The sequence below is a fragment of the Mauremys mutica genome, chromosome 5 (genome assembly GCF_020497125.1).
Source record: "Mauremys mutica isolate MM-2020 ecotype Southern chromosome 5, ASM2049712v1, whole genome shotgun sequence".
NCBI lineage: Eukaryota > Metazoa > Chordata > Testudines > Geoemydidae > Mauremys > Mauremys mutica.
Genome location: NC_059076.1, coordinates 25,832,780 through 25,976,958, shown reverse-complemented (window position 1 = coordinate 25,976,958; position 144,179 = coordinate 25,832,780). Strand labels below are relative to the sequence as shown.

Here is a 144,179-nt window from a genome sequence, read left to right as displayed (position 1 = left end):
ATGGAGTCACTACAGAACAGTGGGACAGAGGGAACACAACTCTGGCTTTTTGCCAGGCGTCACCTGCTGTGGTGTAAGTCGATGAATCACATTAGTGGGCCAGGTTACTATTGGTTCAAAATTTATCAGGATTTGCCCTGTGGTAGGTTCCTCCCAATTGCTTCCATTTTACAAACTTTTGCCCAGATCATGAAGTCCTTAGCCAGGCAAAACTCACTGGGGTGTGGAGGGTGAGTGGGGGGAGTGTTTTTTTTAATATGGAGAATTTTTCTTTGGTAAGGGTTTCTGCCTCTACCACTGCCACCCAAAGCCCAATGAACCCGGTGGGAGCCTTTCTATTGTGTTCAATGGGCTTTGGATCAGGTCACAAGTGTTCCAGAAACAGATTATTTCAGTAGAGACCAGTAAATGCTCAGAAGTAATTACCACTCCTTGATTCACCTTTTATAAAAACGTATTAGTGTTTGTAATGGGACATTGACCCTTTATGGCTAGAGAACAGTCTGGAAGGCCTGTTACTCTGTTCCAGGTGTCCAAAGAAAGTGGATGAAGTCCATTTTAAAAAAAACCCTGAAGCTGTCACTGGGAGAAAGGATGGCTTCAAGAGCAGTTAGTGTTGAGGAGAGAGAAGGTATTGGCCATCCCAGACAATTGTGCCTTTAAAGGGCCAGTGGCCAGGAATGTTGTAGAGTGGTGGGCCAAGGCTCCCCTCTCTCCCAGCAGGCCCAGACACGTGTTTGAGATAATTAGACACACTGTGGAAGTGTCAGGGGAGTGGTCTGATGACGGACATGGGTGACTCGACAAGTAGGCTCCAAGCCCAGTTAGAAAGAGCTTGCTGAGAGGAGGATGACTGTTCTAGAACCTAGTCCCAGAAAGTGTGTCGTAGAAGCTCTGAACAAAGGGGATGAGTTTGCTGGCCAGAGAGGCCAGGATCTGAACCACACACAGCCCTATGAAGAAGGGCTGTGGGGCCTTGAACCTAGGAGTGGGTAAAGAGGGCTCTTCTGGAAGTTGGGCTAAATTAGATCCCAAGAGAAGGGGAATGTTTTAAAGAATGTTGAGTGTGATTGGATTATTTCCAGGGGACTGCAGTAGAATGCCATGCTTGGAGTCTGCACCCTTTCTGTAGTAATGGTGCCACGTATGACATCTTGCAAAAAAGCACTGCGGAACTTTGGCTTATTAGACAATAGTCATATTTTTTAAAAAGTAAAGGATGTCTTAGTTATATTTATATTTAACCTGCCACATAGAGCTGAGTAAACATTGGTGTGTGAAACACTTTGCTAAAAACATGCAGATTTGTGTTGATTAAAACATTTTGCAAATCTGTGTTGAATTCACCCAATTGTCTTGGCTGAGTTTTTTTTCCAAGAACTCCCAAACATTTTGTTTGATGCTTTCTGAAGAAAACATTTCAATTTTTTAAATTTGAAATGCCATTTAAAAACTTACTTCAGTTTTATTAACACTTCAAAATGAAACATTTTTGTTTTGGGCTGAATGAAACATTTTGTTTGACCTGAACCAATTTCTTCTTCTCTCGCGCATTTAAAAAAAATTATTTTACAGCCAGCAAACTGAAAAATCTGTTCACACAGTTCCCCCTCCAAAGTCAAAGTGCAGTCACAGCTACAGAAAAACCATCAACCTAAGATTCCAGAGCTCACCAAAATCCAGATTAGTGTGTAAAAGCATAGTTCATAATACACTGTAGTCTCACTACTGTAGTGAGCTGGTAGTCTCTGCCCAGTTCATGGGTCCTAATTCAACTAAGCACTTTAGCAGGTAAAAATTTAAATTTCAGCACATGCTGAAATCCTACTAACTTAAGCAAAGCTAAATGAGATCAAGCACTTTCCTGGAGCCCTCAGGTCAGAGTTGGAGGGGAAGGGTTATTGACCGTGTACTTCTGTGGAGAGAAACTGTAGGACTCTTAATCCGGTACTCTTTATAAGAACTATATTAACATAAAACCCATCATAATTTATGTGCCCCAGATGTGATCTTCTCATGTCACATTCTTTTCTAACATTAAAAAAAATCCTTTTCTGACAAACAACCTATAAATAAACACTTTAAACAAAAACTCCTTGCAATGATTACAGCCTTCCTTAATTCTAGGTCAGACCTGCTAAGGCCCCCATTCAACAAAGCACTTAATCCTGCAGTGAGGCACATCTTTAAATTATGCTTCAAGTACTCCATCAGATTATAGAATGATGGGGTTATAATGTATTCTAAATCTCTCACCAAGGATTAGATAGAAAGAGAGAGACTCTCCAGTCCGTTGTTTCAAGAAGTTAATTCCTTTTTGTTTTTAGCAGCAAAATGAATTATTCTACACCTCTACCCCTGATATAACACGACCAGATATAACACAAATTTGGATATAACGTGGTAAAGCAGTGCTCCGGGGGAGGGCGGGGGGGCTGCGCACTCTGGATCAAAGCAAGTTCAATATAACGCGGTTTCACCTATAACGTGGTAAGATTTTTTTGGCTCCTGAGGACAACGTTATGTCGGGGTAGAGGTGTATTTGGAAATGTGCAAACTCAATTTTATCTGGGAGGCGGTTAAATTCTATGGTGATAGGTGTTGTAGGAAACCCTCACCTAAAGTTATAACAAGACATTGCATACTGTGTGTATGCTAGATAAAAACTCATTGTTTTTATGGGTGGCTCTCGGCTTATTATAATTAAGTGACCTTAATCCTTAATACCGTTGCAGCTATATATCCAGGGTCGGCTCTACCATTTTTGCTGCTCCAAGCAAAAATAAATAAATAAAAACCGCTTGGACTGTGCCGCCCCACGACTGGCTGGACGTGCCGCCCCTTAGCATGTGCTTCCTCCACTGGTGCCTGGAGTCGGCCCTGTATATATCCCACTCCAGTACAATGATATCACATCATGCACACACCAATTCCTGCTCCTGAGTGCGTTCAAACATAGAAGACAAGCAACACACAAAGAGTGGGTTGTAGGAGAGCTAGTAAATAGAAGCAATGCTAGGTGTGTATTTTATATACACTTTCTTGTAATAAACTTTATCAATTTTAAGTGAAGTTCAGAAACTTCTCCCCCACGTAAGTAAATGTCAGTTACATGGGCAAGCAATTTCCTGCACATAGACAGATACACAGGAAGAACCGAAGGTTATGCTAACGAATAAATGCCCCCAAACTTACCCAGCATCCCTCCTGGAGTACTAGAGGAGTGTGTGCTACAGCAGCTATTCCCTGACCCTTAAAAAGGGGCAACATATGCTCTCCCTGTGTACTGCCAGTTTTTCTAGCTGTGGTTCCTCATACCCCTATGGAAGGCTAGCACAGCTGGCAGGACTGGCCAGGAATAGGGCCTTTGTTGCCAGCAAGCACCTGCACTGGGGCACATGAGGTGGAGGAGGAAGACTCTGTGCAATTCTCTACCCACTTGCAAAGAACCAGCCTTTTTTGGCCCTATCGTGGCCGAGGGATTGTGTCTTTACTTGTTTTATGAGGCAACCAGCACACTTAATAAATGTGCTCAAAACAAGAAATGATCAGAAAGTTAAATCACCATTCATTGCTTTTACAAGAGGAGGATAGATTGACTCTGAGAGCAAAGGAGTTACCGGTATTACCTTTTTTAAAAGACAATTATTTTATGTGAGAAACAATAAAAGTTACATCACTTATTCAAAATACTGCTCCTACTTCCTTCGCAAACTAATGAGACTTCCATGCATTGCTATTCAGTATCAATCATACATAAAAGCCTAAATTGCCAAAGTAATATCAGCTATGGAGACTTAAAAAAAATTAAAACGGTACCATTTATGTGGATTATGGTACAGTCTTTAATTACGTGAACATGTACTATTTTTCACACAGGAGCCTTACCTCAATGAATGAATAGTGATTTAACATTTTTTATCTTCATGCATATAATGCACACCATTTAAACCCTTTAGTGAATATTAAATTGCATATTTTCTCACAGGTGTTTATTGTGCTCAGCCCACTGTATCTGTGCATCACAAAAATGAATTTAACTACACAACATCCCTGTGAGATTGTGTTATCTCCATTTTACAGCTGGGAAAACTGAGGCACAGAAAGAATAGGCCAAAATTGTCAGAAGGGTCCACTAACTTTGGGTGCCTAAAGTAAACTACTTAGGGCTTGACTCTTTTTTTGTTTGTTTGTTTCAGAGCACTTAGCACTTTGTACATTCAAAGCAATGCTACAGTTTATTTCAGTAGCAAATGAGAGAATTTAGCACTTCTACAAACGTTGGCCTTCAGGTATCTCAGGTTGGACACCCAGGAAATAAGGAATGCACAATTAGTGGCTGCTTGTGAAAAAGCTGGTTTAAGTGAGTTGCTCAGCATCACACAAACTCATGGCAGAGGCAGGAATAGAATCTAATTCTCCACGGTGGCATTAAACCACCCTCTTTTCTCTTCCTGCAGTACCCTACCCCATTCACCACACACCTTTCAACCATTGCAACAATTCAGGCAGGGACAACAGCCTCTTTCATTACACAGCCTTGATTCCATTCTGGAGGATGGTCCTTCCTGTGCACTGAATGACAGGGGGATCCTATGAGAAAAGTAGGATGTGATCATGTAATAAAAGACTGCACTGTAATACATACACATAAGAGGATGAGTTATGGTTGTCCAGGCAACCTTAATGGTGGCATTTCCGATTTTTTTTAGTGCTTGGTTTAGCAACCTTATGTTCTTTTAACATAGTTCTCCATATTGCTTTAGACCTTAACCATATAGAAACAGCTTTTAGTTTACCAGTAAATTCATATTGATCTCAACTAAGGTTTTGAGTGGATGGTTTCTCCAGTCCAGCATGGACATTTGAAAGCAAAAGATGCACCATGTTGATCTGAAAGTGGCCATTTCAGCACAGTTCCTACTTGTGAAAACCCTCAGAACATTTTGCTTTTTGTTTCAATGCAGAACAAAGACAAATTTTGAAATCTTGAAAGCTGCCATGAACAGCCAACTTCCAGTGACCTGCAACATACTTCCCTTTTTCTACTGAGTTTTTAAATGAACAACATGAAAAGTCAGAGCCGCCTTCTTAGTGGCTGATATCTGGGCTCAGGTCCTAGTGACAGACACAGGGCAGCCTCTTAAACAGCCCTTGAGTGCGGAGGGGAAATTCTAAATCATCCTGCAGTTCAGCATTCCAGTCTCAGGCTCTGAATTCCAGGTTGTTGTTGGAGTTTGGCTCCCAAACTCTCCTGTCTTTCTGGGTTATTTCCATTCCTTTAGTAAACAAACGATTTAATAAATGATTACTAGACATTATAAGCATGTTATAGATCATTATGATCACCCCAGTGGGAGATGCTGTGAGTAGTTGTAAGTAACCTGTTGACCTCTTGGATGCTAATAATTTATTAATGTCAGTTAAGCATTTATTAACCCTTTATGAACTCATTGTAAATGAAACCTTTTAACATATTTCAGTTACTCTTTATATTATCAACATTCCACATTTGATGACTGAGAGCAAGGGTGCATGGAAAGTGCTCTTAATGAGAACAGCACTGTGCCCGACTCTAGAGAGATGAAGAAGATATTAAATCGATTGATGTATGCTGGATAAAGGGAAGGATAAAGTTCAGTACATCATGACACAGGCATTTTTTTTACAATGGCATAACCAGGAACAATTTAATTATCTGCCAAATGATATTAATCTCTTTAAGAGACGCTTGAAGTGAGGGAAACACAGGCATATGCATGGTGATAACCATAGGGTGACTGTGTGTGCATGTGGACCTTGACCATGAAGAGAAAAGAAGATGATGGGGGCGGGGGGGTAGGGCGGTAGCAGAAGCTGAAAGAGAACTGAGCAATTCTATGTTCTGAGTTCACTGAAGAAGAAAAATACAATAATGTAAAATTCTCAATTCACAGATCAGCTGGTGGCTAGACAGGTGGTGAACTGTGGTGCTTACTGTGAAAAGCTTGCTTGTTTCACTGTCACTGACTCTTCTCATCTCTCTCATCTTCGTTTCATTCGGCTGTCAGTATCTTGTCATAAAATCAAAATAATAAGCTCTTTTGAGCAAGAAGTGTGTCTCTACTGTGTGTCTGCACAGCGTTTAGCACAATGGGGCCATGAGCCCTGATCAGCACTACTGTAATACAATAAGAAATGCATTGACAGGTGAGAAGTTTATTTTAAAGAAGATCTGTTTACTTCAAGTGAGTAATGGGCATTAGGAACAGATGAAGTCCCAAGAAACAGAGATCTTGTTTCTGTGTGCAGCCATAGTAATCTGAAAACCTCACCAGGAGAAACATAGATGCCTGAAATGTATGCAGAATAGTGACTGAATAGAATATTCTTTGAGGCATCTGGAGGCTAGATTGATATTGATAATAAGGAAGTTCAGCAGTTTCAGGTAAACTTCTTTGAATTTCTTATACAAAGCAAACAGGCAGAGACCTAAACCCTCCTTCTTGTGAAAGAGTAACTCTCTAGATTTTTCTTGTTGAGATAGTCAGCAGACGCTTGGGCCAAAACGTTCAAACTTGAATGCCTAAAGTAAAAGCACCAAAACACTGAAAAAGATTTGTGGGTTGTGGTGGACAATCAGCTGAACATGAGCTCCCAGTACTAGACTGCGACCACAAAAATGAAAAACGAGTATTTTCTCCTTACATCCTTCTTGATAACTAACTTTATTATGCGATATTCTTTTCACTGCCTGTATCTAATTTATGATGATGTCTTCAACACTGAATTCCAGTCCTATAATACTAGGTAAGAACCCAACAAATTAATACACATAGGGGTCCGACGCAACATTTTCCTGCACCTTTTAAAGTCACTTACAACATTCCAGCATGGATGGGTGTAAAACTCTTCCATTCATATCTGATAGGTATTTACAACCACTTTGCACCGGTGTAAGTGACTGCCCAAGATACAGGCATGGACATAATGGATCAGACTCTTTGTAGCTCTTCTTCTTTCTCATTTTCTTTAAGGGACTTCTCAGTCTGTTTTTGTATCAATTGATGTTTGGTTATAAGATAATTAGTAAACAATGTTGAGTAGACAGGAAAACTGTACTGTTCATCATTATTGGTACTGACAGTCCATCGTTTCCTTTTCTTCCAGTGGTGAAGCATCTGCTAAAAGGACAAGGCCTACTGTTACAGAGATAGCACGTACTTGAAGAGTTGATAGCGGTGTTATATAGCAGGGGAAACATGAGCCTACCCACTCATAGTGCCATACAGGATATCAGCTGAATATATAATATGGAAGACCTTTAACTGAATAGATGTAGGAAAAGCAGTAGACTGAAGGTCCCTTCAAATGGGTGTGTGACAGCAGAGAGTGGAAGAAAATCTTTTAAGATTAAACAAAAGGAAAGTGTCAAGTCATCTAAAGATATGTGGCAGGAGACCCCAAAACATGCAAGTGCCATCAGATATGTGAAAGCTTGTATGTATTAAAATAGCATATATGCTTAAAGCAGGGGTCAGCAACCTTTCAGAAGTGGTGTGCCGAGTCTTCATTTATTCATTCTAATTTAAGGCTTTGCGTGCCAGTAATACATTTTAACGTTTTTAGAAGGTCTCTTTCTATAAGTCTATAATATATAACTAAACTATTGTTGTATATAAAGTAAATAAGTTTTTGAAAATGTTTAAGAAGCTTCATTTAAAATTAAATTAAAATGCAGAGCCCCTCAGACCGGTGGCCAGGCCCGGGCAATGTGAGTGCCACTGAAAATCAGCACGCGTGCCATAGGTTGCTTACCCCTGACTTAAAGGTACCTGAGGGGATAATGAAACAGCAGTGGAACTTGTGGCACAAGTGTAGTCCATATTGACACATCAGCACTCCTGTTTCACCTGCACAGGCTATGCATCCCAGCCTGAAAACAGGGCTCTCCTCTCGAGGGTGCAGTAAAATGCTTAAATTGAATCCCAAGTTATTAATGCCTACAATTCACAGGAGCAAAATAAGGAGATTAATGTTTGTAAACCTGACCCATTCTGTGGAAGAGTTGGTGTGGGAAGTGCAGGCAGGGAAAGAGGAGCAGTTAGATAAAAGTAAGTGTATTCATCCTCTCTGGCAGTTACAATAATGCAGTGAGTGTAGCAGCGACTAACCTCATTAACTAGGAAGGCATCTGCTTTAATGCAGACAATCTCTGGTGGGGTGCTGCCATCCAGGTAATGTACAGTATCTGCACTGGCTCAGAAACTCAGATTTGCAGCAGGCAACACAGGTCTCTTAACACCTTTCTCTGAAGCATCTGCCACTGACCTCAGACAGGATGCTGGACCAGATGGTCCGGGGGTCTGATCCAGAATGGCAATTCCTGTGTTCCAAGTATTTAACTAACTGCTGCCAGTTAACACAAGCATGCAGGTGTGGTATGACCTAAAGGAAGGGGTGTGTGTGTGTGTGTGTGTGTGTGTGTGTGTGAGAGAGAGAGGATTCTCTGTATGTGTGTCTCCTCACGCTATGTTTCATTCTACAATATTGATGTGCTATGTAGGGGGAGAGATGATCAGATGAAATGCTGGACTTGGCACTCCGCTTGCTAGGGGTGCTTAGGTTAGTCTAGTCTGAAGGGGTTGTAGCTAGGTAGACAGGCTGCCAAATGGCATCTCTGGAATGCCAATAGTTACTTCTCATGGTAGAGCAGCACTTTAGGTCTCAGCAGGGGCAGAGCACTGCCTATTAAGGTTGTCCAGCCCTGCCGACTAGACCTTATTTTCAGTTGCTTATAATTTTTTGGCAAACTTTAACTATTTTGGCTGAAATTCTTATGCCAGGTGTCCGCCTGAATTTTTGTTTAAAAAAAAATCTGCCACTAATGGTCAATGTCTTTCTGAGATGAAGCTAAGTGGAAAACTACATTTTGCCCATCTTAAACTATTCTAGTGATATACTCTAGATAAAATGGTCTATTTTTTTTAATAGCTTTGCCTTGGTGCCAGGGATGTGTCTTTTGCCATTCCCGTGAAAATTCATCCAAATTTGGCCAAATTATATGTCTTTGAAAAATTCAGACATGCTCAGTAGAGACATGGATTTTAGTATCTAAATTCATTGTAGATGCCATGTGCACGGAGCATACTTCAGCCTGGGCTTGAGTGGGACTTTCTCTGCAATTGCAGCTCTGGGCCGAAAGCAGGTAGCCTGTTTCTCTTGTGCTCTCAGTGACCATCCCCTTCCTGGGCCCAGGCAGCCTAGAGGATGAAGCTACTTATTTCAACTGCAGAGGGGACAAGAGCTGGATGTGCTGGGGAGTAGATGGCGACAGGGAGCCTGGGGGGAACTGGAACTGGAGTCTGGCAGCAGTGGGCGGAGGGAAACACAGGCAGCCTTAATTCTGACTTTTCCTAACTTTTTTGAATGACTGGCTTTGCCTTCCTAATCTTCTAATGCAGGTTTTCTGTTTTTGTTTTTCTCATGCATGTGTATTCGTATTTCTGTTTGAGATTTGGGCAAGAAACAACAAAGTTTTGCAAGCATCCAATTATTACTGAATGGGGGTTTGCGTTGTGTTGCATGTAAGCTTCAGCAGTGCTGGTGGAATGCTCCTGAGAGACCAGGTCTGAAACAGCTCCCTGTCGTGTACTATGGGTTATGCTGAGACTCAGAGGTCCACAATCAACTATCTTCCAATATTCCAATAACATTAAAAGTCTGCCCAACATACACAAACAAGGGCATGATCCAGTATACAAAAATGCCACTCTGTTCTGCAAGAGCTATGTACTAGTAATGACTGCCTGATTGGATCCTATAAATGCATTAATCAGAAGTTTAGTAGACTCTTTTAAAAAAAGATGAACTTACTATCCAATACTTTTCAGCTACTAGAGATGCTTAGTTAGGTACCAAACAAACATGATAGTTTTTCAGATATCTTGTTGCTGGATGACAGCTTTATCAATACCACCTCTCAGACAGAAAATCCAAGTATTGTCACTTTTAGACTAATTCTTCAGTATCTAACTTTCTTGAAACCAGAAATATTTTCCTTTTTACGATTAACCATGTCAGCTGCAACAGAATCAATACCAGCTTTAATCGAATTAATTTTTAAACCCCTCTTGGGAATATCTCACTACTTTAAGATTCCCAGTTATGGATTCCAGCTTTGAGAACCTAGGGGCATCTCTCTCCATCTTAGCCTCCAAATTGGGTAATCACAATAAAAAAGGCCTTTAAAGAAAGTTCCCCGGCGGTGTTTCCACATCAAAGGGCTTTGTACTTAACAGGTGTCAGAGAAAATGGAGAGACACTGCTGCTTTCAGCTGACTCCCTTTCTCCATTAAGTCTTAGCTTGAAGAATGGATCCAGGGAACACTTTTATTGGTGAGGCTCCTTTGGTAATTCCTGCTGCTTTTGTAGATTGTAAGAAATGGCTGCCAGGTAAATGAACCAAGAAGCAAAAATAACCCAGACTAGGAAAAGAACATGGACCAAATTCAGCTCATACTGACTCCAGTGTCAATCCACAGTAACTTTGGGTACGTCTACACTTACCGTCCTGGTCGACGCGGTGAGTTCGACTTCTCAGAGTTCGAACTATCGCGTCTGATCTAGACGCGATAGTTCGAACTCCGGAAGCGCCGCGGTCGACTCCGGTACTCCACCACTGCAAACGGCGGTGGCGGAGTCGACCTTGGAGCCGCGGAGTTCGACCCCGCCGCGTCTGGACGGGTGAGTAGTTCGAATTAGGGTACTTCGAATTCAGCTACGCTATTCACGTAGCTGAATTTGCGTACCCTAATTCGAACCCCCTTTTTAGTGTAGACCAGGCCTTTGTTAGAGTCAGTGGAGTTACTATGGATTAACACTGATGCATAATGAAGAGCAGAATCTGGTCTGATGAATCAATTATGTGCAGGGTTTCTCAAACAGGGGTCGCCACTTGTGTAGGGAAGGCCCCTGCCGGGCCGGGCTGGGCCAGGCCGGTTTGTTTACCTGCCCCATCCACAGGTCCGGCTGATCGCGGCTCCCACTGGCCGTGGATCACTGCTCCAGGCCAATGGGAACTGCTGGAAGTGGCACGGGCTGAGGGACTTACTGGCCACTGCTTCCAGCAGCTCCCATTGGCCTGGAGCGGCGATCCACGGCCAGTGGGAGCTGCGATCGGCCGGACCTGCAGACGGGGCAGGTAAACACACCGGCCCAGCAGGGGCTTTCCCTACACAAGTGGTGACCCCTGTTTGAAAAACCCTGATTATGTGAAATTCTAATCCAAAGTACTGCTTCAGAAAGAATATATCAGAAGAATATATCAGATGCCAACAGCATCCGTTCTATGAATACATTACCTCACTCAGGTCTGTAACATTCAGTGTGCACATTCACCAGCTTAGCTCCCTCTGAGCACCACATTTAAATATCTATAAAAAGTTGTTAACACTCTAATGGAAATATGTAAGCAATTAGGGTGGGATTCATAAAGGGATGTTGGCAATGCAATGCTCAGTGTTGCAAAGCTTAACTTTTAGGTGCCTAGAAAAATTACAGGCATAACACTGCAATCTATAAAGCCAGTATACTAGGAGGGGAGCTGCCTAAGCTAGCCAAAAGGAGATGCCAACAAGAGGGGTGTGTGTGTGCTAAACACTACTCATCTGTGATGGGGTATCCTCCTCCCACTTGCCCTGAAAGGGTTAAGGCAGGCCAGAGGGGCCAATTAGCCTATTATACAGCAATATGGGGGAATTAAGACTGAGAGAAGACTTAATTAGAAGCTCACCTGTACAGGAAACGGTGTGGCTTCTATAAAGCCAGTGAGCTGATAGCATGACGGGGCTGCAGGGAGGTAGTCTTCAGTTGTTCTCTGGGAGAAGGGAGTTGTGTTTGGGGCTATAGAGACAAATAGCCGATGTTTGTTGCCTGGGAGTAGAGAGGCTGACAAACCTCAGGGTGGGAAGTGCCTGGGTAGGAAGCAGTTCAGGGAGCAAGCAGCAATGTTGGGGACTGAACAATCCTGGCTGCATGTTGTAGGGTCCCTGGGCTGGAACCCAGAGTAGAAGGTGGGCCTGGGTTCCCCTGCCTGCCCCTGGGGAAGTGGCACTGGTGGGGCAGTGGACTGAAAGACAGGCTAGATCACTGTGGGAGTGATAGAGATTTTGAAGGACTCTACCCTGGAAGGAGGGAACACTGAGTGACCTGACTGGAGGGCTGAGTCATGAAGAGTATGCTGCAGTTGCTGGTGTGAGAGAGGGGCTGCGGACCAGAGAGCGAGAGACAGAATAATGGCATGTGATTGCAGGAAGGGGTGTTGACCTCATGAGCTAATCCCCCAGAGTGGGCAAGAGGAGGTGCCAGCCCAGAGGTGAGTGGAGCTCCCTGGCACACCATCTCACAGGGAGAGGAACATATCTCTGTGTGTGTGATCCACAAATGAGAACATTATGCCTAGAGTCAGGTGGCTTATGCACATAAGGCACTTCTTGCAGGAATGAGTTAAGGGCATGCCTCATGCTGCACAAAATGGATGCTGTTGGAGGAGGAGGCGGTGCCCCCACTAGTGCTCACCTTATAACTGTTAGTCCAGCAGACTGAACGCTTGTCTGGGATGTGGGTAATGCACCTCTGTGAGAGGCGATAGCTATCTTGATGGGAGAAGCCCTCATGTCAACATAGCACTGTCTATACTGGGGGTTAGGTCAGTATAACTGTGGATTTTTCTCACCCTTGTGTGATGTATCTTTGAAAAGTCCTGGAAGATGGGATTGATTCCAGATGACTGGAAAAGGGCAAATATAGTGCCCATCTATAAAAAGGGAAATAAGGAAAACCCGGGGAATTACAGACCAGTCAGCTTAATTTCTGTACAAGGAAAGATAGTGGAGCAAATAATTAAGCAATCTATTTGCAAACATCTGGAAGATAATAAGGTGACAAGTAACAGTCAGCATGGATTTGTCAAGAACAAATTGTGTCAAACCAACCTAATCGCTTTCTTTGACAGGGTAACAAGTCTTGTGGATAGGGGAGAAGTAGTAGACGTGTTATATCTTGACTTTAGTAAAGCTTTTGATACTGTCTCGCATGACCTCCTCATAAGCAAACTAGAGAAATCCAGCCTAGATGGAGCTACTATAAGGTGGATGCAAAACTGGTTGGAAAACCATTCCCAGAGAGTAGTTATCAGTGGTTCAGTCATGCTGGAAGGGCATAACGAGTGAGGCTCCCCAGGGATCAGCTTTGGGTCCGGTTCTGTTCAATATCTTTATCAATGATTTAGATAATGGTAGAGAGAGTACACTTATAAAGTTTGTGGACAATACCAAGCTGGGAGGGGTTGCAAGTGCTTTGGAGGATAGGATTAAAATTCAAAATGATCTGGACCAATTGGAGAAATGGTCTGAAATAAATAAGATGAAATTCAATAAGGACAAATGCAAAGTACTCCACTTAGGAAGGAACAATCAGTTGCACACATACAAAATGGAAAATGACTGGCTAGGAAGGAGTACTGCAGAAAGGGCTCTGGAGGTCATAGTGGATCACAAGCTAAATATGAGTCAACAGTGTAACTCTGTTGCAAAAAACATCATTCTGGGATGTTAGCAGTAGTGTTGTAAGCAAGACATGAAAAGTAATTCTTCTACTCTACTCCATACTGATTAGGCATCAACTGGGGTATTGTGTCCAGTTCTGAGCACCACATTTCAGGAAAGATGTGGAAAAATTGGAGAAAGTTCAGAGAAGAGCAACAAAAATTATTAAAGGTCTAGAAAGCATGACCTATAAGGGAAGATTGAAAAAACTGGGTTTGTTTAGTCTGGAAAAGAGAAGACTGAGAGGGAACATAACTGTTTTCAAGTACATAAAAGGTTGTTACAAGGAGGAGGGAGAAAAATTATTCCTCTTAACCTCTGAGGATAGGGCAAGAAGCAATGGGTTTAAATTGCAGCAAGGGAGGTTTAGGTTGGACACTAGGAAAATCTTCCCAACTGTCAGGGTGGTTAAGCATTGGAATAAATTGCCCAGGGAGGTTGTGGGTCTCCATCACTGGAGATTTTTAAAAGCAGGTTAGACAAACACCTGTCAGGAATGGTCTGGATAATACTTAGTCCTGCCATGAGTGCCAGGGACTGGACTAAATGACCTATGATTCTGTGTAGTTATACTGATGTAAGTTTATAGTGTAGACTTGGCCTAAGGCCTCGATCCTGTAAAAGGCCAGTCTACAGAGGCAAGTTGTTTCGCCAAAAGGCAGCTTTTGGCGACAAATCAGCACAGGTGTAAACACTGCAAAGCCACTCTTTTGTGCCAAAACTTCTCAGTTACAGCACTGTAATAAAACCACCCCGACAAGAGTCCTAAGGTTTTTTTATGCTGAGGCTTTAGAGCCGTAGTGCCAGTGTAGACACCATTGATTTTTAACGCTGTTGTTGGCCTCCGGACGATTTCCCACAATGCCCATCCTGACCACTCTGGTCAGCAGTTTCAAATCAGCTGCCCTGACGCCAGGTAAACAACTTTCTGCCCCTCCTCCTTTAAAGCCCTGGGAATTTTGAAATTCCCCTTCCTGTTTACTCAATGTGCAGAGCTCACATCGCATCTTCCCAGCTGAACAGGGCTGCTCCACGCAGCAAACAATCTGCTAGGACCACGGTGGAGCTTCTGGATCTGATAAGTGTTTGGGGAGAGGAGGCCATCCAGTCCCAGCTGTGCCCAAGCCATAGGAATTTTGATACCTATGGCGAGATTGCACACAGCTTGCACAAAAAGGGATTTGACCGGGATATGCTGCAGTGAGGAGCATAGGTGAAGGAGCTGAAGAATGTGTACCACAAGACAAGGGCGGCAAACCATCACTCCGGTGCTGCGCCCCAGACCTGCCATTTTTAGAAGGTGTTGGACGCTATCCTAGGTGGCGGCACCACCTCCACCACAAAGAACACCGCGAATACTTCGGCGGGTCTGGAATCCGTGAAAAGTGGACTTAACCCAGAGGAGGAAGTCATTGATGAAGATGTGGAGCCCACAGCAGGGTCACCTAGTGGTGTGTCCAGTCAAAGCTGTTCTCCACTGCAGAGGTGTCTAGCCAGTCTCTGCAGTTGCTCTCTGGCAAGCCAGAAGCAGGAGAGGAGACCCCTGGTATGTTGTTTTGCTTTGTGAAGTTCTGAAGCAGGTTGAGGGCAGGGAAATGTAGAAGTCTGGCATTGTTTCTGTGTGCTGGGCATTTTCCCCACACAGCTAGGCAGTATGTCAGAATAGGGAGTTGATGCTCTCCGAGATTTCACGGGAATCCTCCAGAGAGATCACTAGCAAACTTTCCTGGAGGTATTCAGCAATCGTCTGCCAGAGGTTCCATGGCAGAGCTGCTTTATTCCTTCCCCCATTGAGAGACACTTTCCCACCCCACTCTGCAATTACTTGGGCAGGGACCAAAGCTGCACACAGACGAGCAACATAGGGACTGGGCCAGAAGCTGCAAGCGTGTAGCAGATGCACCCTTGCTTCACTGCTTATCCTCAGGAGCGAGATATATCCAATAGGGACCACTGCCTGTGGAAAATGGTGGGGAAGCTTAGAGTGTTGCGTGCACACACCCCTATAAGTGCCCTGCAACCTTTTCAGATTGCAATGCACAAGGCCTCTACCCTGGAGTTCACTCACCATTCTTGAGGTCTTCTGCCTCGTGTGTGCTTGCCTAGGGTCATCGAGATAGTGATAGGTATGTTACCAGCAGTGTATTAATGTTAGTGTTTAAGTGCTCTGTGGGTAGTTGACAATAGCGCTTCTGTTTATTGTGAATTATGCCTCTCCAGTCTTCACCTTGAGAACCAACCCTCCAACAGCAGCTGAGCATCTGTGCAAGATAAGGAAATGGCCAAGACGGATCTGGGAAGATATGTTCGGGGGGTGCTGCAGCAGTCAGAGGCAGAAAACACTGAATGCAAGAAGTGGAGGGAAAGCGACAAGCAGAAAAGACAAGAGAAGTATTCTTACAACAGGGATGCCACAGAGAGGCTGATTAAAGTTCTGGAGTGTCAAACTCTCATGTTCCAGACTCTCATAACACTGCAGACCGAGCAGATACATGCCTGCCCTCCCCTTCAAAATCATCAGCCAGGCATTGAGCCTCACAGTTCACTCCTGAGTAAACCATTTGCCCTTCCCTTCACAAATATTATGCAATGTAGAACACATGGCTATAACCATGAGTATATTTTCCTCATTCAGGTGTAACCTGCAATATAGGCATCACCAGCATGCCTTTAATCAGCTAAACACACAGTCAACGGTCATTCTGCACCTACTCAGCCTGTTGTTGAACCTCTCCTTACTGCTATCTAGGTTGCCTGTGTACGGCTTCATGAGTCATGGCATTACGAAGTAGGCTGAGTCTCCCAGGATCACTATGGGCATTTCGACTTCCCCTATGGTGACCTTCTGGTCTGGAAAGAAAGTCCCTGCTTGCAGCTTTCTGTAAGGGAAGTGTTCCTAAAGATACATGGATCACACACCTTTCTGGACCACCCCATGTTAATGTCAGTGAAATGCCCATGGTGCTCTACAAGCGCCTACAAAACCATGGAGAAGTACCCCTTCCAATTGATGTACTTGGTCGCAAGGTGGGCCAGTGCCAGAATTGGAATATGCATGCCATCTATTGCCCCCTGCAGCTAGGGAAACCCATGTCTGCAAAGCCATCCAAAATTTCACGCACATTGCCGAGTCACGGTCTTTCACAGCAGGATGCAATTACTGGCTTTGCACACTTGCATTAACACAGCCCCAATGGTTGACTTCCCCACTCCAAACTGGTTCCCAACCGACCGGTAGCAGTCTAGAGTCACCAGCTTCCACACTGCGATCGCCACACATTTCTCCATTGAGAGGGTAGCTCTCATGCTGGTATCCCTGCACCACAGGGCTGGGGCAAGCTCAGCACACGGCTATAAGAAAGTGGCTTTCCGCAGCTGAAAGTTCTGCAGCCCCTGCTTGTCATCCCAGACTTGCATAACGATGCGATCCCACCACTCTATGCTAGTTTCCTGAGCCCAAGAGTGATGTTCCATTCCGTTCAGCTCCTCCATGAATGCCAAAAGCAAGATAAGGTTACTGCTTTCCGTGTTGGATCAGGTCAGGCAACTGTGACTGCTATTACCTTTGTAACTCCACTGCCACTCACGATGTGCTACTGAGAGCTTGGAGAGCAGTGCGGGATCCATTCCTGCTGCTAGATGTGGAGGGGAAAGCAGAAAACAAGGGATGTCGAAAAATGCTGTGAACTGAAAATGGAAGCACATGGAATGCTGGGACAGAAAGCAGTGCATCACAGGGCATTGAGCCCGGACCCACTATGCGCCACAATCCCCTCCACCTTTCCACAAGACCTAGCGGCAGAAGGGGGAGAGCTGCAATATGGAATAGCTACCCAAACTGCACTGCTCTTATTGGTACTGCAAGCGCTGCAAGTGTGAACACGCTATGCCTCCAGTGGAAGGCAATGTGGCCACACAACAGCAGTTTTCTTTAAATGCTTTCTTATCAGTGACAAAGCTCCTGGCGAAAAAACTCTGCCAGTGTAGACATACTCTTACAGTGTATAAAGTTAAGCATGTGCACACATCATTAGGGTTGGCACATTAGTTCCCAATCCAGCAAACCACTTGTAAACTGCTTAATTTTAAACATATGAATAGTTTCATTAACTTCACCAGACACTGCTTAAAGTTAAGAATCTGTCTGAGTCCATGATCCATCTAATTGTCTGCCTGAACAGCCACTTATGTCAGCATGGAGTCCCAATGAAAACAACAGAGCTCCACATGTATCCAAGGTGAAAATGGAATAGAAGCATATCTTGGCCAACTAAAACTATGCAAACTTTGAATTGTGAACATCGGGTGAGTCATGAGAAATCCAAAGGCTGAATTATGTTTGCATAAAACCCTTGCCAAATTTCGCACAATTAACAAGGTCATGAAAATCATGATCTGATTGAAGATAATTTGTAAATAGTAAAAAAGCCTCCAGTAGATTACTAATTGGTCACTGGAGCTAGCTTGCCCATTTCTAGTAATTTTTTTATCATCGCTGTAGCCTAAGATGGCTTCCTTTCATGTAGCAGCTTTTCAGGTTTGTAAAGGTACTGTATCTTTGTGTGATGCATCACAGGAGCTGTACGGTAAAATTGAAAGCTTAAGGCACTCCTTGAAGCTACAGTGGAAAGCTTTTAACTTTAGAAATGGTGTCAAATTAAATGTGTTTTCAGTGTCTCTGTATGTACCAGAGATGTTTTTAAAAAAAAAAAACTTCAGTGAACACAATGAATTCAATTCACTGTTTTATTCTGCAACATTTGTCACGGGCAATTGTTCTTTTCCAGAGTAGTTAAGGCAGATTTCGTTGACTGCTAGCAATTAAACCCATAAATTATCCTACAGCACAAGATTGATTGAGTTTTCATTGTGGTTTCATCGATTGATTCTTGCAGTAGATGCTCATGCAAAGTAAACAGCACCATTAAATAAAGATTTGTTTAAAATGTGATCAGAGGGTAATCTGTTTGCTGTTACCCTTTCTCCAGTCAAGAGAAGCTGCAGGCGAGAACCTGTTGATACATTCACAGTACTATGGGGACAATCTAAAACCAGCTGTTGTAGAAAATATTGCTTAACATGACTAACCATTAGAGATGTAGGGCCAATACCATCACTGGTGTAATTCCATACATTTCATTAAAAGCAGCAAAGAGTCCTGTGGCACCTTATAGACTAACAGACGTATTGGAGCATGAGCTTTCGTGGGTGAATACCCACTTCGTTGGATACATTTCATTGAAGCTCCATCCACTTACATGTCTGAATTTGGCTTGCTCTATTTAATAGCTTTTCCCTACTCCATCTATTTTCCTCTGTTCTGTCATTGTTTAAAACTGGCTCTCTTCCATCTGTTCTGGACTTTTAAATTTTTATTTTCACTGTGTTAGTTGCTCTCTCTCCTCCCTGCTCTTTTGGTGCTAGATGCTTGCTTTTATTCTACTATATTGTATTGCTTAATGCCGGGATATCATGCAGCCCCTTGGTAAACACAGGAAGGAAAAGAGACCCAGCTTTTCTGAGTTGTAGCTGTAAACTTCTACAGCTTCCTAAGAGAACTTAAGGAAGAAGTATATCTGAGAATCCTGTGGCACCTTATAGACTAACAGATGTTTTTGCAGCATGAGCTTGCATCCGAAGAAGTGGGTATTCACCCACGAAAGCTCATGCTGCAAAAACATCTGTTAGTCTATAAGGTGCCACAGGATTCTTTGCTGCTTCTACAGAACCAGACTAACACGGCTACCCCTCTGATAAGTATATCTGAGTACGGGACAGCAAGGGTGGAATCCATGGCATTACAACATTGAGTGTCGCAGCACCTAGAAAATCCAAGATATATCACTGAGGTCCTTGAAGTGGTTAGGCTTCCTGTTTGATGAATAGCACCCAAGAGTGTGATCTACGAAAACTAGCATGCTAGTGCAGAGCTCTCTATGCCAGCCACTAGGAGATGCTGACTGAGGGGGATGGGTGCTGAGCCCTGCCCCCATGAATTTTAACCTTAAAAAGTAGACACTGAGTGAGTTTAGGCACCTACAACGTACGGATGGAGTTTTGTGGATTGCAGTGGAGCTAAAACTGGGATGTTGGCACCTAGGTACTTTTGTGGATCCCACCCCATGTCCTTACTTATTGCCAAATTCTGCTCGCATGCACATCACTGTAAATCTGTAATAAATCCATTCACTTTAGTGGATTTAATCCAGGTTTACTCCAAGAGCAAAATTTGGCTCTAAATCAGTCCTTAGTCAAATGGCCCCCTGAAGCCAACACGAATTATGCCTGAATGGGGAATTCAATAACTGCTCAGTATGAATAAACTGTACCTTCTGGGATACATTTGCTGGGCCCGACTTCACATAAAACTGGAGGAGGATAAAATGAGGTTAAATGAGTTTTGCACTTTACAAATCCTTGGGCCAGCTGGAGACCAGGCTGGTTTCTAGCATAAATCAGAATACCCTCAGGACTGTTTGAACTTATGCCAGCTGCCCAGAGATCCAAGAGCCTGTTGTGGCAGCAAGGGATCAGTTGAATGCAGTAGAATCATAGCTCCCTTTCCCTCAGACATACACCTCCCTATACTACAGGTTAGGGAATGGTGTAGGTGTTACTACGATAGGTTAGGAGTTGCCTGTAATAACTGTAATAACTTAGGAATGCTGCATCTTGACCAGGTTATTGTGATGATTACTTAATCCATATTTTGGGTTAATTCAATAGCAGAATTGTCAGAAAATATACACAGGAAGGGGATTGGAGGTGGATCCTAATGTATACTTCCTAGAAAAGGACAATACAAAAAAGCAGGGGTGCCTTTTCAGATTTTGGGGGGGGGCAATTTTAACCATGATTCCAAGGGCTACTTAGGCACCTGAAAACTCTAGGGGTTTTTTGCAGACAGTTACTTAGAAATTAGCTGATAGGGCACTGTATCTAATTCCTATATAAAAAAAGAGGATTTAATAAATATTAGACCGACTCAGCTCTATACTAACATGTTCTCACATCTTATGTCAAGTCACTTAAGGGACACTGGTTAGGTTTAAAATTTTAATGCATATTCTTTGTTACTAATTCTTGAATACAACAATTGAAACAATTGTAGAAAAATGTAGATGACTTTCTATCACTTTTTTGCAGTTCATCAAGCTTGGAATAGATCATTTAACTTTGGAAACATCCTACTAGCGCAGGGGTTCCCAAACTTGGTTCATAGCTTGTTCAGGGTAAGCCCCTGGTGGGCCGCGAGATGCTTTGTTTACCTGAGGGTCTGCAGGTATGGCCGCTTGCAGCTCCCAATGGCCATGGTTCGCCGTTCGCGGCCAAAGGGAGCTGCGGGAAATGGTGGCCCGGCCCACATCACTTCCCGCAGCTCCCATTGGCCGAGAATGGCGAACTGCGGCCACTGGGAGCTACGAGGGCTGAACGAGCCACAAACCAAGTTTGGGAACCCCTGTACTAGGGCAAGGCACCATGAGTTTATACTGCAGCTGCCTGGGGCTCTAACAGTGTTGCCTCACTACAAGTAATAGACTTTCAAGTCACTTTCACAGTATTGCCAATCCCAAATGTTCAAAAATCATGAATCAGGCTCACGAAAAATCATGAAATTGGCTTTAAATTAATGAGATTATGTAAAAATACCTGACTTGGGGTTCTTTTTATTTGATGTCTGCTTTCTGAGCCTTTAGGGTGCACTGGGGTCATATTTTGAAGCTGTCTCTACAGCCACAAGAACTAGAAACTTCATTTTTCTTTAAGAATGAAAGCTGAAATCATCACATATCCATCTTCTAGTCCTTAATCAAGTAAAACTTCTATTGCCATAAGTGCCTCCACTCATAGATTAAACATCACAGTGAACATGTGATAACATGTGTGGTCAATAACTATACACTTAATACTTAAATATCTGACCCATCTTATCCAAAGTTACACATCTTGTATGCATTGGAGCAGGGACTGGATTTTCTGGCATATTCTGAACAGTGCTGAGCACACAGATGGTGCCCAGTGAATAATGCAAATCATGACAAAAATTGTTGACTTTATATGGACTCTGTGGATGCAGTTTCTGTTCTTTGTTCTGGAATTGGCCTGAATACAACTGAAACTCTATGAATTTGAGGCACAAACACATCTGATACTCATACAACAGTTTCTCATTCCTTCCTTTTCTCAAACTCAGAACAAAAAATGACCGAACAAAATGGTTTTAAGTTAAAATGTAAAATTGCACAGCATTGCTGTACAAGTCAGCATGGGCCAGAACCTGCCACACATTGGGAGTTAAGTGATCACCTTTCATCTGACTCTCATTCTCCATCCTTCCTAACCTCTGTGCTGCTTTTCATGCTGTCAACCATGACATCCATCCTAGGACCGTTTGCTGGAGTCTCAGAGATCTGGACGCCTTGGTTTTGCTCCCATCTATCAGAGTCCTCTTTTTTTGCAGCATGCAGCAGAGAGAGGGGCTGATCTGCTGGATAAGGAGCTAGCCCAGAAAGACCTGGGTTCTACTTCCCCCATGGACTTCCTGTCTGACACCAGGTCAGTGCTTTAAGGACAGAATTTCAAAGGTTTTTAGGCACTCAAAGATGCAGCTAGATATCTAGCGGGGTTTACAGAGCACCTAACCTTCTAAGTGTGTTTGAAAATCTCACTAGGTGCCTAAATACCTTTGAAAATCTGGCCTTTAGTCTGTGTGTGTCTCAGTGCCCCATCTGTACAATGGAGATAACAGCACTGCTCTATCTCTCAGAGGGGCTGGGAGGAGAAATAGGTTAGACTTTGTGAGGCACAGCCTCAGATACCATGGTGTTGGGGCCACATAAGTACCCCAGGTAGAGTGGGACCTTCTGTATACACCGCTAGCCCTTCCCTGGGTTTGACCCCTGCTTTTCACCTACGCCCCCAAATCTCCCCCTTTTCTGAACATAACCTTGGCTCAGTTCTTTGCTGTATTTTTTCTGAGTCCCCTGTGTTCTCTCTAAAACAACCCCTACTCCTTCTCCCCCCTCCAAAGAGGGATTCCTCTTTTACAGGCTAAACTTCCATATCCTTAATTTAATCCCCAGCCCTTTCTTATCTTAATCACCCTGCCTCTGTTTGTAAACAAAATACTGACTTCCTGCAGGTTTCAGAGTGGTAGCTATGTTAGTCTGTATCAGCAAAAACAACAAGGAGTCCTTGTTGTACTCTAGAGACTAACAAACTTATTTGGGCATCAGCTTTCGTGGGCTAAAACCCACTTCGTCCGATGCATGGAGTGGAACATACAGTAGGAAGGTATAAATACACAGCATATGAAAAGATGGGAGTTGCCTTAACAAGTGGGGAGTCAGTGCTAATGAGCCAATTCAATTTAAGTTGGAAGTAGGAAATTCTCAACAGTTGACAAGGAGTGGAAATCACTTTTGTAGTGTTAATGAGGCCAATGTAAACCAGGTGGTCCAACTGTTTGAAATGATGTTGATCAGGGTAGCTCTACTCACTACAATAATTTGGCCTTATGTGTACAATTTTGGAAGAAGGTGGTTACAGAGAAGACCGCCAAGTGTTCATACAGATTATGGTAAAATGAGTCAGACTGAGCTGCTTTCGGGAAGGTGATAATGGATGGCTTATCATCTTGGTTATTAAAGGATGGGTGTTTGGAAAAGATAATGAAAATGTTTTAAAGTGCTGACCAACAGTGGGAAAGGGGTAGACTTCCTCATTGGGATACAGACTGATTTGGCAGCAAGAGACATCTTTTTAGGCTGCTGGACCTAAACTGCTTAGCCATGTGTCACATTCTGGGGTGCAATCCAGACCAGCGAGGAGTTGTCTTTACCTGCCCTGTAACCGTGGAGTCTTAAATGCTCTGCTATTTGGCTAACAGCCTGGACACCAACAGCAAGAAACAGATGCACGGAATGCCTGTATGTTAAGCAGCTCTAATGCAGCAAATTTGATTTCAGCCATCTGCTTGTTACACCCCAGAAACACTCTGGTATACAGCAGCTTGGGTTACACCTAGAAAGGTGACACAAACAAACCCTAGTCCTGAATTTTCCTAAAACTGTATGTTCTGCAATATCCAGCCCTTAACACTGGATTAGTCAGAGGAATAACATGGTTCCTTTGTTCCTATGAAGAGACAGAATGCATAGCTTATTACTTTAACTGGAATTAACCACTTCAATTCAAACACAGCAGAGGGCTGGTTCAGATTAAAAGTAAAACAAGTTTGTTAACAAAAGCATATACTATGAAGTAGAAGAAATAAAGTTAGAAAGGATAACAAACAAACAAAAGTTAAAATATGCATTCGAATGCTAAAACTTTAACAAGCTATTATCTCTGTATCAGATAAGATTCTTACTACACTTTCTTTCAGCGCTATAGTTGACCACCTTTCTGGTCAGGAGCTCTATCTAACCAAACACAACATGCTCGGTTTCTGCGTCTTCTTGGGTGAAAGATAACTCGGGTTCTTTGCTCCTCTCTTTCATAGTCCAGTGAACCTTTGAAATAGATTCTTCTGAAGGCTACCCTCCAAAATGAAGTTCATTCAAGCTGTGAGAAAGAAGACATGGAGTCTGGTAGAGAAGGAAGTTCTATGCCGGTTTCTTCCACCACTGCCATTTGCTAAAATGCAAATTGATCTGTTCCTGCCTTCTCAGATGCAAATGATGGTCACGTGACATGTGATTGTTAATCAGCTCTGATGATACCTGGAGGCATTGACTTGTCTTTTGTCTTGGAGAAACCTGTTTACCCACTCTCCGGACTTGTCTGGTAAATACATTTTAATTCCATGTTTCCTTCTCTTGGCGATGTACCATACATACATCATGGAAAAATATGAACGATCAGTATGTTATTAGTTTTCCAGTGACACCTTATATGACACTTATCAGATACAGTTTATGAAATTAATGAATTGGGATACAATCAACTGGTCAAGCCAGCTGAAACTGGCTACCAGATACCAGCAAGCCTCTTGCATTGCTGTGCTGTGAGGGTCACACCTTGCTGTAGATAATATTTCCATACTCCATAAAGCAAGTCTTGTGCATCCTATTGGTCTTACTGGAAATCCTGGGAGGTGAGTGGACACAAGCCCGCCCACATCTAAAGGCCCCTCCCCAAGCCTGGCGGAAGGGACCACTGGACCTGGGGAACCAACTGAATTCGGGGGACAGCTAATGAGTAACAGGGTCAAGAGTGAAGGTATGCATCTACTGGTGCTTGTAGTGTCCTGCTGGATGTGATTATATCCAATTATGTCTTATTTTGTTCTGTTTTTCAAAAGTTTACCAATAAAACTTGCTTGGATTTAGGATCTCCTGCACTGAGAGAGGGAGATTGTGTGGGGGGTGGAGAATTGCTGTTAAGGTCATCTTTTGAGGGTCAAAACCTGAAGAGTGATGTCTGGGGAATGGGACCCCTTGCAGAGGTGGTGACAGCATCCAGTCAAGGGCACCAGACGTTCCAACCTGTCCATCGGCTGTTCTTTCTCAGAAAATTTAGGCAAGTGTTTGTTAGCTACTGTTCAGTGTCTGTTTGATTATTATACTGAAATGTATGGTCCCTGAAGAAAAAACATAGCTTAAGTTACATTATTAGAATTGTTCTTGAAAATTAATACAATTGTCACAGAGTGGCTGACTTAAGGGAAGTCAGGGCCGGTCTATCTGTGACACGGTTTGTTAAGGAGGACAAGCCCACCTGTAAGTAACTAATTGCCCAGGTGGCTGGTAGGCAGCTAATGACTAACAAGCACCTGAACCTGATAAAGGTTACCAGAACTCAGCTGAAAAATAGTGCTTCCAGGGAAAGGAATTGAGTAGCACCTCACAGATACTTGCAGGATGTTCAGGCTATGAGGAGCTGTATATTACTGGGAGAAGAGCTGCAGTTGGTAGGAATCCACTGGCTCTATCGAAAGAAATTAAGACCAAGAATACCTTGTAGGTAAAGGGTCTGGATATCGGACCGATAGTCTTAGATGGAGTCTGCTTCCCTGTTGAGAAGCCTGGGTGAAGGTCTTTCTTGGGTTTCTTTTGAACTTTCTGTTAATAAATCAGCCCATTGGAAGGGAGGTACTGTTTGATGAACTTACTGGACAGCCAACTGAGAAAATTGTTGTAGTGCACCTGTTGTGCCGTACCTCTCCACAAGAGAGTGCATGGGGATGACAAATACCTTTTACAACAAACATGCATCTCTTTAGAGTGTTAGAAATAATTCATTTAGTCAAATTCTCCATTGGGGCCTGCCCCAATAATGTGCTAAGTATGGACAGGCCCTTCTGCCAGCCTGAAGCCCCATTAAAGTCTGTGGGTCTTGGCATGGGAACAAGGATAGACTTACATAGAATTAATTGTATGGTGCTGGTAAAAAAGAATTTGTGGAACAATTAAAAAAAAACCAGCTCTTAAATCTCTGGTGTCTAAATAGTTGAAATTCCAGGGAGAGTTAAAACAGGCATCAAAATCGAATGCTAGTCCCACCATATCTTGTTTAATGGGACTAACACAAGCAGCCTCTTATTTTCCTTGTCTTTCAATTCTCTGTCCTTGTCTGTCTGTTTCCCAGGATAGTTAACCCGGCTTTCTGTGCAGTCTCTGTAACCTGTCCATTCTCCATTGATCTGGAACCTAGCAGGTTATCTCTAGATCTTCATTAATTCTCTTTCATAGTAAGAGAAAGTGCTCTCACAGCTATAGAGGTGAAGGCCTAATAACATACTAAAATATAACAAATTCCTTCATAGTCCTGATTTCTTCTATGTAAAAAGCAATCCTTGGTGTGGTTTATATGTATTAAAGTACCTTGTTGTGGTGCATGTAGATATAAAGGTTTATATAATGCTCATAGCAGTGCGTCATTGCCATAGTACAACAGAGTCATGTAACACAATTGAACATGTTAATATTTCTCGAAACCACTTTAATCTGGGTCTTAGATGAAAGATTGCACTGGGCAAATAAATCCTGGGTGCTGGGAAATTAATCTTTTTTACAATGCTTATGCTCATTGATGGAATCCTTTCAAAGGGGATTTAGGAACCTAGATACCATTCACTTTCATTTAGGCACATAAATATGCAGATAGGTCCCTAAATCCTGTTGATTTCAAAGATTTACTGAGGGTGGGTTTTTTTAAATTCAGTGTTACAGCTAATACTTTTCAAATTGTCCAGAAAGAACTGGGACATATAAGCAATACTACTCTATAAGATTATGTTTTCATTTTACTGGATATACTTTCTCTTATATACAGCAATGACTAGGAAATAAAACTGCTTGTTTTAATTCCTTAGGCTTTTCTCTAGGCTTAAATTATACAAAAGAAGCTAGAATCTGATCACCAGGAATCCTGCTATCCCACTTTTGCAATAAAACAACAGAAATCCTTATGTGTTGACATGTCCCCTCCAATGTGTGACAAATAAATTACAGCTATGATCCTCTCTCCCCAGCAGCGGGAGGGAGGGCCTACTATCCCCCACAAGACACCCTCCCTTTCAGGTATAATTGTACAGTACTGGTGAGTGAGATGAAACACCTTTATGTAATGCAATTATTGTTAGAAGGGAGAGGGGAGGAAAAACCTTGTCTTCTAAAGGAAGAGATCTGTATTCTCAGTCAGCCTCCTCTTAGAGGGAGCAATAAACCAGGTTTCTGAACAACTGGCGCCAGTAGGAGGATAAACCTAATGAAAGTTTATCAAGCTGTACAGAGGTATTAGAAGTTCACTCATGATCTAGGATGTGCCAGCCTTCTGCCAGCATGGTTGTGTGGGGAAGAAACCCTGTTTTTGTTTCGGGGACGGAAGACATCTCTGCGCTGAGCATTTGGTTCCTGTGCTGGAGGGAAGGGGAAGTGTGACACTCCCTGAAGTCTAGCTCTCTGCCTCTTCTCCTCCTTCACCCTATTATTTCCCTCTCCCTTGCTCCAGTCTAGGAGATGCAATAAAAATAAGACAAAAGATGGTGCTTGGGGGATCCACTGACTTTTGGCCTCCTGTGAGACCAAATTGTATTATCAAATTAGAGAATAAGTCTGATTATTCCTACTTCACTGCAAAAATGTCTAGTGCATCAGGCCCTGGATTTTTTTAGCGAGGAAGGAGAGTTGTCTTATTTTCTATTCATGCCACATGATTGGGGGTGGTGGTGGGGATACCATGATGGCCAAAACTTGAAAGACTCTGGTAGGACTAAGGTGCCAGATCTACGTTTTTGCAACATTCATGTTTTGGAGTGTAGATCTTTTTTGAGGGTTGGGGGGGAGGTAAGAGTGAGTTCAGTAGGAACAAGTAAACTTCAACTAAAAAAAAAAGTGCGTAAGTGACTTACATAAAAACTGTCATACTGGGTCAGACCAAAGGTCCATCTAACCCAGAATCCTATCCTCCATGAATTTGTATAGTTCCTTTGTTGAACCCTAGTATAGTCTTGGCCTTCACAACATCCTCTGGCAAAGAGTTCCACAGGTTGATTGTGTGTTGTGTGAAGAAATACTTCCTTTTGTTTGTTTTAAACCTGCCTATGTCCTATTTTCAAAAGTGAATTAGGCACTTGGAAGTTTAACTCCCATAGAAAGTCAGTGGGACTTAGGCTCCTAAGTAGCTTAGGGACAGTTTTTCAAAGGCATTTAGGTGCTTTAAAATTGCAGATAGGCAGTTTTCAAAATCTCACTAGTCAGCTAACTCCCAACTCTAGAAACTTTTGTAAACCCTACCAGTGGACTATCTGCATCTGTAGATGGTAAAATGCCTTTGAAAGTCTGGTCCTTAGGCACTTCGGAAAATGTTATTGCTATTCTCTTTTCATGGTCAATTTGGAGGCTTAGAGGTGAAGATCAGTAGGATCTACCTTTCCCTTTTATCCCTCGGGTATCTTGCATGGTCTTAATGTGTGTGAACTTAAATAGATATGCATCCACCACCATGGATTTGTTATGTCACCTGTATCGATCTGTCTTCAGCTATTGTTAAGACTGTGCCGATCACAACACGTCCACGATTCTTCTTGCATTCTTGCCTTTTTCTCCACGTTCATCCGAAACGTTTAACAGTGCCATCTTCCCATCTTCTTGGAGGCCAACCAGGTGGTCTTTTCTGTTCTCACGGGTACCACTCGGTAATGATTGTGGTCCACCTATTGTCCGTGAGCCATGCTATGTGGCCCGCCCATCGTATCTTATTATACCTGCTTTCCATGACAATATCTTTCACACCACTGTGTTCTCTAATCATTTCATTTGGGATACGATCCAGAAGGGAAATTCCCAACATAGCTCGTTCCATTGCCTTTTCAGCTACCGACAGCCGCTGTTCCTCTCTCTTCGTCAGTGCCCACGTTTCACTGTCATACAGCATGGCTGGCAGCACTGTTGAATTGAAGATATTTGTATGTATGGTCTTGTTGATTTTTCCTTTGAGGACATCCTTGATGGAATTAAATACACACCATCCTGCCCGAATCCTTCACGAAAGTTCTCCATTCGTGTCTTGGTGCATATTAACTTCTTGGTCCAAATATGTGTACTGTTCCACTTCTTCAATTTCTTCTCCTGTTACCATTATTCGAGATTTTCATAAAATGTCTGATTGCATGTATTTCATTTTGCAGCAGTTCATTTTTAGACCAACCTGACTGCTTTTCTTGTTGCGTCTTCACAGCTTGCTCTGCAGCTGGTTGGTGCTTTTGACAATTAGTACGATGTCGTCATCGAATCTGAGATGAGATAACCGTTCTCCATATATGTTAACACCACTCCTCCAATTGATCTTCTTCACAACCATTTTGAGGCAGGTGGTTAATAGTTCGGTGAAATCGTATGTCCTTGCTTTACGCCTTTCTCGACTGGGATGCGGAGGGGAGTTTTGAGGAGAGTAATGCCTGTTGTACATCCAGTATTCGTTTCCTTCAATAAACTGATGTACTGCGTGTTAATGCCCTGCTCTGTGAGCGCCTTTAATATTGCGTTGAACTTGAGGCTATAAAAGGCCTTTTCATAGTCGACGAAAGCAATGCACAGCGGGAGTTTGTATTCCCTCACTCTTTCTAGGAGCTGGGTAAGGGTAAATATCTGGTAGATCCTGCTGAAATTTCTTTGAAACCCTGCCTGCTCTCTCGGCTGTTGTTCATCCAGACTCTGCCAGAGTCAGTTCGTTATCACCTTTGTAAAGAGTTTATAGATATGAGAGAGCAGGCGTTTATTATACCTCCAGCTTTATTTTTGTTAATGAATCAAAGGGGAGTGGAGAAGCTAATGATTGCCTACACCATGCCGGGCCACTGCCATCCACAACAGTGAGAGCACTGTGAAATATTATTTTCGCCCAGTCTCTGGGGGTATGTCTACATGGCAGCAAGGAGCCAGCCGCTCCCGGGAGTAGGCAAACTCGGGCTAAAAATAGCTGTGTGGACGAAACTCTCCACTGCCAATCCCATTAGCAGTCAGGAGGCGTGCGGGTGCTGAAGCCATTGCGCTGTCCCTCTCTTCTCCCCCCATTTCAGGCTCAGGAGGGGGTGGTGGGCAGGGGACTAGTGAATGCGGGAGCGGATCTGGAGAAGGTTTCGTGCCTCCAGGAGCAGTGTGTGCCCCCGGGATGGGAGCGTGGGGCTGGCTCTCTCCTCCCTCTGGCAAATCAGCCCGAGAGGGTGGGGAAGGAGGGAGAGGGGCTTGCTTCGCGCGCTGAAAGTGGATGAGCATCCCTCCCCCGCTCTCCTCCTCCCCTTCTCCGCCTCACTCTCTGCCTGTGGAGCTGGGACCCGGGCGCGTTACATGCTGGACTCCCTCTCCGCCTCCCCTCCGCCTGCGTTGTCGGGGATGTACTGAAGCGGGGGCAGCTCCCCCGGCGCTCCCTGCTGCGCACCGCTCGCCTCCCTTCGGGGCCACTTGTAACGCGTTTGCAGAGTGAAGAGCCCGGTGAGTAACCCGGCCGGAGCGCGCGGGGTGGGCGCGCGCGGATGCTCCAGGGTTTGTCCCCGCGGGAGAACCGGGCTGGGGGACCCTTCCCGACGCGGGTTGGGTTTTTTTTGGGGGGGGGGGAGGGAGTTTGGGCGAAGTGGGAAAAGCCTCTCGCTGAAGCATGAGTGTGGGGCTGCTCGTGTGCTGGGTGGAGCTGTACGTGCCTGGCCCTGCGGCAGAGGGGGGAGAGGGACCCCATAGACCCAGTCTGCCAGAGAGACAGGATGCTGGGGCTATATGTGCCTGTGTGATCCCGGCGCCCTGCCCTGTCTCCGTGTGACCCGGGCTCTATGTGCCTGTGTGATCCCGGCGCCCTGCCCTGTCTCCGTGTGACCCGGGCTATATGTGCCTATGTGATCCCGGCGCCCTGCCCTGTCTCTGTGTGACCCGGGCTATATGTGCCTGTGTGATCCGGGCGCCCTGCCCTGTCTCCGTGTGACCCGGGCTATCTGTGCCTGTATGATCCCGGCGCCCTGCCCTGTCTCCGTGTGACCCGGGCTATATGTGCCTGTGTGATCCCGGCGCCCTGCCCTGTCTCCGTGTGACCCGGGCTATAAGTGCCTGTGTGATCCCGGCGCCCTGCCCTGTCTCTGTGTGACCCGGGCTATCTGTGCCTGTGTGATCCCGGCGCCCTGCCCTGTCTCTGTGTGACCCGGGCTATATGTGCCTGTATGATCCCGGCGCCCTGCCCTGTCTCTGTGTGACCCGGGCTCTATGTGCCTGTATGATCCCGGCGCCCTGCCCTGTCTCCGTGTGAGCCGGGCTATATGTGCCTGTGTGATCCGGGCGCCCTGCCCTGTCTCTGTGTGACCCGGGCTATATGTGCCTGTGTGATCCCGGCGCCATGCCCTGTCTCCGTGTGACCCGGGCTCTATGTGCCTGTGTGATCCCGGCGCCCTGCCCTGTCTCTGTGTGACCCGGGCTATATGTGCCTGTATGATCCCGGCGCCCTGCCCTGTCTCTGTGTGACCCGGGCTATATGTGCCTGTGTGATCCCGGCGCCCTGCCCTGTCTCTGTGTGACCCGGGCTATATGTGCCTGTGTGATCCCGGCGCCCTGCCCTGTCTCTGTGTGACCCGGGCTCTATGTGCCTGTGTGATCCCGGCGCCCTGCCCTGTCTCTGTGTGACCCGGGCTATATGTGCCTGTGTGATCCCGGCGCCCTGCCCTGTCTCTGTGTGACCCGGGCTATATGTGCCTGTGTGATCCCGGCGCCCTGCCCTGTCTCTGTGTGACCCGGGCTATATGTGCCTGTGTGATCCCGGCGCCCTGCCCTGTCTCCGTGTGACCCGGGCTATATGTGCCTGTGTGATCCCGGCGCCCTGCCCTGTCTCTGTGTGACCCGGGCTATATGTGCCTGTGTGATCCCGGTGCCCTGCCCTGTCTCTGTGTGAGCCGGGCTATATGTGCCTGTGTGATCCCGGCGCCCTGCCCTGTCTCTGTGTGACCCAGGCTATATGTGCCTGTGTGATCCGGGCGCCCTGCCCTGTCTCTGTGTGACCCGGGCTATAAGTGCCTGTGTGATCCGGGCGCCCTGCCCTGTCTCTGTGTGACCCGGGCTATAAGTGCCTGTGTGATCCCGGCGCCCTGCCCTGTCTCTGTGTGACCCGGGCTATATGTGCCTGTGTGATCCCGGTGCCCTGCCCTGTCTCTGTGTGACCCGGGCTATATGTGCCTGTGTGATCCGGGCGCCCTGCCCTGTCTCTGTGTGACCCGGGCTATATGTGCCTGTGTGATCCCGGCGCCCTGCCCTGTCTCTGTGTGACCCGGGCTATATGTGCCTGTATGATCCCGGCGCCCTGCCCTGTCTCCGTGTGACCCGGGCTATATGTGCCTGTGTGATCCCGGCGCCCTGCCCTGTCTCCGTGTGACCCGGGCTATATGTGCCTGTGTGATCCCGGCGCCCTGCCCTGTCTCTGTGTGACCCGGGCTATATGTGCCTGTGTGATCCCGGCGCCCTGCCCTGTCTCTGTGTGACCCGGGCTCTATGTGCCTGTGTGATCCCGGCGCCCTGCCCTGTCTCTGTGTGACCCGGGCTATATGTGCCTGTGTGATCCCGGCGCCCTGCCCTGTCTCCGTGTGACCCGGGCTATATGTGCCTGTGTGATCCCGGCGCCCTGCCCTGTCTCCGTGTGACCCGGGCTATATGTGCCTGTGTGATCCGGGCGCCCTGCCCTGTCTCCGTGTGACCCGGGCTCTATGTGCCTGTGTGATCCCGGTGCCCTGCCCTGTCTCCGTGTGACCTGGGCTATATGTGCCTGTGTGATCCCGGTGCCCTGCCCTGTCTCCGTGTGACCCGGGCTATATGTGCCTGTGTGATCCCGGCGCCCTGCCCTGTCTCCGTGTGACCCGGGCTATATGTGCCTGTGTGATCCCGGCGCCCTGCCCTGTCTCCGTGTGACCCGGGCTATATGTGCCTGTGTGATCCCGGCGCCCTGCCCTGTCTCCGTGTGACCCGGGGTATATGTGCCTGTGTGATCCCGGCGCCCTGCCCTGTCTCTGTGTGACCCGGGCTATATGTGCCTGTGTGATCCCGGCGCCCTGCCCTGTCTCTGTGTGACCCGGGCTATATGTGCCTGTATGATCCCGGCTCCCTGCCCTGTCTCTGTGTGACCCGGGCTATCTGTGCCTGTGTGATCCCGGCGCCCTGCCCTGTCTCTGTGTGACCCGGGCTCTATGTGCCTGTGTGATCCCGGCGCCCTGCCCTGTCTCCGTGTGACCCGGGTTATATGTGCCTGTGTGATCCCGGCGCCCTGCCCTGTCTCTGTGTGACCCGGGCTATATGTGCCTGTGTGATCCCGGCGCCCTGCCCTGTCTCTGTGTGACCCGGGCTATATGTGCCTGTGTGATCCCGGCGCCCTGCCCTGTCTCCGTGTGACCCGGGCTCTATGTGCCTGTGTGATCCCGGTGCCCTGCCCTGTCTCCGTGTGACCCGGGCTATATGTGCCTGTGTGATCCCGGTGCCCTGCCCTGTCTCCGTGTTACCCGGGCTATATGTGCCTGTGTGATCCCGGCGCCCTGACCTGTCTCCGTGTGACCCGGGCTATATGTGCCTGTGTGATCCCGGCGCCCTGCCCTGTCTCTGTGTGACCCGGGCTATATGTGCCTGTGTGATCCCGGTGCCCTGCCCTGTCTCTGTGTGACCCAGGCTATATGTGACTGTATGATGCTGGTGCCCTGCCCTGTCTCTGTGTGACCCGGGCTATATGTGCCTGTGTGATCCCGGCGCCCTGCCCTGTCTCCGTGTGCCCCGGGCTATATGTGCCTTATGGTCGTGGCACCCTGCCCTGTCTCCGTGTGACCCGGGCTATATGTGCCTGTATGATCCTGTCTCTCTGGGTGGCTGGGTCCGTATGTCCCTGTCCCCAGCTGGGGTGAGTGTGTAGCAGGGTTGGCAGTGCTGGGCGGGGCCAGGTGCCCTCCTCCCCACTTCCTTGTGGGTTCTCTCAGGGGTGGCACTGCCCCAAGGCGGGGCTTTGCCGTGGATCCCAGCAGGAGCCTCCCTCCTTTCCCACACCCAGCATGTGTTCCACAAACTTCGCTTTTACCCACCCGCTTAGTCCCGCCTCAAGCTTCTTCTCCATGGAGGCAATTAAGGTGCTCCAACAGTGCAACTCTCGGGGGCCGGGGGCCTAAGGGACGGAAGGCATTGTCGTCTGAACTGTCGCTGCACCCGTGCACAGAGATGTCTCATCCCTCCTCTCTCTGTTCAGGGTCATTTCTGCTAGGACAGTGTCCAGGTAGCTGCATCCTTCTGGGGGAGGGCGGGTCTTATCAAACAGAATTGGAGATTTCCCCTGCTGATAAGGATGAGTATCAAGTCTGGTTCGATCTTGCCTCACCCTAGTAACTCCCAGAGAGATTGTCTGACAGGTAGAGAGAGATCGAGATCTTGTGCATTTAAACTGAGATTCCTATTTACAGCAATGTGAAAGCTGTTCTCTTTCTGTGGGAAGGGTGACAGATTTTGCAGTGTGTGTTAATGAGACACAAATCTCACTCCTATTTTTTATTTTTGAATTTAAATGATCACAAGTTGGTAGTGGTGGCTACAGATGTTTCTTTAGACACCCAGTCCTCCTACTCAGCATCGCAAGGAAAAGGGAGGTACCGGCATCAATAGACTCTTATTCTGTGTGTGGGTGGAGAAATAAATGATCAAGAGTTAATTTGTTAAAGGGACACTGCTAGGTTTTTTTGTTTGTTTGTTTTGTTTTGTTTTAAGGTCTTAAATGAAGTTCCTGGTCCCACACCTGCCCCTGAAACCACCTGCCAATGTCTGTGGCTTTACAATCACATTTTTCCTTTATAAAATTATTATAAATGACTTTTTCACCCCTTCTGCCACCCAAATGCCTCACACAAATAACAGGGGAAACTGATTACACAAGTTGGGAAGAGAAACCGTCTATGGCAAAATGCTGTCAGATGCACTAAAAAAGCATATAGGGAAAATAGATTTTTTGTCTTTAATCTCTTTCAGTATGTAGATTCATAGATTCTAAGGCTAGAAGGGACCCCTGTGAATATAGGGATGTAATATAATTATAATAGGGGTTACTTGTAATAATAGTAGGTAAGCAATTTTCAGAGAGACGTGTGATTTTTGTTTTGTTTAGTTTTTAAGTTGATGGTGTGTTTTTAACCACACTGGTGCCTCTGAATGAGGAGATGTGGAATATCATCTAATCAAAGACCTAAATCCTGCAGTCCTTGGAACAAAACTCCCATTCACTTCAGTGGGAATTGTCTCAGTCAAGAATCAAAGGATCTAGAAAAGACCTGTTATGTCAACCAGTGCACCTCCCTGTCAGAAATGGATTATTATCTACAGTAAATTGACACCTCCTCATTTATATGGCTGTTTTTTTAAAGGATAAGCCTGTCCTACTTGATTTGTGAGAGTACTGCATAAACCTGATGTGTGTCTGCAACACTGTTAAACTTGTTTGTGTAGTAGAATGTGAGAAAACTGAAAACATGAAGGCTGTTTGGAGAATTGCACTTATTGTCGTATCCACTTGTTGAACCACTTTTATTCTGCATGAAATATTGAATACTTCTACGGACAGCTACAGCTATGTATGTCTGTAGATAGATAATATGTGGGTATAGATGATTGACAGACAAAGTCTTTTTATAAATAAGGTTCCAGTCAGAGTTTGAACAGTCTTCCCTTCTGAAAAATATTTTCTTATTCAAAATGTTTCTTATTTTTTTCCCCTAGTGCTCTGTAAAGAAAATCTTTAGCCATGGATGTATTCATGAAAGGACTTTCCAGGGCTAAAGACGGAGTTGTGGCAGCAGCAGAAAAAACCAAACAGGGTGTGGCAGAAGCAGCAGGAAAGACGAAAGAGGGTGTTCTCTATGTAGGTAGGTGGGCAATAGAAAACAAATGGCTTTTAACCTGTTTGCTTCTGTTTGCTGAAATGAATGATCAGTGAAGGGACAAGGATCCAGAGTTACCTTGCTATAAGTATAGAGTAACTCAATAATAAAGCTACCGCAATGGAAATGAGATCAGAATTGAGTCCTAAGTCTGGAAGTAAAACCTCTGTAAAGATGGACAATAATTATTGCTAAATCCATTGGTGTATCATTGCATTGTTGATAGCCACCCATTATTTTAGCATGGTGCTAAAACCATAGTACCATACCATAGATCTGTGCCATACATGGTACTGTACTATAGGAGACATGTGCCCAAAAAATGTGGCTCACTGTCCAAGAGCCCTAACAGTTTAAGGGCACACAGGCTGCTACAGTAATGAACAATATACAAAGTGTAACCCTTCTGTCAGGCCGAACTGATAGCAGCAAGGGCCGGGTTCAATACATAGGGGTCCCTTCCCTACAGCGTAATGCAAAACCAGCTCGAGCCCCCACCCAGTGACCTGGAAAAATCTTACACACACCCCTGGGCGCCTCTAAGGGGCAATACTTCCCCTCTCACAAGCACAGAGTCTCGGTGTAGCAGAAAAGGTTTAATTACATGAGCTAAACAACAAGCATTAAATTGGGAAAACACCTCAACTAGAGTTCATAGACCAAACCGTGAGCAAAGACCCACCCCAGGAAATTGGGCCGTGTCCTTTTCCCTGGGCTCTTGAGTCCAGCAACCCCCAAATCACCCACAGTCCCAAAAGTCCCATAATCCAGAAGTCTCTGTCCTGGGTCAGTACAGCCCCAGATTTCGAGAGTCTATCTGCAGAGGTCCCCCCGCCAGCCTGGGTAGAAAGGGGCACCTTACGTGGTCCGGGACCAATTGCCCTGCCTCTCCATGGGGTTCTGCTTCCGCCTTCTCCACGAACTGCTCCGCTCTCCCAGCCACTCCACTCTGCTCCTCCAGCTGTCCTCACAAACTGCTCCGTGATCCGCTCCAGTCGTCCCCGCAAACTGCTCGGCTCCGCTCGCTCCGTGGGCCGCTCCACCCATCCCACAGCTGCTCCGCTCTGCTAGCTGCTCTGCTCCACCAGCTGTCCCGTGATCCGCTCCAGCCGTTCCCTCAAACTGCTCCACTCCACTCTGCCAGCTGCTCTGCTCCGCAGTATAGCTTCAGGCTCCCCCACTAGTTAGCACAGTACTCAGTGCTCTCAGCTCAGCAATTCCAGCTCTTTAGTGATTTCAGCTCTTAGTGATTTCAGTTCACAGTAGGGGAGCCCCTGTGCTAGTGCACCATTAGCCCAAAGTGAGTTCAGCTCAGTAACCTGTATCTAGATTCTTAAGGGAATCAAAAATCAACTCTGATATTCCACAGTGGAGAGAGTAGGTGGAACTGGTGCTTCTGGCTCACACAAGGCACCTACACCACCAGGTACAAATACCTATCCCCAGCCTCTCTCAATTCACTGGGTTTTGGAACCCATGTCCCTTGTCTAGCAAGTGCTATTTAGTTGATAGTGAAATCCTTTATCATAAAACAGTTTCGTAGTTCCTCATTTACTTAATCAGGGTGACAACACTTTATTCCTCCTGCCCCAATAACAAAGAAATTGGGGCTCCCACAGCTGTGAAAGTAACCATTTTAGGCTGCTGTGGGCTATGCTAGGCGGAGTGGGTGTGCCTATGCAAACACAATCAGCCTCTGAAATTCTTTTGCACCCTTGCCATAATTCACCTCCAGATGTCAGGGTAGAGCTCATCCTGACTCTGCTTACAAAAGACAGTGTGACAGGTGGCTTTATAACCAGAATGCTACTGAATGTGGATTTTAAGGAGTTTTATTTTTAAGAAAAAGTCAGTTAATTTGGCAATTTATCCAACCCTATCCTTCCTCACTGTATAAAGCAAAAAGGATTCAATAGTTGGAAGGGAATATAATCAGTTGCTTTTCAAGATTTTAAATAAAGATTCCTGATATTCATCATTCTGTGTACAAGCATCTCATTCCCTTACCTCCCTTGACTGAGTTTCCTTAATGGATACTTGTTACATTGTAGGCCCACAGCACCTTCCTTCCATGGATCGTGAAGGAATGACCACAGCAACCCTTTGAGACAGGGGAATTACTATACCATTCTTACAAATGGCAAAATTGAGACAAGGAGATATTAAGTGACTTGCCCATGTCACACAGGGAGCTTGTGCAGAGCTGGGAATAGAATTCACATTTCAAATTCCTGTCCAATGCTTTAACCACAGGTTTATCCTCATTGCTTAGCAGGTTCCTAGCTCTAGAGAACTGTGTCTTCCAAAGGCTGTGATGAAAAATTCATAGGAAGAGCCTGTAAAACACATGATGATTAAATGGTTGGTTAGTTAAAATAAACATATGCCTCTGTTTCCTCCTAAGTTAAATTAGGTGATGGAAAAATGTGAATGAAATAATATATTCTTTTCAGTATGTCCTTTCTCTTTTTTCATGGTTTTATAGGTAAATACTGGTACAGATGCTGTGTGTACCTAGGGAGTTGTGCACAGATTTCAGAGGATGGTTGAAAACTGGAATAATTTCCTTGATATGGAAGTATTGGGTTTGCCACACACTTCTTCCCCCTCCCCCCACCCGAATCCCAATACCCTTCCAGGTTAGCATTATTTTTGAACAAATTATTTCTGCTCCAGATACATTAGACTACACATTTTAGCCCATCTTGAACATTCTTTTCCAGTTAAGCAATAGCAAATTCCATTCCTGGGTAAACACAGAAAGCAGTAATTTTGCAAACTAAATTTAAAATGAATATATGTTTCAATGTATGTAGGCATTTTTGCACAATTATCAGAATATCTATCAGTATTTCATTGTCTATTATTAATTTTCAGTGGTGTATGATTTATTTCCTTGTAGATCATGATAGCACTTCCATGATTTCTTTTTATTAGGTATGCTTATAAAATGTATGCTGAGTTAATCTTCATGCCTTTTCCATTTGCTGTGATACTAGGAATGCTGAAACCCAATCCTGCTTCCAGTGAAATCAGTGGCAAAATTCCCATGGTCTTCGATATGCTTAGATTGTGAATTGTTGGGGTTAGGGTCTGTATACTAATAATTAATAATAGTGCAGGAGTGATCCCACACTGAACTGATTTCTTTCATAAAGGAAACATAAACATATATGTAGTTTCACTGTAACAGGTAAGAAGCTACTGGCAAAAGATCCACTCTCCTTCAGCCCTTGAGTGATGATAGCTAGTGTGTATTGCCTCTGGAAGTTCATCTTCCCTGGCTGGAATTGTAGTTAAAAATATCAGCTGATCTAGGTTGGCCTGATTCTCCTTCATGCCCTGATGTGAAAAGGGAAGCCATGTATCCCTCTTTTTACCTCCCCAGCACAGGGCAGTGGTAACTTCTCTTTTCTCCTGTTCAGCCAGATCAGAGGAAGAGGAGGAGAATGGCTAAATTCCTAAAGGATTAGTACAGTGGAACTCATTTATAATGGAGTGAAATGCATTGAAGCAGTTGAGGATTTTCATTCCACATGGCTGTATGTGGAGTTGCAGCTATAACTGGGTGCCTTACAAATGGGTTCTGTCATGCTACTGGTTGATACCTTCCCAAAAAGACTCTATTAAGAACAGAATTGAGAGGGTCTCGATAGTAATTTTTAAATTTCAGTAGTCAGCTAGTCAATGACTCTTTGCCATCAGTTCTTGGGGAGGAATTAATGAGAAGCTAAAGTTTTTTCTGTCCAAATTACAGCTACCTGTTATTCAGAGCATTGTAAAAAATATCTAGTGCAAAAAAAGATGGTAAGAGAATCCCATGGGAAAATATCCATTGTCTAGGAAGCAGTGGAATCATTGTAATGGCTTAATTTTCTAGGACACAAAGGAACATTCTATTTGTGGGTCAGAGGGCTACGGAAGACTTGAGAAAGTTTGGATTTTATTCTTCTTCTTATCTTCATGCTGAATGCCGTTCTCCTCTCCCATTGTTTGTTTCCTCCTTTCTTAGCCCCTGATCCAATGTCCGGTGCAGTCATTGGAAAACCCTCCCGGATGGGTTTTGGATTAGGCCCTGAGTTAGCTTTCTTCTTACCCTCTGTGTTCAGAGTCTTAGCTTGTGGGCGTCAGCATAGGTCCAGTGAAATCGATGGAGCTACTCCGATTCGCATCAGAGCCTTCATAGTTATGGTATAACATACAAAGGAACCGTGCTGATTAGTGGTTACTAAGAGAAGGGGACTGGGATTCAGCAACCAAACCTGGGTTCTGGTTTCTGCTCTGCCACTGACTTGCTGCATGGCCTGTGCAAGTCACTCAGGCCAGATTGTTTAAACTTGAGTCCCACTGTCTTCATTAGAAGTTATGGGTGCTTTGGACATCTGAGTTTAGGAAGCTAAATATGGATCACTTAACCATGTTTATCTTTATGCAAATTTCATTTAAGTGAGTAAGGGCTAGATTCTGATTTCAGTGAGACTGTGTGAGGAGTGTGGTACTACTCAAGGCAAGTAAGAGTAATTTAATCTGACTTCGAGTATAGCTTTGATGCTCTGAATCAGGGACTGCAGTGTGCTAATCTTGGCCTCAAGCTTTCACTATCGCCAGGGAAAGGGATGGGGCTTGTCAGGAGATGGCATGTGGCAGAGTGAAGCTTTGTTGCTCTGGTTTCTCTGCTTGTGTGTGATCTTGGTGTAGGACAACGTGCCCCCTCTGCAGCTTTAACTTACATTTGGCCTGGCTAGCTCCGTATCAGGTAGCTGGGAATGGATCCTCTCCCGGTCAGCTCCTACTCTCCACTGTACCCAAGCTCTGGTGTTCATATTTGTGTAGATTTGATCTGACCCACAGCAGGTGCACAGCTACAAAACTGTACCTTCCCCCTATTGTTTAGATCATAGAAATGCCTCTGCTGCAGCCTTCTCTCAAGACATATGTTGTTTTTCTTTGGCAGTAGAAAAGCTAGTGAGATAGCAACAATATTCCAATTCTGTCTGTTGGAATAATGAGCAACCTAATCCCTGCTAAAGTCCTTGTGGAAACAGTTCCCTATAGGAACACTCAGAAGCAGAAGCAATAATATTTCCTTCTCTCCAGTGGGGTCATGCTTCCCTGTCCCCAACCAGCTGTTGCTTAAAGTGGTGCATACACCACTGCAGAAAGGGCCTTAGCCAGCCCTATAGCTGAATGAGGCCCCAATTCAGTGAAGTGCTGAGAATACTCGGCACCTGTAAAGAAGGGCTCAGAAATTAACGCCTTGCAGGATTGGGCCTCATAGCCAACACAGAAAATAGCTACTTAAGTTTAATAGTGCTGACAAATACTGTTGAAATGGGAAGGAAGGGTGGTAGCTACTATTTTTTACTCTTCATCCGGTGGTCCATATTCTGGCTAGTGCCTGAAAACAAGAGTAATGTCCACCCCACCCCCGCTCCTGTGTGGTCACATGAACAGAGTATACAGGAAAAGTAGTGTGCATGTGTGCCACTATTCTGCCTGAATTGTGTAATCTGTGCAGAGAGGCCATTGCTTTATCAGATAGTACATGCAGACCATGTTTCTTGACTGCTAGTTCATGCCCTTTATCACCCTTTCACGGCTCCTGTCAGACAGAGCATGAGGAGTGGCCAGAGTAAAGACAGCCACTTTCCGTCATATGCTCCCACTACTGGCTGCAACTTTACTTAGGTGAGCCCCTGTGCTTCTCCAGCCAGAATTTGTCCCACAGAATTCAGCCGTTGTCCTTACAGAACCGTATTCTGACACTGAGCAAAGTCTAAGAAAAAGAGAAGCTGTGTTACAACACAGCACAAGTAAGGTATGAACATGAAGTGTGAAGCCAGGAAAACTGCATAGATAGCTGGCTACTATCTACTGCCAAGTATGAATTTGCTTATAAGAATCTGTACTTTGGGTGGATCCACTGGCCAAACTCTCATGTGGGCAATGGGCCCACTCCCCACTCTCCATAGACCTGATTCTTTATCTCAGTTGTAGGAGTGTAAATCAGGACTAACTTCACTGAAGTTAGTGGAATTATACCTGTGTAATGCTAGTGTAAGTGAGGTAAGAATCAAGATATATGGTATACTCCTTTCTGGAGATATCTGCCGTTGAGAATTCCTCTGTGAGGATTTTTTGCTGCTTTATCCCATCTCTCCCCACCCCAGTTGAACAGTTAAACATCATTACCAGGCTCTTATGTACTTATGTACAGTATGTCACTTGAAGGATTTAGCCCATAGTAGCTAAGGAGTCAATCCAGCAAGGGGGTGAGCGCTCTGGCTCCAATCCAGCAAAGCACTTAAGCATGTGCTCAATTGTAAGCACGTGAATTGTCCTATTGAAGCCAGTGAAGTGCTTTGTAGGCCCTTTCTACAAGTCAATGGAATTGCTTGTATGTTAAAGTGAAACATGCTTTGCTGGATTGAGGCCAGAGCACCTATGACATGCAGGATCAAGCCCTGATGACCTAAAATGAATCCTTACAAATTGAAAGCACTTCTTCCGCTTTGTTTTTAATCAGATAGCTCAGAAACCTTGCAATGATACCGTTTGGAATGGAGAAGAATAATCTTGTGTTTTTCCTTGCACAAATTGAAGAATGAATATAAAGAGGAAAGGACACCATTTCTTCACCCTTTGTTCTGATCATTAGCTATTTACTTCATTTTCAGACACAGAGACAATCTTCTCCAAAGTACCCCGGGCAAGTCTGGCATCTTCATTTTCCAGGCTAGAGCATGAAGTCATTTCACATGACACAAAGAAATCGTTCATTCTCTCTCTCTCTCTCTCACGTGATTCTTATTCTGCTCTTACTCTTTAGTAACAAGACATTTTCAATGATGTAAAAGTTCATAAATCTGATAGTACAGATAATAAACCCCAGGGTTTAGGTTTAACAAACTGGCACCAGTAAAGTATGAAACATAATGCTGATGGAAACTATGTGCTGTTCTACAATATTTACATTTATATTAGTGAAGTGCCCTAATGTGACAACTCTAAGAATCACTGACCGTCTCTTTCTTCTAACACTAAACAAGAAACTTTATTAGAATAAGGAAAACGATGTTAAGCCTAATGCTATTTTCTCGCTGCTTCACTGTAGAGCTTCTGCCTTGAATTTTCCCCAGATCCTCTTGTTTGACTTCCTACTACAGATTTAAAGAAACAATGCACATACACACTGTTGAAAAGCCCTGTACATAAAATAACGTGCAAATACTGTGTGTGTGATACATAAAAATTATCCAAATTAATAAAATAACATAGCTACAAGTCTCTAAATACTAACTCCTTGGGAAAATGTTTTCTTATATAATAATGCATAATAAAGAAACTAAATGCTTTTTAAAATTTAGATCTCAATACTGTCCCTCAAAGGCCTAGTCCAATGGTATTATAAAGCTATTACTTTGGCTTCCATGGTATGTATCACATACCCGTTCTCTGCACTGTAAATTGCTAAGCATGATAGGCCAGAGATGGACTCATCCCCTTCGTGTGTAGCTAAGTTATAGAACCAGAGAACTAGAAGTCCGGAATGGAAAAAGACATTGAGGGTGGGATTTTCCAAAGCACTCCCTGATTGGTTTATTTCTGCTCCCACTGACATGAATGAGAGTTTTACCAATGACTCCAATGGAAACAGAGCCCATTTCCTTTCCAATACAGGATTTTTCCCTAAAGAGCCAGGATACATTTGCATATGCATCCCAAAATTGGTTTGGTGTTTGTGGCTGCCACATCACACTATACACTCATGTCCTGTATTATATCTATTACTGCTCACTGTTATCTCTAGGTGTCTCTCAGCATAACCGCTTTCCAGATTCCACTCTCATTAAACCATTTGTTTCAGATTACTTCCCACAGAAATATTAGCTTGCATTTTTCCAAAATGAATTTCATGACCATGTTTCTATTACCACTAGGCCCTTTTATATCATTTTCCTGCCCTCACTCTTTGCAGTTCCCCCTGATTAAGACCAGAGTAAAGACTGCAGGATTGGGTTGTAAGTCACACATGCTAACCCCTGGGTCCTGTGGCTACACAGCCTTACACATATGAGTAATTTTATGCATGTGCGACATTAGTGGAACTGCTCACATGAGTGAGGTTATTCATGTGCAAAAGTCTTTGCAGGATTGGGTGCTTACTTAACAAGCTGTTTACTAGAACACCTAACATGGATGCTTCCACCACTCCACAACTCAAAATGTTGCCAGTTATCTTCACCCTTTATTGATGGTTCTCCGGGCGATCTTCAGTCCTTATGCCATTGCTTACATCAAGCCCGATTTGAATTAATTTTAAGCATTTTGTGAGACACTCTGATGATTTATTAAAATCTAGCTGTGCTATATTTACTGTTTTCCCATCACCCACTCACTTGTACCAGTATTTGCCAAGTGGTATTTCCAATGCTCATAACAAAATGATTTTTGCTTTGTTTAGGTTCCAGGACTAGGGATGGAGTTGTTCATGGTGTCACAACAGGTAAGCACACATGCACATTATTTCAACTGTCTTTTTATCAAAATCAGATGGCTGATTTGTCATAATCTGTTAAATGGGGTCTTCGTCTTTGCACAGCCTGCACCATAGAGATTGACAGCCTTGTTTGGGCAAGTCTCTTTCTCCTTGAGCCTGGGCGAGGAAGGGCACCAGGTGTCGAATGTGGGAGAGGGTGAAAGGAAATGTATTTGGGGGATATGGGGTGGAGTGGGATGCTTGTGTATCAGTCAGGAGGACTGAGAGCCATGCTGCCGGATGATTTAGGGGATGAGGGTGTTGTAAAGTGGGTGACGGTTGGCTTGGGGGCTGATGCTACCTGGGGATTAGGAACTGGGACCAACACGACCGATGGCAGGGAATGGAGGATGCAGAAGCTGGTGGTCAGGAGGTCACTCATATGCGGGATTGTGCAGAGTGGGAAGGAAAGGCTGTAGGAAAGTAGGGAGCATTTGAAGCATACAGTAGAGACCAGTGTCAGCAGTCAATGAGTGGTGGAGTGTTTAGGCAATGCTGGAGCTGCTGTGATGTGTGCTTTCACCTTGTGAAGATCTACCAAGGCCCCAGAGGAGAATACATCTGGGGTCTGTACCACAGATGGCACTTCTGCTTTTTTATCCTAGCCATGACCTCTTTTTCTTGTACTGTTCTAAAACCTGAATGAGTCACAGGGTTTGAAACTTTTCCATGGCACTAGAGGATATGGAACTGGAGGATGGTTCTCTTTGCACCATTTCAATATATGAAGGAACACAGTAGAATTGAACTCATAAGGCCTGATCCAAAGCCTATGAAAATCAATGGAAAGAGTCCCACAGACTTCATGGGGCTTTGGATTGGGTCCATAATGAAGAGTGGAAGTGATATTTTCCCAATTTTCTTCATATGTCTGTAGAGCTATACCTGTCTGAATTTGTATACAGCAGGTGATCTTGTGTTTGTCTAATCCAGGGGTTGGCAACCTTTCAGAAGCGGTGTGCCGAGTCTTCATTTATTCACTCTAATTTAAGGTTTCACGTGCCAGTAATACATTTTAATGTTTTTTAAAGGTCTCTTTCTATAAGTCTACACTTCAACCTCTCTAACCACTCAGTGACAGACTTGAAGGTGGCAATTTTGCAACAAAAAAACTTCAAAAACAGACTCCAAAGAGAGACTGCTGAACTCGAATTAATATGCAAATTAGATACAATTAACTTAGGTTTAAACAGAGACTGTTTAAACCTAAGTTAATTGTTGAAATTGTTGAGACTGTTGAAATAGATTCAATTACACCAATTGAATCTATTTCCCTATGTTAAGTTCTCCTCACACCTTCTATGGGTCATCTCAATTATCACTTCAAAAGTTTTTTTTTCTCCTGCTGATGATAGCTCATCTCAATTGATTAGACTCTTCCTGTTGGTATGCATATTTCCACTTTTTCATGTTCTCTGTATGTATAAAACTCTCCTGTGTGTTCCATTCTATGCATCCGAAGAAGTGAGCTGTAGCCCACGAAAGTTTATGCTGAAATAAATTTGTTAGTCTCTAAGGTGCCACAAGTTCTCCTGTTCTTTTTGCAGATACAGACTAACACGGCTGCTACTCTGAAACCTAAACTATTGTTGTATGTAAAATAAATACAAATTTTAAAATGTTTAAGAAGCTTCATTTAAAATTAAATTAAAATGCAGAGCTCCCCCGACCGGTGGCCAGGACCCGGGCAGTGAGAGTGCCACTGAAAATCAGCTCACGTACCGCCTTTGGCACACATGCGATAGGTTGCCTACCCCTGGCCTAATCCATTTAATCTATCTGAAACTGGAGTTCTAGCTAGCAGATGTGGGTAAAGGTGTCTAAGCATTTACATTCTATTGCTCTGTTTTCAACTGCTCAGAACTTTACAAAACTGTCACTTTTTGGCCTGACATTTACCAAAATTGGCCTCTTCTTGGGGATGATTTTTTTTTCCCTTGAAATTTTGAGCAAAAACAGTTCAGCCATTTTTGAGAATGAGAGGGGAAAATAACATTTCTCCCATTATTAAAATGATTGTGATTTTATTTTTAAGAAAAATCAGGTCTGGCACTGAAGTAGGCAGGAATAGGAAGCTAAAAGCTGGCAGGAAAATTGCCTTTTGGGAGAAGTGTCTTTCAAAATTGTCGTGAAATTTGGTTTGAATTTGTCACAGTTATGAAGATTTAAAATTGTACTTTGCACACGTACAGTCTATTTCAACAACATTAGCACTTTAGAATTTGAAAAATAGGCTTCATGGGGCATGCACATGGCCTTATTAGCTGTACAGTTTAAAAGTCAGTGAATCTGTGCATTAAATTGATTTGAACAATAACAGGTGTGGTAAGGCAAAAATCAGTAAGCAATATGGTGCAATAATCAGTAAGACGCAAAGTCAGTGAAACTCTATGATATCCACACAGGGCAGTTAGGACTTAAGCTTTTCAGCTGTTTGAAAAATCTGCATAGTACACTGAATTCCATGCAATTTATCTTCTTTGGAATAATTGACATGGGGAATATTTACACTGCAGCTGGGTACGTGCCTCCCAACTCTGGCAGATAGACACACACTAGGTCTAACGATAGCAGTGAGGATGATGTGGCGTGGGTGGTGTCATGAGCTAGCCACCTGACTATGGGGTACAGCGGGCTGGTACTTGGGTGGCTAGTCTGTGCCACGAAATCAACACTACTATTCTTAGCAAGCTATCTCGAGCAGATCTAGGGCATGTCTGTCTATGCATGCTTGTAGACACGCTTCCAGCTGCAGCATAAACACTCACTTAAAAGCCTGTGAAAATACCTGAACAAGAATTTCAGAGGTTCTGAAGAACACTGTGAAAGTTAATAGCTCAGATAAGGAATTAGAAAAGAAAGAAGTTTGGAGTAAGAGAAAGACTTTTTCTATTGCCTATTGCCCCACAGAGAAGCCTAGAGGAGATAAATAGCAGTTGATTGATGCTCAACTATACAAAGTCTACATTTTCGAAGAAAAACATATTGGGAGGCTTATTTAGCCCTGTTTAACATCATATGCCAAATGAATGGTTGAGGAATAAGCAAGGAGGGTGTTTTAGCAGCTAAACTAAAACTACAGCTAAGCAACCAGCTCTGACAACGCTGCAAAATTTAGCCTTAGGACACATACTGAGGCATTCTGAGTCGGTACAAGTCCTTGATATAAGGTTTGCAGCCTGACATCAATCTAAGCTGGCCAGAGTTCAGTTAAGGGTTGACAGGAGGAAGAAAAGGAAACTCCACTTGAACTAGCAGAGGATCTGTGGTGACTTGTGTGTCTGATGTGTGGCGTATCCAGACAACCAGTATGGCCATCCAGATAAAAAAGTGGTGGTGATGATGACCAACTGGACTTGAACTTGAAAAGTCCAAGGACACTTTGTGACCCTGTGGAATTTGTGGCAACATTAGAATCTTTTTGTGCAGCAGCCTCGTAGGGATTAAAGCCACCTATCATGAAGAAAGTAGAAATGATTCATTATGAATCCTGTGAGTACCAGTCTATCTCTGATATTCATGAGAAAGGGGATTCCAGTTGGATGCATTACATGTTTGAGAGGTTTTTGGGGGGAAATGTTAAATTTTGTTTGTAAGACAAAGAACATGGACAATGATGCAAAACATAAGGGCATCAGTTCCGCTAAATGCTACTTCCGTGAAAAAAATTGACCATAAAAGGATCATTATGAATTTTAGGCAAACCAGACTGGAACATCATAACTGACTAATGATAGGCCTCATTCGGCTCAGGAAATGGCTGACACCAAGCTGAATGGACAAGGCTTAGGGTTACTGATAGTAATTCCATAATATTTTTGATTAATTCTGTGCAGTTAAGCTCCAGAAATGGACTTGGGTTGTTGAATGTAAATTAAAAATATGAAATGGGTAGTAACTTTGTGCAATTACAGTGAATAGAGCAAACTTTCTACAAAAGCTGGAGAATACAGGTTCTAAAGTGAAGCAGTATAGTTTCATATGGAGTAAGTGACTAGAGAACTTGCTCCCTCCAGTACAAACCGAGGAAATCGGGTTTAAGAAATGAACCTTTGGTATCTGAACAATTGGTCTGGAAAGCAAAGATAGTGGGTGAATTCAGATCTGGATTTAATTATAGCTAATGATTGTATAATATATGCTAATAAGGTGTCTTGTAGACCAGTCCATGGAAATTAATCCCGATAAATCATGCTATTTTAATCTAAACGTGTGATTGAAATATTAAATGTAATGAGTTGTGTCATCTTGAATTGCATTGGAATGTTTCATGTAACCCTGTGTTGGAACTAGAGGGGAAGAGACTGACTATTACTTAGCTAATAAGTCAGGCAAGCTGCCTTAAGTAGCTTCAGAGTGTACTCTCAACATTAGCTTCACCCTGGAGTAATTCTGACTCTCAGGTTCCAGCCAAATAGCTGATACAGCGAATATCTTGATTAGCATCAGAAGGCTTGAGGCATTGAATATACATTGTCAGCTGCTAGTACTGGGCATAAGATGGTTTGATTTTATCAGTAATAGGGATGTATTATTGAGAAATGGCCTGGAGAGGACTGACGTTATAATCAGTCACTGCTGGTTGGCACTTTTTAGTCAGATTACCTGCCTTGGAGATCAACTTGAGGGAACTTTGCTCAGTCATGGACTGGCAGCAGCCATGTGATTGTCCATGATTAATTTGGCTGCACCAGATCTGCAATAACCCCGTGGGGCTTTTAGACATGTAGAATAAAGCTGTACAATGTGGCCATGGATATTTGGCACTACGGACCCTCGCTGTCTAAGCGTGCTGTTGCTGTATTACTGTGGGGGCTGATAGCTTAACAAGACTGCTACATAGAGTCTAAATTACTACATAGAGTTTTACATAGGATCTGGTTTGATCAACCTGATTAGCTTAATTTGATATTAATCCACTTCATTCTAATTTGATTTGTTTATGTTTATAAACAAATCAAATAAATGTGTGTGCTTTTGTTTTGTTATTTAGTATGGATAGTAAAATGATATCAAACGGAAGCTTGTGTGGTTTGGATGGTTCTTCCTTAGAGTTAGGGTCCCTGAGGAGTTCCAGGGTAATAAAAGAGACAACTCTTTGATGCACCTACTGGTGGTGCATAGAACTACCTTGTAGTTCTGTTATAACTGGTGCCTGAGCAGGAATCTTGGTTTCTGAGGGAAAATTGACTTTTGTATTGCCCATTTCTTTCAATAAGCAACATGGGCTTCAGAAACTGTGAAGGCTTGGGATAGACAATATGAGCCCATCAACTTAAAGGCTAACCAGTTCCCTGTAATCTTATCAATACTCCTTACAAGCAGGTAAGAGGAAATGCTCGCTCAGTCTTTCTCTGCTTTTAGCAGTGGAGGGGATGTGCACTTTTGACATCTTCTCCACAACTGCAGTTTGCTGCACTTATGTGAAGGGATCTGAGAGATCATTGTCTCAGCACCTCTAGCAACTGGTCTAATGCCAAAGGATGGGCCTCTGTGACTTAGTGGGAGACACCTAACCTGCGTAGGTGCTTTTGAAAATCCCACTTGATACCTAGCAGCATCTTCTGGCACATTTGTAAATCTGCACTAAGTTACTTTTAAAAATTGGGCTTAAGCCTCACGTACATGCTTTTGAAATTTTTATACCTGAATATTAGCTAAAAGCTATTCTTGGCAAACCCAGTATAATACTAACATTGTATTTCTGGGAGTGAACACACTTTGGGTGGCATACTTTACTCATGTTCTGCAGAAATCAGCTCTGCTTATTGTTTTGAGATGGAAGCACTTCAAATGAATATTTGTCTCTGGAGAAAGCAGCTTTCCCGGAGGAAAACTATTCAGCAGCCTCTCATGATTGTCGAGTTCTGTATCCCAGCCCAGACTAATGATTTGGCAGTGGTGTCTGAGACAGTAAGAGAGAAACTGGCAGATGGGGTATTCTCAAGCCTTCAATTGTGTGCATGGAGGCAGGCACACATCAGGTTCAATGCTCAGCATTATCATTTTCTTGTGCAATGTGTTTTATTCTTCTCCCTCTAAGCCAACAGGATGCAATTACGCTGTGCATTTGTTAGTTTGTCTTCCTGTTTCTTTACATACACTGGATGCTATTAAATATGGACCTAACGCAACAATTTCTCCTGTAGATTGTAACAACAAGCTGTTTATATTGTTCCACAGTAAACAGTAAGTCTCTTTAATGGCACCTATTGTGTGTCTTCTGTCAAGTTAACCTTGATACTCTATGGTGAACTCTATAGCTACTCTTCTGGTTCCCATCTTTATTATATATTTTATGATTATATTACTAAACCCAGTGACAGCAGTAAGATTCCTTGTCCCTTTTCCTTGTTTGCATGCATGTACTAAGCCTTTCCTGAAGAGAAATGCATCCCTTTTCAGGAAAAGAAAACATATGCCCAGAGAGAAGGCTTTCTCTATACACTGTAACATTAGCAACTGTAGTCAGTAGGTAATCACCCTTGCTATACATCAACTGTTGTCACCTTAATGTAACCTAAGAAATGTGGTTTTAATAATGGCATTGTGTTCGAGCCATTGTATATCACAACTGCATTAGTACACCTGTGGGGCCCCAAACTTCAGTGTATTTTTCCTTGTTTTGTCAGTGATACAGAATTAATTGGGCAGATCTTTAAATAGTGTAGATCTGCATGATTTGATTGAAATCAATACAGCTATGCTAATAGTTCCACAGATTGACTGTGTGCTGTGTGAAGAAGAACATCCTTTTATTTGTTTTAAACCTGCTGCCCATTAATTTAATTTGGTGGCTTCTAGTTCTTATATTATGGGAACAAGTAAATAACTTTTCCTTATTTACTTTCTCTACACAACTCATGATTTTACATACCTCTATCATACCCCGCCTTAGTCTCCTCTTTTCCAAGCTGAAAAGTCCTAGCCTCTTTAATCTCTCCTCATATGGGACCCGTTCCAAACCCCTAATCATTTTAGTTGCCCTTCTCTGAACTTTTTCTAATGCCAGTATATCTTTTTTGAGATAAGGAGACCACATCTATACGCAGTATTTAAGATGTGGGCGTACCCTGGATTTATATAAGGGCAATAAGATATTCTCTGTTTTATTCTCTATCCCTTTTTTAACGATTCCTAACATCCTGTTTGCTTTTTTGACCGCCTCTGCACACTGCGAGGACATCTTCAGAGAACTATCCACGATGACTCCAAGATCTCTTTCCTGATTAGTTTTAGCTAAATTAGCCCCCACCATATTGTGTGTATAGTTGGGGTTATTTTTTTCCAATGTGCATTACTTTACATTTATCCACATTAAATTTCATTTGCCATTTTGTTGCCCAATCACTTAGTTTTGTGCACTCTTTCTGAAGTTCTTCACAGTCTGCTTCATTTGCATATACTTCCCACAAGCTGTCCTTTATTACCTAACTTGTTAATAAAATTTTCTAATGGGGACATTTGTTTGTTTGTTTTCCCCCAGCTATTGTCTGTTGATGTTGTATAATCGCTTATAGTAATCTGTAGAATGAGCCATTTGATACAGGAAGCTAAAATTCTTTCAATAAGAAATTGAAGGAATCTAATTGCTGGAAAGAAATTAACATTGCCAAAAAGAAGAGCAGTGAGTCTGTGCACCACTTACAGGTAGGGTGACCAGATGTCCTGATTTTATAGGGACAGTCCCGATTTTTGGGTCTTTTTCTTATATAGGCTCCTATTACTCCCCACCCCATCTTGATTTTTCACACTTGCTGTCTGGTCACCCTACTTACAGGGTACAGCTAGATCTGATTTCTGTTATTTTACTAGTAAAATTGTGGGTGTGGATACATCTTGTGGGCCAGATTTTCAGAAGAGCTTAGAGACCATTTGGCCAGATAGATTTTTCCAAGAGAAGCCACCACATTAGATGCTGATCACTTTTGAAAGTCTGACCCTTGTTTAGGTGACTAAGTGGGAGATGAGCTCTTTTGAAAATCTGGACCTGTATCTTTAAAGCATGGAGTCCTATGGTCCTAATCCTGCTTTCTAGATTGACTTCACTACAGTGAAAGCTGCTGGTGCGGGAGAACCTTTGGGAGTGAATGACCAGAAAGGTCACTGTAAGATTCCACAGGACAGAATGGAGAATTATTGATGGGTAGGGTAATTATATTGCCATCTCCCTAGAGCCATGGGTCTGGCCACTAGTTTAGTTTGCTCTGATAGCTTTGGTTTGGTTTGTATTTATTTTTTTGTGTGACCTGAGCTTAAAACCTTGCATTGGAGTAAAGATACATATAAACCTTTGTCTGAGAACAAGGTCTTCAGAATGTTACTCACAGGCTGAGAAACAATTGCTCCTGTTTTATTAAGAGAATATTTTTTAAAAATCCTGAGAAATTAATAACTGGAATTTGACTAGTTCACTGAATTGTTTGTGATTAGCAGTAACATACAGTCAGTGTGTTCTGTGAACTAATCAAAATGTGTTTTTTGCATTGCATTGAATGTAAATGTTATGAAATGTAGATGGGCATAATAAAGGGCATAATAAATAACCTCTGTCCCGCACAGTATAACCTGATAATTGAATGAATGAATGAATGAATGTGGTCAGTAAAGCCTTACCAAGCAACAACAGTTGCACCACAAATAGATCCTTAATTCTAGTTGTGCTACCACTATTTGTATGATCAAATGATGATGTTTCATTGCTTATGATTCACTTGGGATGTACAGAAATTGTAATGGTCTCACTGTCTATCCATGGATGCTGCACTGTCGGCTTCTGTATTAATAAGCCACTTTATCCTCTCATTCCCTGACTAACCTTCATCTCCCAGTACTGTAATGTATTGTTAATCTCTTGCTTTTCTACAGTGGCCGAGAAAACCAAAGAACAAGTGTCTAATGTCGGGGGAGCTGTGGTGACGGGAGTGACGGCAGTAGCGCAGAAGACAGTGGAAGGAGCAGGCAATATTGCTGCAGCCACTGGCTTAGTCAAGAAGGATCAGTTGGCCAAACAGGTTTGTGTTAGTTACCAGATGTTTATTTTTGAAGGTGAGGAAGTGACCAAATCAATGGGGCCTCTGTGAATCCACCAATGTAAAGGACCTGGGTGGTGGTGATAGCTGGCTGCAGGCATGTACGTCTGTCTCTTGATCTGGTGAGGAGTATTTATGTAGTGAGGTTTACACTGCTACATGAATGAGAAATGAAGAAGCAAAGGGCTTGAGGAAGTTAGGGGCTTCAATGGGAGTTGAGCTGTTAGCTCCTTTCTGGTTCCTTTGAAAATCTCAGCCTACAAAACATTTACGTGTACATTAAGGATGGTCCTGAATGCCTTCTGATGAGTCAAACTAGAATGTTGAAACTGTATATCATGGCTGCCAATTTGGGGATTGAATAAGTGACCTCCAGAGCTAAAAGCATAAGCTCAGGGGGTCTCAAACTGGGGGTCGGGACCCCTGAGGGGGTTGTGAGATTATTACATGGGGGGTTGCGAGCTGTCAGCCTCCACCCCAAACTCCGCATTTATAATAGTGTTAAATATCTAAAAAAGTCCTTTTAATTTATAAGGGGGGTCGCACTCAGAGGCTTGCTATGTGAAAGGGGTCACCAGTACAAAAGTTTGAGAAACATTGCATAAGCTACTACAACTTGAGTTCAAAGGCCAACTCATATCCTCTGTGGATTGAGCACAGAAGGAGTGGTGTAACATACGCTCATCTGTTAATTACATTGGCATGCTCAAATGTTAAGAAAGTTTTGATCCAAATCTAACTTTGCAGCAGACTGCTACCTCCATACCTATAATAAGATGAACTCAAAGCTGCCTCTGAACTTCTCTGACCTCTGCAGGTCAGATTCTTTTCTAGCGTGTTGTGTAAAAATAATTGCAGTTATTTTTGTTTCAGCCCAGAGGCTGCCATTATCAGTTGTTCTATACCACCAGTTCCCATATTTTGGTATCTGATACACTGTCATTATATTTCTGTACTTACAACAGAGAAAAAGTATGGTCTCAGATATCAAATTGTGGTAACTGTTGGTAGATGATGACTTCTTAATGACGATCATTGTGTATATTGATCTCTTGGGACAAAAACTACCAAAAGACAGAAGTAAAACAACTCATGTATTATGCACAAATATTTTTAAAGTGATAGAAAAATAGGAGAATGTAAAGAAAAAAGCATTTGCAAAAGAATGGATTTTAAATGTAGGGCATTACACTGCACTTAGACTGAATAAATTGCTGTGTAATTTTTTCCCCATTTAATAGCAAGATGAGCTGTTAAAATTGAATTCTTTCCAGTAGCTCTTCTATATCCTTACTATCTGTTTTAAGACAGACTGAAATGCACTTTAATGAAATCTCTTTATTGTTTTAGAAAAAGAAGAATTACACTGTGAGTGGGCATTTGTTGCATAGGAGTAGGTTGGTCTCAAAACATCACATTAGTGGTTTTGTTATTTTTTTCAAGCAATTTTCATGTTTTATTTTTATCCTTTTAAATTCGAATGTAAAGAAAATGCTGCCTTAATGTGTCACAGTGCTTTCTACAACCTGTTTTGTAGCATTTAAAAAATAAAATACCTAATGAACTGTCAGGGGAATGAGATGAGTGAAAAGTTATAGAGCCTACACCCTTATTTTCTGCAAAATTTTGTTGTATGTCTTCAGTGGCTTTACAGAGAGAATTGCATTCTTTGCTGTTAGGTAACTCTTGGAACTTGGAAGCATTCTACGCAGTGTCATAGGCATCAATTTTACTACAGTATATGACTACCATTTTACTCTTAGCCACTCCTAATGTTTGTGATTCCTGACTTTTAAAATTATAACTTTAACATTACATGAATCTACATTTATATTTCTTCCTTGTATTTTTTTTAAGAAAAGCACTACTCTGTACTGGTTTTACTGTCTAATCCCACTTTACATAGTGAAAAACTTATATAGCTAAGAAACTCATTAGCCATAACAGAATAAAATCCTACCCATAGAACCAAAGAACATCTGTAGTGTATATTTATATTATTCCCCAATCTTATAAATAGCATAATATATTCTAAGTGTAGTTGAGATTTTGTACTTTGGATGTGAGAACCAATTTTTCTATTTCTTACACTGTCATTATTTAGCCATTCTTATTTATTTAGGCTGAGGTTGTTAAAGCCCTCTGGGCCTCTTTGGTCACCCATCCTATTAGCATTCAAATCTCTTAGGCAGCTTTGAGAATTTCTGCCTTATTGTTTTCGCAGAAGAGGAGCAGCCATCTAGAACTTAGCAAGTTACAAAGTTCAGATGTTTAAAATCTTTTTATAGCAATGTAGGGCGGGGGGCTTCTCCTGTTATAATACAAAAAAACGAGTGAATGGATTTTGCTCAAATTTGTGAGGTAAATTTACATTTCGGCTGAGGCCAAGAATGAAACATTTAGTTGAAAACTGAGTATTTTTCAAATAGGACGTATCTGAGCATATGAAATTGGGGTGTACAATGGACATTTGGATGTGATTTTAAGTAGCATATATATATATGTGTGTGTGTGTGTGTCCTGTGCCAGTTAAGTGGGTTATAACCCCTGTTTGGTGCCCAGTCCATAGCGAATAAGAACCGTCTACTCTTACTGGTGACCCAACTCCTTTAGCTCAATTGTTAGAAGTCTGTGCTTTTGTGTCCCAAGCTTCACTCCTCATGGATGACTGATAATCAGGGATGTTACAAAACAAATGATCTAATATCCCTGTGTGCAAGGTCCAAGCTTGCTTATTGCTCTCACAACATTACTCATTTTGTAAAGCTAGAAATTAAACCATAAAGAGGGTAATGAGCTGGGGTTCCTTTGCACACTTGAATCCAGGATGTTTGCTAGTATGGTGTCAGCTTCTGAGTTTGCTTCCAACTTTGTGATAAATTGTGTCTCCCAGTTCATGTTGCCTAAGCGCTTAGGCATGGATTCCGCAGATGACAACATGTGAGCAAACTGATAAAGGCTCAGAGGGACCCCATGTGAGCATGGCACTCTGCCCACACACTTTCAATTGCAGGATCAGGGCCTATGAGACGGATGTGATCAGCTCTCTATAAATACCTGGCTGCAGGACTAAAACCGATAGACACTAATACCCGTTTCATATGACTGCCCTTTGAGGTTAGGAAGGGGGTTTTATTTGATGATCTTGAAGTATAAAGCAGGACAGAAATGAAATATCTCTGCATTACCAAGTCCCTCTTATTTGAACTGTTTGTACTTGATTCCCTCAAGATTTACAGTAGCAGTTGTGAAGGATTATATCACTGATTAACCATTTCACTAGCTAAGTTATCGCTGGCATTATTCTCATGAGTGAACAGCAGTTTAGTTGGTCCTTTCAAATTCCTTGTTAGGTAGAGGAATCGTAGGCTTAACAGAATGTATGTGTGTTCATAGGTAGCTGCAAGACTACTTGTGATATAGAAACTCTGGTCAGATGCTTGGGGAAGTGTTTTCTGTGTGGGCTACATCCATCTGAAAGTGCTAATATTAATCTTTAATAATACTTCCTTCGAAGAAGTTAAACACTGGCTGTGTATCATTCTGCCTGGCCTGGGAACATGAGAAATACTGTTAGTACTCTAACTGGAGACCAGACCGGAAGGCTTCTGTTAACATGAACTGCAGCTCAAATTCTAACAACACTATATACCCAGGCAAACCTTGACTGGGAAGTGGTTTAGTGACAAATCAAACTACGGTTGACAGGGCTGATTTGTTTATTGTCAGTTTCAGTGCTGCCTATAGGTTTTATGATTTGAAAGGAATTTACTTGTGAATAGCAAAGCAAGAAGTGTCACTTTATATTAAGTTCATAAATAATTTTAAAGGATTAGAAAATTATTAGAAAATGTTTAAATAAATGGTTAATCAATTCCTATAGATGGTTATACAGCCAAAAAGGTCAGTAGGTTGCTTATAATCATTGCCTATTGCCAGCCACGTGTATATCATCTATAACACATATTACTCACGTAAAGTGAGAATGAGAAATCAAGATGCTGAGTTACTGAGTTCTGTGTTTGGCTTCAACTTTTGTTTGGTTCCCCCATCTGTGTACTGTATGAGTCATGTTTGGTAATAACTCTTAATCTCATAATGATCAAGGAGAAAAATGGAGAAAATAAGATAATTATATTCACAGTAAGAGAATATGCTTTCCCTGTGTAGAGAAAGCCATCCAATAAATCCCTTGGGTGTCTGTTTGCTTCAGTACTCCCGCATGTAGCTCCCATTAGCATCAAGGGGAGTTAAAGAAGGAGTACCATGGAGAGAACACACTAAAGTTGTGGTTTTTAACTCGGCTGGATTCGGCTTCTGTTACAGCTCATAAACAAATCTCAGGGTGCATTTTATCTCTAGTAAAGGTAGTGGTGATTATTTATGTTGTGATTGCATCCAAAGGCCCTATTCAAGATCAAGACTCATGCTAGGCGCAGTATAAACATATGTTTAGACATGGTCCCTGCCCTGAAAAGCTTATTGTGTAATTAAATAGACTTGCATGCCTTCTCCTTAAGGTCTTTAGTGTTTTTATAGCTCATCTCTTGTAAATCCCACTGTAGAACAAAAAAGGCTTTCCATTTTCGACAGTGACTCTGAAGTGGCAGGTGGAATTGTGCTTGTGAGTCTATAAATACAGTACGTGGGGCTGGGTGATATAGCTCATCAGTGTAATTACCATGCTTTCACTGGGGGAAAAACCTGTTATGTGAGGATTTTGTTGACTTCGATGTTAAATAATTCTTTTCTACAGGAAACGTTATTAAACCAAAAGCCCTTATTAGTGTATATTGCACATGAAAATGAATACAAAAGCATAAAAACAGTAGGAATTTTGCGAGTTCCCTTTCCTTTTTTCCTCCTGATATTATATGGCTGTCATTCTCTGGATTCTTCAGAAGAGTTTAATCATTGTTCCACATGGCTGTTCAGTGAAGGGGGACAATTAGACCAGCTGAAGAACACAACAGAAAAGCTACTGTAATTCAGCTGCCTATTTTTGTTATTTCTCACGGTCAACCAACTTTTTCCATATACCTACTGACTTTAACCAGTCCCTGCATCTCTTTTTGGGATCACCTTGACCAAATGACTCTACACATGGATCTTTGTTCCCCCTGTGTGCAGGGGAGCTCTGGGAGGCATTGTGCCCAATATGAGGTTGTGGCTAAAGTACCACAATAGAGTCTTATGTATGGAATGTTCCTTTTAATGTTGATGAGACAGGAATAACTTTAACTAGAATTAAGCCAACAGGCACCATAGTGAGTTCCATGCACTTATTATTTGTACACTTGGGCTGAATTCCAATTCTAATGGGCATTAGGTATCAACATCCCTTAAATGGCTTGGGCTTAATTTTTCATTTATGGAATGTTTGTTTTTCTTTTTCTTTCTCCTTTCTGTTAAACACACATTTTAAAAAAATGGGTGATGCATCATCTTTAAAGATTTCATCATCCCATAATGTGAACTAGGGCTTTTGGGTATTCCTTCAAATGTACTAATTAGCACTCCTGTAGCTGGAAGAAACAATACCTAGGTACACAGGATGATTTTAATCTAATTTAAAATGGATAGAAAGTGCCAAAAACTGATCAGCAAACTCTTCCATGCATTCACTTCTGCTGACGATGTCAAGTAGTTTAGGCTCAAAATTTGACCTATAGTAAAGTTATTATCTCGGGGAAACTGCCTCAAAATTTGAAATGTCGAATTTTAAAAAACAAAAACAAAATCCCTGTGTATATATTAGCACTACAGTAAAACCCCAGCGGTACAAATACAGGGTTACAAACTAACCAGTCAACCACACACCTCATTTGGAACTGGAAGTACACAATCAGGCAGCGGCAGAGGACTTCCCCACCCAAAAAAAGCAAATACAGTACAGTACAGTGTTAAATGTAAACTACATAAAGGGAAAGCAGCATTTTTCTTCTGCATGGTAAACTTTCAAAGCTGTATTAAGTTAATGTTCAGTTGTAAATTTTTGAAAGAAGAACCAGGACATTTTGTTCAATGTAACAAACATTTCAGAGTTATGAACAACCTCCATTCCTGAGGTGTTCGTAACTCTGAGGCTCTAATGTAGTTCTCCTCAACACTACATAGACTATAAATTACTCATTTATGCCCTGTTCCGAAGCCCATTGAGGTCAATGGAGTGAAGCCCATTGATTTCAGTAGTAATTCGATATCTCCTAAATGTAAGTAGAAAATATGAAGTGAGATTTTTCTCAAGTGCTCAAAATTGGCCTAACTCTGCTTGTAATGAAACCAGTGGTGAAACACCCACTGAGTAAAATGGGAGCAGTTAGGTCTGGTCTACACTACATAGTTAAGTCCATGCAACACAGCTTACATCGACCTAGCCATGGAAGTGTCTATACTTAAATTTGACTCCGGCTGATGTGTCTGCCCTGCTGTGCCAACTTAATAACTCCACCTCCATGAGTGGTGTAGAGTCAAGGTCGATGTAGTTAGGTCAACACATTGTCAGGGTAGACTCTGCATTGCTTATATCGACTGTTACTGGCTTTCAGGGGCTGTCCCACAGTGCCCCACACTGACAGTACAGTCAATACAAGTGCTCCTGGTAAGGACATGCACCCCTGACACAAGGAGTCAAGCATAGAAGACTTAAGCCCAAGTATCATCACCGTGGCTTGGGAGTTCTTGTCATGGACCAGGAACCCACTGTGGTAAGCACTGACCAAACACAGAACAAAAGACATTCTTTGCCTGTTGTTACTTACAATCTAAATAACAGAGGGATACAGACAGATGCGGGGAGTGCAAGGGAACAATATTGGTCAGCTTGGTAGGATTGTCAAGATTTTAGTAGGAGTCATGGCAAAGAGAGTTTGAAGGAGGACAGTGAAGTGGCTTTATGGAGCAGCATGGGAGAAAGCAGAATGGTACTTGTTTAACAAGTGAGCAGTCAAGGCCAGCATCATGGGCCAGTCAAAGGCAGGAATCAACCTTTCAGTACTGAATGAGAGATAATAGACATGCAGGAAATAGACTGTAAAGGGCCTTGAAAGCAAAACCAAGTAGCTTATGTTTGATGAAATAGAAAAGGGGGAGCCGGTCGAGAGGTGTGATGTGGTCAGAAAATCAGGCACTGAGGTGATATTTGCAGTTATACTCTGAGTGGATACGGGTGGGGCAAGATGGCATTTGTTAAGGCCAGAGAGAAGGATGTTGCAGTAATTGAGATGATGAGAGTCTGGACACGAGTTTTAGCCTAGAGAGATTATGCAGAAAAAGTCAGCAAGATTCACTTATAGCCTGGATGTGAGGGCCTAGAGAGAGGTCCAAGTTGAAGATGATGCCCAGGTTACTGGCCTGAATGACAGGTAGGATGGTGGTGTTGTCCATAGTCTTCAAGAAAGGAGAAAGCAGGGGCATTTTAGCATTCTATTCAGTTACCAATCGCCACACCTGATATCTTGTTGGTAGTTTAAATTGTTTCAAAAGACAAAATGTAATTTACTGTATCCTGGTAGCAGAGATAGCAGGAAAAAAACGTCCTAATGTCTAATCCCATTGGAAGGAAAACATGAGAAATACCATTCAAGTTTCTTTTGAGAAATGACTTGATAGGTTGGTTAAAATGCAAATGAAGTTCTTTGCTTTTAGATGGCCGTCCCCTCCCTACATACTATATTGCTGGCAACAATGTTTTACCAAAGTACCTGTAAAAGCTTCTCCATCCAGGGAGGCAGGACAGCATCTGGAGAGGGCAAATGCTAGGTCTTCTCTGCTTGTGTTTCAGCTGGTGTTGCTCAGGAAGGTTCAGAAGTGGTAGTGGTGGTGATGGTTGTGGGGGAGGTTGTGGCAGAATCTGTCCTTAGCCTTCCTGGATGATGAAGGATAGTGGGAAAGGATTGGTTCCTTTATGGAGGAGATTGTCAGTGCTTTCCTTAAGGAGGACAGGATACCAATAGTTTTAAGGCTCATGATTAGCCTCTGTCCAGAAAGCCATGCCTTGATGTGGACATTCTATTCGGTTATTGACCCCAATGTAGTCTTCCATAGCTGTTTATAATCATTAGTAAGGTTTGGCAAGATAACTCCCGCAGTAACCATATGCCTTGGATTTCACTTGGACTTTGTTAATTTTGGAATGGACCTGAGTCTGGCATGGTGATGGCATAGATTATACTGGTTCATCTCCTGTTGATGAATGATACTGGATAACATGCTGATGTTTTTAGATCTATTTACTGCCTTAGATACCACCGACCATAAAGTATTATAGCAGTCCATAGTGGAAAAAGGTGGAATGGCTCTTGAGTGGCTTCATTCTGTTTTCTCTATTCTAGGAGTCCCAGATGCATTGTTTTAGGTGTTGTACAAACATGTAACAAAAAGTCAGTGCTTCCTTAAAGATCTTACAATTTAAGTATAAGACTGGAGAGAACAGAAAGGAAGGTTGGTCCAAGGAGGTAGCCTGGGACTTGAGAATCCTGGGTTGGAGTCCTGGCTCAGCCACATTATTTCTATGTGGCCTTGGGCAAGTCACTTAGTCTCTCTGCTTTGATTCCCCATCTGTAAAATGGGGATATAAGCACTGCCCATCTCAAAGAGATGTCGTAAGGATAAACACATTGAAAATTGTGAGGTGCTCAGATGCTCTGGCAATGGGAGGCCATATAAATACTTTATATTGAATAAGTGGATATCACTATTTTTCTTTTGGTCTAATTCTCTCACTTTCTAGCTTCTTACATCAGCCCTTTCCCCTGGTACTCTCCTGCCTTTCTGGAGTTTGACTATAATTTGATCCATTGATTTTAATTTTTTAGTTTCCATACTCTTTATTTTGCATCCTGTGCTTTTTTTCACTCACTCATTCTTTCCTCTGGCCTCTGCTCCTCACTCCTGTACATTTAATCTTTGATACCCTTTCCAGTTAACTTAATTTCCTCCCAGCACATTACAGGCTGATACATTTGTCTCCTCTAATTCTAGTCATACTTAGCGTGTGTTATATAAACCTTTTCAGTTAACGTGGCACCAGTTCTTTTTAAGTGTCTCAGTCTTTCCTATGTATCCGTCTGTGCCTGTGTGTGGGATCTCATGCAAAGCTCACACAAATGTACTTTCCTTAATCTAAATACGGTAGCAAAGCCTATATTAAATATGCAGGGGGATGCTGCTTGCTAAGAGGGTGAATGTGTTCAAGTTCATTCAGGGATGATTCATATTCATGCCAACTATTGCTATCCCTTCCCACTGTTGCACAAAGGATTCTTGAACGGCCTCTGATTGGAAATAATTGTTTATAACCTACAGGGGTTGTGCAAACTTACTAGTATTATTGTCTGTCCTGGGTGCTAGGGGTAGGTTTACAAGCCTGCAAACCTCATCAGTTACAATAGCACCGTCCTTAGTTTCTCCTGCCTCTTACATATTGTGCCTATCTTGCTGACCTCATAGGACCAAAAGTGTGTATTAAAGTAAGTGCCCTTAAGATTTGACATTTAACCCTGATTCACACGTCACTTGCTAGGACAGCAGTTTACATGGGATGCAGGTTGGTAACGACTGAAAAGTTGTTACCCTCTGAAGATGTGTAAAGTTAGTTGTTGCTCATTGTCCAGATCCTAGTAGATATGTATCCACACAATAAAAATCAGTACTTTTTGTTGGCAAGTGATGAAAATTTTGCTGGGCACTGAGGTCTCATTTCAGAGAAGCAGTGAAACATGTGCTTGAGTCCATCCATCCCCATTCAGCAAAGCACTTCAATGGGATGTGGTTTGCTGAATAGATATGCAATGGAGAATTGGGGTCCTAGATACCATGGTGATAGGTGCTGGAGCTAAGGGTGTGGGAGGTGCAGCAGAACCCCCTGGCTTGAAGTGGTTTCCATCATAAACAGGGTTTAGGGTTTGGTTCAATGGCTCTCAGAACCCACTATAAAAATTGTTCCAGCGCCACTGTGATGATGGCAACATAAAGTTAGAGACTGTCTAAGCAGAGGCCATGGGTTGAGTGGACAAAGAGAGAATATTGAGAATACATTCTTTTCTCACTCATACAGCTGGCTTCTCTAGTTCGTCCTTGAATCAAGAGGAAGTAATTGTGTGGATGAACAGAATTATTCATGCTTTCAGAAATATCAGTCAAACATCATTCCTGAGAATTAAATTCACTACAAATTTAAACAGGGGAAAATGAGAACTTTAACAGTTGATTTATTAGGATAGATTTGACAACAATGAAGTTTGTTTATTTAGGGATTTGTATAACAACTCTTCAAACAAACATAGTTTGTTATAAAACATGCCTGTTTCAATCACTAAAGAGATCTAAATAAATCTTTGTATTCATAAATAAGAAGCACACATTTCTCATGATTACAGCTGTGTTATAGAAAGCCAGCAGTATACAGGTGAAGAGCAAAGCAGTTCTGGTGCCCTGTCAGCTGTATAAAAGGCTACCATTGACCTATCTGTGCAAACTGCCTCTGGTGCTTTCAGCTGTATTATATCTGGGCCTTTAATTGACACCTAAACAAGAGAGTAAACTGGTTTGTGGCAGGGTACCTGGTAGGTTGAGGTTTCCCTCCCTCCAATATTTCTTACAAAATGTTTGTGTCAAAAGCTCCCAGAATATGTCCAGGGATCACAATTCATTATTGAGGGAAAGTAAGTGGACTACATCACAAACTGGAATGGGTTACCTAGGGAGGTGGTGGAATCTCCTTCCTTGGAGGTTTTTCAAGGTCAGGCTTGACAAAGCCCTGCCTGGAATGATTTAGTTGGGGATTGGCCCTGCTTTGAGCAGGGGTTGGACTAGATGACCTCCTGAGGTCCCTTCCAACCCTGATATTCTATGAAACACATCAAATTTTACCATCTGAGAACAGACATCTGAAACCTTTTTATGTTTTTGGCTCTCTAATCTAAAATGTTACCTTTTGAGCAGTTGGATGCAATTATCAAAATGGGTCATTAGTTTACTGAAAATGGATATCTGTAAGAAACTCCAAATGAAACCAAACCAGCAATGCTGTTTTCTTTAGGCCTTGATCCTGAAAGTGACTGAGCACTCCAACTCTGATCCAAATGTGTAAGGATGTGCTTAACTTAGAGAACTGCTCAAATGCTTAGCTGGATCAGGGCTGGAATAGTCAGGACTGAGCCCAAAATGAGCGGATATAGCAGACACAGCTAATATGGAACCCCCTCCACAGCACTTAGATATTGTAGTATCAATGTGCTAAAATGGTGGATTAACCCCTAGCCCTAAGAAGCAGCTCAAAGTTGGGCTGCCACCAGGAACAGATCAGTGAATTTGGTCTCTAATCCTCCCCTTCCTTTGCTTCAGGAGGGGAGTGATCTTTATCAGCTAAAGGGTGCCTCTACAGCAGCACAGCTGTGTTGGCCACTGTGTGGAGAGGGTAGGGCAGAGACTAAGGCTCCACCCATTCCCTGCTCACTCCTTCCACCTGCCCATGATGGGGAGTACTGGACCTGCAGAAGCTGCTTTCTTCTCTAAGCTGTGAGCTGTAATGGAGGTGGCCCATGCAGATGAGTAAGGGGATGTTGTATGCACACTAATTCCCCTGGGTGGGTGTATGAGATGGTGTAACAATCCTGGCCAGTGTGATTATATAGTTATAAGATGAGGTAGAAATCATGAGGTGAAAAAATAAATTATTCCTAATGAGTAGATTAGATGAGTATTTTAGCAGTGCAAGGATCATCTGCTCTTGGAGGGAAGGGGGAAAATAGTCAAAGGGAGAATCATCAACAATCCAAGTGGTAATTTGATGTTGCTAAAAAAATCTGTGCTTTTACAACTGCAAGTAGAAAATGCACACAGGGAAAAAATGACAGAGCTAGGTTAAGATATGGCCATTAGGGAGAAGTCTAAAGAATTAGAGGTTTTCTTAATTTCATGTGTACCTTGAGATAGAGTGCTGGAACTCATGTGAAAGTATAAGTGGCTGTAGTGCGAGTGGATGCTGCCAGCATTCTGATCACATCTATAATGAAGCATTTATCATGGACAATGCTGAAACACTATAAATTGTTAACGATTAAGGCTGCAGTTCAGCTAGGCACTTAAGGCAAATGCTTAACTTGTAGCACACTGACTGCATTCCAAACTTCTTAGGTACAGAAATAATATAGCATGGTTTTACAGATAGACAGCAAATTAATTTGCTATATAATTCATATATACAGTGTATATACTATAGAGAGTATGTATGTAATGTTTATACATAAATACCAATTTAGTTTCATAATTCAACATACATTATGTTAATTTAAAATGATACTGATTATACAGTGGGATTAAATCCTATAATTCATTACAGGATTTAATGCATGCGTAAATCATTTAAGCATTAATTCTTTTGTTAGATACTTGTTTAACCCAAGTCTTATTGAATTTGTGATTTGTATAATTAATGTAGAATAAATCTGTCTCTTTTTAAAACAGCATTACCCTCCAGTAGTATTAGTTTTAGTGGTTTGGTCGCTTCTGATTTCGCTGTTGACAGTATTTCATTTTACAAGACCCTCAAGACATTATTAGAAGAGCTCAGATGGGCATACATGTATAGAAGTCTGTTGTAAGGAAGGGTCAGAGATTAACAAGCATGGAGACTGAATTAATTTCAGTCCCTTGAGAGAGTTATTCTAACAGGTCAAGGGGGAAGTCACTAGAGAAGGGATGTAAATATGAGTGGCTTCCACTCTGCTCCTTATACTGAGGAAAGAGGATTTTTTCCCCACATGTTTAAAAATTTATCTTAAGTGAGTTTAGTGCATGTGAAAGGTGCTGGATTGACAACTCTGGAGACCAGAGGGCTCTATATTTAGCTACAGCATGGCTAGTGTCTGTCTAGTATCCCCATGTCACCCCATCAGTAAGCCTCTCAAACCTGATCGGGAATATCAATTTACAGGGTGAGAAGGTAGTTTAGATTCTGTGCACATTACACTTTTTGGTCTTTCTGTTAAATCTGACAACCAGCTGCCAATTGTTATGCTGGTGTCTGTGACAGGGACCTCAGACCAACAGGAACTGGGGGAAGATTGCTAAAAGGAGTTTAGTTTCTAATCCCGGCCATTTGTTTCATTCTGCCAGCTGGTCACATCAAAGCTGAACTCTTTAAATGGTGATTACACAGCATTTATGCAACTTCACTTTATTGCAAATAAGTCACATGGGTTCATTTGTGAATATAAATGTAACAATTGATCATTCAAGGTGCCTTCTGAAGTTAGTATATTAACTGGTTTATTACAAGCACAGAAAGGGGCTTTTTTGATGGCAGGGAGAATGAGAGGAAATGTATCGAAACAGATAAAGTAATGACTGTATCTAAACCGGTACAGTGGAGGTATTGCTCTTCCTTTTGATTTATGTAGCATTTACTCACTAGTGTATGCTTTTTAGACGGATATGGGCTGAGCATTGGCAAGAGAGGAGACATTTTTAGCTATGTTTCTTTCCCCCTCCTACACAGCATACATCTATGAAACGAGGTTTTTAAATTTCTGGAGTTCCCTTGGCAGATTTTTCTCAGGGCTTCATTTCAGATGCGTGCTTTATATTAAGGTCAGGTGGAACTTATGAATTTCTGCTGCTGCATAGGCTCAGAAATATGAGGCAAAAATGTTTCTAGAGCAGTAATGGGAATAAAATGGAATGAGAGTGAAAATGAAAATAGGTCTGCTTTTGTTGGTTAGGCATTCATATTGAATGGTAAACTCCTTGATGATACCTCAGATGAGGAAACATAAATAGGTTTGCAGATATACCATTTGCTGTATTCTTTGAACCTAGCTTAACAATAGTTCCCAAGATTGATGAGTGATCCATGCACAGGCAAGGTAACTGGAACGAACCAAAGACTTCAGTGGGCTTTTAAAGGAGGGTCAGGTTTGTGTCCAGTGTTTGGTGATTTACAGGTTAGCATCTAGAATGTGAACGAGGGGAGTAGGGGATCAGTAATCCCCACTGGATATGTAGGGGGATAAGATTAAGAGGGCTCTTCTAGTCTACATGTGGAGGGTGAGCAAGGATAACTGCGGGTAACCTTGTTTGTGCTATGTTAATGCAGAATTCCTTGACTAGTTTTTCTCTTAACAACTTTTTTGGGGAGAGGCTTTAGTTTTTGGTTTTTATAATGTTGATGGATTATATTGAACAGGCATGGTCTGTTCAGCGGTGCTCAGGATTGCTGTCTAGACCTGGCTTGGCAGGGAAAGGCTTATCACCTCTGCCAGCCATGTTTTTTGTAGTCTGTTCAGTGGGATGAAGTGCTGCCAAAATCTCCATTTACTGGGGCAGGGGAAGGGTATTTTTGGAAAATACAAGCGAGTGATGCTGCTGTAGAAAGCTTTGATTACAGGGCTCCTATCGTTTTTCTCTGTCCTTAGTCCTGGCATCTCCTCTTGCCCCCATTTCCATATCCCTTCCATGGAATGGTGGAGGGGGGGGGGTTGTGGGGTAGATACTGGAAGGCTAGCAGCTCCCCCAATACATGTTTCATCCTGATGTCTCTGGTCCTGTCAGGGAACAGCCATTAATGCCATGGTGAGGAAGAGCTTCCACTTCACATGGGATTTTGAAAAAGCTCTGCACCGACTTAACTTTGCTCCCACTGCAGTCTACAATAGAACTCCCATTGACTTCAATGAGAGCAGAATTTGATTACTTTTGAAAACCCCGCTCCTAACAGTTTAGAAATGGACATCAGCATTTTATACACATTATTTTAGGAGGCTTTATACAGCACAGAAAGGCTTTGAGTGGCTGTTTTAGGGACTCAGATTCAAATGAGACTTGGGTTTGTCTGAAGGGACTCGTCTTGGACAGACCTGGAGCTGTGTGTGAACAATCATATCCGCACAAGGAGTTGTTAGTTTACACAAGGCTGGCATGTCCCTGCTTATCCTGACTTGTACTTGCCAACCCATGGGAAAGTGACTTATCTGGTATCTACTGATTTGAAAAAAATAACTGGGAATGGTTATATCCCTGGACAGCTACGGTGCATGAGTAAACATCATTTGAATGGAGTAATATGGGTGTTAAAGGGACAAGCCATTTTAGGTGTCGAGGAAGATTGGGAACTACTTGTTGCAAATACGTTTATTTAAATATTCAGCATTTTGGTTATTTTCAAACTATAATATTTTCTCTAACTAGAGCTTGATCCTGAGGTAACAGTCTGCCCAATCATGCATGAGAGCCACAGTCTTCCTCCCAGAGTAATCGCCACCGAGTCTCTACTCGGTGCAGCACACATTGTTCACATAGGAGAACAGATATGCCACCCCATTGGGCCTTGTGCTCCCTGCAGAGGCTGCTCCCAACACTGTACAGCTACTCATGACTGGGCTAGCCAGCACGAGGTAATAACGGGACCTAAAACACCCCCAAGGCATTTTGCATGGCTAGGCAAGCAGAACATAATCTGCCTCTTGATATCAGAAGAATAAGTGTTGGCCGCCAGTCACAGGGGATCATGCTGAATTCCAAACCACGTACTACCAGTAAGATTAGCACAGTGTGAAGGAGACATCTCTGGCCCAAATACCATCCCCATGGAAACCCCAGCTTGATACTTTAGAGTGTCATTTTGTTTTTGTATCTTTTAGGTTTGTATCTCTTTATTTTGTTCCTCTCCTTTTTATATACATAATTTCGAAAGGAGAATTTGACATTTTCCTAGAAGGACACTTTTTTTAAGTTCACTCTTTTTAATTGCAGTTCTTCTCTGTTCCATTCACAAAGCATGACGCTGGATGCAGCATAAGTTGAACAAGTAGAATTTTATTAAACCCTGTGGACTGCTCTGTCCACTTGGCTGAGTTGCTTCTAGCTTAACTCTCCAGCATCCCCTGTTTCCATTGGTGTCTCATCAATAACAGTCATAGAGTTTAAGGCCAGAAGGGTTCACAAGATCATTGGGTCTGACCTCCTGTATACCACAGGCTACCATCACTACGCAGCACCCGCACACTAAACCTGACAACCAAAATTAGATCCAAGTATGACAGCCCCCAGGAGACTAAACGATTATGTGCCACAGGCAGCGAATAGACAGGACTGAGGTACGCTAGTGGCTAGGGACCCCACAGTGGCAGGGAAATGACTAAGTGAGATATACCAGATAATCCTGGCAAGTGACCCCCACACATGTGCTGCAGAGGAAGGCAAACAAAAACACTGCCAATCTGACCTGGGGGGAAAATCATAGGTGCTGACTCTGTGGGTGCTCTGGGGATGGAGCACCCATGGGGGAAAAAATGGTGGGTGCTGAGCACCCATCAGCAACCCCTCTATCAGAGCCTCCCCCTCCCCCCAGCACCTCCTGCCTACTGGTGGGCTCTGCCGATCAGTGCCTCCCCCTCCCTCCGCACGCCTCCCAGCCACAATCAGCTGTTTTGCAGTGCGCAGGAGGCTGTTGGGGGGAGGAGCGAGGACATGGTGCGCTTGGGGGAGGCGCAGGATGGGGCGGGAAGAGGCAGGGTGAGGCCTTGTGGATGGGCAGAGGTGGGGTGGGGGAGAGAACATGCAGAGAGCCACCTCGGAGCCTGGGCTCTCCCCATCCCATGTCTCATCTCCAACCATAGCCACTCCTGATGCTTCACAGGAAGGCAATAAAAAAACCAAACTGATTCAGAATACATTAGTACATTGGGGCAGGAAAGAATCCCTTCCTGACCCCAGACAATGGCAAGCTGAACCCTGAAGCATGAGCTTTTAGGAAAATAAGAAAAACAGTACATGAGATCTAGGGCTGTTGAGCCCCCTACTATCACCCTGTCATACAATTGCTGTCATACAATCACACTCATAAACTTGACCAGCTCTCTCTCAACTAATTAAGTTGCTTTCCCCCCACAACTCCTGTTGTGAGGCTGTTCCAGAACCTCACCCCTCTTATGGTTAGAAACCTTCTAATGTCCAGACTGAATTTGTTCATGGCCAGTTTATAATCATTTGTTATTGTGCCAACATTGTCCTTTAGCTTAAATAGCTCTTCACTCTTCCTGGTATTTGCTCCCCTAATGTATTTATAGAGTGCAATCTTTTTGCTAGACTAAAACAAGCCAAGATCTTCCAGTTTCCTCTTATAAGACAGGAACTTCATTTCCCTGATCATCCTAGTGGCTCTTCTCAGCACCTGTTTCAGTTTAAATTAATCTTTCTTGCATGAGTGACCAGAATTGTACACAGTTATGCATCCAAGTTGGTATTGCCCATTGCTGCTTTCCTGAACCTGATATGCTCTTGGACTCGAGGAGAGAGTCATGATGTCATTACAGATGTCCATTGTGCCATCCCCCTCTTATACAAGTCGACTGAATCTTTCTGAGCTCATCCTTTGCTCTTGCACAAACTGCTAAAGTGGTTCAATTTGCCACAGTCCTTGCAATGCTGTCTTAGTGTGAGGCACTGCTTCTTTGCCTGCTCATGCTGCCTCCCATGGTAAATGCATCTCAGTAAATGGGCACTATTGAAAAACCTGTGTCACTCCAGTTTCATTCTGCTTTGAGGAGCACTAATCTGCAGGGCTCCTAGGACGGATGTGAGGTTTGTGGCAATGGTGAGCTTCAGAGTGCTGCAGTCCTCTTTGCCTTGTTCCCCAATAAGGTAACATGACTGTTGTCATCCTCCTGTATGGCCAGGTCTGTGTACAGCTCAAACTCCTGCTTCCCGGGGTCCATTGCTGGGATAGGCTTATGTCTGCAAACTCCAGGGCTCCAGGGGATTTGAGACTATGCTCCATAGCTCACGATGCCAGCTGGTGCACTTCAGAGAACTTGTAGCTCTGATGTTGCCACTATGTTCATTCACAAAAAGTGATGGTGAATTTAGGCTAAGCAGAACGATATTAAACCATGTTAATAACTGCCAGTGCTGCAAACTGAATCTGAGAGTTGAGCTGGATTCTTTCCTTCTCATGAATCAGAACTATTAAGTGCAAGCCAAATTGGGCCCTGGATTACATTGAAACTTCAGATGATACTTTCAGTTTCATATGTGCAAATCAGTTGAAGACTAGTGGGGTTTGCAAAGGTGTGAGTGCATTGTTTGAAGATGGTGTAGCTGCACTGGAGTAATTTAAGGCATAGTTTGGCCTCTAGCATCTTTTATTAATGGCGATGTGTGGGAAGGAACGATCCCAGGTTGGCTTTCAGAGCCCAGGTTGAGTTTTCAGGGCTGGCAGTTATTAAAACCCATTGTTTTACCTGTAAACTGAACATACTTGATCCGACAGCCATTGAGAGACAATAAACACAGAGCACCCTGATAGCATTTTTACAATCTCTTTTTTAACAGAACTAAGTTTTCCATAATTTATAACTCGTGTTCTGTTGTTAACTGTTTCCTGCCTGGACAAGTCATTTTTGACACTGACACTAAAGTCATGGCTGAATTTCGAGTTTCTCTATATAATATATCAACAGTTGTTGAATTACAGTTTATCATCTGCTCTCTCTTCCTTCTTGCTCTGAAACCATCAAATACAATTCAAAGCATGATAGTTGAGATTTATTTAATTATATAGCTTAGGGAGGGTTTTGGGGGAGAAGGGAGAAATTGGTGATGGTTTGATCTTTGGACACTTTGAAATGCAGCATAAAACCTCCTATGAGCTCTATTTGTTGTTTGTGTGCGATCACTGGATGTTGTGCTTGCTTTTCTTAAAAGCAAGAGGGGAACCCTGCCAGAATGTCATTATGTGACACAGTTTGTGAAGACAGACTTGAGAAACTCAGACAATCAGCCCCAGAAAGACATTTTATGTCTGCATGGGAATTCTTTCTGTCACAGTCAGACACTGCATGGGAGCTTTTCAGATAGTCTTTTCTCTCACTTTTGGGATCAATAACTAACACAGTTGAAATCTGGAACTTATGTTAGCAGGAACCAAAGCTAAATGAGTCTAGAAACCAGAATGTTTGGGAATACAGTGTTTACTAAAAACATGCCTACCCAATTATATGCAACTAGCAATCTGCTTTATCCAGTAGCATCAGACAAGCTTAACTGTTTATTATGTTCATAATATTGAGTGCCAGAATCTCCCACTATTTGCATTTAATATTACTCCATAAGTGGTCTCACTGAGTTCAGTGGGATTACCTGTGAAGTAAGGTGCTACTCAGAGTAATGAAGGATTTGGCCCTAAATATCTTTTGCAGGGGAGACTGGTAGAGGCAGAAGAATATGGTGGTATAAGTATAGACTGATACAGTGAAAGCATCACATTTGGTCATCACAAAACAGAATGTAATTCTAATAGTCCACCCCAGCAGTATTTCTTCAGTCAAAATCTTTAAATAGATTGTTTAAACCAGCTGGCTACCCTGACTGAATTGTCTTGGGATTAGATATCTTTCCCTAGAGAACCCACAACTTGGAGGTCATTTTTGAAAATCAGCCCTAGATCTCTTATGTACCTATAGATATAAAATGAGGATAGACACAATAATATCTGGTTAATGTGTTATGAAAAGTGATAGGGGGCCATTTAGGGAACTGGGGTAACAATCTGTCTGAAGATTGGTCCTGCTTTGAGCAGGGGGTTGGACTAGATGACCTTCTGAGGTCCCTTCCAACCCTAATAGGGTGAAGATAAATTCACATAGAATCATAGACTATCTTCAGTATGATGAAAATGAACTGAGCTGCTGCTAGAACAGTTGTGGTATTGCTGCATGACTTTGAGTTGCTGTATTTCACCCCAGAGAGAGCTGCAATTCACTAGTTTGCAAAATGATTTCTATATAGACAATCAACTAATAAAGTTGTGCAACAAGAAAGAAAAAATCCAGTAATTAACCTTTGAGAACAAATAGGATAAAGGTAAGTTTTTTACCACTGATCACTATTGAATAATGATTAGAAATAAGTGTCTTGAAACTGGAAACAACGGGCAAATGTGTTTTGTCCCTCATTATGGTGTGATAGTATGGCATAAACATTTACAAACATTTTGTATGTATGCTGTTCTGTCCTGGGATCCTGATTGCCTTTTTGTCACTTTTCATATTGTAGGACACAATATAAGATATTCATAATATGGGCAGCATACACGCTTTGCTGATATCTAGCACCAAAAGCTAACTACTCTTGGCAACCATGCCAATGCTAAAGGCCAGCTTTTAAAAAATATATAGGTACCTTCAGCCTGGTCAACACTAGAAAATTAAGTCAGTTTAACTATGTTGCTCAAGGGGTGAAAAATCTACACCCCTGAGTGGCCTAGTTAGGTTGACCTTACTCCCAGTGTGTATAACGTTAGGTCGACAGAAGAATTCTTCTGCCAACCTAGCTACTGCCTCTCAGGAAGGTGAATTACCTATGGGAGAACCCCTCCAATGGGCACAGGTAGTGTCTATTTTGATGCACCACAGCAGCAGCTATATGATTGTGCTGCTGTAGCATTTCAAGTGTACACAAGCCTTAAGTATGCAAATAGGAGCCTAGTGAGACTTTTGAAAAGTGTCTTGGCAAGTTAGGTTCCCGTCCCCTATTAATTTGAAGGGTACTTGGGGAAAATTCCACTAAGCGCCTATCTGTGACTCCAGGTGCCTAAATACCTTTGAAAACTTGGCCCCAAGACAGAGGTGGGCAAACTATGGCCTGGGGCCCACATCTGGCCTTCGGGACCCTCCTGCCTGGCCCCTGAGCTCCTGGCCCAGGAGGCTAGCCCCCGGCCCCTCCCTTGCTGTTCCCTCTCCCCCGCAGCCTCAGTTTGCTCGCTCTGCCGCTGGTGCAATGCTCTGGGCATCTGGGTTTCGAGCTCCTGGGGCAGCGCAGCTGCAGAGCCTGGCCTGACCTAGTGATCTGTGCTGGGCAGTGCGTGGCTGGCTCCAGCCGGGCGGTGCGGCTGGAGCACTGCCAGCCACCGTTGCTCCAGGCAGCGCAGTAAGGAGGCAGGGAGTGTGTGTGTGTGTGGGGGTGGATCTAGGGCAGGGAAGTTTGGGGGGTGGTGGTCAGGGGGCAGGGGTGTGGATAGGGGTTGGGGCGGTCAAAGGGCAGGGAACAGGGGGGTTGAATGGAGACAGGGGTCCCTGGAGACAGTCAGGAAGGTGAGGAGGAGTTGGATGGGGCGGCAGGGGGCAGTCAGGGGTGGGGGTTCCAGAGGCAGTGAGGGGATGAAGAAGGGGTGGTTGGATGGAGCAGGGGATCCAGGGGGGCAATGAGGAATGAGATGAGGGGTTGGATGGGGCAGTTGGGGGCAGTCAGGGGACAGGGAGAAGGGGTGGTTGGATGGGGCAGGGGTTCCAGGGGGGCAGTGAGGAAGGAGATGAGGGGTTGGATGGGGCAGTCGGGGGCAGGGGTTCCGGGGGCAGTCAGGGGACGGGAGAAGGGGTGGTTGGATGGGGCAGGGGTTCCAGGGGGGCAGTCAGGAAGGAGAGGAGGGTTTGGATGGGGCGGCAGGGGTCAGAGGACAGGGAGCAGGGAGGGTGGATAGGGCAGGAGTCCTGAGGGGGTGGGGCAGTCAGGAATGAGAGGAGGGGTTGGATGGAGTGGCAGGGGTTCCGGGGGTGGTCAGGGGACAGGGAGAAGGGGGTGGGGTTGGATGGGGCTGTGGGGGCAGTTAGGGGTGGAGGGTCCAGGGCAGTCAGGGGACAGAGAGCGGGGGGGTGGATGGGGCAGGAGTCTTGGGGGCGCTGTCAGGGGGCGAGAAGCAGGGAGGGTGGATAGGGGGCGGGGGCCAGTCCATGCCTGGCTGTTTGGGGAGGCACAGCCTCCGATAACTGCCCCTCCATACAATTTCAGAAACCCGATTTGGCCCTCAGACCAAAAAGTTTGCCCACCTCTGCCCAAAGAGCTTGTCTACATTAGGGATTTTTGTTACACTGGTGCAAACTCCCGTTTTCAGACTGGAATGAGTCACACCAGGATGCCTTCAGCGTATAGCTGTATCAGTGTAGCTACATGGATGGAAAAAAAATCCCTGACCTAGACAAGCCATCAGACAGGGCCGGTACAACCCATTAGGTGACCTAGGCAGTCGCCTAGGGCACTAGCATTTGAGGGGCGGCATTTCAGGTCCTTCGGCAGCGACTGCAGCAGCCGGATCTTCGGCCGCCCCGGTCATCGTCATCGTCGGCATTTAGGAGGAGGGATCTGGGTCAGGGGGAGCGGGAAGGGCTGCCTGCAGCAAGTAAGGGGGGTGGGGGCGGCACGCAGGGGAGTTCCCCGCTCCAGCTCACCTCTACTCCGCCTCCTCCCCAGAGCACGCCGCCCCGCTCTGCTTCTCTCCCTCCCAGGCTTGCCGCGCCATACAGCTGATTGGTGCCGCAAGCCTGGGATGAGAGAGGCGACGGCGTGCTCGGGGAGGAGGCAGAGCAGAGGTGAGCTGGGGCGGGGAGCTGCCGCACGGGTTCCCGGGCCGGGGGGAGCTGTTGTGGGGGGGCCCCTCAGGGCGGAGGGGGGAAGCTGCTGCGGGGGGAGGGGCGCCTCAGGGCAGAGGAGAGGGTGGAGAGCTGCCACAGGGCTCAGGGAGGGAGAGGGCGCAAGGTGGAAGTTTCGCCTAGGGCGTGAAACATCCTTGCACCTGCCCTGCCATCAGAGGTTCTGAGAGAGCACTCTGTGAGAATATGGCCCACCTTGACGCATGTCAGAGCTTCTCCAGATGCTTCTCAATGTTGATATGTGGCAATTGTGTTGAATACATCAAGGAACCTCTCAAGAGACTTGTCCTGTGATGGGTAGGTGCAATGGCATGTTGTTCTGGTGTCATAGTATAGCTCATGGTGGCCTTTGTTTCTGGAGAGACTGAATGAGCTCCAACAGGCATATGGAAGCAGCTTTCCAATTAACAAATCAATGACTTAAAGTATCTGGGTTAGATTTTTTTTTTTAGAAGGCTCATGAGCTTTAGCCTGAAAATCCAAATACTCCCCCCTAAAAAATTGAAAGCTATAACAAGATGTTGTACATATATCCCCAAACAAAAAACTGGAATAATCCAGTGTTAAAAAAACAAGTTATTGGCTGATTTATACTGCCATAGATTATATCAGCTCAGTGGGAGGAAAATGTTAACACTTAATTTTCCATTTCTCCTTTCATCTTAGTCCTGTAAACATGAAATGCTTTATTATAGTCAAGAATTGTACTTGCCAGACAGATGTTCAAGTTAATGATGCTATTGTAGGTGAAACTCAGCAGCTGCTTCCTGTGGTGTTGGGATGTATTGCGTGGCTGTGCAAGTGCTAACTATTCTGAGCATGCGTGAGTACTAGTATTCCTGCCAGGCACTCTTATGTCTTTGCTCTATCCTGCATCTCTTGGTGATGGTGAAGCTCCTGAGGAAGCGATGGCATGTTTGTGTCAGGGAGCAAAGGACAAGTCACTGAAGGTTATAGGGTGCTATTAGTTGGGTGTCACTGGCATTTCAGTTTAGTAACCTATGCCAGATGTGAGACCTTGGAAGTGTAGAAACTTCAAAAGACTACTATAGTGAGATTTGCCAGACACTACGGGCCCAAGGAATATTCATAAACTTTCATAGGTATTATATATGTGTGTGTATGTACGTGTGTGTGTGTGTGTGTTCTGTGCCTTTGGGCAGTAGGAATTGTATTTGAGCTTCATGGCAGGAAGTCTGAGCTTTTCCAGGAGCTAAAATCAGAGGAGGGGGTAATTACTGCAGATCCTGGCTTCAAGAGGCTCAAGAGATAAAGAACCTTTGGGTCAGCCTGAACTGACTCGGAAACCTTATTGGATCCTCAAACTAATATGAAATTAACTCAAACAAAACATGGTTAGAAGTGTTTGAAGGGTCTCCATGCCAGGGTCTCCATGGGGAATACGAGAGGCACCTAGTATGTATGGCATGCATGCAGACTCTTTGTTGTTTTATTTGATGTTCTCTCGCTAATGCTTTTGGTCCTAAAATACAAATACTGTGCTTTGTGAAAGCAGGTTGGTCACTGGTCAACACAGTTATTGTTCCTGAGAGAGCGTGAACCACAGGTGTTGGACTATGGTCAGACCTGTGGGGATAGTCACAGTGGATTTGCAGACCTAACTCCCCAATCTGGAGGGAGAGGGATGTGGGTCCCCACCCATACAGAGGTAACATCTAGAGGCCTGAGACCTAAGAGGCACCTTTAAGCAGACCAAGGAAGTGGCAACGGGGGCAGTTAACTCTGGATCTGGGACATAACCCATTTGAGGTGACAGGTGCTGTGAATTTAATGTTCTCAGCTTTCTCTAAGTGGATGTTTTTCTTCCAATTGCAGCAGCACATGCCAAAATATTTTCATGAGAGCTCAGGAATGGAAAGCATGTTGTAGCTAAGGGCTGGAAATGCTGAGCAGAGAATCCCCCCTACCTGTCTTTCATGAAGGCTGTTTCTACTCAGGGCTATCACTCTTCCCTTTAAGAGAATTTTGTTTTCCAAGATTTGGGGGGAAATAAGCATCAGAGATAATTTGTTGGCTGGCCAGAAACCTAATTTGGCATTTTATTCCGCTTCCTGATTGGCAGTGCTGGTGTAACTGTGATACTAGGGACTGAGAAATATGAAGTAGAGAATAGGATGTTCTTATCAGTGCAGAACTGCTTGTTTCTTTGGCTGTGAATACATGAAACAACATTCAGGCTAGTACTGCACAGCAGTGCTTCCCAGTTGCTACAGCCTAAATCCTAGTAGCATGATTCCTCAGATATTCTGTGGTCTTGGCATGTGCTTCCTTGAAACATTATTTTGTGTGTAATATCCACTTATATTGCATGTCATATGGTCAGTAAAGGTGTTCAAGGTCTTGCACATCATCAATATGATTGAACTGTATTTTCCTTGCTGGAAGACCAGCTTGTTTCCTACCTGAAGGCTTTGATCTTTTTACTAAATAATAATAAAAATGGTAACTTACTACGTCTGTGTTGCTTTTGGTTTTCCTCCTTCTCTCTCTTTTTCTCCACTGCATCACTCATGTATTTTTCAGCATCTGGATTCCCTAGTCTTTTATAGTGTGCTAGATCCTCATTGCACTTAAAGAACACCCACTACACTGGGTGGGGGAGTATGGAAGCAGCCAGGATTATCATAGGGGACAGAGTGAGATTTGGGTCATATGCCATTTTTTTTTAAATACATTCTCTCTCTTCTCCCCCCCTCCTCCCACTCCACCCCCCCTTAAAATTCATCTTTCTCTTCTTAGGGAATGCTCTCTCCTTCTTTCCTCTTTCTCTTTCAGACTGTCCTTTCTCTCCATCAACTTCTCTTTCTGTAAAGGGTGTGTTTTTTTTCTCCCAGGCCAGTGCCGCCTCCAGTTGGAACCTGCAGTGAGGTAGTACTTGTGTGCTTATGACATCAGTCCATTGTTTTGGAAATAACTCTGAAGTCAGAGTCTTGGATTAGAGCATCAGTGTCAGAGCATTAAGCAGAGATGATAGGTTGTGAGGAAGGAAGCCCTGGCTTAAAGATAAATCGGGTCTGATTTTTCACAATTGCTGAGCATCCAAATTTCCAGATGAAGTCAATGGGGGCTGCAGGTGCTCAGCATTTTTGAAAATCAGATTAGACTATCATTGATAATTATCAAGTATGGGGCCAAATTCTCAGGAGGGATTGTTGTCAAAGGAGAAAAGCTGCAGGATTTTATCCATGGTAATCAAATATATGCAATCTGTCACATTTCAGGGCAACTGCACCTGTATTTCCCTTAGTTGGTCCAGCAAGGGCAGACACTCTCAGGTTTCCAGCTCCCCAGCTGTTGCTTCTCTTGGGTGGAATCTCCCTCCCAGCACAGACAGGTTGCCCTAAAACACTGACTTAATTTCTCTTCAGAGACAGATAATAGTGTAATTATTGCAGATATAACTCATCACCCAGATCTTTCTAAGCAAGCACATTTTATTCTTAAGGTAAAAGCATTACAGAGAAAACATGAAAAGCAACAAAAGAACCCCCACACATGCTAATAAGCTTATCAGAGTGCATCCCAACTCTCTCATGGGCTCTGGCAGGTACAGTCTTTTAATACCCCACTCTAACAGCCTCCTTGTGGTTACAAGTTCATCAGAACTTCAGCTCAGAACAAGCACCCAGTTTTATGAAGCCCCGGTAGGACAAGTCCTTCCAATACTCCCTTAAAGATGGGGGCCATCTGTTGACCAGAGGTCCTGTCCATTTGCTGGAGCAGGAAGAAGGCCTTGAGGCAGGTTAAATCCCAAGATTTTATTCAGTTTGAAATAGTGTGTGTGTGTGTGTTTCTCTCTCTCTCTCTGGTGGGGTGACTTCAGAGGGTTGATAATGGAGGAAGTACGTTAGCATCCCTCATTCCTATTAGAGAATGTATATACAATGCCACAGCAACGTATACACAGTTGCATTTTAATACAATGTACCCCAAAGATGTTAACCCTAATTCAGTAAGATTTACCTTAATTTAATAACACTTAGCTTAATTCCGTAAGGTTTGTTCAGTATATTACAGGATATTGTCAGTCTGTCACACACTCAATCCACCTTTCAGTCGCTTTTAAGTTTTCAGTGAGAAATATGGTAAGGTTTTCTTCAGTGTCATAAATCTTCCAATTTCACAAGGAGAATATCTTCTGCCATGCTTTCCAGTGCATACTAATTCTGTTTGTGGCCTCAGGATTTGAGTAATGGCTTAATATCTGGGCTTTACTTGATTAAAACATTTCACACAGGAGCTTATTTCCAGCAAGATGTAATACATTAGCAGCATTGTTCTGCGCATACTGTCTCTTGACAATATGTAAAAAGGAACCTCCAAGATATTGACCTCCGTGCATAATTTCTGATTTTTCACCAGTGTATAGATCAGAAAAAGGGACTCTGTCCCTTTCTATAATAAAGCTGTGAAGAACTTGCAAAATTTTAATTCAAAAGTTCGGTCTGTGTTAAGCCCAAAATGACTGATCTTCTTTAGTTTTAAATAAGGTGAATAATATTTAGACTGTTATCTATCTCATGCATTTCAAAGACAAAGTTCATTAGACATCAGAAGAAGGGAAATCTTTTGTACCTTTCTTTTTGAAAGCAATACTATTTACGTTTTTCATTTAAGTGGAAAAAGGTGCTCTTTGTAAGGTCATGTATTACTTTTTTAACTACCCTTTCAAAAATATATGTGCAATTGATTTATATAGTCTGGAAAATGAGTCTAATTAGTACTGCTTCTTTAAAGTGTAAAGTTAGCCTAGAGTTACAATATTAGCTGAAAATGATTCATCATGACTTTTATTTTATGACCACTAAACTATTGCTCTCATAAACTTTAAGGTCAGAAGATACCATCGGAATCATCTAGTCTGACCTGCACATAGCAGGCCACAGGACCTCACCCATCAACTCCTGCAATAGACTCCTGATCTCTAGCTGAGTAACCGAAGTCTTTAAATCAGGATTTAAAGACTTCAAGTTCTAGAGAATCCACCATGTTGTTAATATTTCCACATTTTTTGAGAACCTTTCTTCTACATTTTGGTCTGTTTCTGTCTCCTGTTGAAATCTTTCCTCTGACTTCAACATCAGCTTTGCTGGACTTAGAGAACTAGATCTTCAGCTGGTATAATTTGGCATTGCTTCATCAATTTCCCATTCCCATCCCAAAACATCTATAAAGGAATACATAAATCATCAGTAGTCTCAGTTTGGCCAAATAGATCTCGGTATACTTACCGTTGGTGTTTTTTGGTCAGTGTGGTGTGGAACATACTGTGATCATATTTGGGGTTGAGGTGGGATGACAGGCCAGAGACAACCTTGCTTTCATTTCCACCTCTCCCTGGAAGGACTGGGGCACGGGTTAATCACGGAGAGCAGGAAATCCTTGCTTCTCTCACTCAAAGGATCCAGGGAGGTGAACACTAGTGCAAACAAAGAGGGAGGAGAAAGAAATTGCAATGGAAACACATGAATATTTCAGGCCACAGACTGAATTAACCCTTGCTAGGAAATAACTGCCTTTGCCTTGCAACAAGGGAATGCCCCTTTTACAGGAACTCAGTGTTATTCAATGGCATTTGCCTTGCAGGGCAGACAACCCACAGCTGAACTTGTGGCTCTTTAAAATCCCAGCCCAGGCACCTGCTTATCCTCTCAGTTGTTGCTGCCCCAAGTGAGCACAACCCATTCTGTGGGCTGATATAGGCCACAGCCCTACCTCTTCCTTCTGAGGAAAAAAATTACATAAAATATTAGTTGAAAAAATAGTATTATTGAAAGAATGTATCATATTATTATTAGATTATTTGTCCAGTTCTAGTGTGTATCCTCCGACTACTCTCACACACATCTATACTCATGCTGGAGATCTAGGCATCAATTCATCTTACAGAGGAAATGCATCCATTTTTGTGAATTTATGTTATCTTGAAATATGAAAGTACATATTTATCACACAGAGTGGTAAAATAGTCTCATTCAAAGCTCTGTTTGCTTTTTTCCCTTTATTCTCCATCCCATGACTGTCGGCTATTTATAACAACTTGCTTTGTATGAAGAAGAACTTCGAACTCTTCTCCCCTCACCCTTTTTCCTGGGGTCTGCTAGCTTAGATCAGATCTTCTCATTCCTTTACCGTGTACCTTTGATGTTCAGCAACAGTGGTAGTTGCTATGACAACCAAAAACTCCACCCAGCTCAGAAAATGATATTTTGAGCGGGTGTTTCTCTGCTTACAAATGTACATCTGACACAAGGGACAAGATGAGGCAAGTGTGATCAAAATAACCCAAATCTAAGCCTCTTTCAATCCCTTTTAGTCTTTGCATTTTTCAAAGCTTTATATGGTTCACTGTTTTGGGGGTTTTGCATTATTCAAAGGGGACATTTCACAACAGAGCAAACTTGGAAGAAACCTTTGTATATAATAATAAATTAACTTGGACAATAATTTTTTGTATTCCCATTGCCATTATTGGACCAGATCCTGAATAGGAATCTCAGAAGTTGGAAAAGGGGGAAAGGATCATTCTGTCCTTCATTTTAGGCTATGTCTGCCCTGCAGCTGGGGATATAATTTCCAGCAAGAGAGCTAGCATGCTACAATTAGCTGAGAAGCAGTGGCTACACAGGTGGTGGCAAAAACTAGTTGTTTTGAGTACAATTCCACTTGAGCCCTTGGGAATAAACCTGGGTGGCTAGCCTGTGCCACTGCTCATGTAGAGAAGGGAGAGAAGTTTAGCTGCTTTTTGTGGCTACAAAATCTCTCTGAACAACTTTGTCTTCTAAGAATTTGCTTATTATAAAAAATTATTTGGTGAATGATTTATACCACGACAATTGCTTGGAGTTTGTGTTATCTGTAATTTGCTGTTTGTGCTATGTGATTGGTCACCTAAGTCACATAGTAATATTCAAGCTCCTTGATTGGAGGACATCCAAACCCATGTGTGAAATGGCTGTGCAAATACTCTGGCAAATAAATTATTGCATGATTATTTGCATCACACTTCCATATGAATGGTAATAGAAAGTAAATAAAAGGAGTTCTGAATGCAATTGCAGTGAATACATAATTTTTTGCATCAATGTTCTTGAATATCTTCTACAGTATTTTTTCAGCCCTTACGATAGGTGTTTTTCAGCATCCCTGCTCTACAGGTATCTCTCCTTTACTCCAAGACTATGAGATTGGAATTAGTATTAGTTGTCATTTTCCCTAGATAAACCTCCTTTAATTATTTTATGTCCATGTTTTTAATCCCAACAAATAAAAGCCCCACATAATCTAAGGCAAACTGGAGCTAAATTTGGTTGTCATATTTCCTGGATTCTGTGGCAATCTGGTGCAACAGACTGGAAATTCTGCAGAAGCTTCATTTAAAATACAGCTTTTCAAATAATTAAATATTGAAATGTGCAATACAATTAGGAGTGTAGCTGCTGTGTTATGTGTGTGTTAGTTAGTTTTATGCTATCCCATATTATCAGTGTACTGAAGAAGTTTGTATAGATGACAAGTTACCGTACTGTGGAAGTCAAACGGAGTTTTTTGGCAGCTGGGATGGAAGAAGCTGAGGCTTTTGGCACCTGCAGAAGAGTGGGAGGAAGTTTGGGATTGTGGGATAAGTGCATTAGAGATTCCTGGTGAAACAGATAACTATGCTGACATTTAAATTGTCACCTTTGGATTTCAGACTTAACCCAGAGAAGTGAATGGGAGAGTTTACATCTCTCAGAGGTGTCTTCAAACTCAGGCTGAGATTACTACCTCAGATGCATCTGGTTCCCATTTTCAAAGATTTTTTTTTCCCCCAACCATAATGATGTTACAAAAAAACTTAAATTCTGGAGCACACCGCTAGCAGCAAAGGGTGGATTTTGGAACAAATTCTGCAACTGTGGAATTGCAGAAGGGCTCTGGCTATAGGGCTCTGTATTCTCACTGGTGTTCACAGTTTCTCCCAATTTATTACCACCAGTGAATTTCATTAACATGCTGATTACTCCTCTTACAGATCTTATAATGAAGACATTAAATAAACCCAGTCCCTGCAGTGAGCCACTAGTCACCTCCCCTTAGCCTGAAACAGTCATTATTATTACTCTTCCTTTGCAGTCTTTTAGCAAATTTTTAATCCACATGACCTTGTTTTTATGTAAGCCAATTTGAATGATCTTTTCAGTTAAGATTTTGTGAGGCACAGCACTGGATGCTTCATTAATATCCAAATCCATTAACTCCTGCCCATAATCCACTAATTCTGTCCAAAAAAAAGCAGTCTGATCAAAAAAGATTTGTTCTTATAAACCCATGTGGCTTACTGCTGAGTTTTCTCAGGCTTCTTACCTTTACCCCGAGCTTTAAGCCTTTTTAGGGGGCATGTGGACCTCCCATGTGAGTTATTCTATTCCCTTCTTGTAGCTCAGTAAAGGGAAGGTTTCCAGTTTTCATGGGGCTTTCTTCTTACTCATGAGGCCCTGTTTGAGGAAGGAGAGTAATATTTCAATTCAACATTGTAAAAGCACCTACTAGCACGTGATTCAATGAATATCAGTGGGTGTTAGTTATAAAGGACAACTGTACATTATGGGTCATTGGAACAGATCCCTGGCTGGCTAGCACTAAAGGAAAGCATTTTTAAAGCTAAAAGGACATTAGTTCTGAACCTTTTCAGAAAAGGGAAACTTACATTACTGCTTATCCTATTGTGTTTCTGTTTGTACTGAGTGACACACATGGTAACCCTTTGTTATTGGCTATAACTTTTTATGTACAACAACTTAAATAAAATATTTTGGGAAAACATAATTAAAGTATTGAATTTAAAGTAGTAATTAAAGGCAATGGCCGTGATTTTCAAAAGTGACCAGTGATTTGGGGCTCCTCCAGTTAATGGGGGCCCAATATGAAATACCTTAAAAGGGCTTAATTTTCAGTAAGTACTGAGCACTCGTCCAACCACACTCTGAAAATCAGGCCCTTTAAAGTTTCTCAAATGGACACCCACAAATTGATGAATCCAGAATCACTAGCTACTCATGAAAATCTTGTTCAACATGTCTGAGAAAAAGAATTCCTAGAGCTAGTGTAAAAAACCCCCGCTTCCACAGAATTGCATACCATAGATAAGCAACAGTATTCACTCCCACCTCTATAAAAGTAGAAAGGGAATAAAAAGCTCGAAATAAAGCTCTCATAAATGGCTCCTTTGTTAGCACAAAGTGTGTAGGAGCTTCTCTAATACAGGGGATTCTCTACCGCTTGAATAGTATTGTACAGTACAATGAAAGATTAATGTAAAACATAGTCTGAATCTCTCTAAATACTGCATTATGCAGTTTGTTAGAAACTGTGCCCCTTGGTATTTCATTTGTAGGACATATTGTTCCATAAACCACGTTAACCTTTAAATTGTTGCGCTTTCTAGGGGAGGAAATTAAATAATAGCGCAGCTTTCATTCCCATGAGCATTTGCTAGAAATATATGTGGCTCCCAGTCTCAAAACAGAACCATACTAAAGTATTTTTGACAGAGACCAGGAAAGAGAGGACTTCAAAACAGGGTTTTTTAAAATGCCTGCATATACCCAAAACAGAAGGGGGGACTTTGACTTGGGAAGCACTTCAGCACATATTGCACTCTATGTTGGTGTATTAATTTTTGTCACTTTGCTAAGAAGTTACTGAATTTACATCTTCTAATTAACTCCTGTTCCACTATAAACATCTTGATGGCTATATATACATCTCTTAAAATGACCAAGTATCTAGCTTTATCACTGTGGTTGCTTAGTCATATCTTGTAACTGTTTGTTATCTATAAGGGGTGCTGAATTTGGAGTAACATGCACAAAAATCCAGAGGCAAATTCAGAAATGGAACTGTCTCTAGGAGAGATTAATTCACCTACAGTATGCATCTGAGATGGAGTCATCTGTAAGCATCCTAAAGAAATATAATCCAGTGGAATATTGATTGAAAATACATTAAACCAGTGAAATATGGGATAGACACATTTCATCAACAGAATACTATTGTTATCGGAACAAACCTTGGAGTCAGCAAACAGTTACCTACTGAAGCATTGTCTCAGAGTGAATAACTTCCTTTGATGATAGTACTCTTACATGGGGTGAGGGATGTCACACTCGTATATACTGGGGGTGGAGGTAGTAGAATAAAGAAAGAACCATCCATGTTAAAAATCCAAATGGCACAGAATCCAAGAAATACTCCTGTGAGTCTCTTTTTAAAAACAAAAAAAGGAAGGGGTAAGATAACAGCAGCCTTTCACAGGGATTGCAGAAATAACTACAGCTACTGTACTTAAAAGAGCAGTGAGTGACTAAAGATAAGTAATTGTTGGGCTGTGTGCTTTAAGGACTGGATTCCTGTGTTTGAAAGGTCTGTGTGGGGGCTGAGTGAACAGCAGAAGTTGTTACTCACTCTTGATAACTAAAGGGGGGTGGGGAGAGTTGAGATAGCCATAAAGGCCTGTGACTCAAGAAATGGCGCAAGGAGCAAACAGACAAACTGGGTAGTTCAGAAGGAGATGTGAGAAGCAGAAGTGCCTGGATGTATACGAGTTCCATCAGAGGTGAAGAGATTCTTAGAGGTAAAAACGTCTGTGGGATACAGAATGGCCGCCAAAGGATGCAGTGCAGTTCTATGTGTGTAGAGGTGATTGGAAAATAAGTTTTCTCCCTGCCAAAAATGTAGACTTTTGGCAACAAAAAAAAAAAATCAAACCCAGAAAATTTTCAGCCCAAAACTTTGAGTCAGAAATGCTGCTATGGTGCTTTAAGTAGTTTGGCGCCCAAATTCACCCCTCTATGTGCCAGGATCCATGGCCAGACTGCATCTTCTATGGTGTACGTTTTGTGGACCCATTGTGGTGCGTCGTGTGAGATACAGTTCAGCTGGGGAGTCTGCCCCATAGAAGAGAATGGGACATGAGGCGACCAAACTACAGCTCCCATGAGTTACTGCAGTTGCCATTCTGAATAGAAACTTTTTGATGTTCAGGTGTGTGTGGCTTTGCAATGAAAAGTCAAAATTTTATATGGCAAGCAGACGCTTTTCATGCAAAAAAAAAAAATTTCAGTCAAAAACCCAATTTTCTGATGAAAAATGGATTTGGTGGAAAATATCTGTCCTACGTATGTTCTGTTTCTCTTCCTGAACAAAGAGCAGGGCGGGTATGTGTGTGTGATGCACAATCTGGCTTCCTTCAAGCAAGAGAAGATGGAAGAGTTGAAAGAATGATTGAAGTCACATTGAGAAACCATGGAAGCTAAACGGCCTCCTGACTCAAGGAGCCATCAGAGACACTGCAAGCTGAGTCCATTCAAGGGATAGTTATGGAGGTGACAGAATGAAGTTAGAAAAATTTACCAACTAGGGAGTGTAACAAAAAGAAAAGAGGGGAGACAGCAATGAAGCATTGCAACTTTGTCGACAACAGATATTCTTCCTTTTAGGAATAAGTAAACTGAGAACCAGACAAAAATGAACAGTAGCCTGATTAATGACCAAGAATCGAGTAATAAAAAGGAGCCTTCACAAAGAAATAGGCAGCAACATTCCTGATTGGTAACTCCATAGTGAAGAACCAGGACAAACAGGACCCAGGATTGTACGCTTCCTCCCTGGATGCCAAAAGTGACGATGTGACAAGAAGGGTGTAGTGTATCTTAAATGAGTGCTGAGGAATTTCCACTAATTGTTGCCATTGTGAGACCGAGGACCGTACAATTCAGTTAAATCAAAGATGAGTTCAGGAAGCTGGGAAGGCTGGCTCGATGTATATGAATTTTCCTAGATCCTTCCAATACCAAGAGTGTGTGAAAATAGGGGATGACTGATACTAGAGACAAGCTGATGTTATAGAGAAGAGGGTCTTGTATTCATGGATCATTGGAATGCCTTCAATAATGAGAAGAGACTCAAAGAACAGATTCCTCTTAAGCAAAAGTATAAGACACGTTTTAAACTAGTCTGGAAATTGGATGAGGTATTGTTTTCGCCCACTCCAAACAACGTGACAGTAAAGTTACAGGTTGAGTTTTCCTGAAACAGAAAGTAAAGACTATGGAAGGAGTCTGTGAAAGAGGGAAGAAGAACTTGAAGTGATATTCAGCACAGGAAAACATAATGAACTGGGGTTTTAATGAGTTGGTGAGATTTTCACAAATGGAATGACAATTAAACAAGTACACTCTATTCAGAGAGACAAAAAGCAAAGACGAGGTGGGAGAGTGGTGTGATCTGTCAAAGGTTTTAATATGTTCTGCCAGCAAGATAAAATTTGGTTGTGGAAGAAGTGTGGTAGTGAAATTCTTGGATAAGAGTATAAGGAACGAAGGGAGTGGAGGAGATGAATTTCAGGGAGCATCTAACTCAGATTGCTAGGGCTTGAGAAGAATGAAAATAAAGCTTTCCAGAACTATCTGTCAGGATTCCCAAAGCCACACTATACTCGTGGCACTTCTTAGCTATCTAAATATCTGAGTAACAAATGCAGCCAAATGTGTCGCTGGCCGTTTCCTAAATAACACCAAATATAAGAGTGGCTATATTAGGTCAGAACAATGATCCATCTAGCCAGTACCCTGTCTTCTGACAGTAGCCAGTGCCAGATGCTTCAAAGGGAATGAACAGAACAGAGCACTTATCAATTGATCCATCCACTGTCATCGAGTCCCAGCTTCTGGCAGTCAGAGGTTTAGGGGCACCCAGAGCATGGGGTCGCATCCCTGCCTATCTTGGCTAATAGCCATTGATGGACCTATGTCCATGAATGTATCTAATTCTTGTGTGAATCCAGTTATACTTCTGGCCTTCACAAAATCCCCTGGCAATGAGTTTCACTGGTTGATTGTGTGGTGTGTCAAGAAGTACTTTTGTATGTTTGTTTTAAACCTGATGCCTATTAATTTCATTGGTGCTCCCTGGTTCATGTGAAGGGATACATAACACTTTCACTTTCTCCACACCGTTCATGATTTATAGACCTCTATCATATCCCCCCACCCCCTGTCACCTCTTTCCTTAACAATCCCAATTTTTTTTATGTCTCCTCATGTGGAAGCTGTTCCATACCCTTAATCATTTTTGTTGCCCTTCTCTGTACAAGGTATATAGTGGCATTATCATACTTTCTGTCTTTTTATCTATCCCTTTCCTAATGGTTCCTAACATTGTTAACTTTTTTGAGTGCCGCTGCACATTGAGTGGATATTCTCAAAGAACTATCCACATTGACTCCAAGATCTCTTTCTTTCTTGAATGGTAACAGCTAATTTAGACCCCATCATTTTGTGTATATAGTTTGGATTATGTTTTCCAATTTGCATTATTTTGCATTTATCAACACCGAATTTAATCTGCCATTTTGATGCCTAGTCACCCAGTTTAGTGAGATCCTTCTGTAAGCCTTTGCAGTCAGCTTTTGGATTTAATTATCCTGAGTAATTTTGTATCATCTTCAAACTTTGCCACCTCATTTTTCCCTTTTCCCAGATCATTTATGAATATGCTGAACAGCATTGGTCCCAGTACAGATCCTTGGGAGATGCCACAATTAACCCCTCTCCACTGTGAGAACTGACCATTTATTCCTACCCTTTTGTTTCCTTCTTTTAACCAGTTACTGATCCACGAGAGGACCTTCCCTCTTATCCCATGACAGCTTACTTTGCTTAAGAGCCTTTGGTAAAGGATCTTGTCAAAGGCTTTCTGAAAGTCCAAGTACACTATATCAACTGGATCATCTTTGTCCACATGCTTGTTGACATCCTCAAAGAATTCTGGTAGACTGGTGAGGAATGATTTCCCTTTACGTAAGACATGCTCACTCTTCCCCAACATATAGTCTTCATTTACGTGTCTGATAAGTTTGTTCTTTACTATAGTTTCAACCAATTTGCCTGGTACTGAAGTTAGGCTTACTGGACTGTAAATTGCCAGGATCACCTCTGAAGCCTTTTTTAAAAACCAGATTTTACATTTAGCTACCCTCCAGTCTTCTGGTACAGAGGCTGATTTAAGTGATAGGTTACATGCCACAGTTAGTAATTCTGCAATTTCACATTTGAGTTCCTTCAGAACTCTTTGGTGAATACCATCTGGTCCTGATGACTTATTACTGTTGATCAATTTGCAGACAACATTACTATTGTTATTTGTATTGCAGTAACACTTAGGAGACCCAGTCGTGGACAAAGACCCCTGTTGTGCTAGGCATTATACAAACACAGAACGAAAAGACTGTCTCTGTCTAACACGGCAGCTGCAGCCACAACCAGAGAGAGTCACTCCTCCAGTAGTAGAAATCATGGTCTTAGGGTTAAGGCAGTTGACTGACTTGGCAGATCTGGCTTCAATTCCTGGCTTTACCACAAGCTTCTTGTATGGCCCCGAGCAAGTCATTTAATCTTTATATGGCCTTGTTCCCAATTTGTAGAATGAGGAGTATCAATATACTACCTTTCTGTCTTGCACATATATAGATGTTAAGGTCTTTGGGGCAGAGGCTTTCTCTTACTATATGTATGTGCAGTGCATAATGGGATTCCATTTTCAGTTGGGGCCTCTGTGTATTACCATAATACACAGAGTAAGTAATAAAAATGACATCAAATGCTGGAACATCAGTGGGCTTATTTCTAATATACGGGGCTTAATTCTGATCTCACTTACACCAATGTAAACCAGGAGTGATTAAAATCTGTGGAGTTTTAACTAATGCAGGATAAGGATTAACCCCCTTGTGATTTGTGCCTTGTGGTCTCTGTCTGTTAAAGTGATTCACTGAAGACAGAGCACCAATATGTTGCTTCACACATTATTTGTATATCTGTGAAGCACACAATGAACATTGTTGGCACTTAATAACAACATTAGAAAATAACTGAAAATAGAGTGCAGAGACTACACACACGAGTGATGGCAGTATGGCTAGAACACTGGGGATGTGTTGCAAAAGTCTAACTATCTTTTAGTTTTCAGTTCCCCTTCCCTTTTGTTTGTTTATAAATAGCCAGAGTTCTCTTGTTTTCCCATTCAGCTTGCATAAATATTTCCCAGCAGAAAGTAATAAGGAACTGCGCAATCAAACGCAATGACACACCTGCTATTAGCAAGACATTTCCTTTCATTACAGCATAGAAGTTGGATTAGTAACGATAGCTTTTGTCAGTTTATTCCTTTCACGTTCATTGTACGCAGCAGGATTCCTAAAGATGTGTTCTCTTGATACCTATACATTTTCTTTTAACATCTGTTATGTTTGTTTTTTAATGCCATCATTTCCAGTATCAGATTCTTAGAGCAAAAGATAGCCCTGGTGCCAGCTTAGCTTTGCCTCATGCCACAGGAATTGCTTTACATGGATAAATACGGCCACTGCTGCGTGGGGTATTTAAAATATCTAGCAGCATTTTCTTTACAGGAAAGGCCAAAATCCAATCCACAGTACTATATTTGAAACTCCTGTGCAATGCTGCAGAAACAAAAGTGCCAGGGGAAAAATTACCTAAAAAGTTGATGGAAAATGGATTTTTAATATTTAGCAATTACAAGGCCTTCTGTGTGTTGATCTGATAGCATTTTGTAAAGTCTTGTTATGCCCGGTATACAGATGGGGAAACTTCAGAGCAGGTGACTTGCCCAAGGCCTCAGAGGAAGTCAATATCAGAGACAGAACTGTGACTTAAAAGTCACTCATTCTTTGTCCGTAGCAAAGAACCTGTTTGTTCTCTTTCCATGGATCTGACTACTTCTACAGGTCTCTTATTCTTGGCAAATCTCTCATTAGGCTCCCTCCACTAGTAGAGGCACTTCCTCTCTTGCTGGGCTTCTCGCTGAGCATGAAATTCACCCTAGTACACAGTGATAACTCAAGGCCTATGTACCAATTAAGGGGTGAATAGTGCACCCCTTCTGTTTTCCTTGAAACTCCTGGCTCCTATAACCTCTGCTCACACGTTTGACACTGTAGAACTTTCCAATATCACAACTACTTGCCAACACTTTTCACTAACACTTTTCATCCGGTACTTACTGGCACACTAGTTTGAATTTTGGTAGTGCCAGCTTTATGTGTGATGCAGATAAGGTGTGATGAGACTGTCCACTCCATGAAAAATGAAATGCCCACTGAAGTCTATGGGAGTCATTGTACCAGGCCCATAGGCCCCAATCCTATATTTTGGATATCACAATTAGCCTTACCTGTTTGAGCCTTTACAACTCCAGTCAACAGAGACTTATTTTATTCATGGTGATATTGCAAATTGTGGGCTCACAGTTAATATGAAGAGCATTCTTAACATGTTTTGGGAAGCGTTTGTGACTTACCATGTTGGATACCAGATTTGTTGCTCAGGCTATTGGGTCTCATTTAGAGTGATTCAGTGCAGTGAACCATCACATGTCTCAGATGTCTATTTTCCCAGTAGAGTTTGTACTTTGATATCTTACCACTGCAGAGGCCTGAGATAAAGATAGCAGGTCTCCTCATGATCTGTCATCTTTCCTTGGGTTTCTAAAAATAGTCATTAAGTAACTGGACATGATTTAAAAGACTGGCCAAGATTTTCAAAAGTCACTAGTGATTCTGGAGAGTTCAGTTATTGTTTGCCCAGCTTGACACTCCTTAAAGGGGGCCTGATTTTCAGAAAATGCTGAACAGCCACCTTCTGAAAAACAGGATCCTTTAAAGATGTCTCAAATTGGATAGCCCAAAAAACTAGGCACCCAAAAACACAAGTTTCACTTTTGAAAATCTTTGCACCTGGTATTTCTTACTCACATATTAGGTTCTAAGTTCTAGGCAACTGAAATTGCATTATATGTTGTAGATAAAGTATAAAGGCTTAATCAAATTCCTAATGCTCAGGCAATGCAAATCTGCTGTGCTGTAGACTTAACTCCATCACAAAACATAATTTTATATATGTGATTGAGATGTCAGAAAGAGAGAGCAGAATTATAGGTTAAAAATCTTCTGTGCCAAGTTTGGGGGCGGCGAGGTGTATTTTTTAATATATTAAGAAAAAGATTTTGGGGTCCATATTTCTTTCACCAATATAATTTAACCAACAACTTCAGAAGCCGGTGAGTTAATTTTTATTTGACATATCAAATAAATGTTTTAATATATTTTTAATATTGCAGTTACTTCTATTTCTCTGTTTCCTACTGTGGATAAATGTGTTTCCATACACCAGACACCCATAGAAATTGTTAATGAAAATGGCCAAAAAAAAAAAATGAAGTTGCTACATTAAAAAAAAATAAGCTCAGGCTTGCAGCCACATTACAACAATGCACAGAATTCATAAAATAGCTCAGTCAACTCAATAGTTCTTGAAGTGTGTGTGTGTGTGTGTGTGTGTGTTAGGACTAAATTATCCACAGAAAGGAAAAAACAAAGAAAAAGGAATGTATTAAAAATGATCAAAACACTTTTTTTTCCTTCATAGACGAGTGGGAGAAAAATAATCAGTGTTATAAAAAAATAATTTGTTAAATGTCAGTATACCACATTGGAAAATGCAGAAAATAAAATTAATGCAATTCTGAACAGTCCCTCCCGTAATGAAAGCAAACCATGGTCCTGATTCTGCAAAGACTTGTGCATCTGCTTAACTTTATGCCTCTGTAAACCGATTTATTTCAGAAGTGATCTCTGAGTGTGTAAGGAGTAAATGTGTGTATAAGTGTTTGCAGGATCAGGGCCCCAAGATGATCTGCTTTCATTGCTAAGTATCCTTGCCCAAAGGTTTTAGGTTGCTGTGCACTGAGATTTCTCAGGATGTTTATGGTATGCAGACACATTAACAAAAAACTTAATGTGATTTAGTTAGGGTGTGAGAGGGCATTGGATCAGGCTCCTAATGCAGAAAAGAGAAAGCAAAGCATTGGGAATATATAGGTGAAGGAAACTCCTTGAATCTTGCATGGTTTTGAATGTAAAGTGATATCATCAACAAACTTTGAAAAGTTTGTTTGAATTAGTTGAGCAGGATCGGGGGAGGGGAGTAGAGGGTATTAGTACAATGATCTCAAAACTGAGTCTAGACTTTCTGAGATCCATGGCCTGACTCGGGGGTGGAGACCAGTTTAAGCCTTTGTTGGTTAGGTTAAGACAGGTTGACAAAATGGGTGAAGGAAAGCTTACGTTGTAGAGATGCTGTGTGACCGTGAGAGTTGAAGCTGACACCGGGCAGATCCAGATTCTACTTGCCAAGGGGGAACAAAATGTCCGGCCCCAAAAGGGCAAAGGACCAGAATTACAGCTTGAGCGAAAGAAGATGGAGTTCAGGGTATTGACTAACCCAGAGAAGCTGGATCTTGATGACTGGAAGGCAGGGGCGGCTCTACAAATTTGGCCGCCCCAAGCAGTCATGCCCGGGAGGCGCCCCCGAGCCCCGGGAGCAGCGGACCTCCCGCGGGCATAACTGCGGAGGGTCCGCTGGTCGCGCGGCTCGGCTGGACCTCCCGCAGCTGCGGACGGTTCGCTGGTCCGGCGGCTCCGGTTGAGCTGCCGCAGTCATGCCTGCGGGAGGTCCAGCCGAGCCGCGGGACCAGCGAACCGTCCGCAGTCATGCCTGCGGGAGGTCCACTGGAGCCGCCGGCCGAGCGTCCCCTCCGCAGTCATGCCTGCGGCAGGTCCGCTGCTCCCGGGGCTCCGGTGGACCTCCCGCAGGCATGACTGCGGCAGGTCCGCCGGCCCAGCCTGCCGCCCCCCCGGGAAAGGGCCGCCCCAGGCGGGTGCTTGCCCCGCTGGGCTCTGGAGCCGGCCCTGCTGGAAGGAGAAAACCCTGAAGACTTATGAACAGCCCCAAACAGGGGCAGCTCTAGGCATTTTGCCACACCAAGCACGGCAGGCAGGCTGCCTTTGACGGCTTGCCTGCGGAGGGTCCACCGAAGCCGCGGGACCAGCGGACCCTCCGCAGGCAAGCCGCTGAAGGCAGCTTGCCTGCTGCCCTCATGGTGCCAACAGAACGCCCCCCACAGCTTGCCACCCCAAGCACACGCTTGGCGTGCTGGGGCCTGGAGCCGCCCCGGCCCCAAATAAGGGATAATGTGCAGCTACACTGTCTCTCAGGGAGCTCCAATACCCAATGACTTAGAGAGCTGTCTAGGATGCAGGGGGAGTGTGCATGCTACACCATCCCTTAGGATGGTGGGGAGGCCTTGAATAAGTGTATTCTTTCCAGGGAAATGCTCTGGCCATAGGAGTTTGTCTCAGTCTACACTACAACATGCCTCTTTATTAGATATTGTTAGACCAATGTTATAAATGTATTATATTTTTAATGATATCTATGTTTTCATGGTAATAATACCATTTAATGTATGATTAAACTACAATACAAGCTGCTCAGGGCACATATGTTACCATACTTTTCCCAGACCAGAAATAAATGTTTATTTTGGATGATTCCTGCACTGATTTCCCTCCCAGCACCTCCATTTCTGATTTTTATTTTATTTTTTATGTTCTAGAAATCTGTACAAATGAGAATTTTTCATCCTTATAGGTTCAGTTTCAGAAAAGCAGCTCTGTACAGGGAAGGCACTCAAGCACACACTTGAATATTTTGCTTAAGAAGGATGGACTTAAGCACGTGCTTCAGTGCTTTCTTGAATTGCAGCCCTGGGAAAGCAGCTTGCAGATCTAGTGCAGACACACTTCACCTTTCAGTCTAAGGAGTGAAGATTGCATTTCAAAATCATTTTTGAAACAGGAATATCTGACCCTTTGGTTAAAACATTGCTAACTGCAAGCTGCTACACCAATGTGGTCCTTTTGCAGGTATCACCTTGGTGTCTCTTGGGACCCTAAAAAGAAGCACCAAATGGGTAAAATGTGATAGGAAAGCTAATAAAACAAGAAGCAGAGTCTCATAAGTGTTACCCTCCTATGAGACTATAGGATACTGATGGGTTTTTTTTAAATAAGTGGCTACAAGATAGTACAGCATGATTTTAAAGAATAACCTTTTCACTCAGCTTGTTGCTCCTTCTTCCATCTTCCTCATTTTACTGTATTTTACTGTGGTTTTCATTTTATGTTGATCGCAGTTATCTTCCTTTTTGGAGGTTACCAAAAAAAACCAACCTACCAGCCATATAAATCTGATGACCTTTAACAGTCACTGTCTAAAGGCCAGATTCAATACAATTCAATTCTGCAGTTTATGGCATGGGAGCAGACCTGTGCAAATCTGGGTGGCTTTGGTTTGTGGGTGCTGGGGGTGTGCAAACTATTTTTCTTTTCTCAGCATCTGATGGGGTGTCCCTGGGCTGGCAGGGAGCTAGACTTTCACTATGTGTACTGACATCCATGCTCTGAAGGGGGAGGTATGTGATAGGGTGCGCACACCCCATTCCTGGGCTGACAAGGAAAAAATTAACCACTTTCCCTAGAAAGGCCTATAGCTGTTTGTATTGATTGCAAAGACCCTCAAGAGCGGTGGAGACAACTGAGAGGAAGGGGTGGACTCTATGTAGGAGGTCAGTTGCTAGAAGCACAGAAGGAAGTGCATACTGGGAAGTATCCCTTCAGTAAGGCTCTCCAAAGAGTTGAGCCTGGGGAAAGGGCTGAGGAGCTATTTGTGCAGAATTTTTTTGTTGGCTTTTCATTGCCCTATGAATAGAGGGCAACTTTCATTTGTTTAGCCAGAGGGACAAATCTCACTACTGGCAGATGGGAAACTGAGATATGTTTGTCTGGATGATGGGATGGGATAAGCTCACCTACCTACACAGTTCGTATGGGATTTGCTTCCCTTAAGTTTCAGGTTTGGGTTTTGAACAAAATTCAGCTGGTTCTTTGGTTTCTGGCTGAAATCACCATATTTTATAATGTGTTGAAAAGTTTATGAAAAGTTCAAATTTCCTACACTTCAAGGCACTGCACAGTACTCTCTGGGCCTGTACTTTATAGACTTTCATTTTAAGGAAGGTGGGACCGTTAGATATCTTGTCTGACCAGCTGCATAATACAGGCTGTCAGTTTTCATCTAATTACTACTGTATTGAGCCCAATAATTTGTGTTTTCTAAGGCGTATCTTCTAAAAAGGCATCAAGTCTCTCTTTGAAGACATCAAGAGGTGGATAATCATCATTTCCCTTGGTAGATTGTTCCAATGCTTAATCACCTTCACTGTTAAAAAAATGTGCCTTATTTATCTGTCTCTAATTTCTATCCATTGGTTCTTGTTATACCTTTTTCTGCTAGATTAAAGAGCTGTTTAATACCCAGTATTTTCTCTCCAGGAAGGTACTTGTATCCTATAATCAAGTCACATCTTTATCTTGTTTTTTATAAGCTGAACAGTTTGAACTCTGAGTATTTCACTGTATGGCATCTGATCCTGCCTTTGACTCACTTTTGTGTGTCTTCTCTGCGCCCACTCCAATTTTCCAATTTGCTCTTTAAAACGTGGGCACCAGAACTGAACACAGAATTCCATTATCGGGCTCACCAGTAGCATAGACAGAGGTAAAATCACCTCCCGACTCTTACTCACTGCTCCCCTGATTATACAACCAAGGATCACATGGTTCCTTTCGTAACAGCATTGCATGGGCAGTTCATGTTCTGTTGCTTCTCCGCAATGATCTAAATCTATTTTGGAGTCACTGCTTTCCCAGATACAGTCCCTCATTCTGAATGGGCCCAGCTTACCAAGCAACCCAGATCATTCTGTATAACTTCACCATTCTGACAATCGTTGTGTCCTTTACAGATTTTATTGGCAGTGATTTTATATTTTCTTACAGATTATTTTTTTCCAAAATATTGAACAGCATCAGGTTGAGAACTGATCTCTGAGGGGACTCACTAGAAACACTCCCATTCAGTGATGATTCTCCATTGACAACTTCTATTTGAGATCTGGTACTACCACTTCCCCCTCTCAATTTTGGGTGGAATGAGGCAGGTGCAAAACTCATTCTTACAAGAAGCGACTTAAGTGCCTAAGCTACCTCAGTCCAGGAGAGGGTTCCCAGCTGTGGCTTGCAAGCAGAGATAGGTGCCTACCAGTAGCCTGGATTTAGGTGCCAAACTCTGAGGGGGGCGAGTTTAGGAAACACCCATCCGCTTGGCATCTCTCATTGGCTAGCTTAGGCAGCTCCTTGCCTAGCATGCTGGCTTTTGTGGAGCTGATTCACAATCACCTATCTCTCCCCATTCATTGTATAGGAAGCCTGGGCACCTAACTCAGGCTTTGTGGATTCCAGTGTTGTTCCAGTGATTTTCTAGGCACTTAAAAGTTAGCTGTTGTAATGCTTAGCATCACAGAGACTACGTCCCAAGTGCCTTCTCCAGATGCACAGCTTCTTAGGTTCTCAGGAGACAAGCTGCTTCCTGTAGGCCTCCTAAAATATGAGAGAGACTAGGCATTCCAGTGATGACAACCCAAATAGTTCTAGAAGATTGGCACCAGCATGCATACATTCTTTGTTTTGTAAGCCAGAAGCCCTGGAGTGTGCAGTGCTTGCTGTTAATTTTTTTTTTACCCCCCGTTTTTAAAAAAACAAACAAAAAAAAAACCCTAATTCCATTTTTAAAAGGCTACTGTAAGGATGCCCAGGTAAGAGAAGCACTCAAAAGTCCGGAAGGGCCACACGGTTCCATATGCAACTTTAACTCCATCAGAGTGGCCAGCTCTTGTGATTTTTTTTTAAATTGCAAGCCTCATTATGTTTGGTGTTTTTCTTAGAACCCCAGTTCCTATAGTCGTGATTACATGACAATTTCAGTTTTCATTTAAAAAAAAAAAAAAAAGTTCAACCCACAGGATTACAGAGAAAAGCTTGAAAATAAGGACCCTAACGGCTCACAAACAAGAAGTTAAAAAATGTTTTTTTAAGCCACTCTTGTTGTTTTGGCGATTATGCTTTCATTGGCAGTATTGGTACCTGTGGAGTCAGATACACACCAAGGGCCAGATTTTCCAAAAGCACTCCTCTCCTGTTTAGGCACCAACCCCAGGGGGCCAGATCTTTGAAAACAGCTAGGCATGCTGAGGGTGAACATCTGGCCCTAGTTGTGGATGCTGAAGACTTTAGAAATGTGGTCCCAAGACCCAAGTTTAATGTTTGATGTAGAGTGTTTGAATCGGGCCCATTGTGTCTGGCAGCCATACAAGGAAGGTGAAATGCAAAGCCCTAGAGCTGATACACGTTATTTCTTGCTAATCCAAGTATAGCCTGCATCAGCATCTCATTAACAGGAGTGAAAGTTTTGTCTCAATTGCCGAACTTGCAGCATTTGGTACTACTCAGCAGGTTCACACTTTTTTTTTTAAACAAATGAACAAATTATGAGAAGCAGAGCTGATGTCATGGTCACATTATAGCAATTACTGTCACCGCACAGTACAGAGCAGCATCCATCAGGACTCGCTTGGGCCTGGCAGGCACTGAGTTGCGTTAAGAGTGGCGCAGGTCTGCACTGTCCAGATGGAAGTCCAGAAGACATTGTGTCTCAGGCATGCACCATGCATCCTGAATCTACTAGGAACACAGGGCGAGTTCACCCAATGCTGCTCACGTTATTTGGATGTAACAGATGCTCTCCACCAAAACCAACCAGTATATTGTTGACCTGATTCTGCCTCTTCTTCACCTCGCAATTATAGCACTGCTAGCTAGGAACAGTCCTTTCGCTTGTGGGAGTCCACGCACTCCTTGTATCCTCCTCTAGCTGAACAAGAGCAAGGATTCCAGCCACACTCTGACCCTCAGCCTGGGAGCAAGCCCCTTGTCACCAAGTTATAACATCTTTATCACTCCAAAAGTAAGCTTTTCATATCTTTGACAACATTTCAGAGTCAGTGGAGCCATGTGAAATCAATTGATTCCCTCTGCAATAAATTGTTGCCAGTATCTTAAGAAGTGCAAAAGCACTCTGTGTGACTAACGTCTGACTCATATGAAACCTGCATCACTAACAGTATCTATTACAGTCAGAAATCAGTACTTCCCTTCAATTTAGAAGATATTTTGGTGCTGTGTGTGTGTTAGGGAGGAGGTACTCATAGGCCTATGTAGCTGGTGCAAAATATAATCCTGAAAGAAGACCAGAAATGAAGGACTCATCAGGAAAACAGGGAAGCACTTCAATAATTGAACTGAAGAAACAGCTGTCAAAGAACATCACAGCTCCCCAGACTCTGTATTAGCTGGGGGACAATGTATGTTGTAGCACCCAGGTTCATTCCAGAAAGATAGCTTTATCTGTGAAGGACCTGATTCTCCACCTCTTTACACCAGTCTTGTACCATAAAAAATCATTATCTTTGTACTTGGAGGATCTTACTTTTCAAACATGGGAGGGAGTGGGCAATTTAATGCTGAATTCAATTTGCTGATCTCAGTGTCCCTCTCTCTAATACTTCCATCCCCTGATGTCACACATGCATGGTTTGGCATATTCTTTTGAAGTGATCACTTGATCTCATGTGTTTTGTTTATCCATGGAACTATTACCTTTCCCCCAATCTTGCTTTAATTTCATAAGCCCGGTTGCTTTGGTTTTTGTGCTGCCAGTATAATATCAGTTCTTAGGGAAAAGAGAAAGAAGCACTTTCCTCCAAACCAAATCAGCAGACATTTTTGCCTTCCACTCTTCCCCACTCTCATTTTTTGTTTCTCTTTTCAATTCCCCTTCCTCTTTCCTGTCTGTCCCTCCTCCAAGTATATCAACAATTTGGAAAAAGTTTGGAACTAGTGGTTAGGGTGTTAATCTGGGACTTAGAAGACCCGGGTTGAAATCTTTGTGCTGCTACAGACTTCCTGGGGGACTTCAGGTAAATGATTTATTCCTCTGAGTCTCAGCTCCGCATGGGGATAATTCCTCACCAGGGTGTTTTTGATAAGCCCATTAAAGATTGGTTAATGGATGGGCACATAACTTCAGATCTCTTTTACCTTCCTTATATCTTTTCTGTTCTCCTTATTTAGGCCCCAGTTCTGCAAAACCCTTAATCACATGTGTAACTGTAAGTGTGTGAATAGTCCTGTTGATGTCTTTGACTCCTTTAGGACAACTCAGGTACCTGATTGCACACGTACTCACATGCTTTGATGGATCCGGACCTAAGAAAGCAGCACTCCTGAAAAGAAAATGTCTGTTCCTGTTGCTTTTCCCCAGGGTCAGTCAGCTTCTGGCCCTGATCAGCCTCTGTGGTCCCAAGACACCATGGCCCACTGCAAATGTTAAATTTAAAGTTCAGTGGGACACAACAGTGAATGTGTTCTACAAAAGTCAGGACCTAACCAACACATGCATATACCAGGAGATGCAAGGGGGTGAAAGGATTTGAACAGGGGTTTCTGATACCTCTCAGGAGTGTGCCCTCACTGGCCTATAAAATACTCACTCTCTCCTGTTGAAACTGTTCCACTGGGTCTAAACAGAGTCCCTTGAGAAGGGGGACTGGACCCTCTGTCTTCCATGTCCCACAGCTGGGTTGGGAGTTCTTTGAGCTGTGTGCTGCCTCATTCAGCTGCATGCACCCATCTGATTTCACTATCTAACAGCTCCATGCACCAGTGCATGTACTGTAAGCAGACGTAGATGGGAATGAAGTATTCTGTGTCTACCCATGTCCATCTGAAGGGATGTATGTCTCTGTACACAGGCGGGTGCGGGAAGCATTGAACCATTCCTCTTTGGCTAGAGGGAGGCTGCAGTTGCCTGCCTGGAGTTCAGGGCTTTGCAGCAGAACAGCACTCAGATGCAGGTGTGGGGGAATTAGCCCCTTACACCTGCACACAGCAGGAGCGCTGCATCAGGGTTTTTTGTGGGCTGACTTTGACAGTGTGAGAGGTTCCTTTTCCTTCAAGACACTCTGCTGAAGTGAATCACACTTAGACTTGTGATTTGGACTGGGCTGAAAGTAGCCACATTTTTACCTTTGTTCTGATTGAGGGTCATCACGTCCTATTTGTCTGGCCCTTAAAGGGACAGACCGTTCCTTTCATGTCCTGTTCTGCTTTACAGTAAGGCACACTAGCAAGGCACGTCAAATCGTGGTTTCCCCTCTAGCCTGCCTGTCACATTCTCCCAACAAGGAAATATCCCACTGCTTAAGTCTAAGTCTCCCTGACTGCTCATAGGTCACAACAATATATTTGGCGGTGGCAACCAGCAAGTCAGATTGGTAAATGATGAAAAACACTCAGTTCAAGCTCTAAACATCCTGAGTTAGCTGCATCCAGGAAACACAAACACAGTAGAGTGAGGTGTGGGGGAGGGGGCAGAAATCTGTGCTGAGTGAAGTTTTGTGGGCACAAGAAAAACACTCCAATGGTTTGGGCCAGATGCTGTTTTCACCAGCTGAGCATCTGGTCTGATCATGTATAAACTCTGTAGCCATTCCATAGAGAGAGATTTTGCAATAGGGGTATATCTTGCAAAAGTACAATTTAAATGTTAATATGCCCATTGTTTTAAATGTTTTTATAGGTTTTGTACCAATGAAATGCAGTTATACTGGAACAATAAAGACATTAAAAATAAACAATGGCTAATATTTCTTACATGCCAAAAAGCTGGCATCCAAATAACTTGTGTATTAGCTATGATGCTAGGAAGGGAGAAAATAGATATTTTCCCCAATTTTTCACAGAGCAAAGCCTGGCCAGTGATTAACAACCACAGTCTGGCAATTAACATATTGGAGGGGTTAAAGGAATGAGTTTAGTTCCTCTCCTAGGGTCTGTCTCACCACTACAGTACTTTACACTTTATTGCTTTATGCAGTTGTTACCCTTGACAATACTAGAGTAGTACAGTGGTTAATCAGAGTTGTAGTATTTAGGAAATATTTAATAGTTGTTTTCATGGCTTCCTGTCTATACCATATTGTTCATTTGCTTTGTTTGTTTTTATGTAACTACTGTTGCTGGGGGTTTTATATCCTTTCCTTTATTACTTTGACTTTCTCTTTTATAAACTAGCCAATGGATGACTAAACATGTGGGCCAGATTCCGTTCTCACTTCTACATCAGCATACCTCCATTCACTTCAGTGGAGCTACTCCTACTTTCCACTGGTGCAGTTGAACACCATTATTTACAGACATACATTAATAAAACACATCACAAAACAATAAAAATGTTAAGTTAATATTTATAGGTGCATAGTTCATGCTCAGTTACTTTATATATGTATATATAAACAGTTCTCACAATAAGTTAACCCCGAAACAGATTAGTAATAATAAACAAAAATCCTTGTATCAGAAACAATACCAAATTACTGACAATCTAGCAATAAAACATGTACAGCTTTAGAAATTCTGGCTGGAGAGCCACTCAACTCTCATTCATCACCACAACATTCACTTTGTAATTAATGGCCTCGATTTTATAGGGAATGAACACCCTGCCCCCCGCAGCAAAGCATTTGAGGCTCTGCTTAACTTTAACTATATGCTAAGTACATTAAGTTGAATGTGACTGATCTTGAGCTGAAAATGAAGCACAGGCTTAAATGGTTTGCTGCATTGGGGCCAGAATGCTCAGCACCTTGCAGGATTGAGCTCTATGGGTCTCATCCAAAGTCCAGTAAAGGCAGTGGAAAGACTTCTATTGACTTCACAGGGCCCCAGATCAGGGCCTATATGCATTCTGAGAACATTATTTTCTTATAAGAGGATTCACAGACAGCCTTTCCATCAAAATAGTGGAGGGTGTTCTCGGATGCTTAGCAAAGACTTGAATCTTTCCTGGCATCAGCTCACAGAGGTGACACTATTAAGGGTTTGGGGCCCTGATTTCAAAGTGTAGTGAGCGTGGGCCATTCTCATAGACTAACAAGAGCTGCAGGTACTCAACACTTCTCAGGACCTGGATTTAATGATGACCATTGTAAGGCTTAGAGTGGAATGAAAAACCTCAGAATATCAGGGTAATATGGGGAAATATTTTTCAATCTTAATCTTTTTTTGAGCCAAATAGTGGACACCACTTGGAGGCTCAGAAAAGGCCACTTTACTCTAAAACTTTACTTTAAAAAACATTCACTTGTGCATCAATAAATGCTCATGTAGTCATCTTTGTACTGTATGGCAGTCAGTTATTCCCAATAACATGAAACAAACAAACAACAAAAATCTTCCTGTATCATAGCCTCACTGAAATTTCCTGTGTAAAAGAGTAAATAATGAATGCAGTGTTTTAAAAATGACTTTATGCTTCAGGAAAATAGTAAAAGTATGAACTTAATCTCTCAGCACATTCTAAAACAAGGCACTATATGACTCGCCGGTTTGAGAAAGGCACTGGGAAAGTTCAGTTTAGATGTCGGAAGTCACCCATTCCACTTTTCCCCCCCACAAAGTAGATTTTGTCTGCCTGTCCATCTATATGGCCAGCTGGCTCCACACCCTCCAACCATCTTACAACAGTGGGGAATAAATGTACTGCAATAGAGGAATTTCTTTCCCTCTCTTATGAATAGGATGAGTCATGTCAATATGTAGAGCACCCTTAAAATAATGCTAATTCATTAAAAAAAAAGTAGCTTGCAACTGTATTTGAGATAACAAAACTCTTAGGTTATCAGAGGACGGAAGAGGATAATGTAAGGGCCAGATTAGATGATAAACAGTCACATAAAAAAGAATCTGGCACATCAGAAAAAGGGCAGACAAATAAACAGGGACAAGTTTTTAAAGTGCTTGTACACAAATGCTAGAAGTCTACATAATAAGATGGGTGAACTAGAGTGCCTTGTGATAAAGGAGAATATTGATATAATAGGCATCACTGAAACCTGGTGGACTGAGAGCAATCAATGGGACACTATCATTCCGGGGTACAAAATATACCGGAAGGACAGAACAGGTCGTGCAGGGGGAGGAGTGGCACTCTACGTGAAAGAAAATGTAGATTCAAATGAAGTAAAAAATCTTAAGCGAATCCACATGTTCCATAGAATCTCTATGGATAGAAATGTCATGCTCTAATAAAAATATAACATGAGGGATCTATTATCGACCACCTGACCAGGACAGTAATAGTGATGATGAAATGCTAAGGGAAATTAGAGAGGCTATCAAAATTAAGAACCCAATAATAGTGGGGGATTTCAATTATCTCCATATTGACTGGGAATATTTCATTTCAGGACGAAATGCAGAGATAAAATTTCTCGATACTTTAAATGCCTGCTTCGTGGAGCAGCTGGTACGGGAAACCCACAAGGGGAAAGGCAACTCTAGATTTAATCCTGAGTGGAGCGCAGGAACTGGTCCAAGAGGTAACTATAGCAGGACCGCTTGCAAATAGTGACCATAATATAATAACATTTAACATCCCTGTGGTGGGAAGAACATCTCAACAGCCCAACACTGTGGCATTTAATTTCAAAAGGGGGAACTATACAAAAATGAGGGGGTTAGTTAAACAAAAGTTAAAAGGTACAGTGACTAAAGTGAAATCCCTGCAAGATGCATGGGCGCTTTTTAAAGACATCATAATAGAGGCCCAACTTCAATGTATACCCCAAATTAAGAAACACAGTAAAATAACTAAAAAAGAGCCACCATGGCTTAACAATCATGTAAAAGAAGCAGCGAGAGATAAAAAAGACTTCCTTTAAAAAGTGGAAGTCAAATCCTAGTGAGGCAAATAGAAAGGCGCATAAACACTGCCAAATTAAGTGCAAGAGTGTAATAAGAAAAGTCAAAGAGGAGTTTGAAGAACGGCTAGCCAAAAACTCCAAAGGTAATAACAAAATGTTTTTTAAGTACATCAGAAGCAGGAAGCCTGCTAAACAACCAGTGGGGCCCCTTGACGATCGAAATACAAAAGGAGCGCTTAAAGACGATAAAGTCATTGCGGTGAAACTAAATGGATTCTTTGCTTCAGTCTTCACGGCTGAGGATGTTATGGAGATTCCCAAACCTGAGCTGGCTTTTGTAGGTGACAAATCTGAGGAACTGTCACAGATTGTAGTGTCACTAGAGGAGGTTTTGGAATTAATTGATAAACTCAACATTAACAAGTCACCAGGACCAGATGGCATTCACCCAAGAGTTCTGAAAGAACTCAAATGTGAAGTTGCGGAACTATTAACTAAGGTTTGCAACCTGTCCTTTAAATCGGCTTCAGTTCCCAATGACTGGAAGTTAGCTAATGTAACACCAATATTTAAAAAGGGCTCTAGAGGTGATCCCAGCAATTACAGACTGGCAAGTCTAATGTCGGTACTGGACAAATTAGTCGAAACAATAGTTAAGAATAAAATTGTTAGACACATAGAAAAACAAACTGTTGAGCAATAGTCAACATGGTTTCTGTAAAGGGAAATCGTGTCTTACTAATCTATTAGAGTTCTTTGAAGGAGTCAACAAACATGTGGACAAGGGGGATACAGTGGACATAGTATATTTAGATTTCCAGAAAGCCTTTGACAAGGTCCCTCACCAAAGGCTCTTACGTAAATTAAGCTGTCATGGGATAAAAGGGAAGGTCCTTTCATGGGCTGAGAACTGGTAAAAGTCAGGTAACAAAGGGTAGGAATTAATGGTAAATTCTCAGAATGGAGAGGGGTAACTAGTGGTGTTCCCCAAAGGTCAGTCCTAGGACCAATCCTATTCAATTTATTCATAAATGATCTGGAGAAAGGGGTAAACAGTGTGGTGGCAAAGTTTGCAGATGATACTAAACTACTCAAGATTGTTAAGACCAAAGCAGATTGTGAAGAACTTCAAAAAGATCTCACAAAACTAAGTGATTGGGCAACAAAATGGCAAATGAAATTTAATGTGGATAAATGTAAAGTAATGCACATTGGAAAAAATAACCCCAACTATACATACAATATGATGAGGGCTAATTTAGCTACAACGAGTCAGGAAAAAGATCTTGGAGTCATCATGGATAGTTCTCTGAAGATGTCCACGCAGTGTGCAGAGGCGGTCAAAAAAGCAAACAGGATGTTAGGAATCATTAAAAAGGGGACAGAGAATAAGACAGAGTATATTATTGCCCTTATATAAATCCATGGTACGCCCACATCTTGAATACTGTGTACAGATGTGGTCTCCTCACCTCAAAAAAGATATTCTAACACTAGAAAAGGTTCAGAAAAGGGCAACTAAAATGATTAGGGGTTTGGAGAGGGTCCCATATGAGGAAAGATTAAAGAGGCTAGGACTCTTCAGCTTGGAAAAGAGGAGACTAAGGGGGGATATGATAGCGGTATATAAAATCATGAGTGATGTAGAGAAAGTAGATAAGGAAAAGTAATTTACTTATTCCCATAATACAAGAACTAGGGGTCACCAAATGAAATTAATAGGCAGCAGGTTTAAAACAAATAAAAGGAAGTTCTTCTTCACGCAGCGCACAGTCAACTTGTGGAACTCCTTACCTGAGGAGGTTGTGAAGGCTAGGACTATAACAGTGTTTAAAAGAGAATTGGATAAATTCATGGTGGTGAAGTCCATAAATGGCTATTAGCCAGGATGGGTAAAGAATGGTGTCCCTAGCCTCTGTTCGTCAGAGGATGGAGATGGATGGCAGGAGAGAGATCACTTGATCATTGCCTGTTAGGTTCACTCCCTCTGGGGCACCTGGCATTGACCATTGTCGGTAGACAGATACTGGGCTAGATGGACCTTTGGTCTGACCCAGTACGGCCGTTCTTATGTAGGTTTAAATTAAAGAACAGGGGTCCCTTCCATCTAGCACACGGGTACAGAAGGCTGCCATCATTTAATTGCAAGTGCTCTGGCAGAAATAGGGAGGAGGCCAACCAGCATTGACAGCACCACTCTGGCTCCCTGAAGGACTGTGTTGGGCTGGCACAGGAGTGTGGCCATGACTGACAGAGCAGCTTTGGGCACATGCTCCAGGTTTAGTAACAGCCTCTCTTAGGCATGGCCTTCCCAGAATATCTGAAGCATTTGGCCAGCTCCTCCATTATTTTAGAAAAGCCCTCTCCCTTCTGTTCCACCATGGCAGTTCATTCCCTATAAAATCGAGGCCATTAATTACAAAGTGAATGTTGTGGTGATGAATGAGAGTTGAGTGGCTCTCCAGCCATTACCTGCAAGGTGTTGGGCAGGAATAAAGGGCAGAGCTTCCTTGTATTAGGTTAGCACTCACGGTGTACTGTGTGATGCACAAATTTGTTGTGAGGCAGAGTCATTGCCTCAAAGATCTTCACAAGCTGCAAGACAACTCCTAATTCTTTTGCATTTAAATTTAATTCTATTTTTTCTAGAAAAGGTGATGAATAATGTCATTTCTCAACCCTAATGTCATTTTTGTTGGGGAAATCTGTACATTATTTATATTAATACTCAAGTTCATTCATCAGAACTAGTGTCAGGGATTAAAAATGGTTAAGTAATCAAAAAAAGGACCTTCTTTTCAATATTTAAACTAACTGTTTAATGATCAAAGTCTGTTATGATTTTAAAGCAGCAAGATAAAATGGGTTTACAATTTCTAATATTTGTAGTTGTGACAGCAGCAGTAGGAGATGTAATGTCAAAGACTAAAGTCCTCCCACTTTTTAAATGAGCTGTGAGTCATTGTAGTGTCACAGGCTAATTTAGGACAAGTTAACTACCATTACTGTCTACGCAGGACTTACTCCAGATGACCAATGAAGGTATCTCTCTGACAATACAAAACACAGGAATGTTACTCTTCCCCCCCCTCCTCCTTTTTTTTCCAGAGAGCTAATCATTGACATCACATAGAAAAATCACATTAATTCCGTAGGTGTCCTATATATGGAGAAATATACAGCTGAAATATAGGAAAAATCATTCTCTTCTCACATTTTAATTAAAAAATATCAAACTAGATTGTCTATGATTTGCATAAGTTCTTGCATCTTCATAGGTCTTCTTATGAACTAGAGAATATACTTCGAATTTCATTTCTTTATATATGATTTTTAATTTATTCCTGTAATTTTCAGTGTGGTCATTTCATAGAAAGGACAATAGGTCAGCCCTTTTGTTGGTAATTTAACATGTATAAACACACATAGATAAGGCCAAGCCTGTGTATTTCAGTGGAAAGCGGGTTTGCTTCATATTTAGAAGGGCATATATTTAACTCATAAGTGAAGGTTTTGCTTTTATTTACTGTTACCAATTGGTGACAATAAAGTAATCCTTGGCAATATCCTAAAGCAGCAAGCAAGCAAACAAAACAATCAGACAACAGTTCACCTATATAAAGTTATAAAGGTGCTTGATTCACCAGTCTGTTACTCGAGTATTATGCATCTGGAAATGCACTGAATTAAATGGGACTGATTCCTTGCTTAAAGTTAAGTGTGCACTTAAGCCTTGTTCCATCCAAGCACTTACATGAGCTAAAATGGGTTGCTTGGTAGACCTTTTTGGTCTGTGAGCAATCATGGTAACTGTAATACAAAAAACTATTACATTATAGTGGCATCCATTGTAGTATTCCATGAAGAAAACACTTGTAGATGTGTTAGTTCGCAACTGAACTGAAATGAAGATGAGTTGTTTTAAAGCCAGATTATTTACCGGTGATTAAGCACATTTTAGTAGTGGATTTCTCTGTGTGTGCGCACGCACCCATGCACACACCACATTTATTCTTAGCCTCATATTCCAGGTAACCTCATATTCCTGCCTGTATCTATGCCTAGGCAGACCCAAATCTTCTAAACTGCATATGTACATAACTTAACCAGCTGAACAGCTAACTGATCATTTTGCATGTGCTTTTACTCCTCTTGGGCAGCCAGTTGTGGCAAACAGGCAAGTAAATTGTGCGTGTTCCTTTCTGAATACATGATTTTGAAGATTTGGATCTTGTGCTCTTATCTGAAGGATCAGCAGTTAGCATGAATGCAGAGGATGATCTTTAAAGTTGCAAGAAATGAAAGCAAGCAGAGTTTCATGTATTATTTCAAACTAGATGTACTAATGTCAATTGCAGCAGGAAATCTTTTGGACTTCAAATGATGGGTAAACTGATCCTGTTACTCTTGTCCCCCACCCCCAGCCCTGAATATCAGAGTAAACATGTAAAATACAAAAGTGCTCTGCAGCAGCAACAGTGAAAGCTTAAAAACTGAAGCTACTATATTGCTCTAGACAGCTTGTCAGTACTGATCACATCACCTGCAAATGTGATGTGTAGAAGAAAGAAGTGTGGTTATTAGCCTCAATTTTTTAGTAGTGTGTGTGTGAACTACATACTCTCTTCCACTCTACTTTTCAACTGCATATTATAAATTGTATAGATAGAAGCCCATGATAATTTCTTGTATTGCATGGTAATGGGGAAGGTTACTCTTGCTCAATTTCAGTTAAACTGTTGTAGATTAGCTTTAATTGAGGTTCATGCCATGAAATCAGAGGAAAAACAGGGTTTTTTCTTTTGTCTCTCAAATATTGGAGGCAATAAGCACACCTCCGAGACTAATACCTTTCCTTTCATCTGAAAATATTTGGCCTGTATCTGTCCTGTGTTTTAAATGATTGAACGGGTATGAATACTTAGTCTAATTTATATTTTTAAGCACATATCTCACTGCCTAACAAACAAATACTTTCTTTGTATCCCTTCACAATTCGAAACATTTGGGGACGTATTTTTCATTGTGGAGCAGCAGCTACAGTCACAGTTTCTATCCATGCCCCCTTTCTTCTGTATGGGGCTTGCAAGCACAATGACTATGTGCTCATTTTTACAGACCCACCTGTTACAGCCATGCATGAACAAATGGCTCTTTAAAAATAAACAGACAAAAGAGCTCTATAATAGATAATGATGGTTATCATTGAGATCGGGACAACCTGCCAGGCTATTTTAGTTAGTATGGGCTATACGAGGGGTCCCAGTAAATGAAATACAGAAATGCTCCCACCCCACCCCAAAGAGTTGAATTATCTTTCTTAAAGGCAGTAATTTAGGTACTTCAGCTAGATCAGAGGGAAACAGGACACTACACTATGCTAGTAGGAACCTAGTTTTCCCAGCCATTCAATGCCATACTCTGTATGGTGCAGGGTGCAAGGACTCTTGCCCTTTGAGCTACTTGATCAAGGCTAGGCACCATCACAATCTGGCATCCAGGAGAGTACAAGGATTGCATCCTCCTAGTGCATGGGGGGGGCGGTGCATATCTTATACCATACTTGTCAACATATCATCTGCAAGTAGGGTACATGCAGGCCTATGGCCCCTTGCTTTCCTCCACGTAGAGAAACACAGAAGACAGCACACATATACAGTACTATCCTAGGGACACGGTATGTGTACGGCCTTTTATGCTCCTGGGAGCTGCGGAAGGAGGGGTGGAATGTCCTGAGGCAGCACCCGTTCTTCGTGGAGTTCTCCCTGCAGTATCATAACTTGAAAGGCCGTTTTGTATGCAATGTGTAGAATCTGGCCCTAATGGTCCCATTTGGGGATACGGTTGTGGCTAATAACAGACGGGAGAAGGATTGTTCTAGCTAATCTAATTATGAGCCATCATTTGTTCCTCTTAGACTCTGTAGAGGCAGATCTAAACGCTAATCTTAAATGGGCTTTTATAAACAGAAGGCTCTTGCTGGTGAAGGTCAAGCTGTAGCAATTCCCTTGGAAGACCCTGTCAGTGGCTACATTGATCTTCTCACCATGTTGATTATGCTGTTAAATCACATTAATTCCGTAGGTGTCCTATATATGGAGAAATATACAGCTGAAATATAGGAAAAATCATTCTCTTCTCACATTTTAATTAAAAAATATCAAACTAGATTGTCTATGATTTGCATAAGTTCTTGCATCTTCATAGGTCTTCTTATGAACTAGAGAATATACTTCGAATTTCATTTCTTTATATATGATTTTTAATTTATTCCTGTAATTTTCAGTGTGGTCATTTCATAGAAAGGACAATAGGTCAGCCCTTTTGTTGGTAATTTAACATGTATAAACACACATAGATAAGGCCAAGCCTGTGTATTTCAGTGGAAAGCGGGTTTGCTTCATATTTAGAAGGGCATATATTTAACTCATAAGTGAAGGTTTTGCTTTTATTTACTGTTACCAATTGGTGACAATAAAGTAATCCTTGGCAATATCCTAAAGCAGCAAGCAAGCAAACAAAACAATCAGACAACAGTTCACCTATATAAAGTTATAAAGGTGCTTGATTCACCAGTCTGTTACTCGAGTATTATGCATCTGGAAATGCACTGAATTAAATGGGACTGATTCCTTGCTTAAAGTTAAGTGTGCACTTAAGCCTTGTTCCATCCAAGCACTTACATGAGCTAAAATGGGTTGCTTGGTAGACCTTTTTGGTCTGTGAGCAATCATGGTAACTGTAATACAAAAAACTATTACATTATAGTGGCATCCATTGTAGTAGTCCATGAAGAAAACACGTGTAGATGTGTTAGTTTGCAACTGAACTGAAATGAAGATGAGTTGTTTTAAAGCCAGATTATTTACCGGTGATTAAGCACATTTTAGTAGTGGATTTCTCTGTGCGTGCGCACGCACCCATGCACACACCACATTTATTCTTAGCCTCATATTCCAGGTAACCTCATATTCCTGCCTGTATCTATGCCTAGGCAGACCCAAATCTTCTAAACTGCATATGTACATAACTTAACCAGCTGAACAGCTAACTGATCATTTTGCATGTGCTTTTACTCCTCTTGGGCAGCCAGTTGTGGCAAACAGGCAAGTAAATTGTGCGTGTTCCTTTCTGAATACATGATTTTGAAGATTTGGATCTTGTGCTCTTATCTGAAGGATCAGCAGTTAGCATGAATGCAGAGGATGATCTTTAAAGTTGCAAGAAATGAAAGCAAGCAGAGTTTCATGTATTATTTCAAACTAGATGTACTAATGTCAATTGCAGCAGGAAATCTTTTGGACTTCAAATGATGGGTAAACTGATCCTGTTACTCTTGTCCCCCACTCCCAGCCCTGAATATCAGAGTAAACATGTAAAATACAAAAGTGCTCTGCAGCAGCAACAGTGAAAGCTTAAAAACTGAAGCTACTATATTGCTCTAGACAGCTTGTCAGTACTGATCACATGAACTGCAAATGTGATGTGTAGGAGAAAGAAGTGTGGTTATTAGCCTCAATTTTTTTAGTACTGCGTGTGTGAACTACATACTCTCTTCCACTCTACTTTTCAACTGCATGTTATACACTCTATAGATAGAAGCCCATGATAATTTCTTGTATTGCATGGTAATGGGGAAGGTTACTCTTGCTCAATTTCAGTTAAACTGTTGTAGATTAGCTTTAATTGAGGTTCATGCCATGAAATCAGAGGAAAAACAGGGTTTTTTCTTTTGTCTCTCAAATATTGGAGGCAATAAGCACACCTCCGAGACTAATACCTTTCCTTTCATCTGAAAATATTTGGCCTGTATCTGTCCTGTGTTTTAAATGATTGAACGGGTATGAATACTTAGTCTAATTTATATTTTTAAGCACATATCTCACTGCCTAACAAACAAATACTTTCTTTGTATCCCTTCACAATTCGAAACATTTGGGGACGTATTTTTCATTGTGGAGCAGCAGCTACAGTCACAGTTTCTATCCATGCCCCCTTTCTTCTGTATGGGGCTTGCAAGCACAATGACTATGTGCTCATTTTTACAGACCCACCTGTTACAGCCATGCATGAACAAATGGCTCTTTAAAAATAAACAGACAAAAGAGCTCTATAATAGATAATGATGGTTATCATTGAGATCGGGACAACCTGCCAGGCTATTTTAGTTAGTATGGGCTATACGAGGGGTCCCAGTAAATGAAATACAGAAATGCTCCCACCCCACCCCAAAGAGTTGAATTATCTTTCTTAAAGGCAGTAATTTAGGTACTTCAGCTAGATCAGAGGGAAACAGGACACTACACTATGCTAGTAGGAACCTAGTTTTCCCAGCCATTCAATGCCATACTCTGTATGGTGCAGGGTGCAAGGACTCTTGCCCTTTGAGCTACTTGATCAAGGCTAGGCACCATCACAATCTGGCATCCAGGAGAGTACAAGGATTGCATCCTCCTAGTGCATGGGGGGGGCGGTGCATATCTTATACCATACTTGTCAACATATCATCTGCAAGTAGGGTACATGCAGGCCTATGGCCCCTTGCTTTCCTCCATGTAGAGAAACACAGAAGACAGCACACATACGGTACTATCCTAAGGACACGGTACGTGTACGGCCTTTTATGCTCCTGGGAGCTGCGGAAGGAGGGGTGGAATGTCCTGAGGCAGCACCCGTTCTTCGTGGAGTTCTCCCTGCAGTATCATGACTTGAAAGGCCGTTTTGTATGCAATGTGTAGAATCTGGCCCTAATGGTCCCATTTGGGGATACGGTTGTGGCTAATAACAGACGGGAGAAGGATTGTTCTAGCTAATCTAATTATGAGCCATCATTTGTTCCTCTTAGACTCTGTAGAGGCAGATCTAAACGCTAATCTTAAATGGGCTTTTATAAACAGAAGGCTCTTGCTGGTGAAGGTCAAGCTGTAGCAATTCCCTTGGAAGACCCTGTCAGTGGCTACATTGATCTTCTCACCATGTTGATTATGCTGTTATCCCAGCTTGGGTACCCCTGGGTCTTGGCTCTCCTTTTGCTCCGACAGTTTGATATTGAAAGCCTGTGTTGATATCCTTGACTCTGCTGATCGCATCAGGTACCTAAAAGTGCAGGGGCAGGAAGAACTTTTTTTATACTGTTGCTGTCACTATTAGAATAAAGGGGAGCCTAGCAGGAGTAAATTACTATTGATGTGCTGCCTGTATTTTAACAAAGAGCTCCTGCAAATATTTCCCTGACTGTGTGATAAATCTTGTGTTACAGCTGGCTGGGAATTTTCCATTCAATTTTTTTATGGAAAATGCAGCTTCTGCAAAATCAAAATATTCCCTGAGAAAAGTTAGTTTTGTTGAAATTTTCCATTTTGGGTTGGGTTGACCCAAATTGAAACACTTTAGTTTGTTGAAATGTTTTGTTTCATTCTGGGTTAATTCAGTATTATTCTCTGTCTGCTTGAGTTGCCTAGGTTCCCTGATTCAAGTACATATCCCATGATGCACTATAGTCTCCCCTCTGGCTGAATTGACACAGTGCATCATAGGAGTCTCATTAACACAGTGCATCATGGGACATATAGTCCGCCTGGGGAGCACAATCCGTAAAGCAGAATGGCAGCATGAGGACACCCGGACTACAACTTCCATGAGGCACCATTGCATCTTGGGGGAACCCAGATTAACGCTGAACCAAGATGAAATTAAACATTTTGATTTAAGGAATGTTGGAACAAAATTATTTGAATTGGAATTTTTAGGAACTTTCCATTCTGTGAAATATTTGGTTATTATAACTCTTCATCCTGATTTGGGACAAAAATGAATCTGGAAATACTGGAATTTTCCATGTGATGGCTCATTATGTACCAGGGGCTATGTGTGCTCAAAAGAGCAGAGGTGAGGGAATCTAATCACTTATTCTGTCATTTAAATCTAGATACTTGTTCATAACCGAGGAATGAGGGAGCAGCACTTGCAAACAAACCTATAATACTGTAAACTTCTTGAGAATACTTTTACTTTGTCTCTGAAAACTAAATTGACTAACATGGATTTATAATGAAAACCATTTTTCTATCCTTGACTATTGCAGAGTGGTTGATACATCAGGCAGTAATAGTATTGAAAGTATCACAGTGTTTGCCTTGTTTAATTTGAAGTAGGGCATGGGCAGTGGGTTATCCTCGGTCAAAAGACGCATTTATATTTTCAAAATACCTGCCATTTGGCCTATTCCAAACTGGAGGGGGGAGCAACAGAAGAGGTGTAAAAAGACTCTCATACAGAGACCACATGGGCATAAATCCAGAATCAGTTCATTGTGCTCAGCAGAATTATGCCTCACTTTCTGCTATTGTAACTGAGATCAGAATCTAGCCTGGAAAAGACTATTCAATTATCAAAGCTACACCCTTCCAGTGCAGGGTGGAGGACATAGGAGATACTCATCAGATACTGTATTCAATCTGAAACAATATATGTAAGTAACAATAACATCTGTTTGTTGTGATTTACCTGTTGTCCCTCATTTTATATTTAGATTGTAAGCCCTTTAGGGGCAGGGACAGTCTTTTTTTTTTTTCTTCTGTATACATACAGTGCCTAGTACAATGGGACCCCCTCTCTGACAAGGGACTCCAGGCACGTTTACAATAAAATAATCTTCAAAACAAATGTCAGCATAAATGTCTTAGATATTTTTCATGGCTCATAAGCATTAAATATGTCAGTATAAAAATGACTTTGAGGTTGCCCTTTGCTCCCTCACTAAGAAATACATCCTGGCTAATAAACACTTCAGCATCAGAATACAACTATTACCTTGTAAACAAAAGCCAGCCCTAAGAATCATCTGAATATATGTGATCACAGCACTTTTTCATCATTCTTAATGGGAAGGAAAATGTGTCAGGATTGGAAGAGTTAGTAAATTGTAACTTTGAGGGAGCTGCTGTACTTACTGATATTACAAATTTAATTTATTTCTTTTATAAGCTGCTTTTGTCAATGAGTAGAAATGAGGTAACCTATTTCTGACTGAAATAACTTGCATTCAGTGCAGTTGCATTCTACTGAGACTCTGAATGTGTTTTATTAAGCTGACCAGCTACCTACATGGTGCTATAATAAACGTGACAGGACAAGCAGATTGCTCCTTCTATTTTCCATTGGGTAGCCAAGCCTAAATAAAATCTCTTTCTTTTCTCCAAGAAAACACTAGATTGACTTTACCAGTTTGACCAATACTTTCTGAAAAAGTTGGTCACTGGAAACTTCCACGTACAACGTTTGCCAGGTTTCTCCCCCCACAATGTTATGTAGGGGGAACCGGACATTTTGCCCATCCCCAGAAAGCAAGGTGGACTTTGTAGTGATAATGCCATTGAGGAATTTTGAGAAACCTTTACCTGGATTTTCTCAGCTGTAGTCAAATACAATTGTAACTATTAATGGATGTAGAATGTAGTTGGAATCCATGATATGTAAATACACTGTATTACATTGTTAAAGAGTGAAATTATGACTCCTTGCCCACTCACCTGCATGATTATGGAAGTGATAGCATTAAATGGAATGACCACCATTCTGCTGTGTGAGGGGGCCAGGAAGCGGAGAACCCCAAAAAGAACTATTATGCAGCTTCCTTTGCACTGCAGAACCATGCACAGTAGCAACCCCATACACAAAGATGTGTAACGGGGCACGTAGGCAGGCTGGTTGGAGCATGGCCTGTGAGTCTTTGAACTGAGCAGATCCACTAGCCACAGATTCCGCCAAGGCAGGAGGAAGGGGTGGCAATATCCCATCATGGCCACTACTACAATCTGGAAGCTTTAGCAGTAGCCATGGAATGTCAATGTGGGTACTTTACATTCTGCCTCATGCCTAGGTTAGGACTCTGTGCCTCCACCTCATGTTTTAGATCACAGAGACTTGAAGGAGGCAATGCCCGTTTCATCCAATGTCGTTAACATTGTAGCCTTGTAGAAAAGCCAAGGTTAGCATTTCTGGTTACTTAGAGCTGGTGCTACAGGGCAAGACTGAGTCCTTGTGCTCTGCCTTTAACAGCATGCTTATCACAGCTTTACTTTTCTGTAAAATACCCTCATTTTAAAAAAACATTTCTGTGCAAAAGAGCAAGCTTTTGTATTAAAAATAGATGGTCTTCAAGAACCCACGTATGTGAGCTTTTTAAGGCTTGTGATGCAAAGATTTCCCTAAGGTTTCAACTTTCTGTGTGTTTTCAAAATAGAAGAATGTTGATTTTTATTGGAAAATGTTCTGTGAGGAAGTTTCTAATAACAGAACTGAAATATCAGAAGCAATTCCCTTTGATAAATGAATGGGGATGTTAAATTATTAGCTTCATCATGCAGGTAGGTAGGGAAATGATTTTACGCTCCAAGGAAAGCTGGTGCATTTATTTACATTATTACACTAAATAAATAATGATCCTGGACACACCTCCATTATTGTAATGTTTTCAGGGACATTATTTCCTCTTCTTGTGTCTTAATTGCAGAGGGGAGAGATGGCTTGGGCAGCGATGCTGTCATTAAAAATAAGTGTGGGAACCTGTAGAGCAGTGTTTCAATGTAACCAATTAGAAATGTGACCTTGGGGAGCACCATTAGCGGTTTAACTAAACGCCAGTTCTGTTCAACTTGACCTCAAAATGGATACATGTGGCATTTTGAGATGGCGGTTACAAATGGACGACACTGATAAACCGTTCCCAGGCAGCCAGCTCTTTCATTTGTTTGGTATCGTGGCTATGTTTTTGCTTCTTTAAAAGAAAAAGAAAGAGTGTGAGGTTTAAACTAGAGAAACTTGGAGTCTTTAAATCATGATTTGAGGACTTCAGTAACCCAGCCAGAGGTTATGTGTCTATTAGAGAATTGGGTGGGCGAGGTTCTGTGGCCTGCAATGTGCAGACTAGATGGTCTCTTCTGGCCTTAAAGTCTATGACGGGGGTTGGCAACCTTTCAGAAGTGGTGTGCCGAGTCTTCATTTATTCACTCTGATTTAAGGTTTCACATGCCAGTAATACATTTTAACATTTTTAGAAGGTCTCTCTCTATAAGTCTATAGTATATAACTAAACTATTGTTGTATGTAAAGTAAATAAGGTTTTTAAAATGTTTAAGAAGCTTCATTTAAAATTAAATTAAAATGCAGAGCCCCCTGGACTGGTGGCCAGGACCCGGGCAGTGTGAGTGCCACTGAAAATAAGCTTGCGTGCCACCTTCGGCATGTGTGCCATAGGTTGCCTACCCCTGGTCTACGAGGCATTAATGTTGTTCCGAATGCCGCTTTGTGCTCTGTTTCACCAGCTCTGTTGGTTTCCTGGGCTTGGAGCTATAAAGGAATTTTCCTTCCTCTGAAAGAATTTCCCACTGGGCTGGCAGGAAATTTGGTCTCTCTTTAGGCATTCTGTCCATCATAATCCAGATGGGCATTTCAGGTCTGTGATAAAGATACTTAGCAGACAAGCTGCTCATGAGCTGTGAAACCCTTCTTAAAACTCTGTTGGCACACCATTCACTTCATCTTTATTAATGCAGTTGGCAATTTAAGTTGCTTTCTGTTGTCCTGTTACAGATAACTTTAGCCTGCGCGCCTTCTTTCTTGTGCAGCCTCAAGAACAATTTCAGGCACAATTTGACTTGGCAGATGGATTACTAGCTAAATCTGTTCTTTAATGATAGGGAAGGCAGAAATGAATTTTCTGATTCTGAATAAAAGAGTGCAGTAGTTGGAAAATATAGGCCCTAAATACTAAAGTGCGGGATGAGGCGTTAAATAACACCTTTTAAATTATTCATCACAAGAACTTTGATCTGCTTCAATCAGATTCAGTGTAGGCCACTTGCTGGGGAACAGTCAGTGGCAGCTCTGCCTTCAGGGTAGCTGTGGGCTGGGGCATTGCCATGCTCAGAAAAGCAACAATAATTAAAAGACCTTTAAAAAGGTTTAAAAGTTAGAGTCTACATTTTCAAAGTGATGAGTGATTTTGGGGGCCTCAATCTTTGGGTGTCCTGTCTGACACCTGTAAGGGGCCCAATTTTTCAGAACAATGCTTTGAAAATCAGGTGTCAGGTTGGGAACCCAAAATCGTTAGTCACTTTTGAAAATGCCAGGCTAAATAAAGATACCAATAATATGGCTTGTAAATGTCCGGTAACAGCTTCTAGGATTGTGGTGCAGTGGCTCTAACACACATGGTTGCACATATCAGTTGGAGTCCCTATACAGTGCAGTTGCAGAGAGCGACACAGACGAAGCACTAGAAAGCTTCTCTTCAGTTAAGGCAAGCACGGCTAGAGACCTGCGTGGAACATTGAAAAGTGTCCAGGATTGACCTAAATCTGTTGTGCTCCAGTAGGAGCAGTGGGGGCTGATCACAACGGTCCTGAAGGGGGCACACACCTTCAGACAGAATATTTTATATCCAGGATGAGCAATTTGTCTCTGGCATAATTTTTCTTCTTGGCATATTTGATGGAGATGACTGCTTAGTAACTGGAAGTAGAGAACAATGAACTGTGCAGGGAGACCCTCCCTCCCACCCACAGTCTGGGGAAGCTGGGATGAGGGTAGTGCCTTTCGTCACCTAGGCCATTTGGCGTTCAGGGGAGAAACAAGCCAGAGACTCCAGCTGGTAGGATCAGAAGCAACCAAAGCAGGGAACTTTGGACATTCAGAGAACTGTCAACATTTTGGAGCAGTCTTTCTCTGCCCTGTGCTGATTGACTATTTACAGGGGCGGCTCCAGGCCCCAGCACGCCAAGCGCGTGCTTGGGGCGGCAAGCCGCGGGGGGCGCTTTGCCGGCGCCGCGAGGGCGGCAGGCAGGCTGCCCTCGGCGGCTTGCCTGCGGAGGGTCCGCTGGTCCCGCGGCTTCGGTGGACCCTCCCGCAGGCAAACCGCCGGAGGCAGCCTGCCTGCCGTGCTTGGGGTGGCAAAATCTCTAGAGCCGCCCCTGACTGACTATTCCATCCCTCCCCCTCTTCCACCTTCACAGTCTCTGCACCTGAGCAGATATTACGTGACGCTGCTCTTACCCTTTTCTCCCCTGTCCTGCCCACCCCATTTCCCTTCAGTGTTCCTGCTCCCTTCACTTTTCTTTCCATTTAACTTATCCCCTCTTAGCTAAACCCCTCACCCAATATCTATCTATCTATCAACTGACATGCATTTGCTGCCATGACAGAGTTCACTCTCTGTGTTTTATCTCTTTCTCCATCCTGTGTCTGTCTTGTCTACTTTGGCTTTGGCTACACAGGAACTTTGTCGGCAAAACTTTTGTCGTTCAGGGGTGTTAAAAAAACCGCACACGCATACCCCAAATGACAACAGTTTTACTGACGAAAAGCGCTCTCCTGCGAACAAAGCTGCTGCCGCTCGTGGGGGGGGGGGAGATTTTTGTCGGCAGGAGAGCTTAGACAAAGCCTTAGAGTGTAAGGCCTTTGAAACAGGGACTGTCTGCTAATCTGTTTATAGATTGCCCCATTTTTGGTTGGTCCTTAGGCACTACGGTAGTAAACATGATTAATGATAATGAAAATAACAACTTACACACAGAGGGTATGAAAGTGGGGGCCTTTCTCGTGCTGTTCTTGCAACACAGGGGTTTCCATGCTGAGTGCAGGAGATCTGTTCCATTGAGCCGGTGATGTCAGAATACGGCGTAAAGAGGAAGAGAAATTAAAGTTAAGAGAACAAAGAAGACCCACAGAGTTTTGTTTTATGAATACTTGCGGCTAAAGTTTGTATGATAGTGAAATGGGTTATGAAGTCTATTGTAAAATGTGCGTCATTTTGAAGTGTTGCGTAGAGTTTTAGATATGTGACTCCCTTAAATCACAGAAGCATGTGCTGCTAAACCCCACGCAGCACCACAGCATTTTGACACTGTGTTCCTTTATTTCAAATAATTCTAGGAAGAAAATTAATTTATGAATTGAATAATAGATTATTTGAAACTACTGTGTTGCATTCTTAAGTGCACCAGAATGTTGCATTTTTCATGTTACACTTAAAAGAATTCCAAGGTAACATACCCCCATTGGGTTCACTACTGGTGTTTAGGTTACCATGCCCCAGTTAGACTCATCTTTGATGACAATGAAGTTTAAAGTCCTATGCCTAGTTTCAGTTCCCTTTATGCATCTGTTCCAAGCAGCTGTGACAAATGTGGATATGGCGGGGGCGGGGGGAATTCTCAGACTCCAGATCTCAGAGTGTTCATGCCACCCTCATGGTACCATCAAAAGTCATTGAGAAATGAATCATGATGATAGGATACCAGGGTATAATGCTACCCATTTTATACATTAGTTCCAGAGGCAGCATTTCAGGATCTGTTAGTCTCTAATCTGTATGAGCTTGGGAAGATGTGTTTTTTGGTTTTAAATATAATTGGTTTTCCACCTTTTATCTGTAGCATATATTGGCTTTAGCATGGCTGTCATATAAATCCTAGGCTATCAGTAATTGTCCTTTTAGATTGGTCCATGGGGTTTTATTTTTACATTAAACTCCATATTGCAAGTCTAGAAATTATTGAGTGAAAATATTTTGTCAATTTCCTTTAAAGTCTATGTAAACTGACTTTATATCTATTTCAGGTTTATCAACAAGTGTAAATCTGCATAACAGCATTGATTTAACAAGAACTATGTCATTTTTATACCAGCTAAGAGCTGGTTCTTGGTATCAAGAGTTGTGTATCTTTCAATTTAGGACCAACTTGCTCAGGCAAAACTCTTATCTGTCTTCATTTGGAGTTTTGCCTGAACAAGAACTAAGGGATTTGGCCCATACAGAATAGGCATTCCTGAGAATAGTCACTCTTTTTCAATTTATTGTAGATACTAAATATTTTCAATTATAGGGTTTGAATCCAACTTATTTGACATTGAGTTGCACCTTACTGTTAGTCCGTATGAGGAAAGATTAATAAGACTGGGACTTTTCAGCTTGGCAAAAATAAATAAGGAAGTGTTATTTACCACTTCTCATAACACAAGAACTAGGGGTCACCAAATGAAATTAATAGGCTATAGATTTAAAACAAACAAAAGGAAGTATTTCTTCAGACAACACACAGTCAACCTGTGGAACTCTTTTCCAGAGGATGTTGTGAAGGCCAAAACTAACAGGGTTCAAAAACAAACTTGATACATTCATGGTGGACAGGTCCATCAATGGGTATTAGCCAGGATGGGCAGGGATGGTGTCCCTAGCCTCTGTTTGCCAGAAACTGGGAATGGGCCATAGGGGATGGATCACTTGATGATTACCTGTTCTGTTCATTCCTTCTGAAGCACTTGGCATTGGCCACTGTCAGAAGACAGGATACTGGGCTAGATAGACCTTTGGTCTGACCCACTATGGCTGTTCTTATGTCCTACTAATTCTAATGGAATTACTCATGGAGTAAGATTCTATTTAATATGCATGAATATTAGAATCTGGCCCATAGTATCCTTAATTTTGTGCCATGCTCTAAAATTGAAAAAAACCCCACAATGCTGTGTATTTTGATATATGTCTTCCTTCTGACCAGATTGTTTGCACATACTGTGAACATGTTAGAACTGTTATTAAGTGATGCTCATGTAAATAGGACTGGTTCACCGTCTATAACATAATCTTTTTGGAATAACCATTTGCCTTATTTTTATCCTAAAACCTCCCCTACTCTAGTGACCCAATCCTGCAAATGTTTAAGCACATGAATAGTTTTACTCTCTCAAATAGTTACATGGAACTCAATGGGTCTACTCAATTGACTAAAGTTACTCATAGGCATAAATGTTTCCAGGATTGGGCCCTTCCAGTGTAATCCTCAAAACATAATTTATTTGCTGATTTTGAGCTAGACAAGTCCCCATGGTACTGGAAAGTTTCTCAGGGAAACTCCAGAAGTTGACACTGATATCATCCCCATGAGGTGAGCGGTTTCTGGACACATCCATGCGGGTGGAGGAGTATTGGGGAAGACGGGGGTGAAGTTGTAACCCTCCAGCAATACAGGGGAATTCAGCAGTATTCTTATGGTACCTGCTATCACAGGTGCTGACTTTTTTCTCTTTGCTGGTGGGTACTCCTCTCCACCCCCTCCCCCCAAAGCTAGCAGCAGGCAAGGCTTTGGGGGGAAGATGCCAAGTGGGGCTAGGGCATGGGCGGGGCCTCAGGGGAGGAGGCAGAGCCTCGTGGAGAAGACGTTCAGTGGGGGCAGGGCCTTGGGGCAGAGCGCAGGTGGACTGGGGAGTGGGGGCATGGTCCAGGCACCAGGGCCCACAAAGATTAATCTGGACCTGCAGGTGCCGAGCGCCCCCTATATTTTTTTCGATGGGTACTTGAGCCCCAAAGGACCCACAGAGTCAGGTGCCTACGCCTGCCATGGTCATATGTTTGGAAAGTCAGTGCCACCTTTGACTTGGCAACATGGCTCTTTAATAAGTTGCGCTGCCATTGGGTCCTGGACTGCTCCGTACTTACTATCAAGCCTGGGTAGAGGGTACAGAATTTGTAGACATGAATTACGACAAGGACAACATTAATTCCCATGGGGACTTTCTGAGGTCACTCCATGGGGCTGCCTGGAGATGATGCCACCTAGAGCTCCACCACCAACTGTCTATGTCCCCTAGCCAAAATAGCCCCACAAGCTGAACAGTATTCATAAAGGACAACTGCGTCTTAACATGGAAGGGTGATACTCCACTGGCTCCTCTTCCCCCGTCTCTGACTGTCTGGGATCCACTGTTCTGGGATTTCCACAGGTTTTGTTCTCCTGTTGTCAAGCCGCAGAGGGGACGATATGGCCCTTTGCCTTCACTAACCAACTACTCTGTCCTTAATGGGAAAAACAACACTGAAATAGACATATTTTTCAAGGTGAATTGTAAAGGAACCCGTGACAGCCTGTTGCTTTTCTCTCCTGTTTTAAACATTAGAATGAAGAAGGAATCTCGCAGGAAGGAATGATGGATAATACAGATATGCCAGTGGACCCAGATAATGAGGCATATGAAATGCCTCCTGAGGTAAATCTTCCTTTGCTGTGCTCTCTGAATGTATGTGGCTAATGGACATCTGAGCATTTAGCACGGGGACTTTATGCCGAAGTGATCCAGGTGCAGAAATGTAATGATGATGATACATACATGGATGCACAGAGGGGTGCTTCCCCTCTATGGGTGCCTAGTGGCTGAGAGGTTGCAAAGAGGAGGCAGATCCATGACTCCAACCCTCTTCACCCCAGGCTGTGGAGCTGGCCAGCCATGCAGAGGTATATGAAGCTGCAGTTTAGTAGCAGACATGCAGCCTCTGTGACTAGGATCTCAAGGAGTCAGAATGCATCCCTAAGGCAGCACACCCACCTGGGGCTCCACATCATCCATTGATTTGAGCCAAAATGGCACAATCAAGCCCAACAGAGGAGATTTGCATCAGATTCACACTTGGCTGTAGGACTCTGTGCATAAGTGCTCTGTTATGTAATTAATAAGTAATAAGTGAATCGGTACTATTTCTGTGTGATAGAGCCCGTCATTAGGATGACTGCCAACCCATTGTTTTGTATAGCCAGCTGCCTTCAGCGGGAAACTTTAATTCCAGGAAAATAATAATTCTTTAGGGCCAAATGTTGTCCTTAGAAGCATTCTAACCGCTCCTAATGAAATTAACGGGAATTGGTCATTCATTGGAAGGCAAAGGGTGGCTTTTAGTACTGTAGCGGCGGGGTACGGAAAGAGGGGAGGCCACCCAGTCTAACCAAACCCTTTTAATGCAGCCAGAACTCCTCCTTTCCCCCACAATAGTGCCTCCCTAACCCAGTGCATCATATGCAGCACCACCTCTTGCATTTCTGATTTCCCTCGCCCAGCTTCTCTCAAAACACCGTATTACATTAGTAAATATTTTCCTTGCAGTAATGATATTTGAGAGAGCAATTATACTTACACATGCATGCACGCACACACAAACACACACATTCCAGAATAATCCACAATAAATTCCCTTTTTTCTTGCATTTGGTAAGAGATGGGAGGAAATAAGACCTTTGTCAATGTATGAGTTCAAGAGAAAAAAAAATATGTTCACAGTATCTTCTTTCAACAGTTTCCTAATTTTGTGGATAACATTTTATAGACACAGCAAATCACTATTGCTCCCTTTGGCTCATGCAATCAAGAAAGTAAAATCTTTTGTCTCGTAGTTTCCTTCCACTAATGCTGAATTACTTTGGTCCTACTACATATAGTATTGCTACAATGCATGGGGTACCACCATGAGTAATCAGACTGGTTGTTTCACAGAATTGCCATGCATGGGCTTGATCATGAAAGGCCAGGAGTATCTAGGGCCTGATCCAGCAAAGTACTTAGATATATAATTAACTTTAAGCACCTGAGTAATTGGAATCAATGGGGCTACTCATATGCTTATAATTCAGCATATGCTTAAGTGATTTACTGAATCAGTGAGAGTGCCTGCAACTCCCACTGGATTGCACAGGGCAACAGGAATTTCAGGTACTCAGGACCTCGAAAAGTCATGCCCAATTACTATAATTGGACATATCTTGGTAAAGGAATAATAATTTAAGTCCACAAATGTAGTGATTGCCACGAAGACTCTGATCCAATTCCCACTGAAGTCAGTGGAAAGTCTCCCATTTAGCGCAGTACAAATTGGATCAGGTCCCCAATGAATACGAAAGATCTGGATGAAGTTAATTCACTATTGAGCGTGAAAATAACTTGAAGCATACAGCCTGCTTATCTGCCATGACATTTCAGACGTAGATTTTCACAGTAAACTCTTCTAAAGCAGCAGTAGGAGAACACTTCAATCTCTCTGGTCACTCAATAACAGACCTAAAAGTGGCAATTCTTCAACAAAAAGCTTCAAAAACAGACTCCAACATGAAGCTGCAGAACTGGAATTAATTTGCTAACTGGATACCATCAGATTAGGCCTGAATAAAGACTGGGAGTGGCTGGGTCATTACAAAACCTAAATTTAATTTCCCCAATACCAATTTCTCCCTACTGTTACTCACACCTTCTTGTCAACTGTCTGTAATGGGCCACTCTCTTACCACTTCAAACGTAATTTTTCTTCCCTTGCTATACTGCTGTTAATTGATTTATTTCATTAGACTGACCTTACATGAAAGGATGGGGGTTGCTTTACCAAGTGTATTTATACCTGCTCCTGTATTTTTCACTTCATGCATCTGATGAAGTGGGTTCTAGCCCACGAAAGCTTATGCCCAAATAAATTTGCTAGTCTCTGAGGTGCCACAAGGACTCCTCGTTGTTTCTTCTAAAGCAGTTTTCTGTCCTAGGTACTGATCTTTCCAATACAAACTCATGTACTTAATTTTTAAGCATACAAATTATCCCGTTGATTTCAGTGAGACTGTTAATGAATTTAAAGTAAAGCGCATGCCTAAATGCTTTCCTAGATCAAGGATTAAGACTGATGATATGTTGCCACTGAAATGAGCAGCAATGAAGCTTTTCCTTCAACACATTACAGCAATACATAAAGGTGGCTTAAGTGCATGTTATATACAGAAATGTGATTTTCTCTTTGCTCATTAGTTCTCTTGGGAATTCTCTAGATATCAAAAGCTGTAAGTAATCTTAGCCAGTGATATGGAAGGTGAACGGCAAGTTAACCTCAGGGGAAGTCTAATCAATCTGTAAACATCTTTTTCTTGTAAATTAAGTACCGGGTATTTGGAAAACAAGCTAAAGTAATGCCAACCAAATAAAGATAAATAGCCAGATTGTGTTCTAAATAAAATCAGTGGCCTTTTTTCCATTGACCCCAGTGAGAGTAGAATTGGGCCTAAAATGAGACTTTTTCTAAGTGTTACCAATTTTGATTTTTGCTCTCCTCAATAGGAAGAGTATCAAGATTATGAACCTGAAGCATGAAAATCTCTTCCCTCTTTCTATCTTCTGAACTCTACTAACAAAGACGTCCTGTCCTGTACAAGTGCTGAGTTCCAATGTGCCCAGGTGTAAACTTTTTTTTATAGTTTTTGCAGTGTATTTTGAAGTCTTCCATCAGCAATGATTGGAGTGTCTGGGTCTGCACCCTACTTTCATTCCAGTGATTCCCTCCCACTGAAATGAACAACTGGGTGGCAGGGCCATTGTCGTGCTGTGGATATTGTGGCTTCAGGTTTTAAAAGTATAAAAATAATAATTTTAAACCACCTAAGTGTCTATTGCTTATTTCTAAAGCTGTACATGTTTTATTGCTAGATTGTCAGTAATTTGGTATTGTTTCTGATACAAGGATTTTTGTTTGTTATTATTACTCTGTTTCGGGGTTAACTTATTGTGAGAACTGTTTATATATACATATATAAAGTAACTGAGCATGAACTATGCACCTATAAATATTAACTTAACATTTTTATTGTTTTGTGATGTGTTTTATTAATGTGTCTGTAAATAATGGTGTTCAACTGAAGCAAATAAAATGTAATTCACTAAAAAATAAACTTTCATATTAGTGGTGATTTACAGCACATTCTTTCCTTTCTAAGAGTATATGTTAAATAATTCAAGATAAGTATCTCATTGTGAAGGAGTTGCAGCAAACAAAATTATACTAGGAACAGTATAAAAGATGGGAGGATGGATTATACGCCAGCTGAAGATATGGCCCTCTATGCTTGTGGGTGTGATTTATTAAATAAAAGTTTACAAAATAGATGTTTTGATAGTGACAATAAATTTGGCAGTCATAAAGAATCAAGAAACAAAAGTGGCCATCAACAATTTAATGCAGCAGTTTATCAGAAAATTGTAAGAACCTATGAAGAACCATTGTCTAGAGGTGGTTAAAATACCAAGATATGGAGAAACCAGCTGAGTGATGGATTGGTTGCACCATATTTGTGTCAGGTAAAATTTGACTATAATTTGTTTTCCCAAAAATAGACCCAATTGTATGGTTACTGTTTTACAGCACTGAATTTTAGTTATTTATTAAAGCTAAGTATCTCTATATTCACTGTGCTGACTGGGTACACTTCTCTGTAGTGGGATATATACATATAAAGAGACATTTTACTTCTCTTTCCCTTCTTATTCAGGCTACTCTTTTCTCTTGGATTCAAGTTTTACCTCTAACCTGCATGACAGTACATTTTAATCTAAATTTTTATTTTGCATATTGTCACAAGTAGGATTTTTACCTTTCCTCATACCCTCTCTTTTCAATAAAACCTTGCTGGGATATAATGCTTTGCATGTGTAGATCTTAATGCAGGTAAATATCATTATCCCCATTTTGCAGATGAGGAGACAGAGTCACAACGAGGTGATGTGACTTGCCCAAGGTCACAGAGTAGGTCAGTAGCAGAATTAAAAATAGAACCCAAGTCTCCTGAGTCCTGACTCAGTGTCTTATCTGCCAGGAAACACTGATCATTTTTCTGGTATTGGCATTCCCAGAATTAAAAGTAAAATTCCTGGCATGGTCTCACTAGAATTGTGTACTTGATGTAATGTCTCTGCAGTCAAAAAATAAATCACATTGGCATTTTGCTTTCATTTTGCATTGCAACCTCACTTTTAATTTCCTGTCTGCTATCACTCCTAAATCTCTTTTAGCAGCGCTGCATTTCTAAATAAACGATTGAAATGAGAGAGAATTGGAATAGAGGACTTTTTTATAAATGACATTTAAAATTTTTCTCAATCATTTCAGCTCATGATTTTTTATTCACAGTAATGTTCTTTACTGAAACCCCAGAATTTAAAAATCAGAAAAAGTAATAATACAGCTCCTGGTCTACAGCTCACTAATGTTAATTTGAGGGACGGGGTTTACTCCATAGTCTTCACTGGGCTTTGGCTGAGGACCTAAATCATACTCAAAGTGTTTAATAAAATCTCTTACTTATCCACTGGATTAGGGATTCCCAGACATCTTCATAGTATGAACCGCATCACAATAGAGTATTTTAGACTAGACACCTACGTTCCCATTGGAAGTCCTTTTTCCTTCCCATTAGCTGTTGCATAACATTGCTAGGGCAACTATAGCAATTGCATCAATGGAAAATTGATATCAGAAGAATGTTTAATGTAAGTTTTATAATTATGATGTGGTTTGGCAGACAGAAGCAAATGAGAAGATCCAGCACAAATGGAGCCAAGCCGACGACAAACACTCCACAGACCACCAGTGGGCAACAATTTGAGAATGACAAAGCTACCTAGGGGGATCAGATGCCTAATTCCATAGGAAGCTTTGAAAATCTCATACATTTCTGAGTGTCTTCTCTTCCCTGCACGTCAGATGGGGGTAGCCTTAATTTTTCTGAATCAGGAAATCAAAGTGAATTATTTAGGGAAGATATGCCCAGCTGCTGGGAGTGAACCCAACTCCTCAAACAAACCCTGGGACAGGCTCGTGAAAAATATGAACTATATAAATTCACCCCTGAGATGGGCCAGACCTCTGTGCCTCTAATTCTTTCCTTTCTAGCATCAGATCAGTAAATCATTCATAGTATAATATTTTTAATATACTATAGGTGATATCTTTAGTTCACGTATCTCTTGGAAAACATGCCCTCAGATGGCCTGAAAGGCCCATAAGTTCACTGTTGCTATAGCAACACAGTGTGATCCAGTCATATAGTACTGTGCTGTATTTTAATTAGCTTCCTCTAGGGCTGCCTTACCGTCTTTTCCAGGTACGCTAAATGCCAATTTGTCTTATTTCCTGCAGTGCAATGAAAACAGATGTGTGGACTGCAAATGTCAGAACTGAATTAGACCCTGGTAAAGCAAGATCTAAACAAATATTACAGTAACATGATCTTAAAAACAGTCTGCTCTGTGTGTGTGTGTGTACACACACATATATATATATATTTAAAAGCAGTAGTGCAATTGTGATACTGTTTGCTTAAGCAATATCTGCTGGTGAATAGTGTACAGTTTAAAGTGAGTAGAAAGTAAAAGCTCTCTCTTTTCCTTGACTTAGGAGTCTGGTTTCCAGGTTATCAAGGGAACTGAAAGCAATACTCTATCCTCCAATTAAATGATCAGTAACAAATCTCTCCGTATTCCATTCTTCCAGGGAAAACAGTGTGATGCTTTTGTCCTATTTTGACAGCCTTAATTGCTGTTTTAATGACTCCAAATTAGACTCATTAATTGTTTTTATTTCTGTAAATCATGGTGTCATTAAGATTTTCTGTACAGGCTTTTGATGCAATGGTTTTGAGAAAACTGTATCTGCCAAAGGGAAAAATGCAAGAAATGACAATCACAAATAATGAACTGAGACTTCAGCCGTAACTTTCCCTCTAGACATTAATATGAGGTTAGGGTAAATTGCAATGTCCTGTATCTGGAAAAATAGCTTGCATATGATTAACACTCCTCAGGATGTACTTGTTTTACTCACTGGGACATGCTTTCCTGGGGTTCTTTGGTCCTTGATTCACCTCCACATTGCATTGTCTTGAGTGTTAATGTAAGTAATAGTTCTGACTCTTTCGCTCTGGCAAACCTGATAGCAAACCCAGATGTTTCCTGACTAGCAGGGAAACTCTTTGGGTTACATTCATCCCTGGCTTAACAGCAGCGATGAATGGAGTACAATGACTCAGATATCAAAGAGTAATTCTCAAATACAGAGCATCAAAAGTGGAGGCTACTGCCTCCAAAGGCTTTGGTAGATATGCTAAGCGCTATTTGTTCAGTTGGTGGAGCCCTTCTTGATACTGTCCACAACTGCATTTCTTGGTCTTGCCTACAGGGATCCATACAATATTTATACATGCAAAGTTATCTGGCTACTTTGGGACCTGACCTGATCCAAAGCCCAGTTACGGTCAAAACTCCCATGGACTTCAATGGCCTTTGAAACATGCCTCATCTTAGTGGCTTCTATAGCACCCATAACATATCTAAGCTCTTCCCAGGCAAAGCAAATCAACATGGTGAGGTCCCAGTGGATTTCTAAGAGTTTCCTGGTCTTCTCTCCGTACTGGGAAGGGAGGAACTGTTGGAAGGGCAGGGGGATTAAGATACCGTTTGTCTAGGTAGTATCTTCATCAATAGTGGAATGTGTTGGCAGGGCTGAGACTGAAGCATATGACTTTAGAGAATGTTAAGTCAAAATGTGTGGGATGTGTCATCGCTCTAGCCCCTCTTATATTGACCAGCTGGCCCACTGCATCTGTTTGTCAAATGTCTAGCGCAATGGAGCTCTGATCTCAAGTGCAGCTTTATATGCTGCTGTAATACAAACAAAAATAAATACATGCCCAAGATGTGAGTCGCATATTGACAGATCGAATGCTGCTCTCATTTATACTGCTGTGAATCAGGCCCAAGGACATTATTTTCAACAGTCACTCCTAAATTACCAGTGCAATAGAGAAGATTTAGCATTAAATAGCTCCATGTTTTTCTTCGCATAGTGTTTGTCATATTCTTAATCTGTATTTGATGGTTCACTTTTTTTTTAATTTAGTCAATATAAAGAAGGGGTGCAACCGTCACACACTCATAATGAGCATTTTTAAACTGCTTAAAACCAGCCATAAGCCTTTTTGCAACAAGCTTGACATTCATTGTATAATTCAAAAAGGCTCCTTTGATCTAAAAAAAATTTAGCAGATGGAGAAGCAGCAGGTGGAATCACATACAAGATCGCCAGAAGGTAATTAATGAGATAGGTATCAGCAGACCCAGTTTCCTATCATGTTGAGGGAGGTTCTTTAGAAATGTATTCTTCAGTGGAAACACAAAGGCTGACTTTGTCCTTTCCATTAATGTTTGAACCTATCTATATGCCAGACCCTAGAAACAGCCAGTACCTGTGCAGTATATTTCTCTGGAAAGAGGGTAAGGGAGTAAGAATGATACCTGGTTTGTTTGGTCTGTCTTATCATAAGAGATTTATTTGCAAAAGAGCATGGCATCTACTCATTTCCATTATTTGCTGAAGATCTTTGCTAAAGAGAATGTTGTTGATTGGCAGCACTCACCTCATTAATAATGTTGGACTATTCTGACACTTCTGCCTGCTCTCAAATTCTCTACTTTCTCCCAGTTTCCTTCCTTCCTTCTCTTCCATTCTTTTCCCTCGCCCCACTGCCCAGTTGCAGTTTCACTGGAATGCATTGTTCCAGGTGACATGTTCTAGAATATTGTGAGGCGGCTGTAGCAGGGACGAGAGAGCCCATGAGGAAATGGGCAAGGAGACAATTGTGCCTCTGAGCAAAGCAAAGACCACAGCTCATGCCATCCTCCAAAGCCATGGAGGATTCCCAGGCTGCACAGATGCTGTACGTGGGGTGGTAGGATCTGGGAATACACAGCACATTTGCATCGCAGAAGCTGTATTTTACAGGGACCTGAGTGGGGTCAACATGGGTATTAAGAAGGCAAAGGAAGAAGTTAGTGTCCAAGATTGGAGATAAGAGCCTGGACAAGATCTCTGGCTGTCAGGCAGGGAAAAAAGGATAGGTGACCCCGTCTCCACCTTCCTTATACTGCACTAACTCCCTGTGTCCATTACCTGGAGGATGCAGATGTCTCCGTACCACTTAGGGATTCCCCTAGACACATGTAATCCCCAAGCAGCAACTTAAACTCAATTTAGGGATGTTTGCTCAACCAGAGCACTGCAAAGTAGCCTTTCTATACCGGAGTATTTTCTCTATCATTTTCTATTTCTTTCTCTATTTTTCCCTCTCCCCACAAGCTCTCTGCACAACATGAATAGACCACAAAAGGATATTTGAGAGAATATGGCAGGTTACATATGCACACTATATATCAGTAGCACTGAGGAGGACTGCATAATGCAAATATGAATACAATGCTGTATTGTCCACCTTGTTTTTATTCATACACAATGAAATGATAAACCACCTAAAATATTTAAAAACTAAAATGGATGGTCAGCAAATGTTAGCATTGGGTAAGATTTAACCTACCATTCAGTGAAGCCACCCTTAAGTCATCCTGATAATCAATGTTAGACAAATACTTGCAAGCAGCAACCCTAACTCAAAAGACAAAACATTTATGTTGAACTGCTGGGGATACATTTTGCTGGTTTATGGTGCAAGTGTAAAGAACAGCCATTTATAAATGCCATGTAATGAGGTCAGAATAAAATCTTATCTCACTTCCCAAACTAAGTGGCAATTTTAACTGGCAGGGGAGATGTGACAATTTCTTCAAGGCACTTTTGCATCTTGAAGCCCTGCTACTCAGATTGCATGTAACAAAACTGAAATAAATAAAAGCTCAACTTTTCATTTATCACCTAAAAACACCCTGACCAAGTATTGCACAAAAAGCATCACATTCCATCTGAATAATTGGATGTTCTTAGGTGTGAACGAAATGAAGATAAATTCGACAACCTTTAATTTTCTTTTTCATTCTCAGTCTCATGAAAACCCAGCAAAATCAAATGTGATGATAATCTCAGGCTGTTACAGTCTGTGAGGTAGGTGATAATCTTGCAGTGCACAAAATGGAAAGAGCTCCTTTTCCAATATATTAATGCATTTCTTGGACAGAGGGTTTCTTCCCTGCAGACACCTGTTTTCCCCCATTATATTTGAGCTCTTTAGTGTCTACATGTTTATAATTTTGGTTTATTGTTGAGTGCACGAGCTGGAGAATTGCAGGAACTTTTTGAAAACATGGTTGGGCAGAGTTCATGGAGTCTGGAAGTATTACTTCTCTCATTTTCAGAAATGCTCTATATGTTAGTGTGCATGTGTCCAGTAACAGATACAGTTTTAAGTACCTTCATGAGGACAAACCCTCTTGGAAAACTTTTCTGTCTCCCTAATTGTCCTTCTTTTCTCTTTCCCCATAACATTTTTGCATGCTTTTCAGAGCACTCTATTTTTACAGGTAGGTTGAGTCCTAAACATTTCTGTAGTGACATACTTATGTGTTTGTTTACAGATACGTTCAACCCAGTGGGCATCAACTACCATTATGTATGATGTTTGCAGCAATTATAGTAATTGTGGTATTTCTCAGAATGTGGAATTGTCACAAATATTTAACACAATAATGCATTTTAAGGGCATCCAATGTATATTTTCAAAAGTGACATAGAAGCCTCAGTCCTATTCTCAAAAACCGTTTAGGCTAGGTCTATACTGGGAATGTTTTGCCAATATAACTGCACCGACAGTCGGTGCCCAGCTATGATGGTCAGGGATCACCTCTCTTCCCATCCCTGACTGACAGTGATGACAGCAAAAGTTTTCAGTGTAGATCTGGCTTTGTGCACAGAGTAGCCTTTGACTTTCATGTGGTTTTGACTTTTTGCACATGACTTTCCATGGGACTTAGGGTGCCAAATCTCTAGGTGTATGTTTACCCTTCAGGTCGAGGTGTGATTGCAGCACAGCTAAAATAGTAACATAGGCCTGGTCTACACTAGGCGTTTAAACCGGTTTTAGGAGCGTAAAACTGATTTAACGCCACACCCGTCCACACTAAGAGGCCCTTTATATCGGTATAAAGGGCTCTTTAAACCGGTTTCTGTACTCCTCCCTAACGAGAAGAGTAGCGCTAATATCGGTATTACCATATCGGATTGGGGTTAGTGTGGCCGCAGATCGACGGTATTGGCCTCTGGGCGGTATCCCACAGTGCACCACTGACCGCTCTGGACAGCAATCTGAACTCGGATGCAGTGGCCAGGTAGACAGGAAAAGCCCCGCGAACTTTTGAATATTTCCTCTTTGCCCAGTGTGGAGCTCCGATCAGCACGTGTGGTGATGCAGTTAAAAATCAAAATAAAGAAAGAGCTCCCGCATGGACGATGCGGACGTGATCGCTGTAAGGGCAGGCAAATCTGTTCTATCAGCGCTCCGTTACAGAAGACGAAATTCAAAATCATTTTTAAAAAATCTCCAGACAGATGCCATAGCAGGGACTCAGCGCACTGCTGCGTGACAAGCGTAACGGAAAGCCAAAGAATCAAATGGACGCTCATGGACTGGAGGACTCAAGCTATCCCACAGTTCCTGCAGTCTTTGAAAAGCATTTGCATTCTTGGCTGAGCTCCAAATGCTTCTAGGGTCAAAAACAGTGTCCGCGGTGGGTCAGGGCATAGCTAGGCAATTTACGCACCCCCCCACCCACCCCCAGAACTGAAAGGGAAAACAATCCTATCTTGACTCTTTTACATGTCACCCTATCTTTACTGAATGCTGCAGATAGACGCGATGGTGCAGCACTCAACACCAACATCCTTGCTCCCCCCACGCTATGGATGGCTGATGGTGCAATATGGCTGGTATCCGTCCTCATCATCAGCCTATTGGCACATGGGGCAGTGCAAAAGGACTGGTAACCATGCTGACTAGCATCGGTAAGGTCAATCAAGGGCGCCTGGCCCTAATTTTTCCTGGTAGATGGTACAGTATGGCTGATAACCATCGTCATCATAGCAACAGGGGGCTGAGCTCCATCAGCCCCCACCCTTCATGTGTAAAGAAAAGATTCAATTGCCCCTGGACTAGCAGAGGGATGCTGGGCTCCTCTCCTACACACTCCTTACTGTCCTGTCTGGACTATCATAGCAGCTGGAGGCTGCCTTCCACTCATATCTCACTAACAAGTCACTGTGTCTTATTCCTGCATTCTTTATTACTTCATCACACAAGTGGGGGGACAATGCTACGGTAGCCCAGGAAGGCTGAGGGAAGAACGGAATCAACAGGTGGGGTTGTTGCAGGAGCACCCCCTGTGAATAGTATACAGCTCATAATTTCTGCAGGATCTGACACAGAGCAGCTGTGCTCACTGGTTCTATGATACAGTGGTTCTCTAGTACACTTGCCCATATTCTAGGCAGGACTGATTCTATTTTTAGATACCAAAAAGGAGGGATTGACTCAGGGAGTCATTCCCAATTTAGGCTTTTGCGCCCCTGGCTAAGAGCAGCCAGGGGCACTTATGACCGCAACAGATGGTGCAGTGCAAAAGGACTGGTAGCCACGATCATCTTATTACCAATTTATGGCATGGTAGATGGTACAATATGGCTGGTAACCATCTCTGCTATCATGCAAAAGCAAAAGCATGCTGCTGTGTAGCGCTGCTGAATCGCCTCTGTGAGCAGCATCTAGTACACATACGGTGACAGTCACAAAAGGCTAAACAGGCTCCATGATTGCCATGCTATGGCATCTGCCAGGGCAATCCAGGGAAAAAAGGCACGAAATGCTTGTCTGCCGTTGCTTTCCCAGCGGAAGGAGTGATTGACGACATTTACCCAGAACCACCCGCGACAATGATTTTGCCGCATCAGGCACTGGGATCTCAACCCAGAAATTCCAAGGGGTGGGGGAGGCTGCGGGAACTATGGGATAGCTACGGAATAGCTACCCACAGTGCAATGCTCCAGAAATCGACGCTAGCCTTGGACCGTGCACGCACACCACCGATTTAATGTGTTTAGTGTGGCCGCGCACACTCGATTTTATACAATCTGTTTTGTTAAACCGGTTTATGTAAATTCGGAATAATCCCGTAGTGTAGACGTACCCATAGACACAGCAGCACAGGCTGTATAAGCACAGCAAGGATCCCAGGTATGTACATGCATTGCTAGTTCACGCTGAAGGCCATGCCATGGCATCTTCACTGCTATAGTTAGTGTGGGTATGTTGGGCTAGCAGAGTTGGTGTTTAGAGTATGTCTACACTGCAATCAGGTGATTGCAGTGCATGTAGACATACTCAACCTAGATTTAGACTAGCTAGCTTGGGTATGGATAGCAGTGCATCCGTGGCAGTGCATTACCTCGGCAGCTAGCCCATGCTGAAGTATGTGCTGCTGTGGCTTCACTGCTATATTAGTATCTGGGCTAGCTAGAATAAGCTAGCTCAGCTATGTCTCCACGTGCTGCAACTACAGCCCCTGACTGCAGTGTAGATCTCGCCTGAGTCACTTCTGAAAAATGTTCACACAATTTCATATTATAGCTGCTCCTGAAGTTCCTGTTTGTGACAGCCACGAAAGGATTAACTTGCAAAAGGCAGCTCTTGGAAGGCGTTCGATACAGCATTGTACCCTAATCAGCCAGCTAGTGCAAGTTAGCGCTGATGAAACCAGAGTGAGGCTGACTGTTGCCCTATGGGAGATGGATAGAGATGAAGAAGGGAGCTTGGGGTTGGCTGAACAGAGAGGAGGAGCAGTGAGGAGGTTATATGTGGAAGGCAGGGAGAAAGTGTACTTAACTTTTGGCAACTTGTTTGTTTGTTTATTGTCTGTCTTTAGCTGGTTGTCTTATCTTTTAGATTGTAAACTCTTTAGGCAGGGACCATCTTTGATTCTGTGACTATGCAATGCCTAGTCCTGTGGGGCGTTTAGGCACTGCTGGAATACAAATGATAAATAATGACAATGATACACAATGCTTTTAAGGTGGAGTTTCTCCAGGTGAGTGTGTTGTCACTAGATACCCTGCTGGAGGATGTTGTGGATGGAGTTTTGTAGGGGACCAGAACACACACTCCAGCTCCTGCAGTGCGGTTATGCAATTCTTAAACTGTTATTTGTCTAATTTGCCTCCAGGCTCCTAATTACTGTGTCTGTAAACAAAAGGCAGGTGTTGCAGCCTTACATCAGATTTAAATTTACTTAATTGCAGAAACGTTTAGCATTGTTTAAGGCAAGTTACCTGAGATGCTTCTCTTTCATTGCTGCATTTCCAGAGGCAGCTTTCTCCTACTGACTAGCAGAGACTCAGCCTCCAGAGAACATGCTGACATACCGCAAGGTTGATCCCGGCCCTGATCAGGTGTGCAAAGATGGGAAGAGGGCACAATGAGCTTTTTCTCAGACACACCCCTATACATGGGCTGGGCACAATGACAGCCCTGAACCCAAGTCTGTGTGAGGCCTGCACAGACTCCTTTATAGACCTATCCCCTTTACCTTTGGCCAATAAAATGAGGTGGACAGAGGAGAATACTTGCTGCATTGTTACAAAGGGTTGCAGAGCTGCCGTAGTTTCTTGAGCTCTGGGAGGCATTGTGCTTCCTTGAGTCCTTTCAGTAGTGGTATACCCATGCACTGCCCCCAAGGCAGGACTGGCCTGGAAAGGTTGACTCCTTAGTGAGCTTTAAGTCAAGGGACTGGTGGCAGCTATAGGACATTTAAAAACAATTGGTAAGTTCAGCTTCTGCTCCAGCATAGTTTCTGTAGATGACAAACAGCCTTGTACAACCTTGTTTGCTGAATCTGGAGCTGGACAATTCCAGAATCTACCATTTACTCACTGTCACCATGGACAAGACTGCTTTCCCCCTGTGAAACGGGGATGGTAACACTGGTTAAGTGCTCTGACATCAACAAATAAAAGCATAATTTTCTTGTTATTGAAGCAGGATCTCAACAGGTGCCTTAGGCTGATGTGCCTATTCGCATCCCTAGACACTCTGCACTAGGGAGGAAGGGAGCAATACAGAACTAGATACAGATGTTTTGCCGTTTCCATGGTTTGTCTTTTTTTTAAATCCTTTAACACTTTTCATCCTTTTTTAAAACTAAAGTTGAAGGGCTATACTCATTAAGGAAAGCACAAAAAATAAGTGGAATTAAATAAGAGGACAAGGTAAAGTCAACTGAGTTTGCAACTGCCAAATTTGAAGAGCGAGACAACATGCTGAGCTATGTTATATTGGTGTTCGTTGATGGAGTTCTATCCATATCCTCTCATGGAAGGCTGACTTTAAAAAATCATAACCTCAAGGTTTCTGAGATTCCCATTTGTCATCCTACTTGAGGCAAAGTAGAACAGAGGACAAGGCCCTGGTTATGCTGTGTGAAGACAGACTAATAACTAGAGCTGGGCAAATATAGCAAAAATATTTTCCTTGGATTTTGTTTTTTTTTATAGAATACAAATGTTAATTTGTGCAATACAGAATCATTTGGCTCTGTTCATGCCCTTTTAATTCACTTTTGAGTTTACTGGTGGCAGGAATGTTAATCCAAGCACTGAATTTAAGTGCAGATTCCAGAACATTTGCTGAAGGTAAATGTTTGATTTTTTTTTTTAATTACAAGTGATCACCAAGGAAACATGGTTATAAGAGTTATGTTCATGCAATTAAGGAAGTGAAACATGTCATACATTGTGCTTCCATTCAAATCAGCTCATTTGCATACTGAATATTCACAATGAAATGCTTACAAGCCAACTACAGGGCAAGAATTATTTGATGACTAGCTTTGAAAAATGAATGCACATGAGAAAAATCAGACTGTACATGGCTACATCATCAACACAAAAAAGGTGAAATTCAGTGACCAAATTGTTCATTAAATTAATCTCTCAATTCTTTAATGTTGTAATTTCACACACCAGGGCTGGCTGGCTATTATATTGTCAAGCATTACTGTTTTTGAACTATGTTTACAAGTGTTTGGAGCACAGATGTAATTTTGATCTGTTGTAATAAAGATGCTTGGCTGGTTCACTTTGTTACAGTCAGTCCAATGTACAACTTGATTGACTGACTCTCAAAGAAACCGATAACTCCTGTTCTCTGAGATGCACATTTCTTTTAATCAGCCTCCCAGGGATCCAGGCACATAACTGCACTAAAACTAGTACCACAACTTTTACTACTGCTAGCTAAGTGAGAGTGGTGGTTACACAATCTTTTTGCAAATGGAAAAAACAATAACTGAAGATGGCTATAGGTGCTGGGCTTTTTAAGGTATGTCTACACTGCAGTTAGACACCCATGGCTGGTCTGTGTCAGCTGGCTTGGTCTTGTGGGGCTTAGGTTACAGGTCTGTTTAATTGCACAAGGGGGAGGGTCCCAGAGCCCAGGATCCACCCTGATCCCCAACATCAACATCACAATTAAACAGCCCTGTAGCCCGAGCCCCATGAGTCCAACCCAACTGACACAGGCCAGTTGTGGGTACTGAATTGCAGTGTAGACATATCGGCACCAGAGACTGTTGGGGTAGGTTTGGATGTTAGACAATACTATGGGTATCCCCCCGCCGAACTATTCCATGGCTCACATTCATGGTGACAGCCTTTCAAATTGGCTCTGGAATGACAATACAACAAGGGCTCCAATTACTGGCAAGTAATCTCACTGTTCAAGCTCCTGCCTCAGTCACCATACCATTTTTCTCTTCAGGCTTATCACCTTGTCTTACCTCAGCCTTTTAGATCTTGCTGACAAAATCAATAGGGCTTGTGGTAAGATTAAAGGGGGGGAAAGCACCTCGTTAGAATGTCAACCAGGGGGTTTAACTGCAGTTATCAGATCTGCCCTTCTCTGCGACATCAATAATAATAAGAATTCTGATTCTGACACTCATTATAAACAGCAAGGGACCAGAGGACTGTTTGCCACTACATGTCTGTCATTCCATGAGAAATTTTTTTTAGCAGGGAAACAGGTTCTCCTGTTAAAATGGTTTTATACCAATCTAACTCCATTGACTTCATTGCAGTTATTCTCACTTTATACTGGTGTGACTGAGATGAGAATCAGATACTCCATTCACTTCTTCTAACTTTTATCTAAAAGAACAAGCACTTGTTTATTTTGTTCATGAGGGTTGTGAGACAAGCAAAAAGCAAATTCAAATGGCGAGTGAACATGATTTTGGTACTTACAAGGACCTTAATGTAAGAACTCACCATAAAGAATATAGCAAATCATGCCATGTACAAAAATATATCACTGCTTCCACTTAAAGCCTGATCCTTCACTATGTGCACTCCTGAAGTCACCTGGAAGATTTGAGTGCACAGAAAATCCAGGGTTGTGCCTTTTTGAAATGCAGTGACCTAAAATTGGTTTCTATTCTTAATGCTTAAGTTTAAATTGCTATTATGCTGTGAAGATGTTTGTTATTGGTATTACATTGTTAGCTAAAACTCCAGGCAACTACACTGGATACCTCATTAACTTGAATAACTGAGAAGAAACAAAATGCTATAGAGACAGAGCAGAAAGACCAGTAACGTTAGGGCTTTTCCAACAATGACTCCAGTTACTTCTCCAAACCTAATCATTTGCTTCAATTATTATTTATTGTATCATGGACTTCGGCCCCATTGTATTAACTGCTGTAAATATCAAGGTGACAGCCAGACACTGCCCCCAAAAGTGTGCAGTCTTACAAACTAGACTTTCTCCTTGTTTACAGTGGTAAGGGAGATAAGGATCAAGCCCATGTCCCTTCTGTCTTAAGGCATCTACAAGATTGTGGGTGTCATGCAAATGACAAATATTTTGGGGGGGAAGCTACAATAATATCTTAATACCTCTTCCACAATTCACTTCAGGCTGAATGTGGGACAAGGAATCATTAAGGATCATATGAAAAATAATGGCCAGATCCTGAACTTATACCACCTGAGGATCTGTCCCTGACTTAGCACCAAGAACATGTTTTGTAACCTCATTTTCCCTATTTGTGATATAGGCACTTGCATGTGCCATATTTTCTAATGAAACAGCTGGCAAGCTTGAGTAGCACCACAAGATGTCCTTCTGGAGAAACGGGCATTAAATAATGAAGCCGCAAGTGAGGCATCAAAGTGCTTATCTTGGGCACAATATCACAGAAAGGCCAAGACCCTATATGATTTTTGAGAGTAAGTTTTGTTGATGCAACGTACTGTAAGTACCATAGTATAAAATTGATTCTGGCACTCTGTAGTGCTTCAGTAATTTACCTTTGCTACAATGCCTTTTTTTTTTTTTAAAGTTTAGAACACTGGACTGTAAAGAGTTTTGTGTCTTATTCTAGTAAGAATTATGAACTGCAATTGTATCTTTGCTCACTAGTTCTAACATGATATAGTGCCACCTTGCACCACAGTGCATTATACTATGAAGCCTAGAGCGAATACCCAACTGTGTTTCCAATTGTTGGTTGAAGTTATAGTATTGCTTTACCATAAATGCTTTCTTGCTTTGTATTGCAGACAATGAAGGGGGGAGGTTACAATGGGAGTGGTCATAAATAGCATAAGTGCACATTGGAAACAAGCAATCTAATCTTGCTGTTTGCCCAAACATTGGCATATGTGAGTTATAAATGCTACTGCACCCGCAGTGATTAGTCCTATGCTACACTGGTTACTCTTACAAATTTGCCTGCTGCCTTTGATAACTAAGTGAAACATGCTATATTCCCTTTAATGACTTTATGTAAGGATAGATAATAATGCAAACAGAGCCTGATCCTAAAGTCATTGAAGTTGATGGAAGACTCCCAACAATTTCAATGAGCTTTGGACCAGGCCTTGTGATAGGATGTTCACCCCACACCAGAGAAGGAGAATAAGGGGTTAATAGAGGCCTCCTGAGTCTGCCACACCCTCTCCCAGAAAGGAACAAAGGAGATGCATCATCCAAGCCGCCTAGGGTGGCTGCACAGGAGGCAGCCAGTTGGAGGGAGGCTGCACATAGCAGCCAATCAGGGCCTAGAGAGCTCACTTAAAAGGAGCTGCGGGTCAGAGACAGTCAGTTGCTCTGGGGAGCCCATGGAGTGAGTACTATGTTCCTAACCTGCTGAAAGAAAGCACCAGGGGCAGGTCAGTTGCTGCCAGGGAATAAGCAGCTGAGTGCCCTGAGGCAAGGGTGAAGAAGGTGCTGGGACCATGGTGAAGTGGTCCTGGGGATCTCAGCAGCGGTGAGAGGAACTAGAGGTGCAGTATTATTAGGCTGCTATCCACAGGATCCCTGGGCTGGGACCTGAAGTAATGGGTGAGCCCCAGTTTCCCCCCACACACACTTGCCACTGGGGAAGTGGTATGTTTATTGGACTGAGACACTAACTCCTGGAAGGTGGGAAACATGGATGGTGATACAGCCGGAGGGTTGAGTCTCAAAGAGGACTCTTCTGTTCCTAAGGTGGAAGGCAGATGCAGAGACGGAGATAGTGTGCAAGCTGTGGACGGGGAGTGTTGGCCTTGAGCTAATCCCCAGATTGACCAGGAGGAGGTGCCAGTCTGACAGTGAGTGATGTGCCCTGTGACAGGCCTATACTGAGGTAAGTATCTATTTAGCAAAGATAACACAATTAAAAGTGACCACTTTCCTACTGGTTTTGAATGAACAATGTACTGTACATTTAAAATGGAAGAATCAGGAGGAAGGATGTCTGGGGAAACCAGATGCAACATGTCTGAATTTTATATTGTACATTCAAATAAGTACGTGCATGTTTAGTTGAGTATGTGAAAAGTGGAAGTCTACATTACTTTACACACCATTTCCACCTCACAACTTAGCTCTTTCCACTTCTATTTTTTCTTAAAAAAACCACACAAAGCTAAGTGTGAGAGAAATAAATGCACAAAAGGTGTTAATGAAACATTGCCGTTGCAATTGGAGCCATAAGTTTGTTTCTCCTGGGTTGTGCATGAGTATGATTGTATTTAATGAAAGAAAACAAAGCCCCACTCCTGCAATCATTTATACATGTGCTTCACATGAAGTCAAGTCAATGTGATTACTTGGGCATAAAGTGAAACACATGCATCAGTGTTCT

General features: G+C 42.5%; 1 protein-coding gene and 1 long non-coding RNA gene across 2 annotated transcripts in view; both read left to right on the top strand.

The window, feature by feature from the left end:
• Positions 1 to 30,099: 30,099 nt before the first annotated feature.
• Positions 30,100 to 128,037, top strand: SNCA (synuclein alpha). Its single transcript, XM_045017473.1, has 6 exons — positions 30,100 to 30,523; positions 35,792 to 35,937; positions 44,417 to 44,458; positions 53,360 to 53,505; positions 124,545 to 124,634; positions 127,509 to 128,037. The coding sequence occupies exons 2-6, from the start codon at positions 35,817 to 35,819 to the stop codon at positions 127,539 to 127,541; spliced, it is 432 nt and encodes a 143-aa protein (XP_044873408.1). The 5' UTR covers positions 30,100 to 30,523; positions 35,792 to 35,816; the 3' UTR covers positions 127,542 to 128,037.
• A 15,137-nt stretch (positions 128,038 to 143,174) lies between these two features.
• The window catches only part of LOC123370725, a 12,296-nt gene continuing 11,291 nt past the window's right edge, over positions 143,175 to 144,179 (top strand). The window contains exons 1-2 of the long non-coding RNA XR_006579519.1: positions 143,175 to 143,334; positions 143,540 to 143,678. This is a non-coding gene — a long non-coding RNA (uncharacterized LOC123370725). The remainder of the gene's footprint in view (positions 143,335 to 143,539; positions 143,679 to 144,179) is intronic.

Coding starts and splice junctions, on each gene's coding strand:
- SNCA (XM_045017473.1), top strand. CDS start 35,817: ATGGATGTATTCATGAAAGGACTTTCCAGGGCTAAAGACGGAGTTGTG. Junction 35,938..44,416: donor AGAGGGTGTTCTCTATGTAG/GTAGGTGGGCAA, acceptor TGCTTTGTTTAG/GTTCCAGGACTAGGGATGGA. Junction 44,459..53,359: donor TGTTCATGGTGTCACAACAG/GTAAGCACACAT, acceptor GCTTTTCTACAG/TGGCCGAGAAAACCAAAGAA.